Raw genomic sequence first — 133,707 nt, 5'->3', positions numbered from 1 at the left:
TGTGTATTCCAACACTTGGATCATAAAAGTCTTGCCATACCAATACCCTGAAGTCTGCATAGCTGAGAGCCTCTTTCTCTTCTTGAAAATAATGGTCACAGGAGAGTGAGGTCGAGTTCATACTTATTAATTTTTTCATAGTTTGTAAATTGTGTATTATTTTGAAGTAATTTAGAAAACCTGAAAAGGGGTATTATATTTAAAAGTAGTAACCATCCAAACATGAACATTAACAGCTTACTGTCTCCTCAAAAGAAAATGCTACAAGATGACTTCTGACACTTCAACTAACGTTTATAGAGGTTTCCCTATTCCCCTTTGTAAAACTCTGTCACGTTTAAATATTTGGCCTTTTCACATACCATATATGACATCCAAACTCTTTCACGTTCACACAAAATTCAAGATAATCACATTGAATTAATATTTTACTTTTCTAGTCTTAACTAGTCTTATCCAATAAAAGATGAAGTAATGTCTTATCTCATTTGTTCAAGAACCATGAACCATACAATGGTTCTCCACAAGCATAGCTTATCTTCAGAACTCTTCTTGCTCTTTCTTTCTTTTTTTTGAGAACTTCCCTATGACAAAATATGCTGACTTTTGGAAATATACATTTATGGAGATCAACAATGTTTGCTGTCATCAAAATGTCCAAAAATTTGTTAGTAGTTTAGCTTTAGTAGTTTAGAGTAACCTTAACCTTTATAGATCATAACCATACCTGATTTAGCTACTTCTGCCACTGGCACTCCCTGTTTCTGTGCCATAAATCCCAGAATTGAAAAAATGACAAATCCTCCATACAAACTAGTCCCACTATTAACACAAGCAAATATGATACAATCCCTATGAAAGGAAACAAGAATAGCAAGTCAGAAACTTTTCTCACAATGCCATTAGGTGAACTAAAACTACAGCATGGCCGCCAAACTCTTGCGATTGACTTTGGTGGGATAAATGGCCAGCTTCTCAATTAAGGCTTACAACAGTACTGTACTTACTGTTTTAAGTAGTAAAGGAAAGGGTCTACTTTGTGAAAGAACACAGATTATAAACAATATTTTAATAGAAATGTTAAATTACCTCAATGTAAATTAATTTACACCAGAAATAATACTTTGACTCAAAACTTTACAACTTGATCCTTTAAAAAATAAATTGATAACTGACATGTTCCAAATTTAGTTTATATACATTCATCATTAGATACCTGTAGCAATTTGTTCTAAACTTGTTGTAGCTTCCTAGTGCTATAAGTGTTCCAAGACCAATAGAGTATGAAAAGAAAACCTGGGTTCCAGCATCTAGCCATACCTACATGCACATTAGAGACAAGATCACATATATACCTTGATCAAATACCTTTTAACTCACGCACAGTTAAAGTGTGGGGAGTGAATGCATCTTATCAGTGATGGCTGACTGATTATTAAGTTTGGCAGATCAATTGGGGAGGACTTTTGTGGGGATGATGGCATAAGCCCCCTAATCAGTGTTCAGTGTGGCTGCAGCCAGTTACAGGATAAATTACCTGACCATCAGCTAGCCGAGTGAAATTTGGATTGAGATAAAACTTGATTCCTTCTCCTGCTCCAGGAAGTGTTACCGCACGAAACATTATTATGGTCAGCAACACATAAGGAAAAGTTGCAGTAAAATACACAACCTGGGAATGAAATGAGATATTGCAGTTAGTTGTATATTCAACATCAACCTAAAGTAAGAAAATTGCATACTCCTTTCAACCATGTATTGATTTTGTTACTCAATGACGAGTTGCTCCTTGTGCTGCCACACTTTTTGTCATGTGAAACTGGTATCAAACATGTGCCCAGTAATTTCTCAGTCAACATGTTGAGATTATTTTGATAATGACCACTAATGGTATGTGGTTCCACCTGGCACTATCCTGTTGAAACATAATTTTTAAAATTTTTTTTTAAGTTTGTTTTTCTTTTTTTTTTTTACAATGCAGCATGTTATTCTTCACTTTATTGGCAAAGAGGACAAAATTTAGCTAATATTAAATTAAATGATTAAGACTGTTTGAATTGACTTTTACCTGAAGGGGTTTAATTTACTTTTAATAGACTGTATTACTCTCTAACTTTTTGACTCCAGACAAATGATCGACTCCTTTTGGTAAATATATCATTCAAATCTGCATAAGGCAGTCAGCATAAAAAGTGAACAAGATCTACCTAAAAGGTTATAGAGCAATAAAACCACAAGGCAGGTATAAAGTACAATGAGTAAGACTTACTCTGCCAGTAGACTTAACACCCTTCCATACACAAAGGTAACAGATAATCCAACCAAGAAGCAGACACAAAGCAAGATCCCAGTTTATTATTCCTGGTTCATCAAGACCACCACTTATGCGCAGAACTCGATAGCTAAAACAAATTATTACAAAAAGAAAGGTAATTGAATAAGTGAGATAATAAGTTTTGAGCTTGATAAAGAAATAGAGAAAGATGTTTTTCATCTTTTCATGAGCATGGGACAAAGAAAAAATTCTGAATTCCCATGAGGAATTGAACCTCAGACTTTCTGGAATCTGCACTCTTATGAGGTTCACCCTGCATACTTCTAGGATTCGCAATGTCAATAGTGTCGTGTTTGTAAGTAGAATAAGAGAGGTGGTCAGTTTTGAGCTTGGTGAAGAAATAAAGAAAGATGTTTTTTGCCTTATCATGAGCATAGGTTAGAGAAAAAAATTCTGAGTCCCCAAGAAAGTTAATTGTTACTAAAACATCCTGAAAGGTATGCACAATAGCCACTATATATAAATGACACTTAAGACAGCTGGATTTCAGAGAGTGATAATTTATGAAATACTTTATGGATGTCATTACATATGATGCTCATTAAAAGTTAAAACAATACTAGTAATACTACTGGTTATTGAAATACACTTTTAAAAGGCATAGAATGCTTATCCTGACGTACTCCAAATATTCTTGGCTGGAAGAAACTTTTTGAAGAGTGGCATTGGATGTAACATTTAAAGTTGCATTCAGCATTCCCACTGTAGAAACATTCTGTCCATTACTGTCTGAAGAACTTGGGCCAGCACCACTTAAATCTACACACTGCGGTGTATTCCATGGATTATCACAGTGAGACCATGGTAGTTTGGAAGTAAATGATGCAAACAAATAAAACAAAGCCCAGCCAAGGATAACTATGTAGTAAATGTTGAGAAACTGGACTATGACAACACTGGCATATCCAATACCTGCACCAAAAACAGTTATATTTCTGTTTAATATTGGGCTCATGCAGAAATCACACATTTTTACTCCCTGGGTAGCTCTCTGTCCACTGTTTTCTATGGTAAATGGTGATGATTTTAAATTAATCATTTTAAGTCATGAAAGTGAAACCAGATTAAGAGGAGAATATAAAACCTTTGTACACTTGCCAGACCATGTAGAGGAGTAATCAATGGCAAATATCTGAATAAAAATCCCAAGATGGTTACACACCTAGCATCATAGAGATCTGGAACCCCAAAGTTATGTTTCTATGGTAACAAAATTATAAGGTCTTCATACTGCCGACAAATCATTGAGATATCCTTGTTGGGTTCTGTTTATGGTATCACAATTCCAAATTACTGATATGAATAAAAACAAGAGTAGTAAACAATATTCTTCTGTTACAGATTCCTTGTTATTTTTTTCCAAAACAGATAACATTGGACAGATGCAAATCTAACCATAGTAGCACTTTGAAAGTACTAACATTCAGCAAACCAAGAAATGAGCTATTAGAACATAAGGCAACACCTGCAACTGCCCACCTTAATAACTGACAAGCCTTCTTTTTCATGTTTTATACACAAATATTGATAAGCCTTTTTTTGCCTCATTAACATGTGCAACACTTTCACTCAAAGAATGTCAAGTTCAATACCTTGAAACAAAGGGCAAATCTTCCATGCTGTGATACCTCCCTGACTGGTAAACTGTCCCAGAGAAACCTCCAGGATAAGGATGGGAACTCCCGCAAGCACCAAGCAGATCAGGTATGGGATAAGGAAACATCCTACATGGTACATTAACATTACCAACAGCTTTAAAATTTACTAATAAATAGCAACACATAATAATTTTCAGCTAACCACACCCTTCCAAACAGTCATATATTTATTTTTTTAGAAAAAATTTATGTCACTTTTGGTCATTCCTTGTTTTAGTAACCTACTGCCTATAGTGTCAGTGTTGGCATTTATGATGAGCTGTTAACTGTGAAGTTCTTCTGTTGTTACAGAATTGAAGGATGTTGATTATTGTTGGTCTGTTTCACATCTGTCATTTGTCAGATGTTGACATTTGTTCAGTATTGTTTTAATTTCACCTAAAATCGAAAATGTAGGACAACGTGTGTCACCGTTGGTTTGCATATATAGCTGTTTAGAGCTTGGAGTCTCACGGGGTAATTTGGTACGGTTGAAAGGTCGACGTCACCTACGATAAATTCCCGTCAGATGGAAAAAAAAATTTAACTGCACTCCTCTTTACTTTCTCTTTAGTTCGTAACCGTAACATTTAATCAAGAAACAAGGCAAAAAGCTATTCCTAGATTAAGGTTGTCCACAGTATTTGAAGTTTGCATTTGACAAACATCAGTGACTCTCTCACACTTGCAAAATGTTTCGCCGGAATGTGATCGAAGGTTTTTTATGTTATTTCGAGCCGCAATGGAAGCGTTTAGTTTTTTTTTTATATTGTGGAAGCGAAAAGAAGTGCTTTAATCTAGCTCAGACTTGAGTTGTACTAGTTTTTTCTCAGGCCGAAAAAAACCCGCACAATATTGATGAAACTGGACTCCTATCGACGTCGATTGCGTGATAGGTTATGAATGAATTTGTCAGTGTCTCGCGACCTGAAACTGACAAAATTCTCCAACAAGCAAAGCGCGGTCTGCACGGTCCGCAGTCGGCGTTTTATCAGGACCGCATCTTGCGCGTGATTACTGCGAACGAGTTTAAAGACAGTGCCTTTTTCTTCAAGGTAATTTTAAAGAGCTTGCAATATAGAGACTAAAAACTATTACTCTCTAATGTTTATACATGTTCAATAGTCCTGCCGTAAATGTGGTTCTAAATCTCTCTATTACTATGTATCTCCAGGGTGCAGTCAGTGTAACACGCTGACTAGGGGTAAAATGGAGACTGAGAGTGAAATGCAGACTGATCATGAATCAACTAATGACTTTGGGGTCACGTGGGGTCACATAGGGTCACGTAAGGTCACGTGGCATTTATAGTCAGTCACGGCCCGCCATTGCGACCGATACTGTTGCATTTGCGATTAAAGATTTCCTTTTTGCAACTTAAATTTGTCTATCAGTCCCGATTTTACGAAAGAGAGAAATTCCCAAGCCAGCTCGGTTGCAGCTCCTTTTTCTTTTTTTGTGAGCTACGTTAAAGCTTATTCGCTATGTGATCGTCTTGACGACTTACCTCCACCATTCTTGAAGCACAGGTAAGGGAAGCGCCAAATGTTACCTAGACCAACAGAAAACCCGATCAATGCAAGAATAAAATCGAGTTTTCCAACCCAAGTCTCACGTTCATTTTCGTTTGAGGCCATTAGGCTTAACTACAGCGAATACCAAACTAAGGAAGGCGGGAAATAACTTTCAGGGCATTCTACGCGTAACCTGTTGTTTCTGCTCCCTGCATGAAACAGGACCCAGTGGATAAACTTTCACTACATGATAAACACATGCACTACAGGAACTGGACACGTGTTCGCTGAGATGTCTCATCTCTATCATCGATGACAGGAAAATAAGTTTTAACCTTGATGCGATAAATTTCAGGCCTAATACCTGACCACGGTGATCATCACTTTTCAACAGCAACCAATCAGAAGAAAGGAAAAGTACAAAGCAAGGTGTCACTGAGCGTTACAGAGAGAGGGAAAATCCACTGAAATAATGAGAAATACAGCCAATAAGTCGACTAGTGCTCAAGATCCGAAAATAATAATGAACACTTTCTCGTACAGCCTTTGTGGTGATTTGCAACAAAAGGAATAGAAGCCACTGTGACACTACGACTCACGGATTTGCGAAATTCACGTCCTTTATAAGGACGAAAATGTTACTGATGAGTAGTTGAATGGGTCGTTTATGATACAGGATTTAGTTTTTTAATTTTTATTTCGATCGTCTTAACACGTAAGAATACCATTGAGTGACCTGTAAGCACTTTCGTCACGAGAATTTCAAAGTCGTTTTGCCAATATTCGTGATTTCTTTGTCATTTGAAAATTACGTAACAGGTGGCCCCCTGATGTTGGATTGATTTGAATCAAGTCAACTCCCCGCTATCGGCCGCTCTCGTAAGCGAAAAGTTCTACTTATGGACATTTTTTCAATTCCCATTTTTACTTCCCTGTTAAACTCTGTATTTACAGATTCCTTGTATTCCTCTGTATTTACAGATTCCCGTGCCGACAGTCTCGTAGGCGGTCGCGAAAACTTTTCAAACTGAAAATTTGTTTGTTTACGCTCTCTCGTAAGCGGACACCTCATGGACTCTTGGCCAAAAAAAAATTGTCCTGAATTTGCAAATCAACGAAAATATGACCTTTGACAGAGCAACAGAATACTGGGGCTCGGTTTTGTCAAATCTTCATTAGTCCGTGGGACAATTCCACTGACGGGCACTTCTTCCAATTCCCTTGGATGTCTGCATACGAAAGAGTTGACTGTGCATTTTTAAAGTGGTAGCATCCACAGTCTTCCCTGATGAAACAAAGAAACCGTTGGGGGAAATTTGAGAATCTTATCACGTCTTCAATTAAAGTTGTTTGGTTATTGGACATGAATCTTAAATCTAAATTCTTCTTTGGTGCTTTTGCATTCCTAACAAGGTTTATCGAGCTGCAAGCAATTGTTTCTTTTTTTTGGTCGAGTAACAGATAAAGAGCGATCATCAATTCAGAGTTCATGAGCTCAAAGAAAGACCAAGGAAGGGACAAGGAACTGCCATTGTTAATAGTGATGTAAAACCCAATATATATAACTCAAAATCGTTCGGTAGGGATAAAACAGTTCGTCAATCACCAACCACAAGATAGACCAACGTAGCCAGGTTCATTTTACTGATGATCAAGGAAATAAACGGAGCAAGACAGCCGATTCTGACGTAAACTTTCCGCGTACACGATACGACAGAGAATCATTGATTGAATCGTATGGAGCTTGAAAGCTTGAATCAATGATTTAGTAACACCAGTTATGAAAGAGATTCTTATTCTGTTTTGGCCCGTTTTGACTGGCAATCTCGGGCAGTGCGGTAAAATGAATATGTTTATGTATGGAGGAGAGTGTCACTGATTAATTCAAGACTAATGGTTGTCTCATCTGACTGGCTTCAACAAACTATGAACAATGTGATTAATAAAGTTGTGATTCAGTTCATGCTGATCTGTAAGAAACCTTTAAAGAGGGTTTCAAATAGGATACCTTCGATGGTTGTCGGGCTTATTTTGTACTATTTTGACAGTTGATGACGGGTCAAATTTTAGAGCCTTTGACTGTTGACAGTTTATAAGAATATATTTCTTCCTTGAGTTAGAATTGATACTTACTCATTCATTTTTCAAATTGAATGATAAGTTGTATTTAGACCTATTCAATCTTTTTCTGAAAAAGTGTTGTGAAGCGTAATTATAAGACCTACAGCAATAACTAATTTTTGTTTGAAACAAGACCTACAACATGAGCAGAACCTTGCAGTCCTTATTCTTCTCGCCTTGAATATACCATAGCATGGGAAAATTCATTTTCTAAGTATAAAAGAACCCAATCCTAACGCGGGCAGAGCAAAGCCTGTGCGAAACATAGTCTATTTTCCACTCTTTCCTCCCTCTTTTTCTCCCTTTATCCCCTTTTTGGTTTTCGCTCGTTATTCGTTCATGTTCAAATATTGGCATGTGCTGTGAACAATAATGGTTGTCTGCACCTGCACTATATGGTGATCTAAAACACCACCACATTTGAGATCATTTTTGCTATCGCGTAAGTTCTCTACCAGTTCACTCAACAGTAATGCCTTCCTTGGGTTTTCGTCGCCCGTACTGATGACATCGCTAAAAATGCAAAGGCGACCGGCTTCAGACAACTTCCCTTTCTTGGGAAATTGTAGCTGATAGTGAAGTTCCATAGAATCAAATTGCTGGAAAGGCCAGCATACTTAGCTGGGATACTGGGTAATAAGAGGCAGGGTGAGAGTGGTGCTTCGTTTCCCACTTTGCGACTCGCTTTATGAAACTCCGAGAGATGCTCTAAAAGTACATAGCATGCTGCAAAACACTCAAGGAGAGCCCAGTTACTAGTTCAACACAACCCGTTGTGGTATCTGTCATAAAAAGTGCTCCCAATCTTTAAAGCGTTTGTCAATCAATATTGAGCTGCGTTTTTCACGGTTAACGGTGAAATCTCTCCTTTTTGACGACTAACGGTTACATTTAAGGCAATTCTGAGAATTGACGGTTTAACTCCACTGAGAGCCTCTTTCGTTGACGAGCCGCAGATCCACACGTTGAACCAAGTCAACCAAAGGATACCCACCGGACTGTACTTTGAAAGAGCCAAGCCGCTCTCAAATAGAATTTACGTGACAGTGTCTTAGCATGTGGGCCTACGGCTGATTCTCGGTTTTGAGCCCGCTAGGACATTGATCAGAAAGTTAGAACCGAGAATATTAACTCTTACTAACAGAACGCAAGGGTCGCACTGAAGTCGTGGCAGTGCGGATCGAACGTAGTAAAGCCCGTAGAAAAGCGACCGAAGACCAATATTCCCTGCTACGGCTCGAGCAAGTAAGGTTGGTAAGCAACTAGTTTATTATGTGGCACTCGGACTCAATATTTGCCAGCTTTCGAGAACAAAAATACACAGCCTATGACCGTTTCCGCTGCATCTCTTATTCTCTTTTCGACCTTATTTTGCAACTTAGATTAATTGCTAACTTTTCTCGTATCGAGAAAATACTTGATCAAGACTAACATTCTCCTATTGTGAATTTGGCGTGAAAACTGGTGATCACTTTCCATGGTAACAAGTTCTATCGGTAAGTTCAAGAATATTCTCTTGGTAACTTATATTCCAGTTGGACTTACTAAAATTATATCAATCCGCTTAATGGTGGAGAAGGTTAAGGTCAAATTTGATTTCAATGCAGGAATTCCCTGAAAATTACCCTTATTATACTTTGATCCCTACTGGTCTCCTTTAGGGTTAACCTAATGTCGAATTCATGATCAGGAAAGGAATCCCTATATCTTTTTAATTCTAGCATCGTTATCACCTTTTCTTTTGACAACTTTTACTTCCCACTCTCCGTACTGATTTATAATTAGAGAATGTTTTTGGACACCACACAGCTCGTAATTTATGGAAACGGGCGGTACCTTGGGTACGCCCTTTTTTCTCCAACTTTTCTGTTTGTTTCATTGTTATGCAACAGTCTTTAAACGCTATTTTCTCTTTAAATCTCCAACTAAGTGTAACTAATTTGGTCAGCAAGATCCTCACAATGTTAATATTGTCAATCTTGGTTTTTTGTTTTTCGGGTTCTTAGCGAGAAATAGAAATTTAGAGATAGAATCATCATCTCGAAGGAAAATACTTAATATGCAAGATTTACTTTATGTAATTCAATGTGATTGGCTAGTTAACTGTCACACGATGGACAATGGTCAAGGATAGACAGCCTCTATAAACTGATAAACAACATTTCCAACTTTTTCTGAACCCAGTATTCTTCGTTGTTTAAAAAGCTATTCAATTTTTAAAACAACCATTTAGTTACAACATTGTTGTTTAGTTACGTGAACCGATATGTTTTAAGTGTACGTTGATGCCAAAATCGTTCAGTCACAGAACTAGTGAACCGCGTGACACGCAGAAATCTTGTGAGACGGCAAAACACCAGGATTTGAAACCGCTGAGGATTGAATTTTCCTAATTCGTGTCGCAAAAATTACTGCAGGCCATGTCCGTCAGTTGTCTTTATTCTCATGTTCTCATGCCAGCAGACACTGATAATAAAATATATGCATAACATTAAGTCAAGCATTTGTCCGTGCTCAAAACCATTTTCAACTCAGCCGAACTTTTTATCTGAACGTTGATTTTATCAGTAGACAACGTCAAGAAAGCTTATTGCGAACACTTGATTAAAAAAATTTCTTCAAACAACTCACTGCGTATAAAGAAACCTCGATGTCTACAAGGAGTCTGAAATAGGCAGCTTGATTAGACGAAATAACTGGCCAAAAGTTTCTTTCGAATTGTGTCTTAGTTCTGTTTACCTATTGACTCCTAATGGGCGTGTTCCGTCGATGTCGTCAACTGCCTTTGGCTTTAGGCATACCACTAATAAATTATTTCCAAATTTGTTAAAAAAAAAGCAAACTTATCTTGATACATAACTTCATTTTTCCTGAAAACATCTGGCCTGGGAAGAGCCCTTTTAGTTGATGAATTTAGTAGGCGTAAAAAAATTAGTTACTTTCCAGAAAGATCTTTGCTTATTAAAGTTTATTGCTAAATATAAAGGAAATCGCTAAGATGTGCTAAATTTAGTGGCGAACAAAAATAGAAACCTTTGTCGGCCGTTAAGTTTGGAACGTCTACAGCATTTCGGTTTAGGATAAATTGACACAAACATGATCCTTGTTTTACTAACAAGAGACACCAGTTTTCAACAGCATAAAAAGTAGGAAAATGATTTAGTGGAGAGACTGATCAGTTGTTGGCATGACAGCTGGTTTATAACCTGGAGGCATCAAGGAGAAATGAAAAAATTCAGCGTTTATTAATTCAGGCAATTCTTAATGATAAAAGTTGACTGTTGTAAACAGAATAAAAGCTTTTCACGATCCAAGCTGGTTATGGACACTTTGAATTCTTAGTCACTAGGACTCCATCCCTTTGAATATCTAACAGACATCAACGCTTGAAAATGATAAAATTTTGAGTTTAAAAATGTCGAAAATTTAGTTTGATATTAGCTTCTTCTTATTTTTTTCCATATACTAGAAACGTCCGTTTGACTCGGTGAGGCGCGGTGTCTGCTACAAATCTCTATAAGATTCATTGACTTAGTTACGACAACACTCGCCAAAACAAACCAACGACGATATTCACCAAACTCAGTGCTCTGCACAAAAATTTGAAATATTGCACCATGGTGTTGGATTTTGTTTTCTTCGAAAAACAAAGACTGCACTAGTATCTGGTTATCAGTACTCCAAAAATAATATCCACACCTTGTGACTTTAGTCATGAAAAAATGTCAAACCCACTCACGTAGTGTGGTCTTATTGAATAACAATAGCTTTCCTCGAACACCTCCAGTGAAGGGAAATGTTATTACGTTGAAATGGCTCACTCCCCATCCTAACGGAAGGAAAAACGTAAAACAACCTATAAACAAATAAAATTACAAAACACTGCCTACTATGGTAGAGACATAACAGAATCTTTTCTTTTGAAACTTTCTCACCCGTGCCACAAGATAGACAACTGTTTTGGTTTTTTTTCTTTGGACACTTTAGACAAGAGTTACAAAGAAGAAATTATGATTTCTCGGAAGAACTGTGGGTGTCGATATGTAACAAAATTCATCTAAAATAAACGGCAGCGATCATACAAAGTTTAATCTTGTAGATTGGATGTAACAACAAGGATCACTTACATAACTGAGTAAAATATATCTGATCTGACATCACTAAAGTATTGGCCACGCTCGGATAAATTTGTTCAATACTCCTTTTGTTGTTTTCTGCTTCCATATATGAGAAAGCAAACGATGAAGTGTGGAATGACTGGTACTCCAAGAGAATTCATTTGTGTCTGACTGCAGTTTCATATCGTTCTGGGCTATTTGGCTGTCTGCAGGACTGATATGAAGTTACCGCCACACCGCGCCAAGGGGTTGCTGTTATGAAACTAGCATAAATAATTAAACTACACAATCACAATACGAAATCACTGCTTCATGTCGCCTGCCATATGGTAATTTGTGCTCCAGTTCGGTGGAGGCTTTTCAGTAATTTCTCGTTAAACTAAAAAAAACCAAGTGAAGCACACATCCAGCCAACGTTATCCTTTGATCACGCCTTCCTATTTTGTTTGAGAACCCTATCACAATAATGTCACCCCAGACATTCGATGTGTTAACAAAAGAGGCTTTAACCAACAACTTGGTTGCGCTTTTGAACTAAATGTAGATTTATTCTACACTTTTAGGTTTAGCGAATCTGTGATTTATTCAGTTAAGTTTGTAAGTTGTTACCGTTTAATTAAGAGAACTTCTAAACGAATGTCATCATTGTGAAGTGGCTTCTGTTCAACTACTCTCCAATCAGCCGCAAAATGACCGCAATGTCACAAGTCAGCATGCACAATTTTTTTAACAACTCTCAACGATGTGTGACCACAATTTCATCGGTTTATTGCACACAGTAATCGATACGAATTTAGCAAACACCATAATCGGAAAAAACCCTTTTATGTATGGTTTTTCGGTTTTTGGAAACTCACCAAATATTAGTTTGTTTCCTGGGCACTACTGAATATTTTTAGAGTGTTATTTTGAAGTCGGTTGTTAACGATAATTCCGGCGTGGCTGGTTGCACTGTTGGCTAATGTCGGGCGTGCACGTGAACAATATAGTGGGCGGCTATATAGTCACAAATGAACCACTTGGATACTTCAGTAATCAGTGCAACATTCATTCTAGCCACACCGGACTGATGATTAGCCCATGACTGCAACAGCCAGCTAGGACCACGGATATCCCGCAGAGTACTCAAATGAATTCGCTCAACTTTATTTTACTTTTGGTGTGCTTCACGCCAGTATCACTACAGAACGGAGCAGAGATTACAAACCTCCAAGGTGATTTACTAAACTTGTTAGAGATAAAGGAAAAGCCGAGCGTGGCAAGAAGTAGGTCTCAAGTACCGAAATATGTGATGGACTTGTACAAGGAACAAGCTCATACAACGGGCTTCACCAAGTTTGGCAAATCTGCTCCTGGGAAAACCATACGAACTTTCTTCAGAGGTACGTAATTATCCTCGGTAATACAAGCAGTTTGCACTGAAGAAACCTACATGAGTAGATTATCGAGCTACATGAATATAATATGGTAATTTGTAACGTTGTTAACCTCGTTATTTATCACTGCAGACACGAGCGTCAGCGAGGACAAGAGTCGCTTGTACTTCAACTTATCGTCGCTTAAACCCAATGAACAAATAGAGAAAGCAGAGCTGAGATTATTTAAGAGACGTTCTAAGCTGGAGAACACTCATGGTCATTTTAAGGTGACAGTGTATCGTTTGAATCGCCGACCTGTAGAGGGTAACACAAGCTGGAAGAAAAAGTTGACTACAGTGGCTACCAAACATGTTAAATGTCGTCGAGTTGGCGGCTGGGTCGTGTTAAATGTTACCTCAGCTGTGTCGTTTTGGAGTTCTTGGCCATCACGAAATTTCGGTTTGTGGATCTCAGTCAAAGGAATTGGAATTCCAACTTCGGATTTCTTCATAGCAACTGGTGGTAGGAAAGAGCCGATCTTGGTCATTTACGGAGATGATAAGGACAAAAAGCAAGACAAATCGTTGGGACCTTTTAGTGAGATTCCGAACGAAACAAGGCATAACGGCGAAGATAAACACAACAAAGGTAAAGGCAAAAACAAGCAAGACACTTCTGGCATAATGAACAGAAGACGCAGATCTGTGGGAGACGTTAGCTGTGCGAGACACAAACTGTTTGTGAAATTTCGTGACTTAAACTGGGACAAATGGATTATAGCACCTCGAGGATTCAGCGCTTATTACTGCATGGGTACATGTCCAGAAGTCATCGATAAATATTACGATCCATCAAACCACGCCATAATACAAAACCTCCTTCACCATCGATTAAATAAGAACATTCCTGCAGCATGCTGTGTACCCACAAGTTTAAACTCTATGAGTTTGATGTATTTTGAGCTGGATGGAAGCATTGTGCTAAAGGAATACCCTGGTATGGTTGCATCGACGTGTGGCTGTCGCTAACAGAGTTATAGTTTACCAATAAACCTCGTCTGTAAATGTCAGTCGATTTAAAGTGAAAGCACAGAGAACAAATTAAGTGTCAAAGAACATATTTATATTGATAAAAGGTGTTTCGCACCCTAACACGATATCGGAATATAGTGAATAAATTGAAGTAGAGTATTATTGTGACCCGAGGCAGATTCGCAGCGGTTAATCAAAAGATTGACAAAGTCAGACATTTTTTCAGAATAGTCAGTCTTGCTCGGGTGGTGTAACACGCTAGTTAAAGATCGATTGTACCACACAAATCTCCAGTCAGTGTACGAAAATTATCTGTAGACGAAGAGTAAAGAGGAGCTATAAATGGAACAGTGTAACCTATAAAAAGTATGACCGATAACTAGCCTGGAGCGGCTGCTACTGTTCAAAGACAATTTTATTTATTTCCGGTCAGGCAGTGAGCCGACGTCTATTTCTCCAGAAATTTGCATTAATTTCAGACTTATTATATCACGCTTCTGTAAGCATGAATTCAATAAATTTAAACCCTGCAAAAAAGAGTGTTCCGCCATCACGTACTACGACTAACAGCTCATATTCCTTCTGGTATTGTCCAATAATTCCACTAAGCACTTCACTATGTTGTCCAAGTCAGTTTGCCAAAAAAAAATTTAAGTTCCCACATTGTTAAAAATATTTGTACTTGAGAATGAAGAGTAAATTGTTGACTTAGGAGGCTTAACGTTTGACGTCTTATTGGTGACTAAACTAATATTGAAACATGAAAAAAAAGTTAAACGGTTACAACAATTGCGTGGGAAGTGGTATAAAAATAGAGCCTTCCTTTCCTTGCGGAACGGAATAAAAGGTTTTCATTCTCTAACAAAAACGTACAAGTTACCTTCATTACAGCTGAGAAAAATCGCAACAAGTCAACGAGGGTTGCTTTGAGAATTCAGCTCAACAGAAAAACTAGTCGGCAGTTGTTCATGGAATGACTTACGGTTCAAACGTCAAAACAATACTTCAGAACTGCATAAACATACTTGTCTGTGTTTATTGAACTTTCACTCTCGAAATAATTCCAGTATATCGTATTTTCTCTTCAATTTACTATAGAAATCATTAAACAAATAGTAGCTGTTGTGTGTTAGTAAAAATAGATGGCCTTGCCTTCAGCATTGTCTACCGACCACACAATAGCCTTTTCTTCTTGAACTGACTATGCATCGCCGCTTGCATAACCCGGCTGAATCAATTGTTTCCAAAGAAAAGAAAGCTGTGTTCTCCTCATTAGTTCTGATTTTATATCCTACAACTTCTGGCCAAATGTAGACTAAGGGCACTTGGTATAAAGCTGGCATATATAATATCTTTCACTCAAGAAGAAACTTTGAATCAAAAGAAGAAGGGACTCTAGCCATTGCAGTCGCTAAACAGCGACTATTTGAGTTGTAATTTATCCAATCTGTAGTGAATATACAAACTACAGATTAGAGGAATTTGAAACTTTCAACTATTGATGAAAGAACTAAAGCAGTTTGGAAATTTACGTGAGAATAACTATGTTCAATTGGCCAATGTTCCTTGGGCTGACAGAGAAATGAGTATTTATCAACAAGATATGCGCTGTATTAGCTCAAAAGCACTAATGAAAATAAAAGCCAGCACTTTAGATTAGTGCCTTGTGGTGCCAGTAGACCTTGAAGTTACTCTTGGTCATAAACATATTCACGCAGTTGATCGCTTTATTTGTACGATGTCAAAAGGGTCAAGAACAGACTAGACGACAGGCGCCTGCAGCAACAACTTTACGCTGCTGCTGTCACAAGAAAATTGAAGAAACTAAGAGAGTGATTGTGAGAGAAGCACTTTCCTAAACACTCTACTGTATGATACGGCAGCGTTTTGAAGGATATGAGTACAAATCTTAAAGTTTAAGCAGCAAGGTTTTTGTTCTACAAAAGATGGCACAATACGAGTATAAACTCACAGACAATTAGTAAAGCCTAAGGAATTAGAGATATTGGCAGCTTAATACAATATACCTACTAATTGCCTTTGCCCAAACTATTGACCTAACGACGCTGTATAGCCTAAGGAGCACATATAGTTTACGTCAAAGAGGACAAAACATGTATAGGAATGTGAAATTCTCTGTGATAACGTACTCTTATCACAAGAGCAGTCAACACTGTCTATTATGTGCTTGTTGAAGGAAGGTCGTCAGCGAGTCCCGAAGGTCACTAAGTGAACAGTGTTGATCATGTCCTTGTTGAAGGAAGCTCACTGAGTCCTCGTTCTATGGTGGCCAACTCCTGAAGATCATCTTTTATGATGGTTATAAGGTGCATCAGGCCTAACTGTTGACGCTCAAGATGCTGCAATAAACGACACGAGTTCACAAACACTTTTTAACAGAATTACTACAACACCAGCACATCTAGCCCAGAACTTTGACTTTTAAAATGTGAAGTTTAAGTTAATTCAAACACGACATTACCTTCTGCTGTACTAAGGAATAAGCAGCAACTTTAGTCAGATGGTAACAAAACAAAGCTCTTAAATAGAACTCCAGCTTAGTGATATCAATGACACAACAGTTGCAATCATCTTGTTAAATAACAATTAAAACTGAAATTATTGCTAGCAATCTCATGACCTCTTTATAATTGTTTTCCTACTCACATTTGAAATCCCGCAAGGCACAATTATCACCTTGAGAGTTTTATCCATTCTTTAGGTTTTTTTTAGCATTACGAAATCAAACTTAATGTAGCGGGGTGGGTATTGAGCAACACTTACCCAGTAAGTGCCTTTGGTAAGGAGATTGGTTAAGTCACTATTTCGCGTTCAACCTAACAGCATCATTAACCGCAGCGACCTACGCTTCACACGAAATGTTTTCTTACTCTAATAGTTTTGAGAGCAAGACTCAGGATTGATATTGTGTGCAAATGGGATTGCCAACTGGACAATCCCTGAAATATGCAGTATATTTTATTATTAGAGAGCAATAAAACAGAATACAGTAAAGCATATACAATGACTGAGCAGAGTAGAAAGGGGAGCATCAAAAGGGGAGAGTAAAGCAGAATATGGTAGAAAAAGTACAGTTTAGGGTTGAGTGAAAAGGCAACGTACAGCGAAGTAGAGAGTAGAAAGAGAAAAAATATAGACATCGTCAAGTCGAGTGGAGTAAAATGATTTTCCATAATGACCATTCTCCCTTCTACCCCTCTCTGGTGTAATATAGGATGACGCAGAGAGAGCTATATGGATTACCAACCGTACGCCTGGAACAGGCTGGTGAAAGCGTGCAGCGCAGTATTTTTTTTCCTCTTGGGGTCCTTACTTTATCATGCACTCAGAGACAATCATTCGCCTTATTTGAGTTTGTTTATGTTTGAAGTCCTACATAAATATATGTTATTTGACGGGTTCGCGATTTTGATTATTTCAACATTAAGGAAATATTGGTGTTGATCTCTCTCACTTGTTTAAGTTGGTCCTGAATAGCGCCTTCCACTACATATCTGCCGTCCGCTCGCGCCAGTCTCTCTCCAACTTGACTCTGCCGTAAGCGGATCTGTGACATCATCTCATTTAAACGAGCCTGTGATAGCAAGGCCATGTTGAAAAAAGGGGTAAGTTTCTAAAGAAACTGTGGTGCTGCGTCGGTGGGAGAGTATAGCAGGTAATTTAGTGTTAACAACTGGGTTGAAAACGTAAATTAGCCACCGTAAAGGGTAAAAAAGCTGACGTTTCGAGCGTTAGCCCTTCGTCAGAGCGATTAGAGCTAATCGCTCTGACGAAGGGCTAACGCTCGAAACGTCAGCTTTTTTACCCTTTACGGTGGCTAATTTACGTTTTCAACCCAGTTGTTAACACTAAATTACCTGCATGTTGAAAAAAGGTTAGAATTACCTCTAATTGTCAAAATCAAAACTTTATCAGGCATTTAAGACAGAACTGCCAACGCACTGCTGGAATTCAAATTGCAGCCGGCTCAATACATCAAGATGTGATTTTTCAGACTCAGGGAATTATTGATGAAAAGAGAAAAAAACTGCAGCAAAGAAGCTAATTTAACCCAATCAACCCATTTATGACAGTCCAACAACACCTGACAGGCACAAAATTACCAACTATTTATAATAAGTCATCGTTCCCTTTACAGAACCTTTCAACCTAGCCGATTTATGCTCGCTTTGTGTTCCCTAACTCCACCTAAAGCTCTTCACGAAGGAACCTGAACGCGAGGGACCATGGGTAGAACCCCGACCTATATTTTATACCCTGTTCATAAGATGCAGTCCGTGTGTTGTGCTCCTTCCATGATCCTCAATTCATAGCTTAAAAACATTTATCGGATTCACCATTCATGATCCTTCCACTAAGCACTGAAGTTTGCGATGCTGATTTGTCGTCAGCGCTAACGACTGAGTTTCAACACAAACCATGGGAATTTTCGGCGCAAATGATCTCACACCGCATATACACCTGTAGGAATTTGATGCTTTTTTTCTGGACTAATTTATTGAGGACTTGCCTTGAATTGGGAGGGTGCATTCAACTCCGCATGCAGATATTCAAGTTGTACTCTACCATGAAGAAATAAAGAAAAAAAGTTGAAGGGAATGAAAGTGAAACACAAAGTAATTAAGACGTTTCCCTTGAAATAATTTGCCATTCAGAATGTTTTAATACTTGACATAATACATATCCACGCACAAGAAATTGGAAAAATACAGGAAAAAAGAAGGAGTCACCGCATGCGCCAAAATGTACAAACCTGTAGCCGCAAAAATTATCTTATGTGATGAAAATATGCTTGATAGTACTAATATCCAGAGCCTCTATACTTTTCCGGGCAGTAGTCTTCCACTCAGGTGACGCCCAATTGCCAACTTTGTCCGAATAAGGTAAGATTGGACTCGTACGTCATCATCTCATACTCCTTCCTGACTCACAATGTACCACAATAGTCAGGGGAGGCGAGGGGGGGGGGGGGGTGTGTGTGTGTCAACGTACTAGTTTAAGAGAAATTAAAGATGTTTCCCACGGGCGATTCTTAAATAAAAGGTGCCATTTTTTAATGTGCCTGTGTAACTTACTCATTAAAAAACCATAGACTCCCTACCCTCAAAATGCTCTATGCACCAAAACTGACCTGAGCTGTTCTTCGTCAGCCTGTACTGAGTAACCACTCTTCCGGAGACATTCCTGTTTTATCATAACCTAATAAAGTAACAAAGAAAATGTTCAGTTTTCAACTCCAAGGTCAAGTTATGCACAAATAAGTAAATATAAATTTTCGTGAGCAAAAAGATGACTAGGCAAGCTGGGTGGAACAAGTCGTTGTACGTGATACCCTTTCCTCTATATTTAGCTTTTGCCCCACCCTTTGACGTTTTGACAAAATAGAATGTATTTCCGGAAACATTTTCCGCGTTCAACTTCATTTTCAAGCACAAAACTACGTCATAACAAAGAGCAGTGTCAGCGATTTTATCCTCTTAGCCTCATCTGAAAAAATATCTCTCAGTTTTGTAAAGATTAACCACTTTTCTTATCGCGACAATAGACGCAGACAGTAATAATTTATATAACAAGCTGAATCTCCCTTACATTTTGATTGGTTGTAACTTATGATATTTTTTATCATGTAAAAATTGACATATTCCATGTTACCGCGGGTCTCTGTACAGGGAAAGATCACAGACGTCAAAATATGGTAAGAACACCCGTGCTACAGTCGGACAGCAATGCCTTGTGTGACACTCTTTGTTCTCACCACATTTTGACGTCATCTGTGATCTATTACTGTAAAGAGACCCATTGCAACATTCAATCTATTTGTCAAGTGGGCACTTCTTATATAACTCAGTTTACAGCAAAGTATTCGACCATTCTTCTGTTTTCATTAGTTAACGTTTTTCACGAATAATTGGATTTTCTTCACGAATTTTCCGTAAAATGAAGAGTTTTTTAAAAAAAACCCACTTCGCCGACGTGGTTTTTCTTTCTTTCTATGAAAAGAACTGTAGGACTTACATAATTGGTAATAAACTGGTGCAATTTTCATTTCTCACTTTTTCTTATTTTGGGAAAAAAACTTCCCTACAATGATAGATTTACGTCACATTTTCTCCGGAAGTTCAATATCTGTTTCTCTTTTTGGAGTCCACTTAAAATCTTGTTATCACCTTAATAACAACCGTCAAGTTCAAGGTACTTTTGGTGCACGATCATTATCGTCCTTTTCAATTCTGCCATCTTTAGCAATCCTTGTTCTATCTTGATTTATTTATAGTGTGTTTTTTCCCTTATCTTTTCTTTCTACTGCCTTAACATTTTATAACTTACTTAAGTCAAAATTACTACTACGTGACGTAGATCGCTACACATCAACAATCAGTACTTTACAACAAAAAAAGTAGGCACTTCGTGTCTTTGTTTAATGTGACGGAAATATTTCTAGAAGAGTATTTCTTTCCTGTCCTTCAAAAAAGGATTTTTAACGAAACTTAGAGATCACCAAATACCACAAATCACTCGAAAGCAGAAAACCTGTGAATGACCAGTGTTTTAAAGTAATCTTTTCTTTAAACCCGAGTTGTGAAACTCAAATTAAATGTGACTTGTATGAAAAGCCTGGTAAGAACAAATAGTTTATTACCTCCAGTATGCGATGACTTAACTCTAAGTGTTTTCGTTTAAATTGTGCCAGTTTAGCCATTGTTGTGCCGTGATTATGTTGTAACTCTGCAATCTCTTCACGTATAAGCTGATTGAAAAAAGAGAAAAACGTCCACATGGTCAAAAAGAATCAAAGCTAGCCTGCTTCACTCGCCGACCAAGTGATAAAGCATCTAACCAGAAACAAACAATTGAAACTTTTTCTGTTTTGGTGAGTCTTCCTTTAGGGAAAAGTTTATTAGTTGAGAATAAAACAGAACCCAATCAAATGAAAACAAATAGATGCTATAAATAGTGCAAGAACTGGTTACAAGACATTGATGAGGCAGGTAACTTATCAAAACAGTATGACATACAAGGCTGCTTCATCTGTAGCTATGCCAAGTCTTTTCCAACAGTTATCTTTAGGGAGAAAACTTGCCAGCACATCATGTATTTTGACGATTATTGTGGAAATATATGCAGACACATACTAATTACTTATCAAATACACAAGGCATCTAAAGGAAGCTTTTCTTCTAAGAAAGGCTCAAAACTTACCCACGTTCACAATTATGATCGAAAATGGTAATAAAAAAAAATAATAATACTAATGCGAAGACTGCGTCATCTCAAAATGTTCCAAACATGCATGGCATGAACCATCCATTCTCCTACTGGAAATTGTAGTTTTTAGATGGAAATGCAGAAGCAAAACTCACTGTTTAACTTATTTAGTAAAGAATGCAAACTCTTCCCCTTTGTTATACTCTAAATATACTTAGAAAGTTTATTAACTCACAGAGAGCCGCTTTTGATGCTGCAAAGTTTCCTGTTCTTGAAGCTTTTCACGTTTTTTTAGTTCACTAAATCCTGTGATTGCCACCGGAATCAACCTTTCAAGCAATTGACAATATTCAATTATGACATCTCAAAGGAGTTGAAAAGGGAGCATTCCATTAGGTAACACATATGATTTGAAATAAATAAATCAATTTGTTCCCTTTATATGTGGATGACTGATTTTGATTGGCATTGTCCAATAACAAATACAATAATCATACGGAACAGAAAATATTTCCTTAATTACAGTGTGAAGCAATTGATGATTATATATTAACACCCACATTTTCTGTTCAATCAATAGCCAGAACTAAGGAGTTTCTGATTAAAATCAATTGTGCCAAAGTTAAATAATTTCTTCTCTGCAAATGATCATTCATTAATCTACTACCATCAATCACTTGGTGCCTTCTAAACAGACTTGGAGTATTATGGATAACTTCCATAACTTTGTAAGTGTGTGTACATATTCCACAGACATTAGCTTTGCCTAGCTAGATATGTAATAGGTACCTCTCAGTATCTGGATTGTCCTTTTTTGCTTGCTCCCACAGCAAGGAATCTATTCCTATGGGAAAATAAAAGAGCAAGGGAATAAAAAAAAGTGCAGTTCTTTTTCATTGTTGACTTACGACAAAAAACATAATCATGACTAGTATTATAACTATTGTGTCATCATCATCACCATCATCATCATCACACTCCAGCCAATAGGTGCACAAGACCTTGACATCCAGTCTTGTCTTGTACATTTTGAGTAATTTACAGTAGTTTGTATGAATGAATTATTGCAGTAGCATCCATCTCAACAACATTTTGGCTAATGAAAAATATATCATTCAAAATTACAACAAAATAAACTGTAATCGTAGTTCACTCAATTTCTGTTGTCACCTTTCAAGTAAGTCCATACATGTATGTTAGCACTTCAAATTTTATGCAGATTCATGTTAATTGTTAAATTTGTCACTTTCATTCTTTTTCTTTTGAGCACAATATGATAACCGTAAAACTCACACTGTCTGAGTAAGTTACAGAAATGCTAACAGTTAGGAATAGTATTTACAGAAACATAAAAAATAATAATTGGTTACATACCAACAGGAGGGTTGTCCAGATATTGTTGCAGTTGAGATGGGGACAGGCTTGTTTTCAGTAAAACATTTAAAATTCCAAGGCTATTGAGCTGAGGCTGAGAATGTGTTTAAGGTTTAAGGGATCGATCATTCATTTCAGATCATACAAAGTATAATATATTCAAAGGCTCGAAACAATATGAGACAAACCAGCTCCTCCGCACTACTTCAACACAATCACTGTTAAGGTTATAATTGAAAGTAGGCACTGCCAGTTTTAGATGATAAAATGGTTAAGGAATGACTGTTGTTTTGGTTTAGGTATAGTTGGTAGTTTTTGGAACCTTAGTACTCAATATGCCGTGTTTATTCGCCTATAAGCCAAGCGATTTTTCCAACAAATTAAACTGAGAACAGGTAAATTCTCGCCAAGGTAGGGGGTTTGGCTTATAGCCGAGTATTTTCGCCAAAAAAATTTACAGGTGCTTAACAAGATTCGAAATTCAATGTTTATTCGACTATAAGCCGAGCGATTATTAACAAACACAAATTTCCGAGATCATGAAAGGTAGGTACATGTAAATCATTGTTGGTCATTGACTTTAATCTTTGATCTTTTCGCCAGCGACGCACCATCGATTCACTGATTCCGTAATCTCTAGCGATGGCCTCTGCTTCAGCAACGACTTTTAGTTTGAACGCTAAGTTGTATGAAGAACGACGAACTTTCAGCATGATGATCGATTACGATAACTTTGAAAGAGAGCGATTGTTTGAGACAGGATTCTGAACTCAGGTGAATGTTTTGTTTTGTCATGCATGGTTCTATTTATTTACATTAAATTCAACTTATCTGTGATTTGTTGTTACTTTCAATTAAACGACCAATAACAACTGAGTAAATTAGACTTAATGAATATGTTTATTCATAACCTACTTTTTGGGTGCATGTTTCCCGAGAGGGAAGCTCCTTTTGTTTTCGGTTTATGTTAATTCATCTCAGTTAACAACACGCATGGAGTACTTTGCAATTATTAGGTCTCGGCTTATAGCCGAATGTTTTGTGTTTATTTTTTATTTCAATGCAACAGCTGCTGACATGAAAAAGTTTAGGGTCTCGGCTTATAGCCGAGATCGGCTTATAGGCGAATAAATACGGTAGAGACAACCCAAAAAGGTAAGCAGGTAGCCTTGTTACATTACTGACAACTACTCTTTATGCAGGCTTTATTGTTTTGCCAAAGACTTGCCCTGTGTAATTTTAACAACACACATACTCATAACACTATGGCTTTCATTGGTCCAGAAAGGAGGAAAACATTATGTTTATTACCTTGATGTTGGCTTGATTAAGATGTGAAAAGACATCTGTGGCTGGTATAGTTCTTGAGGAACCATTTGGATGTCTCTCAACAACATACATTACCACTTCTGACCTGATGAAAAATGCAGCACACAACAAATATGTACTTATAACAATCAGTGCACTGGTTAAGAACTCCTAACTAAAATATTACTTCAGGTCTTTAAAAGGCATATCAGTTGAACCAACATGAAGCATATGACCATATAAATAACAATGTATGTCACTTGATAATGCAGTATGTCCTTGTATCAGAAAACAACTGAAATCATTTTAATAACCAAGGTTAGCATTCTTTTTTGTTCTGTGCAGCGAATACTTTTCATGTTGATTGCTACTCTAAGCAGTATCACAGACCTGCATCTGAAGCCATAGAAGGCATCTATCTCAGTTCAGCTGTCCTGAACTTGCCAATAGTTGAATATTAGGCTTCCAATTTACTCCCTTCTTTGACCAAGATTTGTCTGTACATCACAACCCAACATAGAGGAACTGAACATCTTCTTTTATTCACAAGTTGAGTCTGTAGGAACAGTATGCAAGGTAAAACCAAAAAAATTATGTAGATTACCTGTCATCTGGCAGAGGTTTTATTCCATCGATACAGACCATAATGGTAGGTTTGCTTCCTAGACACTTATGAAGTCCATCTACAATCCCTTGTTGTAAAGCACGAACATCACTTTCTTTCTTCTTTATTTCAAGAGATAAATGACCATCCTCATTACAGGCCATAGGAAGGCGACTGTAGCTTACAACCTATTAAATCAATGCATAAAAAAAGGTTCATAATATGTATGCATTTGGTAGTTGTTACTACAGCTTGTAGTAAGTCAGTCTGTTGTGTTTTCATTCACATTTGCCATCGTCTATCCAGATCAACCTTGATAAGTAAATACTTATCACCAGTCAGGACTTACCAGTAACTGGTTCATGTTTTGGGTTGGAACATAAAACTTGGCAAACACAATTAGCCACTAATCACTGTCCTTTTTTTCAACAGGGAAGAGTTCTTTTTAGTGACCTTGAAGAGTTATGACTTCCAACAAATGCCTTAACTGCCTTTCTTCAGGTAGCCAGCAAGAATTTGAGCCATCTTTGATGACAAAGAGGTAAAGCTAGAGAACCACCTTAACACCTCTTATTGTATCACAACATCTTGAAAAGAAACTCTGAAGTTTAACCGACCAGCAGCCTTTGTTTCTAGCCCTGATTAAAGTGGACTTGTCTAGTTCAGTTTACATATAAAATTCATACTAGTAATAGGACTGAGTGGAGTCTGTACATTGGTTACACATTTTCATAAAAAAAACAACAACAGATAACAAAATGCATAACAAGAATGGATGCACCTGATGTGTACTGTTCTCATACACAGGCATGACATGTCAACTGTCAAATTACAAACATGATGCATTCACTGTCCTATAAGTGCTCAATTCACATTGATAATAATCAATCACATTTGAAAATTTTGCTACAGTTTTGATTAAACTGGCTCTCTGTAGATCAGCTTTTATTTTTCAGAGCCACTGTCATGACTTATAAATGCATGAACCATCTTGCCCCCAGTTACTTGAGTAGTAAGTTTGTTAAGAGATCAGACATTCATAACCATAGGACATGAAATCGTGAAGCTCTACAGATTCCATTCTTTAGGTCAGCATCTGGTCAGCGGTCCTTTGCCTTTAGAGGGGCGAGGCTCTGGAACAATATATCTCCTGAATTAAGACAGTGTGCCTCCCTAAAGGCATTTAAGGAGAAACTTAAGAGTCACATTCTTGCAAACAGTTGTTAGTTTTGATATAATTAGTGATATTAATGTGAATAGTCATTAGTTTTTGATGTTATTGATCTGATGAAGTTATGTAAATAGATGCTGAAAAGCCCCTTGGGGAGTACCTATTAAATTTTTCTTCTTCTATTAATTAAAAAATGTATTGACTGATAAGCAGACCCAAACTGCTCCCAGCAGTTGGGATCTGTGATATAAACACCTTACCTTAAAGCGACAAAATGGATTTTGTGGTGTGAAGTCAACTGCACTTTGTTGGTTATAAAACCCTTTTCCAGTTCCCCAATAAGCTTGCACCTGGTTCAACTTGGCAATAATTCCATCTCTTTCATCACCATATATCTGAGGCTGAGATAAAGCAACAGCCAGCTGGGCTAAGGGTGCAACTTGTTGGTTGGGTACAGACTGGTTACTCTGCTGTGAAAATAACCCTGAGAGGAAAAGAAAAAAAATTACCTTTACTCAGCTGAAAGCAACGTAAGAACACAAGAAGATGAGTACCAGATATCTAGTTTATGTTTGTTATTCTTAAAAAGTTGCAACTGTTACATTATACTTGCACCTATAACAGTTGCTACAGCCCATAGATCGAGGTTGTAAAATGCAAAAAGAATCATACATAAGTTACAGTATCAGTGTTCCATAGTTTTGAAAACTTCTAAAACAGCACCTGCTACAGGCTGACCAAAAGCTGTAGAACCAAGTCCTTGAGTTGTTCCAAAACCAGTGAGATTCGCTCCTAGAGAAGGAGCAGATGAAGTGACTGTTGATCCAAAACCTGATGGCAAATATAGTTTAATCAACTGAACAGTTTCATATCACTGTAACTGATACTATATGGCATCAACGAACAAAATTGTTTTTTTAACGATTTATTGGAACACTATAGCTGTTTGCCTAGCAAAGAATGAAATATAATTCTCATCGATCCTTGAACTGTTTCAGCTTGGGACTTAACCCAAACTGTAACTGGACAGCACAGACAAAGATTTAATGCCACTGAAAATCTTAAAATGCTTTCACAATCTCCGTCATCTTGTTTGGTTTGAATGCTGTTTCTCACTATGATAGGTTTCACAACAAGTCAACTTAAAACATTACTTATGTGCAATGCATTGTGCGCTGGGTGAGTCACAGGCCACTGGATTTTTAAAATTGATCATTTGCACAAAGGAAAATTTTTTATGTCTCTCAGAAGAAGTTGATGATTGTCTCTTGATTTCACTTAAAACATATAGTAATTCTCTTATTCAATTTGTATAGGTAATCACATGATTTCGAGTGCAATTTGGAATAAATAAGCACAAGAAAATTTTTTATAAGACTAACAAAATTGCATGAGCACATAGGGCGAGTGCAATTTGTGGTCTTTGAAAAAATTAACAAGTGCTTGTTTATTCCAAATTGTACAAGAAAAATCATGTGATTACATGTTAATAATATACATGGAAAAATATGAGATGCTTATCATAATTAAGTATAAGCAAAGTGTGCGCATCAAGTGCAAAAATAATTTATTCAAACCATGCATTCAGTCAAACCAACCACATACAATTAAAACAACAATATGCAATGATATCTTAACATCTTTAAGGTGCAAAAAAGTTCAAAGTCCAGCTAAACAGTTCAAGGAATTGTTCAGTCTGTGTCTGAATCACTTACGATGAAATGGAATTGTTGTTTCCAAGGTTTAACCATGTTTGTTTTTAATTTCCATGTTGGATCTCTTGAGCAAAGTGTTAAGCTGGGTCAGCTCATAATTTTCGATTTCCTTGGCAATTCCCCTCTCTAAACACCACTTTTTCCAAACCGACAACCAAAAAGCAGTGCTTTTTACAGTGTTTTCATTGTTTGAGCTGTTTTTCAGCTGCAGTGGCGAAAAAAAACCTACTTAAAACACCGGCCATTGTTTCACTTGCAAATTTTCAAATTTTGTTGCAACATCCAAGGCTCACATTTGATTGGCTATCTGTGAGTTTCTTTGATTATTGACCAATCAGAATTTCTGATTTGTTACTTTCTTTGTGCTGAATTAACCCTCTTCTGCACTGAATTAACTCTCTTCTGCACTGAATTACCTGAAAACTGCATTTATCATAGCCAATCAGAACTGAGTAATTTTTCCATGTAAATTATTATTATGAAAACAAGGCAAAAATGTGAGAACAGTTCAAAGTGACATTTGTACTTGCTCTCTTTCCAGCATAATAATGGGAGAAATAATAATGGGAGAAGAAATAATCTTCAAATATACCTAAAGAAGAAGAGGCAGTAGTCTTTGCGCCAAAGCTAAACACTGAACCAGTCGTTGTAGTTGCTGCACCAAAGCTGGCAGCAGTATTGGTACCAAAGCTCGTTGTGCCAAATAATGGCTTATTAGCTGTATTTCCCTGTTGACTTACTCCAAAGGCACCAAAACCCGTAGTTGTGCTAGAAGGAGTTCCAAAAGAAAACCCCACACCTGTGGAAGGTTGACTAACAGCACCGAACAACGACATTTCTCTTTCAAACGACTAACACGAATAGCAATAAATGACAGGCGTTCTTAGTGACTAGATTCCGATGGCAGGAGCCTGGAGCCCACCAGCAAAGATGATATTGTATGTCTGGAGCATGTAGTGTACTCCTTATGCACATTGACTTATAAATAACCGTGATGATACAGTGTAGCTATATGGATAACGAGGAGTTAGAAAGGTAAGGTTAACACTTATGTAGCTAGTTTCGTTTACCTCTGTGAATCACATTTTATCGAATTTTAACATTAGCTTGTTCTCACTCTGTAGTGAAAGGAAAAAGATATAGGTTTTATCACATAAAAAGAACCACTTCATTGATTGGCAGATCACAACAGAAAACTAGCTTTACAATGTCAACAGGAGATCCGACTACGACAACAAATACCCACCATGCGTTTAAATTCTGGCATTTTTCAAGAGAAAATTGAACATGTCACTTGCTTGATAAGCAAACACGTCAGTTTATCAGCATAAGAGGAAGTACATCTTTGCATTAAAGATTAGTCCATGTTGATTATACCACATTACTAGCGTGGCTTGCACCAAGATTCCTCAAGAACTGGGAAGGTTTTTTTTTTAGCACAGCATACCTGCATTACTGTGAGTGCGTGAGCACTGGGGTTCCTTCTGGGTGTGCAGGTGTTCATGAGATGTAAGACAATAAGTGGGTTCAGCAGGGGGTGGGGGGAGGGAGCTAGAGGACTGTTGTCATGTCTTGATGGGGAATTCAATCCTAATCAATGCATGGATGTGTTTATAAATCCAAAAAAAATATGTGTAAGAGGTGGCATGAAAAACCAAAAACCACTCATGGAGACAAAACTGTTCTATATCCCTGTTTTCACTTCACACTGGTCATATCAAAACATCTGAAAGCTGGCAAGATGATAAATGGGTTAATTAATTTTTATAACCTAAGTTGATCAAATAATTTTTTGTACATAGGCTTGCCCAACAAGAACTTTTGCTGGAAGCAAAAAGAGCCAAATCAAGAGCAGAAGAAGTAGGACCTGTGGGATGGTAAGTTGTCTAGTCATCAAACACTTTTTTATCTCAAGTTATCTTATCATAGCCTTGCAGATCAATTATTTGCAGAATCCAAAGATTGAGTGAATCAGTGATCTTCAGGCCAGCAGCAAATCGGAACATTTGGATCAACTTCATCTCAGTAATGTGTATGAAAAGAACACAGATTGAACAAATGCTCTTGATTAAAAGTCATTTAAGTCTGTTCAGACACTGTTAAAAGCTGAATGACAAATATTTACCTGGGTGATCAAAGAAATACAAATTCTTAGATCTATTGAGAATTATAAACTCTTTGATTGTTTGAAAGGAAAAAAAATTAATAAAAGAGGTTAGGGGTGGTAGGTAATAAAAAACTGTTTAATCATTTATCTCACAATGTAGTCACCTGGGATATAGATTGTGACACTTCAACTGTTTACCACTAGTCTTCATCATGCAATGGGGTCAAGGGTGTTGTAGTCAAGTGTGCCATAGAAGCCGCACGACAAAAGTGAGAGAGTGATCCAAACCTCACAGACCACACAACACCTGCTCAGATTGCGGACCTCTTAGACTTCGCAATGAGATCGACATACTTCCAGTTTAACAGTTCTAACTAACACCAGCTACAGGGTGCAGGCATGGGGAGCCCAGTTTCTGCAGCTATTACAAACCTCTGCATGGAGGTATTTGAAGAACAAGTGGTAGAATCCACAACACAGAAACCCAAGATCTGGAAGCACTACGTTGATGACACCTTCACCATCCTGGATCACAGTTATGTTGACTGTTTCTTACAGCATCTCAGAAGTCAGTAACCTACCATTCAATTCACCATGGAAACTGAGAAAGACAACAAGATCACCTTTCTCGACATGTCAGTTATGAGGGAACCAGACAGATGCCTGACCACTCGTGTCTACTGAAAACCAACTCACACTGATCAGTACCCTCAATCAGTAAAGCACAGTATTATTAAGTGTTTGTATGACTGGGTGAAATGTCTTGTGACAAAACCATCAGTCAACTTTGAGGAAAAGAAACATTTGTCATCAGTACTTGTTTCAAACAGTTATCCCTCCTCCTTTGTACAGAAGGTTACAAAAACAAGAAACTCCTCCCCAAGTAGAGAGTCTATGAGGCAGTCCAAGTCCACAGCAGTTTTGCCCTATGTAAAAGGTAAATCAGAGCCTCTTCGCTGTTACCTACAACAATTACAAATCCACACTGTCTTCGAGTTCAACACAACACTTAAAAGGCATCTAGTATGACCAAAGGACACTGTCAATCCAGCTAGACAGGACAGCATGGTTTACAGGATTCCCTGTGAATGCGGCAAATCTACATTGGTGAAACAGGAAGACCTATGCAAGAGAGGACAAGAGGGATATACATTTAGCCCATGCCCAGACCTCTGCTGTTTCTAAGCATGCCAACAAGACCAGCCACCACCCACTTTATTGATTAGGACTCACACTGGTACACCAGAAGAGTCAAGGAAGCTAAGACTTCACATAAGAATTCACCCTGATAACATCAACAGGGATAACAGAATTGAAATCCCTGAAGTGTGGATACCAACTATCAAGAAACACAATGAGACACCAGTACAACAGCAAACCACCAAGGAAACAACTTGGAGTCAGACCTCTTGGAAAACCAGAACTAACCATAACAATGGGGATCAAAATCCACCAATGGCATTAGATCACCATGATACAAATGATGAAGACTAGCAGTAAGCAGTCAAAACATCCAAGTGACTACACTGTGAGACGAACCAAAAAAAAAGATTGATTTTAAGTTAATTCAATACTTCTACAGAGATACTAGGTGAATTTTGTTAAAATATTGTTCCCGGTACCCCATTCTTGACTTCATTTTCAATGAGTGATCATGCTTTAATAAATCAAGTTTACTTTTTTCATGTGTCTGTAAGGCAGAGATGCCCTCTTCCAGTAACCAACAAGAGGTTTCTACACAATGTATTAGCAAGTACACTGGAACCAAAGAAAAAGAAATCCAGAAAAACAGGTATAGATTTGTAATACCTAAGTGTGGTACAACATACATCACTAGAAAGTTAGCTTGTCAAAAATGTGCCACAAATTTTCAACTTTGCAACACCTTAATGAGAACAGTTCATTCCTCAAAACTGTTGGCACCAAGTCTGTGCACTTGTTTAAAGTTGCAGTAGATGCTAAATGCTATTCTTAGTGTAGTTTCTGTTTTAATAATATACATCTCTATTTTCTTTTTATGAATAGAAACCTATAAAACCAAAAAAAAGGAAAAAAGTCTGAAGCTAGTACAGAAGGAAAGATACAAAAAAAGGCCAAGCAAGGATGAGAAAAAATCCAGTAAAGATGGACATAAACCCCACAAGGACAAATTAAAGCAAAAACGTCCCAACTTGTGAGAAAATGAAAATGTGCATGCCTTGGTGTTGTGTCACAAATGAGTGCATCCATCTTTCATGCTTAGCTTTTCACTCTGTGATCATTTGTTAGGTTGCAAGGAAGAATAAATGCTCTATGTAAAATAAAGCATCCACCTTCAAGCCCGCCAACTGCTTCAAATTGGTACCAAAAAGCTACTGTTTTTTATAAGTGCCATGCTCAAGGAAGAACAGATCACTTAATTTGATTATTTTACGTTACCACTATAGAAGTACAGAAAAAGTGAACTATTTTTCTACACAGAGAAATTTTGGCTCTTTGTATACAGTTATTTCATTGAATTTGTGTTACCTGGTTATTGTCTTGAAGTAGAGACAAATTAGTACATTTATTGTTACTCAAATATTTTTTTTTACCTTCTTGGAAGGTTGAGCCTTACAGAAAATTAAAATTACTCTCAAGTATTATAACTAATGGTTATTCTGAGTTACTATTATCATTAAATTAAACCATTAAATAAAATATCTCAAGTAAACCCCAGTTACATTCAAAAGAGTCATTGTTAAGGGTAATAGTAACTGGCTTTTGAGTATAGCACTGACCAAGACATTCTAGGTGCCTTATGGGCTGGGAAGGATTGAGGACCTCATGGTCCTGTACAAGAAGTGGCTACTTCTTGTACTTATATTTAATATATACTTATATTTAATAACTTTGTTATGAGACAAAAGCAACTATGGAAATTTGTTCTTAGAGTTACAATTCCTTTATTGAACACCAAAACATGATCACCTCTGGCTAAACTGATTGCTTGTTGCAAACTCAGTACAAAAGAGCTCTTGTGGCACACTTTTGAAATCACTGTACTGAAGAGTGAGGACTGAAGTCAACTTTCTTTCATAAAATACAGTCAAGTATACACTGAGATTGTCAATGGATTGTTATTATTAGGAAAAAGACTCCAGTGTTACTTTCCCTGCCATTTCTCCTATTTTCCTTGTGTATGTACACTTGGGGGTGCCTTCATTACAAATATGGTTCCCTTTTACATGTTCCTTCATTTTTTGCCTGTTAGAGAAGACTGCTGTGAGATCCAACAACAAAGTCAACAAAATGAGGTTCTGCAATAATAAAACAAGATAATAATGACTTGGTGCATTATTTACCATGATATAACATTTTAAAACTTATTTAAACCAAACAAAATTCACTTCAAATAATTTTAAACATACTGCTTGTCTGAGATTATGCCAAAAAAAGAGCAACAGTGCATGGAATCACGTAAGAAACCAAGCAAAGTATTGACAGGAGGAGATAAAAGAGCCACTCTCAAATGATCAGGTGTTGTGATACAGAAAATGGGTCATTTTTTGTCTGGAAGCTGAAAACAAAGTCTGGATACAGAGGACAAAGAAATGAGGATGGGTGAAAAAGGAATGAGAGAGTTAAAGAAGAGAAACGAAATTCAAATAGATGATGAAAGACTTGCAAACTTTCCTCTTTTTTTTGTTTTTCTTTTTGAGATATTCAAACTGAAACTCAATAACCCTTTTAACCCTTAGACATCTGTTTATTGTAAACTTTGTAGACATTTCATGAATTCAAATGACCTGTTTATTGAGGTTAGCCTCAATCTTTCACTTGAAAATCAAATAACTAAGAAACACAAACTGACAATTTATTCAATAATCATTGTGAATATAAGCTGACCACAGTCTGGTGTAACAAAGCCATGACGGACCATAAAGTCAAGAACTACAAGAGCGCAGTTAGGCTTAAATTCATCTGTTGCTATTTTTTCCTTCACCTGTAAAAGAAAAATCAAACTTTTTACTCAAAAGGACAAAACAATGTAAACTTGAGGAATATTCTGTTCAAAATTCTCTTCACACTTCTATGACTATTTAAACATTCCAGGGAAAACATACCATTGAAGCCTCTAGTTCTTTTTATTTATTCACAAAATTCCCTAGCAGTTTAACAAAGAACTTTGTAATTGAATGCAAGAAATAAAATTGGTCAGAATATACCTAAAACTAACACTTGTTGACTTAACTTCCTTTATGACACATTAAGAGTAACTTCCCTGATGCAATACCCACCACGTTAAGGAAGAAGTAAACTAAACTAATAAATACAGGCTGCAGGTACCTTTTCCATAGGCCAGCAATAAAATTCACTAACTTCCCCATCACTGTTGATTGGTTGAAAGTCACGAGGGAGTTTCAAATCACAAACAAACTGGACTTCAGGAAACAATCCTCTCTCATCTTCAAAGAAGTAGCTGGTAAAAAAAAATTAAATTAAACTATCACAACCTACTGACAATATCTTTCAGTTACTCAGTAAATATCTTTTCTCCTTTGTCTAAATGATCAACAAAGACAAAATAAAGAAATGTTAAGAAAGAACATTTAAGTAAAAAAGACTGATTCAGAAGTGTTTTGATGGTGTGACATCATGATTGTTGACATTCACTCAAATTATGGAAAGTTTTCATTCCCTACTCATTCTACTGGAAATTACACTCAACACATGATGGTATACATCACTAAAAAGGGAATTTTAAAACAACTTTATTTACCTGACACAACCAGCTGAGGAAGCTGCTTTTGAAAGTTCTTCTGGTATCGATGCTTCCTCAGCACATTCCCTTATCAGTGTCTCCTGAATTCCTTCACCACAGGTTATACCTCCTGCCACCTAACCATACACAGAAAGACCAGGTAAGCTTACAAATATTAATTAAAAGGTAAAGGAACATTTCAAAATCTAGTTGATAAACTAAACAATTGAACAAATTCTGAAATGAGAATAAAGATTTGCTTATTACACTGAGATTTCCCAGTGTGAATTTTGCAACTTGGTATCTTAGCACAGAGGTGATGACTACAAAAAAATATCAAAATGGCATCAACATTATTACCTGGCTGAGAAAACAATAAAAGTTTGTTGTAAAAACTCTCACAGGAGAAAGTAACCGTAATACAGAACAAAATCAATGTTTTGTCATACAGTTAAGAGAAAACTTTGACTATTAATCAGCAATCAAGCAACATCTTTCAGAGTGATAAGAAAACAGAGAAGAAATATCAGTGAGAGAGCTTACCAGAAGCTTGCCACTAAACCTCTTTGGTCCTGTCAGCATGCCCTTGTATGCTTTATTTCAAAAACAAACCAGATTGTGGATTGCATTATGAATGATCAATGATTATTTGTCAATTAATTGTCTTTTAAGACAAGAATGTGACAAGACCAAACAAGTACAGTGAGACAAGGCCATTACATAATGGTGAGAAGATATTACTAAAATGCTGATTTATATAAATTATACTTTCAGTGATTAACACTCTTATAACAAACATTTTTCAGTGCAAGACCTGATTAAATCTTAGATAAAAATTCAGTGCTAGTTACAATAACTCTGCTGACAAAAAAGGCAATACTCATGATCACTAGAAAATAATAAGCTACAGCGTACTGCTGGTTTATTATGAGTTATTTGCTGAAAGAGCAAACAGCTTTATCACACCTCACATGTCTCCATTGATTCACTTAAAAAAAAAGAAAACCATTAGATGTCATAAATCTAGAATGTAATAATGAGTAAGCCAGCATGTTAAGTCAACTGCTGATGGTCTGTCATTATTAAGCTGACTTGGCTTGAACTACTTCAACTTATCCTAATAGGAAATAGCTCAGAACTAAATATCCTGTGAGTAGTACTTTTTTCCCTGGTTAGAGACACTTACAATCTGATCAAGTTTGCTAGGCCAGGTTTGTTTTGTAGAACTTCTTCTTGCTATCCACATTAACATTTTCCCATTTTCATCAACGAAATATCCATTTACATGAACACCATACTGCACAGTTCCAAGCAAACCTGAAATACAATACCACAAAAGATACCAAAATAACAAGATGCAATGACGCTTGTATTAGGAAGAGACTTGTGGGACTCTTTCCAGTCAGTAGTGAATTGGATAAAATGTTTCTACAGACAATAATATAGAAAGATGTATCATGAACAACAGTTGGGCAAGCAACTTATACAGAATCAAAAGAGGGGTAAAACAAGGCTGCCACTATCTCCTAATCTTTTCTTTATGGTGATCAAAGTTCTTGCAAAAAATAAGAGAAAAAATAGAGACAATGAGAATATTAAAGGCATCTTTGTCATAGGATATGACTTTAATATCAGACTGATCAGAGAATTCCCTAACAGCTGCTCTCAATTTAATTGACAACTTTGGCAAAGCTTCTGAACTCAAATGGCAAGAAAACAGAAACTCTTTGGAAAGGTATCAACAGTGGGAAGGACAGAAATATCCTTCCAGAAAGAGATGGAGACGGCAAAAAAATGCAACATTGGAACCTTAGGCATTAGGCTATCAACAGATCTCATAGCTAATTGGTAACCATTCTGTTAATCTACACTAAAGAAAAATAGAAAAAGGTGCAAAATTTCCAAAACAACAGGAAATGTTGCAGAATAATTCTCTTGGGTAAAAAATGCCTTTCGCTTCCCAACCTGCTTACATTTTAACCCCCTACAATCAAATAAGGAAATAATTCATGAAGGAACCACTGACGCTATTCTATAATTTTTGAATGGAATAGAAAAGACAACAACACTGAACAAAGTGCAATGATGAATGACTATGCAGAAGGTGGTTTAAAAATTATATACATTTAATCTTTTATCAAAGCCTTAAAAGCCAAGATCTGATGTAATCTTTACATCAAAAACAGTGAAAAAATCTTTGGCAACCCTGAAAATTTTAATAAAGAAATTCTCCTTTTAGGTCAGAAACTAATTTTATGGACACATAACCTCCAAAAGCCAATTTCTGGAGCAAAGCATTCAGCACAACTCACTTGGAAAAATTGACAATCAACTATTTTATTCAAAATACAATACAACTATAGTATTAGTAAAGTACAACACCTCAATGATGGTGATAAAAACTTTCTTGCTCTACAAGTCATTATGCCTTTCACACAAAATTTATGGAATTCATGTGGCAGAAATTTTAACACAAACATCAACAACAATTATGTAAGCAACAATATTAATGAAGTCTGAAAAGGATAGATATGCAATGACTGTAGAATCAAACACCATCAAATTGTACCTCATAATACTGTTTTAAAATAGACTGTGGCAGAAGGACTAAGATCAAATCCATCCAAATGTACATGTCAACTTGCCTTTTGTTTTCTCATAGCTAGATATTACATCCAGCACTACAAAACAAAATTTGTTACTAACTTAAAGTAAATGGTTTTCTTCTTAGGAAACTTGTTTTAACTCTTAGTCTCACAAGCAATAAACAACTCAATTGCACACTTTTTGTGAAAGATAAACTTAAGTACGGTAGATTAAAAGTAGGTTTTGTATGGTTTCTCCAGCTCTGATAAATTACAGATTTTCCTGCCAAAGTACAATAACTTTGAAAAAAAAAATGGATGATGACCCTGTGGTTGATACCATGGCATCAAAGTGTATATGAAGTAGTCCTATTATTCTGCCAGTTGCCATTCACATCTCAAAAACACCTCTGTTTAAGTTTGCTATTATCTAACAAGAAAGGTAATTTGAAATCAGTGGTTAGCTTTTTGGTTTCTGCAGTTTGATTTCATGGATCAAATGGTTTACTTGGCTTAATGCCAAAGAAAGTTCCCGGTGGCCATTAAAATAGGCAAAGTCTGTCAGTTGCTCTGCCACTTTCTCTGCCTCTGATATTGTCCTAATAGCTGGTTGTTTCAACTCAGGGTCACATTCTTTGTTCCCCCCAGAAGACCTTTCATCAATTTTAGGGGCTTTCTCATCTGCTAAGCTATTTGCAACCTCCCTACTTTCTTCCTTCTTCTCATTAAGCAGCTGATCACGTAATGACTTCCTCCAGTTTGGATCAGAGCTTTCAATGATACCAAGGCATACTTCGAGTTGATCCTCTGCAGAGATAAATGCTCCAGCATCACAAGAGCTGATCCTGTTGATTAGTTCTTGAAGCTGCTGCAGCTCATCTTCTCCTTCAAAAGGATCATCTTCCTCCACGAGTCCTTCTGGGTAGAGCCTTGTCTTCTTGAAACATCTTTGGATTGTTTCAGGAGACACCTCATCCCAAGCTTGTCGTCCCCACTGGATGGCCATAGAGATATCTATGGACTTGACGATCTCGCCGGTGCTTTCGCCTTGACTCACTTTGGAGCACACATAGCGAAGCAACCGCTTTTTGTACTTCACTTTCCAGTTTGCAATTATACCCGCCTCAAGGGGCTGAGTCTTTGATGTTGTGTTACTAGGCAGGAAATTAATGCCAATGTTCGAAAACTTCTCAGCCAAGGTAGGGGAGTGGCATGGAGCACTGTCCAAGAACAGTAAGATAGTTCTCTTCTTTCGAATCAAGGTTTCATTAAGTTGGGACAAGACATCAGCCATTATTTCTTTTGTCATCCATGCTTTTGAGTTTGCAAAATAGCAGCATTGATAAGGTCTTTTAGAATCATTTACATTCTTAAAACAATGTGGCTTCAAATATCTACCAATCACAATTGGGTCTTCCTTTCCTCCAGCAGCATTAACAAAAAATGCCCATGTAGTTCTCTCATTGGCTTGCTTTCCACCACTACATCGTTTCCCCCTTTCAGTTAGGCTGGGTTCAGGTAATCCTCTCCAAAAGCTCCCTGTCTCATCCATATTCCACACATCCTCTGGCTTCCATCCTCTGATGAACTGTCTGACCTGTTCATTCCAGCTTTCAATAGTCGCCTCACAAAGGTCTCCATTCTCGCCTGCTTTGATCATATTGTGAATATTGTGCTGTTTCTTGAATGACTCTAGCCACCCATTAGATGCAGCAAAGCCACTAATGCCCAATTTTTCTGCAATCAACAAAGCTTCCTCTTGAAGCATTGTTCCTGAAACAGCAATATTTAAGTTTCTGCAGATGACATACCATTGCAGTAGTACTTCATTGACTTTTGAGTACCTCGCAGAACGGACCCTCTTTTGCTGATTTGGCCGAGAATTTCTTTCATATAATGCTAGTATTTCATTTCTTTGTTTTAAGATTTTATGTGCTTGTGTTCTCCCAATGCCAAATTTTTCAGCAATTTTACGGTATCCCTCTTTTGGATGATCTTTCGCATACACTATCATCTCAACTCTCTGCTGTAAGTTCAAGCATTTACGCTTCTCCTGGACTTTTTCTTTGGTGCCACCTTGACTTTTCATTTGAGATGTACTTGACTTAGCGTCTACTTCTTCTTCTTTTCTTGTGAGTGAGACTTCTGTTTGGTTGATTTCTTCCTCAACACTTTCGTCGGCGGTGTTATGTGAACATGTCAAACAAAAGGCTACACTAAAGCCAGCCTTCCAGTACAGCGTTTCTTCAGGCGCCAAAACAGAGCATTCTGCCCTGTTACAGACATACGCTTGGCAGCTTAAACAGTGATAATTTGTCTCTGCTTTACAAATCCAGCAAAGCGGCATGACCGTATTGATGTGCAAAGAAAAAAAAACTGAATTAGACTTTCCTTATGATCGATCGCGATTTTAATTTCTAACTGAGAGACGCTAAAACGTCGGCTAAATTAGGTCAACCATAAACTTCATTGTTTAATTTAATTGGTGCAGTATGAAGTTAACGCTTCCGTTTCCCTTGTGTAGCTGTCTTGTACGAAAACCAGGAACGAGTAAGATAGAGCAGCTGAGGTCAAAATGTTGGTTACAGTGAATTCTTTCATCAGAGGATATCAATGGGAGTCACGGAAGATGACTTTTCGCTCAAGCGAGAAACAGACAATGTAAAGGATTCAATTGATGTAGTAGTTCAAGCGGCAAAAGACAAGGTCGACAAGGCGAGCACATCAGCGACCTTCATCAAAGGACAAAAGCATTCCTCGACGGACGATCCGATGTACGAACACACAGGGTTACAAAACAGCGGTCAAATCATAATATATGTCGTGTAAGCTGCATGACTTGTCTCACATCATGATATACTGACTCTAGGACCGCAATGATCAAATGATGAAAATTGTAGGAGCCTTGATGTACTACGGTAGTTTCCAAATTTTATTTACGTATTTGGAGGGTGCCATCAAAAAGCACTTGAACGTTTTTTCTTTAAAATGTTTGGCATAATGGCAAAAAATGAAAATTAAGGATAAATACTGGCCTTTTTTAAAAGTAGGCTGTCCTTTTTACTTTTTTTTTTAAGTATTAGATATCAGGAAAAGAAGTAATCTTCCCAAACGCTTACTATCCTCATAGAAACACAGCTATCAATCAACACATTTCAGTTCAATGCACTGCTCTCAAGCTTTGTCAAAATGTTAAAGGGTTGAGGCCTAATAAGGTCCATTCCCAAGATAAAGGCAAAACATCAATCAAAAATTAAGATTACTGACCACTGAAAATTTCAAGTGAGGTAACTCCTTAAACATGTGGAAGTTGTGAGAGGAAATCTTTCAAGCATACCTTTGAACTTGTTAAAATACCCTAAGTAGTACTGGTTTTACTGAGTATAGTCATCAAGGTTTTTTCCCCAGGGAAATCAATGTCAGATTTGTTCAAAGAGTATAACAAAAATTCAACATTTGCTGCCACCATCACCCATTCTAATTGTCTAGAAAGTAGCCTCGAGTCCTCTCAAGTTTATTTGACATAATATATCCAGGCTTTTGTGAGATTCAAAATTTCACATGTAAACAAAATTATTTGTACTCTTATCTAATGATGAATGGTAACAACAGTTGCAAGATTAACATCTCACCTGAACAACTTGAGTGACAAATTTTATGTAATTGGGCATGTTCCTAAGCTAATGGAAATGTAGTTGAGTAAGTTTTTTAAAGCAACCACTGAATTCATGAAAGGGAAGCATGTAAACTGAGGCAGTATTTATGTCCTTGAAGTGTCATGACCACAACCTCTCAATAAAAGCAAATCTCACCACAATTCATTAAAGGGAAAAAATTTCAGGACTTGAACAACTAACCGCTTAATACTGGTCTGCTTAATACTGGTCTTATTGATAGAAGTGTCTTCCGATTACTGATTAATTTAAGGTGGATGAAAACTCTCATTGGAACTTGGGCAACTGTCTCTCTTATACAGGGTGTCTGCTATGATATAGGGTTTGTTCCATACAGGTTTCACTGCACTGGAAACACCCATACCAATAAACACGGACTCCACTCCCTATGACATTCCTGCCTAGGAAATTTCCAAAGAACCAAAGAATATTTCTAAACAATGCACATCCAACCACAAAAATATTAACAGTAATTACAGTTCATAAAAAAATTACAACAAATACACGTTATAGAATTATCAACAGTCAACTTGTATGTGAGACAGGACTCAATACTTACAAGTTGCTGACCTCTCCATCATAAAGCTTGGTTTGGTATCAAAGGAAGCCATTACAGGGTACATCTTTATATCAAATAATATTAATAATAATATTTACTGTATGTAATTTTGATTTACTAAGAGACAAACACCTACAAACATAGTTTTCAAGCACACATAATTTACAAAAAAGGAACTTTAATTTGTTTTTTCTAAATATTAAACCTCATCCATACACAAGGTGATTACAAGAATGTAAAACAGTTATGCAAACCTGAGATGCTGTTGAAGATTTGCATAGCTGTCAATACTTTGCCTAGCCCCTGAAGTGTTTAGATGGTTGTTGCTTTTGTCAAATATTTCCACGAAACATACCTAAATCTAAAATATGGCTTTGTTCATATACTCTCATCTCAACACACCAACAATATAAGAGTATGTGTAGTGTCTCAGTTATTCTTAAAAAAAAAAAACCTATCAGAATCAATGACCACATGATGGTAATAACTATCTGGTTTGTGACTCTTTCTCAGTCCTTGGCTTCAACTGACAGGAAAAAAAAAACCTTAACCTTGATGGTACTCACTATCAAGCTCCATTGTGTTCTTAAATTAACTATCTATGAATCTAAAATAAAGCTTAAAACAAATTGCACTTGCCTCATTTCTCCACCCTCTTAAAGTGCTGAACACATCTTTTAATCTCAGACTGTTCATAACCTCAGCAACCTTTTGACTTCGTTCTGTAAAAGTCTTAAGTTCTGGAGCCAAAGTAACATGACTAATTTCACCACTAGTTCCTGGAACCATCACAAATATGTCACCATAAGACTTTAAATAACTGGCAACTTTTGGTGAAATATAACCCACTTGGACATTGTCAACAAGGAATGGTTTGCAAAGTGACTTACAGGAACCTATGAAAAACATACAAGTGAGATATCAATGATGAATATTCAGGACATTTTTGTGTTAAAATATATCAAAATGTATCGTACCTAAAATTGTGGTTTAAAGTAATGTTAAGGACCAAATGGTGCCTGAAGTTACTCTTAACCCTTCAAACCCTAGCAGCAACAATATGCATATTCTCCATATTGTTCTTGATACAGTTCCTAGGGTGCTGACAGAAGAATTTACTGAACAATCAAAAGCTTTCCTTAGTTGGTAATCACTTCCTTTATTTGCATGACCTTACTGTTTGATGTAGGGATGATATTGTGTGGAGAAACAGGATGCTGGTCACTCTTGGGGGTTAAAGGGTTAAAAGACACCTGGCTTTCACAGGATTTGAGCCTATGCCTTGCAGCAGTAGGGTGCTACTACTACAACTGAGCTACCTACAACGGAGCCATGATGCCATATTTGAGCCTGTGTCTCTCAGACAATACATGGGTGCTACTACCAACTGAGCCATGAAGCCACATGTGAGCAGCAGGGAAAACTTTCATGCCGAGAGACGCATGGAGTCAGTAGTTAAAAACATGCTCAGATGCATGTTGCAAACAATAAATTAACTAATGCAGCAGGAAAAACAGCAACCACAATTAAAAAATATTGTTGTCACTTTTCTTCTAGTGCATGAAACTGAATTTCAAGTTTTCAACCCTTTCCTGAAAAATTGTCCTATCCCATTCTAGAGATCTAATTCATCTCTGGACTTGTGAGTAAAGTAATGAAAGAACAATTTTTTACCACACAGTTTTCTAACACTTTTGTTGCACCACAGAAAGTGACATATCTTCATGTTATTTTTGATTTGCCCTCTGATGGGAAACAGAGAAGGTTGACGCAAGTGGTCCAAATTAATTGCATTTGCTGTTTAGTTCAAACCTAATTAAATTTATTCATAATTGATTTTCACAGATTAATCTCAAAAAGAAAGGCACGAATAAATTCGCTCCCGTGTAGCACTATAAATATGGAACTTGCGGTTGTATAACGACCTACCTGGGCGAGAGAAGTTATTCAGTTTATGAACAAGGCTTAGAATAGCTTCAGACCAAAAGGCCATTTTGCAATTGTTTGCGAAGGATTGGTAACCACAGTATTCTAAGTGGTCAGTCAACCGCATCCCACGTGTCAGAATGGAAGTAAACAGACTTAAATGGTCTTTCCATTAACACACACACAAGAATCAGGTGCTGAACGATTGTTAATGACAAACTAGTAGGGGGATTTAAGAGGCATGTCAGAAAACGGTCAAGATTCCTCAAACACCCATCAGGACTCCATACTGTTGTCTTTGCTACAACGTAGCATAAAAGCAAAGGAATATTCTCATTCGCCGTATAGTAAGTTTCGTGTTGGTGCAGCCTTGTTGACCGACACAGGAGAAATCATAGATGGCTGTAATGTGGAAAATGCAAGTTATGGTTTGTCGATCTGTGCAGAGAGAACTGCTCTGGTCAAAGCTGTTAGTATGGGGTTTAAAAAATTCCCAGCGGTTGCCGTAAGTACTGATATGGAAGAGTTTATCGCTCCTTGTGGAGCGTGCAGACAGTTTATTTCTGAGTTCGGATCAAGTTGTGACGTGTATCTTGTGAAGTCGGATTTATCTTACAAGAAAATCAATATTTCAGAGCTGTTACCATTAGCATTCACATCTGCAGAGTTAGAGAGGGCAAGCATAACAAAATAACATTGATTTACCACAATTTCTTGGACAAAGACAGCGGGAACGGACAATTGCGCAACATGATCCCCGGCGTGCAAGAGTTTGGTCTACCTGGATATTCTCACGTGGGTTTCACTAAGTATTGTTTCCAAAGAGAAGCGGGTTTATGAGGCAGATTAAAACAAATTACAGCAGTATTGCTTTCATTTATATTACACTAAGTACTTCTTCAACAAAGCGAAGGGCTTGTCTTTTAAACGAATGCTAACTTTTCACGCTGTTTTGGGAAATCAATGTACAGGATCGATATAATTACACGAGCCCTTACTCTTGTTATCCAATTGAATTGAGTACAGTACGAATAACACGCCAATGGATATTGTTCGGTTATTTTTGCATTTGGTTATTAAGCACTGCAAAAAGACTTGTTTGATAAGAAATCCATAAAAATAATATAAAGAAGTTAATAAACAACTTATTAGACGTTTTGGTGTGTTGTATCGCTGAGTATTTCTACTCGTTGTTGCGAGTCAAAATACAAACAAATGTGTTACACCAAAACAACTAATAAGATATATATATATATATGTATGTATGTATGTATGTATGTATGTATGTATATACTCAATATTGATTAGTTTCCAGTTATTATAGTAATGGTTTATACCTTATCTATGACTGAATTGAAAGGAATAACTAAGTAACCAACCAGTGGTTACAAAACAACCACTGGGTGGTTGAGAGTAATCTTGACTTTGCTAAGATAAAATCACTGAACCTAATCTGTTGCCAGAGATCCAGAATTGCATTTCTTTGCTTTACTATGCCCTGTGAATGGTTTAAGGACTTGCATCACTTTCTAAGCTATCCAGACTTACAACTAAGACTAATAACAACTTGGTTACTCTCTTCTTAGAGCCATCATTTACTTTAAGTTCTCACAGGCCTTTCTGTTGGTGTTTCCTTTCATTTTGATGGGCCAGTGTGAATTCTTGGGTTCTATTTTTGTAACAGTTACCCTTAAAAAGTATTTTTACCTTGTATTTAATTTTTATAAGAGTGTTAGAATTTATGTTTACAAAAGAGGGTCTACTATTAAAATGATTGGCACAATATATATTTAAGGGTATTTCAGAAGAAATGTGTATTTTAGCCCAATTTGGAAGAGCAACTTCCATAGATGAAGCTTTTAACATAGTCATCTTTTTGTTATTCTTATTAAAACCACAATTAATGAGTGTGTTAAAAAAAAGTGTCATTCTTAGCAGGGTTTGAGCTAGTATTTGATCACTGGGGGACAATTTGTCCCCTTAGTAAAAATTTTGGAGGACATTTTCATTTTTAGGGGGACAGACAAATTAATTTTTATTCGACATTTTCTTTTTTTACATTCATACAGGCAAGCCGACAAAAACATTTTTTTTACCTGATCCTTGTAAGACTTGTAATACAAGAAAAGTGATACAAAAAAGAAAAGTTATGTTATTGATGTCAAATTTCTTTTTCTCGTCATATTTAAACAGAGGATCAATGACTATGCTTTATACTTCAAAACATTACACAGCAGAATTTCGTCCCGGCATCGCCTTGTAAATTTCAATTCCTTTCTTAATCACTGGTAAACGTAAATGTACTAATTCTTCAGTTGGTTCTAGCCCAAACATCAAGGGCTGTAGAAAAGAGTTGCTGCAGAGTTGAGGTTCTAAAATTTGTACACCCTTCTACCGTTGCAAAGGGGTTTGTCTTCTTAGATTTCCGACAAAAATAGCAGAACATCGCCTCTTTTTCATAGCGCAACCATGTGTGATCTCGCAACCAAGTTTTCAGGAAAGTTCGTGATTTTTTCGGTTTCCTTCGATCCTCATTCGTTTCTTCCTGATTAATACACTGTTCTTCTTCTGTATCATTTTTCTCTGATTCACTCTGGCTTCGATTCCGAGCGAAAAAGCTTTCTCATGTTCGAACACGTTTTTGATGTGACATGTTACTGCGCTTTTCACAAACATGCGAATTTTGAAGTTCAAAAGCCAACTGACGATTGGGTTTTGTCGCTGCCGTCAATCATCTTAACGGAACTCTTAGGAAACAAAATTTTACTTTCACGGGTTCAAAAGGTCATGGTTTGCGATTTGTCATTGGTGGATTTCAATCCGTTTCGTGTGTTTCTGTGTTTCAAGGTTCGTTGCTTGTGATCGTAATTATGATTGAGGGCAGCGAAAAACGTAATTGTGAAGGCGGCTTTTGAACTTTTGAGTTCGCATGTTTGTGAAAAGCGTAGTAAAGATTGCCACGTGCGTTCACCACGCTTGGTTGAGCATGAGACGTACGTGTTCAGTAAAGTGTGACTGAAACGTGACTTTAGAATGAAGTTTAAACGTGCAAGAAAATATACTTTCCACGTTCTGTTTTAGCTTGCAATTTCTGTACCGAGATAAAACTCTTCGTGTGTGCTTCCTTTCGAGTTTTTTCCCTAAATTTTGAAGGGGACAAATTGTCCCCTTGACCGTTTTTTTAAGGGACAATTTCAATTGCAGTGCGGGATTGGCGCAATGGCGCGGCCTGGCTCAAACCCAGTTCCTAGTAATTAAATTCGTAAGCTCTTGTGAAACAGTAAATGGATTAATTGGAATAGTGACAAGTTAGTTGAAAAAGAAGGAAAAGAGAAATACTAGTTGTAGATGAGTGGTGGATACCAGTATATGTGAAAGTTCATTTAAAAAAATAAACTAGATTGGACCAGTTGGCAATGTAGTGGACAAAACAGGTCAAGATGTATTTCACATCCTTAAAAAACTTTAGTGTGAATAAACATGAAATCTTTGGAAAACAACACGTATTGGCATTAACCCTTTAACTCCCAGGATCTGATTGTCAATTCTCACCTCTAGCTGCTACATATTTCCTTGTAAATTGGTTGCAAGAATTTTGTGTTAGATCAAGATAACTTTTACCTGATATATGTGAGAACTCTCATGACCTGTTTGCTTGATAGTGGGGGGATATTGTCAGGAGAAGTTACATGTGAATCACTTCTGGGAGTTAAAGGGTTAACACAATATTCAACAAGCAACTCCTAAAATGCAAGAACCTTTCTGAAGTCACGTAATTCAGTTTTTAATTCTAAGTATAAAGTTTTTGTCTAAGGAACACAGAGATACTCTTTAAAGGATGTATCGTTGCTTTTATTGATTTGATAGCCTTTAATTTAGAGCCTGGTATTCATTAGCATATTCCCTTTTCAGTTTGAGCTCAAACAAGATAATTTTTGATAAAGAAGGAAAAGAGTCTCTGAAAGCAGGCAACACATCCATCTATTCTATTAATCACACCTGATGGTAATGGAAATGCTGTTTTTCTGGACAGTACATCTCGCAGAAAACCTACCAAACAGTCACCGAAGACTTTCAGGACAAAACCATTGCTTACTTGGGGAGCTGGGAACTGAAAGGCTTAATCCACATTGAATAAATAGTAAGAAATCTAATGATAAGTGAGTGTCATGCAAATGAAGCTGATGGGCCACCATTATCAGAGAGGATGTTTTGGCTTAGATTGTCTACTTGAACTGCTCCTGTATCCTTTTCCAAGTTACTATACATCATTCAGTCATTTTCCATAATAAATCCCCACCAGTGAGGGGTCCTTTGGATTCATAAAGTCTAGTTGACAAGGTTGTTATGGACTGTATACTGTAGACTTCACAAAGATGACATGAAAATCTAACTCCTTTACAGCCTGACATTCACCAAAATCCTAAACTTGGCTCTCCAATCTAAGAAGCTGCCCAGGAAGAAACAATAAAGAAAAATCAAAATATATTGGCAAAAAAAGTTCAAATAGCTAACAACAATGAAAAAAGAGAGTAGTCATTACCTCCTGCTCTTGATCCTTTTCCTTTGACTTAAGTTCTTCAAGAACTTTCTCAAATCGTAGCTATACAAAGAAAAAATTAAGATCATATGAACCTTCATGGAATGAACAAACTAATTCGATCCATTTACTACACCCATCCCCTCTTTGATGTTTTTCTCATCCCTCTTTTGACTTCTCTGTGTTTTTAACCTTTATTCCTCTTTCTACATCTTTTTGTGGCTGTGATTATCCATCCAATTGGCCAGTTACTGTTGCAAAAGTTCACAAGCAAATATAAATGAGAATGGAAAATCCACACAACGAAGTGGAAGGATCTACCCATTTTACAATTACATTTCTTTGCATTCTTCATTCTGGTTCATTCCATCTCAACCCTAGTTAGCTGGGCCAGCCAAATTAAGCCTATTTGAGCTCATCAAGATACTAGTCAGTGAGTTTCAGGTCTGAAAAAAAGCCTTTTTTTCATAAATGAAGGGTTTACCCATTACACTGAGATACAGGAAACTAAATGAAAAATTAAATCTTCACTACAAGGTTCCTAATTATACGACATTATATGACAAAGACTGCCAAGAACAGAGTCCTGACATGGTACCTTGAGAAATAAGTTAGAGGCTTCTTTCACCCTGGTTTCCTGCTCTGTTATAGTTGCCCTGATCTCATTAAGCTTCTCTCTTGCAGAATGTATCTCAGACTTAGAATTGTCTTTACCTACTGCAAATTAGATAAAAAGAAAAAACAAGCTTCAAAATGGTTCAAGGGCAACTTTCAAACCACCTTCCTGCTTTATTAACAAGTTTTTAACAGTTATCACTGGGATTTACCATCTGAACAACAGTGATGTCTAATGTTGCAACCAAAGATTAAAAACAAGGAAGTGGGCCAAGTATGACATTAAAACTGGGAATACTGGTATATCAGAGAGACAAATATAACCAGGAAGTTACAAATTAAAGATCCTTCCACAAAGTGGCCATAGAAATCCACTTAAAATTAACTATAGATATATAGTTAATATGTAAATTAACTACTTGTTTCTCAAATGAACAGCTTCACAAGGAAACCACGACATAGTTTCCATTTTGTTGATTGATTTGATTTTGCTGTTTGGCAAAAGTAGACTTACCATTTAATTCATTTGTATCATCTTCAATGTCTACATTAACATTTAAATCATCTGCATCATCTTCCTGTGTATCAGCAGCATCCTCATCACCTTCTGGCTCTTCATCACTACTTGCTTCTTGGAGAATGGCAAACAGTTCATTCCTATCCTCGTCTTCACTACCTCCATCTTGCTCCTCAGTTTGTGTTAAAGATAGAGGTGAAGGCATTGAGGTGTTCAGTAATTCAGCATCTGATACAAGACTACACCAATACAATTCAATCAACATTAAACTTTAGTACCAGCAAGAAAAATACCTCCCTGAAAAAGATATGGTACTTACAGCATACTAAACTAACAAATTTGATTATGGCTAAATTGCTCTGTTATATCACACACTTAAGAAAGCAGTTTCCTTCTGCTCACTCCATGGAGTGGAGGGGTTACAACATCTGAAATATTTCATAATTTAACAATTATATCTATGCAAAACATGTGTTCATGCATGTGATAATGTAGCACTTACCTTTCATCTTGTTTCTCTTCATCTTGTAAGACCTCAAAACATACAGAAAGTCAAGAAACAATATTCTACAAGTGTAAAGAAAATATAGAAAAGCCTTCTTTGTTACCATACCACCAGTAACTGTTGTATTTATAGATGACCGCATTAGATAACCTTGAATACTGGTGAGAAACTTTTCCAAGCCCCCCACAAAAATCATAAGGCACAAGACATGGGGAACTGTGTTGGCTAACAAAGTAGCTACAGAGTCTTTGAAACACCCATGCCTAGGGATTCACATATTGGGAAACTACTGGGTGGATAAATCTCTGGCAGACATAAAATTTGATCTTCTTTTCCTCTTGGAGACTGTTCATGAATATCATAGTCTTAAATCTGCTTGGTAATTTAAAGTAAATCCACAGGATAAGTTAATTTGATGGAAAGGATATTCACATGAGAGGCACTCAAATCAGTCCTCAACAAACGCTTGACCTCCTTTTCAACTTCTGGTGACTCCACAATCTATTGAAAACAAAATTCATTGGTTTAAAGCTTAATGTATAACCCCTACATGTTACAAAAAAATAATTAATTTAACATTGCAGGGAAAGAGTCACAAATTTAAAGTGCTAGGCAGTTTTCAAAATAATTATTTTATAGAGGCCTTAAGCTCATATGTTGTACACAGAATCTAGTATTACTGAGTATCACATATCATCATACACTGATATTTTCTGTGAAACCAAGCAGTAGGAAACACAGCAATGACCATGCTAAAAACTGTTAAAAAACTATTCCATACCTTTTACCTCTCATCAGCCTCCCATCAGCCCCTTCATACCCATGTTTGCATGATATGGTGATGCATGCTTTATTGCACTCAACAAAACAATAAGCTGAGATTATTGAAATGGGTAGCTCATACTATATTAATTATTTACTAGTCCATTATCAATTTTAATGTGTCTTACTACCACAAGGACAGACCTTTTTCTTAGCAGTTTTTCGAAATCGTCGTTTGCGTACATTCTTCAGTGGACCAGTAACTTGAAGGATTAAAAGATTCACCAAAGTTAGTGCGTTTATAAATTTCAGCAAAGCATCAGAGATATTACTGAAGTTGCTCAAGTTATTCAAACATCAGTCATTCAATCTACCACAACAGTTCTTTTATGAGTCCTTCCACATGAAAGTTCAGGCAACTCACTCATCAATAAATAATCATAAATGAACATACTTCCATGATTCCAAATAAATCTCTTGGACTCCTTCTTAGGAGAAATATCTTCATCATCTGTTTGGTTATCATCCTCACAGCAAACTAACATCTAAAAAGCAAATAACAAGAAATGTGCCTTATATATGGACGTATGTTAGTGCATATGCATTATTACAGGTATCTAGAGAACTTATGTACTCTGTAACACTCAAAAAGTATTCAGAGATTAGAATTCATATAACCAAAAGTTACCACTTACAGTTCTACACACAAATGAAATATAACTTGGCTGATCAGTTATCAACTGGGAAGTGATAATTCTGAATGGCAGATGGCCCTATTTTGAGACATCAGCATTTTAAAATTCATCTCACAATCATTTTAAAAAAGGGTAGCACGTATGTAAAAGCATCAGGTTTCCACACATCTGACACAAGATCTTAACAGGAGGTGGTCAGAGCTTACAAACTCCAGGTTGGTGAAATTCAGAGTAGTTGAAACCTGACTATATCCAGACATACCCACACAGTTTAGGTCAAGTGACCATCTTTTCTTTTTTACTATCTTGATGAACAACAGAGATTTTTATAAATTGCAACCTTAGTACCTGACAGATATCTGCTGTCTTGTAAAAGCTCCTATTGTCCACTGTCTTGTGGGATTCTATCACACATGGCAGATCTACTAACTATCAAACAAAAGAGGCATGTGAGAACATTAACAATTTTCAGATGCAGTAAAAGGCTACTACTATCAGGGCAATACAAAGTTATTCTCCAAGTTTTGATCATACACAAAGTCAAAGTCATGTTTTTTTTTATAAAACACTCTTCCAGAGACTAATCAGACCCCAACTTATTGCCATATCATTACCAGTAAAATGAAATTTTTGTCCCAAAACATATCAGATTTGGAAAGTTTGGGGATTTCTGAAAGCTTTGGCATATACATCTGGACGTTTACTCATTTTTGCAGCATCTTCAACAAACAAAACAAAAATAGATAAAAACTTAAGCAATAATCAGATAAAATTAGAAGGTATAATCTTACTTTAGCTGATAGGGCTGCCCCATCAAATCTCACTGTTGCATGCCTGAAGTCAGCTGTAGAAATATCAAAAATAAGCAATGCCTCATTAGACTGAACTTATGACATTCACTGACTTGAAACATAACAAACATGGCTCTCTCAAATATAGTTAGTTATTAAAAACACTGGACACAGAGCCGTCTCTATCCATATAATTCATCTAGGAAATCATAAATGCTTTGAGTATATTTAAATGAAAACAAACTGTATATTACATTGATTTCTATTGATATTCCAGCACTAGTTTAGGACAGTGAATTGATAAATAACAAGAATAAATAGAACATAAATTGATAAAATTTCAACTTGTCAATCAAAATCAAGGAGTATCATTTTTGTGTTTTCAATTCATCAATCAATAAATCATCACAACCCTTCAACTCCAAGAAGTGATTGATGTGTAACTTCTCCCTACTATATCCATACATCATTCAGCAAACAGGTAATGAGAATAATCAAACCTATCAGGTGGAAGTTGTTATTTTGATCTGACACCAAATTTTTGTCACTTATTTACAAGGAAATATGTAGCGACTAAAGGAGAGGATTAACAAATCAGATCTTAGGAGCTAAAGGGTTAAAAAAAGATCAATTTTCAAATATGTAAAAGAAGTCTTAATACTGTGATTTACTGAGTATCAGTAAATTGTGTTAATTGCTTTAATTTTATTAAGTAATATCCTAAGCAACTAACAGTCACTTGTAAATACAACTTACAACAACGGTCACATAATTTACTGTAAACTGACCTTGAAGTTCAATTGAAAGTCTATCCTTCAGTGTACCGTTTTGGATTGCAAGACGCAGAGGAGAGGCATATGCCTAGTGATTAAACAAAAAATGTTTGGCCTATCTCATTACATGGTTAAAGTTTCTAATTAGAGAGAGGAGCTGGAAAGATTTTTGTATAATCCCAAACCCTTTAAAAACAAAGCCTTGGTCCCAAGATGAGTCGTTCTTTTCTCTAGCAAAGAACTGCATGCATAGTGAAGTCTAGGGTTCAACCTAAGTCTAATCAAGGAGTCCATTAAAATTTGACAAAAGATAGGCAAACTCCACAAATAATTCAATAACTACAAATTCTGGTTACTTATTCGTTAGGATTAATGGTAAATACGAGTAATAAAGATGCTTTTTCCCTGTGCAAACACCTTTCTGGAGGACCCTCCCTATACATCTAGTTGACCCCACTTAGGTCCATATTGGAAGCTCAGTAAAATAATTTCGTGGTGGCCTGCCCAATTTTTGATAAGGTAAGATTTAACCTGTCTTTATCATGGCTATGAGGTTAAACTATATTCACCGACTAATTTTACCTGAGGAACACGTAAAATAACCTGGTTTTCTAATTCGCTTCCGTCACTCCGTGACTTCGAGGGCACCTGAGACATGGTGGTCAGTCCGCCATTACTCAGGTTTGGGAAGTATGCTTTCCAGTGCCCCAGCCGAGTATGTGTCACGCAAAGGCTTACTGTAAGAACTGAGATCTGACTACGGGGATCAGGGAACATTTGATGCGTAATAAGGTTGTCATGAGCAATTTCCTCCTCATTATTTCAAGGCTGAAGTAAACGAGAAGAAGAAAAAAATATAACATGAGTGGAACATTTGCTCAGGGTTTTAAACTAGTGTTCGATTTTTCGTTAAAAGGCCTCCACTCCTTCTGTCAATAATGATTAACTCAGTTGTGAATAATTTGCCTCTAACTCCATTGAAAAGTCCCTTCAAAGCGACCTTTACTCTCATTTTTTCAAATTTTCTGTAGTGACTGCGACCATTTTCACAAATCATCGCCGAGAATTTGACAATTTGGTTTGTTCCATGTTTCCCCACCACGTCTTACTTACCGCCAGTATTCTAACGATGAGTTTAAGAACAAACAAACAAATAGTAGACCACAAATCTATTCTCCGGACGGGGACCAAAAGCCGTAAGTAACTTCATACAATATCAAAGACTGATTTTGGAAATTACTTTGAATCACCTTGCAGTAAGAAAATTTTGATATAATTTTATTTTGTGGGCTTTAAAGTTTGAGGATACAGATTATCAAATATGCAGTAACAAATGAATTGCTGAAGAACAACCTGAAGAAATCGGTCATTTTCAAGATGACATGAAAACGACTTTTTTTTCTATCTTTCTGTGTCATTTAATTACATGGCATCGATTTCCATCGATAGTTTTGCCCAGGTTGTTTCGTCTCATGAATGATTCCATCTCTGGCACTGACACAAAAACCCGGAAACCGAGATATAGGTATCTGCAGTCTCCCTAAACCATACCATCATTTGTTTTGGAGCTAGACCAATCATTTTTTCTCTTGTTGTCCTATGCTCACGAAAATGAATTCAATTATCATATTGTATTTTTTTGTTTCGAATCTATAAATACAACAATGACTCCCTCGTTTTACTTTCACCCATTTATTTTTCCATTGCTTTTTGATAGTTTAGGTTACACGCAAACTGTCGCAGAACTGGAACGAATGGGGGTCGGTTGGTTCAATGTTGTCCAGATTTCGGTAAGTAGCGAAGTTAGTCAGATTATCATTTGCTACAGGCTCTCACCATGCGACACTTCGGTGCCAAGAGTTTGCTCTATTTGAAGTCGATCTTTTTCTTTTAGTTTTTCAATGCAATGGGGAGACAAATTTTGATAGATTAACTTCGGAAAAAATTTGACTTTAGACGTTCACAGCCAGCTATCTTGGTTTGACATTGATTTTCTTCTGGCAGTGTTTAGAGATAACTTGTAACAGAAGAACTAAGGCGAATTATGAAGGAAGCACATGTCTTCTAATCGATTTAACTTACACTCGATGTAGTACAACCGACAAAATTTCGTTATTCCTCTTTGCTCTCGGGTTCCTGATAGGTCATAAGTTATGTTTCCAGGGCCCAGGGACTCCTGATGTTTCACATTCTCAATGACATCACTCACATTGTTGAAAATACGCATCAAAAGGTAAAAGATTGTCTCTCTCTTTTTTTTGCTTCTTTGTATCGGAATTTAAAATGCAACGTCAGAGTCAGAAGTACTGAGCTTATATTTTAGACTGCTCTGATTCTGTGGATGCAGACGACCTTACATTGAAAAAAGCTACAGGGGAACTTCACCAGGTTTTAGTGTAAACGAAATTTTCTTTTCATTGTACATAGAGAAATTCATGCTTACTTGCCAGATAAACAGACAGCTGTGTTTATTGAAAAAAAAAGCTGAGATAATACGAGCACCCTGGTAGATCAAAAACCTATCGTTTATTGCACCTATAGAAAATATAAACATTTAAGTTTATTTTGTAAAAGCAGTAAACCGCAGTTTCTATCAGTTTACCAGAGTGATAACACACAAAGTCGAGAGAACACGAGCCAAGTTTATAAACCACTCGTCGCTGGTTCATGATTTACCAATTTTTTTCGTGTTCTGCCAACATCCTGTGTTGGTCATTACGCCAGTAAATTGGTAGAGAGTACCGTCCATTACTTGACTAACAGATGAGTTTCCCACCAGTGAAAGTGAAATACAGTAACATTGAATAACACAAGGACAGACAAATAAAATCACAGCAACAAACTTTTTCATCGGGCGACTGAAAAGACTTAACAAAGATGAGTTTCCATAGCTGCATTCGCAGCCTTCCTACATAATTAATTGCAAACGTTTAATCATTATTACAAGAGATATTATATCAATATAAGTCAAAACTTAAGGGGAAATAACCAAGAGATGTCCAACATTATTTTCCTCTTACAGTCGACGAATTGTTTAAGTTTAGGCATGAAAATTAACTATCGGTTTGTAAATATCATTTTCTCAGACGAAGGGTTTACGGTGGAAACGTCAACTAACATTATCAACTTAGTTGATAAAACCAAATTATCTTGATATACCGCAACTGACACAGCACTGTAGTTTCTTTAGAAACTTACCCCTTTATTCATCTCTCGATTTTTAGATTTACTATGACCAACTGCAGAGTACCTCGCAACTAAGCAACCTCCTTCTCCTACGCTAATAAGGAAGTCGATCCTCGAAAGTTATTGCCCAGGTCACTCTGCAGTTATCCCGACGATTCCGTCTTCAAACGATTTCAGAGAATTTCTTGATTTTCTCTCAGCGCGCTATATGGAGCTCTGTTTTGATTGGTCTGTTGATAGTTAGTTCCCAGGCCTTCAGTATAAGGAATAGAGGCGTTTTCAACATGGCTGCTCCACTTTGGTTCTTCAATCGCCTTGTATATGTAGTTTGAAGTATTGGTTCATAGGTTTTGGTGCCGGTATGCAGAAGCAGCCCATACCACCCGCTAGAGGTCATAAGCAAAGGATAGTAAGTTCTACCAACGTACTGTTTTAAACTTTTAAAATGAAATTGATCGTGGAAAGATCTAGACAGAAATTGAGAAGTCCTAGCCGATGTAAGGATATCATACATTCCTCATAGCTCTTGTGTCTATTCATTTATTCGTTTATATCATTCTGTACAATGTTTTCTTCGATTCGTGCTTTGGTTCTGTAGAAGTCGTCGCTTGACCCTTGAAGGGGACGTTTGTCGAGCATCAAACCGAGGACGTTGTTCGAGAAATGTGTCGAATACTCAGTTGCATTTGAAGCCTAAGCTTTAATTTATTAATGTCAGAAAACATTTGGAGTAATCTATATGAAATATGTGTGCTCCTGGAAAACAGTGTAGGCGCATTCAGAAAAGTGAACCAACTCCAAAGTTAACTTCATTTCATCGTGTTATTATCAAAACAGAATAACTTTCAGCTGCAGGGTCAACTGTTCACATCCCTTACTCACTGTTTTGAACGAAAGATTGATGAAATGCGCATTAACTCTTAATCAGGGGTTTCAATAACTTTTTCTATGTGGCTTTTGATGGTGTGTTAGGTGTCTTTGCCTGGTACATTGGCTTTAAGGCCTCTTTTCCCTGGGGAGGTTTTAGAGGCATGCTAAACAGACAGTGGTTAGAAGTCTTACAGGCAGGGGCAGACTGCCAGTAACCAGCTTTCATTAAAACCCCTGCTCTTAATGGTTGTACTTTGTCCATTAGTGTTGTGATGATCAATTGGTAGTTGATAAATGGACTGAAATTTGAATCGTTGCAAGCTACTTCCTCCTGATACTCTTTAGTGAAAAAAATTTATGCAGCAACTCCTCTCCATCTCAAAGAGGAGACAATAGTACTGAACAGATAGAAGTTTTGTCTTGGTGTGATAAACAAAGTAAGGTGAATTGTTCTTAATGTATGAGCCTGTGGCCAGCAATCAGTCAGTAGAGAAGGTCAAAGAAAGATCAGAATGGCAAAACTGTTGGGGGTCTGGAAAAGGAAAATTGGAAGGGAGGCATGTAGGCATTATCTGCATTTTCAAAACCATGCGCAATGTTTGTTAAAACAAAGGAAACAACTGGTCTATAAGATGAACTGTGTGTCTGTTTTCTGATTGATCATTTAAGGTAACAACTCATCACAGGGCTTATATTATGCAGTTCTTGGAGGAATTGCTGAAAATTTTTGATATGTTGTTGGTAGGAACACTGTGGCTGGCTGCGTAAGCAAGGTGGCAGATACAGAAACTTGAGATCAAGATGGTTTGAACTGAAAGGAGATCAGCTGTATTATTTCAGAGACAATAATGTGAGTATATGGTGAACCATGTAATTTTCCCAAAGCTATCCTTTTAAACTTGGTTATCTTTGTACAGTCATACATATAGCACACAATGATTAAAGGAAGAAAGGCTTGACCCTTTACACTGTAATATCAACATGCAAGTTCTTTACACTTTTCTCTGTGCATTTCTCATGGAGAATTTGTTTAGCAATCAAGAGCTTCTTGAAGTTGGAGTCATTTCCTTTATTCTCTTGACCCAAATGTTTGATTCAGGTGTAATACCTCTGGGATAAATTAGATGCTTATCATTCTAAGGAGTTAAAGGGTTTGTTGATTACAAATGCTTATCAAGGAAAATTTTTCCTAACTGACTACTATAAATTTCATTGTACATTAGACAGGAATATTCTTTGTTTAAAGCTGATGGTGTTGTGTGTTCTCATAACCTGATGGAAAAATAGCATATTGGAATTGTAAGGAGAGGCTGCATGGTAATGACTTGTGGAAGTTAAGGGGTTACATGTGTGAAATAGTACCTATTTAGAGAGAGTCATCCAGACTTGGTGATAAAGCATGTGTCTTTTGATCAATCAAGTGCTTACTGTTAATTTATAGTTTGATATAAAAATGTGATGCTTGCTCCACCAGGATTGGACAATTTACAATCATGCGAGTACTCAGAAATATTATGATTGCTTTGTCAAACTTTTTTTGTCAGTGTTAAGATATCTGTATAACTTAGGTGTATGTTTCTTTTTCACTCTTAGGAACCAAAGACACCCATTGCTTCCATCCCTTTACCAGGAAATGAGGTTGTTAGACACCCACCTGATTCTGGAGAGCCTGGAAAATTCAAATTTGAAATTGTTTGTAAGTTTATTAGTTCTTTTCAATGGTAGTGAAAAAATGACTTCCTACATGTATTGGAGAAGTAGACAAGTTAAAAATCAGTCCATTCCTTTCTTCCCTTGTCATCTCCTTGCTTTCCTTCTTCATTCACTTCCTTCTTCCTTTTAATTTATGATCTGGTATTTTGGTCACTCTTCTTTGACTAGAATATTGTTTCCAGTTCACATAATCCAAAAGCAAAGATAAAAATATCTCTGTGAACCAGTAATCATTTTCTTGGAAATTCACTGTGTCATTGCTGTGCATGTATGCTTTCTATTGTGATTATTTATATTTCAGCTGGGAAGAACAGAGAAGGGCGACCAGTGTCAAGTAACCATGATACGTTTCTCTTGATTGCATCTTCACAACAGGAAATGGATGAATGGATTCAAGCCATAAATAGAATAATTTATGCTGTAAGTTGTGTAAAATTACTTTAAGTTAATGACAGTAATTCAGCATCAATAGTTATCTTATGATCAGGTTATTTAATCTGATTGTCAAGTCCCCTTTTCACTTCATTCCATTGCTTCAAAGAGTAACTTATCTCCTATTACATTTGCCAAAGTATTTTTGTATCATTTGGATGTTTTTGCTGCCTGTCATTTCTGTTTTTAATGCTAGTGCATTAGTGTCATGTAAGAATTTTGTTGCTTGATTACTTCCTATTTTGTTTACTTTGCTTTGTTTTTTAAAGCTTAAAATGAAACACTGAGTGACTTTTGATGAAAGAAATACTGTTTCATCTAAGATGAAAATTTTAATAAATTTCACCTTGGAAATGTTGCTCACAGAGAGAGTATCCTTGGAGTTTAGCCCCAAAATCTCACAAATGTTAAAACAATTTTGTAAAACTCTGGTATTACTTAGCGTTACATTTGAATCCAAAACTCTTAAATTGTCTTGAAAATATTACACTTCACTGACAAATGTGTTGAATTAGTTATCTATGTCAGTGTTAATAGTTGGGTGGTGTCCAATTTTCACAACTTTTTACCCCTTCACTCTCCTCACTGCAGCATTTTTTGTGCTTGTTTGGCTGATATTATGTCACATGAGATAATAGTTAGATTAATTCTTATGATTCCAAAGTTACTGTCTGTTGTTAATTTATATGTTCAACCATTTTGAGGTTTAAAGGTTTAAAACAGATAGTATGAACTAGTAGAACTCAGTTACTGTGCTACAAACAACTTTACACTTGGTCTTAATGACATATATGCTCCCCTTCAGCCTGTAGGAGGTGGAATGTTTGGTCGTAGTTTGGCTGAAACTGTCAAGTTTGAAGCCAGGCGTGGAGGAGGATATGTCCCTCTCATAGTTTCCAAATGTGTAAACTTTATCAAGACAAATGGTAAGAAAAAAGCAGGCAGTAGAGTTGAAAAGTTGAAGCTTCAAAAGGTGTTGATGTCTTTTGTTGACAGAAGAAGAGGAAATACAGGTCTAGTTCTGGTTTGGAAAGAATAAAATAACTTTATCAGACATAGTGTTGGCGAGTCGCATCATGTTTAAATGGAAGTTTTCAAAGGCGAGTGTTTGTAAAGGTTGTTATAATCAGAGGGATTTACTATCAAAATTGACCTTTTTGAATGCTTCAGCCTTTCTCCTTCAAAATATTAAAGTTCCTTATCAAAAGAGAAGTACAATTGTTTGTCTTAAGATATGGCTACATTGGATGTGGACCATAATTTTTCAACTGCATACTGCTAGTCGTCTTCAGGTGATGAGGTTGACTGAGTTAAACTTCATATGCACAAAGTGTTTCGCAAAATAGTGACCATGTTATTTGAGGCTCTTGGTCTCTAATCATCAGTATGTTTGTTTTGTCTATCACTCATTTATGATGGAAAATTTCATTGCCATTATCATTTGTTTAAAGCTTCAGAAGCTGAATGCCCTGGGATAATTTCTAGTGACATGATATATAACAAAATTGAAATTTTGAAAGAAAAGAGTGATAAAATCTGACAGAAATGGAGGGGAGGTAATTAAAAGTAGAGAATAGAAAAAAATGTTTCTTTGAAGTTGCCCCAGCCCCTAGTTACTTGAAATTTATTGTTTGTGTTCACCATTGACAATTGGTTACATGAACTTGTAAATATAAAATATTATGGGAAATGTAACATACCACATTTTTCTTTTGATTTTCAAAGGTTTGTTTGAGGAGGGTTTATTTAGATTGCCAGGCCAGGCAAAAAATGTAGCAGAACTGAAGGATGCCTTTAATAGAGGTACATGATATGATGGAAACCTGTGTATAGACCATATAATATAAATTTAATGTAAATTTTCAAAATTTACACCAAAAATAAAAATCTGCATCTACATTTTAAATATGCAGGTTAAGTTCCCTCATTAGTAAATGTATATTGACCCTTAATTGTGTGTGTGTGTGTATGTGTGTATGTGTGTGTACACACATATCCTTGGGTACAATTATTTTTCATTGTTTGAAAGCACAATTGTCCTGTGAACAGGAGAGATTCCAGAGCTGATGAGCAACAAAGCTGAAGTTCATTCTGTGGCATCAGTGCTCAAGTCATACTTCAGAGAACTCCCTGAACCACTCATACCTTATGATTACTTTGAGGTGTTTTTAACTGCTGCAAGATGTGAGTTAAGCAATTATTACATACAAGTTTGTTTATGACATATAATGTGTTTGGTGCTCAGCCTTGTCTCAAGCAAGGTTCTTCCCATTGTCCCATAACAATATTTGTCTCTATTAAAATTCATCACTTCAAATTTTTAATTTCATTTATTTTGGTTCATTACTTCAATAATTTGAAACTTATTTCTAGGTTATCAGTGCTCCCTATGGCCTGCATTAGATTTAGATTGTGAGAAAACAAATTTAACAGAAACATCACAGTAAAACAATTATTGCTATAAGCATCAATTGCAGTATGAAGAGAATTCCAATATTAACTTCTGAACACTATATTGTAGACTGAGTCAATGTTAATTGTGATCATTAAAAGCTAACTTTGCTGGCATTTTGTTTACTAGACAGGTTCAATAGAATTTGATTAATCAAAAGCTACATGCAAAGGATCCACTAAGAAACAATTAAAATATCTTACATTGGGTAATGCTGTATTTGATTTTTCTCATGCTCTGAATTGTTGTTTCAACCAGGCCACGAAATGTACGTTGATGATGGGATCACTGCAATAAAGAAACAACTACAAACTCTTCCACTTCCAAACTATCATCTTTTAGCCTATTTGTGGTAGGTTTGGTGGAGTTGTGTTGGTGGAGCATTTTTCCACTCAAGCTTTTGTCAAGTAGCAAGTCCAACAATCTTTTGCCCAGCCTAATGTACAGGCTGTAAGGATTGGGTGCATAGTGGGTATCTTGTTTCATGTGGAAGGAGTCCTTTTGAACTATTTTTTTAAAAATTCAACATTTTCTCACCCAAATAGATTAATTGAACTTAAAAATATTCCAAACCTCCCCACCAAGATTTTACAAGTGTAATCAAATTGAAACAAAACAGAGGAAATTTCTTTATAGCAGGGCTGACCTGCTTCCTGAAAACATTCTTGGAAGAAGAGTCCTTTCATAGACCAAGGAGTTATAAATCTTGGATTAAAAAAGATCATGTATATTTATGACTTTTTTTCATGATTTTAGAATAACAAACAAGCAATGCATTACATCGGAGAGGATTGCATACTATGATCATAAATATAAGTTTAGGCAGATGATGAAATTGGGATGGTAATGTTTTCTTCAAATATCATATTTCTACACTTTCAGTGAGCAGGTCCATGTTGTAATTAAATGTTTTGTATTTGTTGGAAACAACAACACATTTTTTGCCTTTTTTAGGCTGTGACAGCAATCTTAAACAATGATCTATATATACCATAGCTTTTTATGCTGCTTTATGCTTGATTCTCTGTCAGCTAGCAAGTCAGATGAGTATTCATTGAGTCATTACTTTTCTATTTTTTCAGTCGCTTTTTATTTGAAGTTCAAGAACACTCTGAACAAAACAAAATGGGTCCAAGGAACCTTGCAATGGTTTTTGGACCAAATATTCTGCGGTCAGGGGTAGGTTACATAATCTTCCAGAAGATTCAAAGAAGCACTCACTTTATAGTCTGAATGTATACCATGTTGGAAAGCAAAAAATCTATATAAATTATGCATGTAAGCTTTTTAAAACTTGACTAAAATGGCATGAAAAAATTTCCAGTTCATGCACCAGTCCAAGATAGCTCAAGTACCACTCATTATTAACAACCAGACCCTTGAGGTAACTTTAGCAAAATGATTGAATGGCTTAGACTTACAGTGCTCACCATCCACTGTGTGAAGACAGTTCTCAGGTAGACATCTAGACTAGTCTCTCATGACATTTAAATCCAGCCAACTATGTCATGCATTCCCTGTCCTCAGCAGTTGAGGTAACCCTTGAATCAAATGTAAAAGTTATTAGGGAAAATTAAATAATCACCAATTTAAGAAGCTCCTGATTGTCAAACAAATTCTCTCTATCAGTACCATGGGAAATGAAGAGAATGTGAATTCTGTGGTTGGTTCAAAAATTAAACGTTATTTTTGTGAAAATAGGCATTTGAGGTGTGAACTATTTGATCGCAAGTCTTGTTTTTCTATCAGTCAGAGGATCCTCGGGTTATGATGGAGAGTACAAACTTAGTAACAGATCTGATCAGTATCTTGATCAGAAAACATCAGTTGTTTTTCCCCGAAACTGAAGATGTACAACCCCCTGGACAGCCTACCACAAGGTAACGTAAACTTCCTTATCATTGGGCATTACTACATTATAAATGAGAAGCGATTTTGGAAGTCAGAGGAAAAGCATCGATTTAGAAGGGCGGAGATCCACCGGTATCACCCACACTGTGTGGAACTTTCGAAAAGCCAGCAGTCCTTTCCGTAAACTTAACGTTAGTGGACGTTTATGCGGCTGACTCCAGGTGGCTAGAAACAGTTTTATAAGACTCTGATCAGCTGTATTCAGGGAGCCTAAAAACCAGCTTGGCCTCTTTGTAGTCGAACATTTCTCACAGTTGTTGACCAGAGTATTCAAGTTTGAATTAGTGGGCGTGATATGACAATCGCTGTTCTTATGCTCATGTTATGGGGAAATTCCATTAAATAGTTTTTGAGGAAGGTCTCAAAGCTCCTAAGTGGTGCAGAATGATGATAATGCAAAGTTTATCGTTGATCTATCAGCTATGCCATGACACTGTTCATGACAAGAACCCTAACAGCCAATAGCCGATAATCAGAATGCAAAATGTAAATAAAAGTTATGTTTACTCGCAATTTACAAGCTACGTGGAAAATCACAAGAATCAACACCAGCTGTAAAATAGTGAAATGGTTTGTTTTCATTTGCAGCGGCGATTTGATTGATTTTAATCCTGACTCCCTCCGGACTCAGAAAAGCGTAGACATCAGCTATCCTGATAATGAAGACGATATACGTATGTACCTAGTAAGGAGGGGAGGGGTAAGGGAGGAGTAATGAAGGAGTAGGGAAAGGGAGGACAGGGGTGGGACATGGAGGGATGTTAAGTCAGTGATTCTAAACTTATTTACCGCCAGACACCGTAGTCGTTTTGTGTGGAGGTTGTTAAGATACCAGGTTCGCACAGGTTCGTAATGTGTAGCATCGATGATATTGAAGTTCTTCGCATTCTTCGAGCTCTTACCAGTTTTAAGCTATTCTCAGCTGTTGATTAGAATGAAAACCTCAGTGTAAGATAAAAACAATTATTAACTAAGGTGTATTCTTAACAGCGGAAATGATACCTCTAAAAAGACTAATAGAGCATTGAATCTGTTTTAGCTGAAGATCCTCGAAGCCAGGTGCTTGAATTGGAAAATGAACTAGAACTTCAGCAGCAGCAGATTAAGGATCTTCAATCAAAACTTGAACAAGAAAGGAAAGTTCGCGAAATGCTGGTGTTGCGGTTAGCAGACGAACAAAGAGCGCGGTAAGTTGTTGGCTTGGTACTTTGTACTGCTGAAGATCTTCCATCATTAGTAGAGGAATCGTGAACGCGATAACCCCTCCTCCCCCCCCCCTCCTCCCTGAATAAGTTCGTGTCCTTTCTTTAATCTTCTAACAAATGTTACCCTTTTAGACAAAGCAGTTGATTACCAAGTTTAAGCTGACTTTCTTAAGGGGGGAGGACAGGGAAAACAGACATGGTAAACCAGATAGTCATTGTACTTTTTAGGGCTATAAAGAAAGAAATTTCCAAAATTAGTGACTTTTAAGCTCTCCTGCTAGTTCCTTCAGCCAGAAAAAATGTACCATTGAAATTGCTCGTTGTTTAGGGACATACATATACGTCTATAGAAACCGAAACTAAATCTGATACACGTCCACGGGACGACATACTGTTACTTTAAGGGTTTCTCGAAATTTAATCATGTTTTGAAGGTGCTTGTGTTTTGCAGCATCAAATCCATGTTCAATTTTCATGGTGGATTTTAATTGCTCCCGAAAATCTTAATGATTTGTTTCCCTTGTTCAACAGAGAGTCTGCTGAGGACCGTCTGGAAAAACTGCAAGCCGCTATGGAGGAATTTTGTGCCAAATATGGCAGTTGGGAGCCAACTAATAGTTAGACTTCATTGTGTTGACATTAGTCAATGTATGTCTCTGAAATATCTGTTGTTTCAAAAAGTTTTATCACTCAGGCCATGGCTTGCCGTACGCAATGGACGGTGTAGCAAACGGGAAAGCCACATACAAAACCCAAGATGAAGTCGCGTGAAGTTTAGATGGTTGTCTCCTTCGCAGTCGTAGTGTACTCTCACTCAGCACTCTCTGTGCCCCCCCCCCCCCGAGGGTGTTGCGCGATTAAGGAACTGCATTGATGTTTAGCGTCAATGCTTCGTAGAACTTAATTTAAGTCCTGAGTGAAGTTAGATTAGTTAGAAATATTTCATTTTAATGACAAAGAGATATTGATCTGAAAATCATCATATTGCCTGATTTAATTCAGCTGATCAATCCTGAAAATTTCGAGAAACTAGACCGAATTCGATAAATGCATCGATAATCAAAATCGCTCAGAATCTCATTGTGCTAGCTAAAAAGAAAGATAGAAAGATATCTTTTGGGGGAAGAAACTCCTATTGATCGCCGTGGTTTAAAAATGTGATGGGGCAAATGAAATAAGGAAAGGATACGCGGGAAAAATGTATTTTGAGACGGTTTTAAATTTACTTTTCCTCTGCCTTTTCGTTTTTGAAAAAGAAATGCAGCCTTTAATCACTGTGTATATCTATTTTTGTACAAAAATTCTCAAGCTTATTTTATACGAAAGGTTAACCATCGATAGGGTTAATTCCTAAATGGGGTCATATAGAAATGGTTAAGACTTGTAGGGAAGTTTATTCGCAATCTTCAGCATACTCCGGAATTCTGAATTTGTAATTGCTCCTATGAACGAACACTTGTTCGTTACACGCGCCTCAATCTTACACAGTTAAACCTCCACAGGTAATCATAGCAATATTAGTTCGACTTACATGATGATTATGGCCCTAAACCCTTGCTGGAAATTTAGTCGTTCGTAACCCTTGGAATTAAAAGAGCGTCTATGTACTGGAAAGTGTGGAAGTCTTGATTTATAATGGTAATTGCACTGAATGGAGTGCAATTTAGGCTGAAATCATACGCGTGATTTCAGACCAAAATTGCACGACACTAGGTTCAATCACCACTTTATTACATCCATTTTGAAATCGCCCAAATGTAGGACTTGGTCAGTTCAAATATTTTATTGATGCAGTACTGAGCCGGTCTGAAATTAAATTCATGTCCATTTTGGGGGGGGGGGGAATAAGAGTTAAGAAACAAAAGTGGCCAAATCTGTCACATGATACTCCTTGTCTTTCATTTTCATGCAATTTGATCGGTTACTTTAAATAAGCCTTGAAATCTGATTGGTTGTTTTGTTTTTAGTGTAGCCTCGTTGGCTGGGAAAAAGATACGATTTAAAGCAAAAAATGGCGCGATTCGTGAATAAATCGCATCAATTAGAGCCAATCAGATTACAGGAACCACCAGTGATTTCAAAATAAGTGTAATAAAGGTTTTAACTTGTGTGCCCAAATTAAATTAGGGCCCTGAAAAGCGCACTAAATCGCTCAGATAGGCACGAGCAAATGTTTAAAACAAGTGATGACGGTGATGGAATTTCGGAGTTTTTGACCTAGTTCTTACTGAGGGAAGGTTTTTTTTTCTCTCTTACCCTCTGGTGTACAGCCATTTATCCAGTCAAGAACTTGGGCACGCGTAGCATGCAAGAGTTATTTTTTGGCAGGGGTTGAGATGGGACACTGTGTACCTAATGTTTTCATTTTTGTAACAGAAAAAGAGCATAACTTTTAAAAAAACAAAAATATCGCATCATTTCAACTTAAGAGAAAGGGGAAAAAAACCTAATTTATCTGAACTCACACAGGTATTTTGTGGTCTATTGTCTCTATTGTCTGAAGACTTCTAAGTAAAAATAAAATGCATCGGTGCTACGCTCATTCTCCTTTGCAGCAGTTGTTTGGTCTCGTCACACAACGCCGTCTCCTCCCCATTGGAGAGAGAGCGCGATGGGTGACGAGACCAAATAACGGTTGCAAAAGGAACTACGCTTGCTGCCGTTCCTCTAACAGAGAGAAAATCAAAATTATTCGTCATCAGTAAGTTGCCTCGAAAATGTAACTCCACGTAATTTTACTCAGAAAAGCAAACTGAAACTCTGCTCTATCTTTGATAGACCCTAACTTAAGATATACGGTAATCTCGAATAGGTGAAGGTATATTGAACAAGAAAAAAGGATATTATTTCAAAGAGGGCTCCTTAATTGGTTGTTGCCTATCTGGACTTTGCTCTGTGTGTGAAATACGTGATAAAATTTAGGCTGTTCAAAAGGAATTAACACGTGATTGGGTCTAGCCCAAGGTAGCTAAAAGCGAATTCATCCGTTGAAAAAGTCAAATCGAGGGAGAATTGCGTGGAAAATTCACCATCAGTGACATTTAGTTCCAAGTGAATTTTTTGCGGTGGGGTTGAACAATGCGGTTAGAATACGTGGTAATGGAAGTTGATTGGTGAAATACAATTCAAGCACGTGAAAAATTACCTAGTGTTCATGCAGTGCAATGATTGGGTACGTTCTAATTGGACTTTGGACGTAGTTTTCACGGTACGTGATAAAATTTAAGTTATTTGGCGTGTGCGTTTCGAGTAAAGGTGCTGAAAAAACACGGTTTTACTTAAAAAGTATACAAAAAGTTGCGAACCTTTAATATCCCGATAAATCTTGACCTTAATCGACGTGGCTCTCACGAAGGCCACAAACCATTACACTTAACAAATGAGCCCAAAATTTCTGGTTTATGTCATTCTTTGTGCACAGCCCCTGATTCCATGATATCATTTACAAGAAATACCCACTCACTGAGAATGGTCCAAGATATCCAAATTCTGTGATATGATTGCTATGAGATGGATACCCTAATGCGGCGATCTGATTAGTGCGAGCAACATCCCACTCTATAGTCTAACATAGAGTTTTTTCTTTTTTTTTTAACAGAACAAAAATAATTCAAAAACGTATTCGTAAATTGTGGTCTTACCCTTGAATGAGCAAGTTTCCTTTAGTATAAATGTATTGATCGCTCACAAGAAGACGACCTTTGTTGTTCATGTCGTAAGCTTAGAGGATTCAAGAAGGAGCAGAGACCTTTGCACAATGTTTTTCGATATTTTATTTCATTGTTGGTTTGTAACCGTTTCTTGTACATGCGAGACGGTACAAGCGCGTACTATTCCTCTGAATAAGTTACGTATGGCGAGTACTGTGTGGAAATGATACACTAACAATGAACGTTGTTCAATTAATTTATAGTTATTTAAGTTCTTTTCCGTGTATGAATAAAAATATGCGTTGATAGATGTCGGACGAATACTTTGAACGATATATAAAACATGCTTGGTTTTCCTTACAAGTTTCCTAACAATCTAACTCGACTTTCATTACTTGAAAGACGCTATTATTTTCTAACAATAAAACTATAATAACGATTAAATAAAACTTAACTTACATTTAAACTAACGCGGCATAACATCGCCTACATAACAATTCGTATGAGAACACCAAAGGGGGTATTCCCGTGTATCATACGGACGGAAGATTGGAGTCATGACTGTTCCCCTGGTGATATCCGGGTGGTGTACCCTGCCGAAATGAATACAAAATAGGTACAAAATGAGTCGGTGTGTCCACTGTTGTTGTTTAGATACGAGTGATGAAGATTTTGAATGTAGCAGATGTAGCATAGCTTACTCGGCGGGCCATGAATAAATCCCACCGAATGAATTATATCACTGTTCGTATGGTCCACAGCAAACAACAGTTTATTGGGATACGGTATTAGTCATTGAGAGTCATCTGATTAGCTGAGACAGAGAATGTATTCTGAAAAGAGTATGATCACTTGATCTTGGTTGTCTAGGAGCGCGTAGTCAGCAGTAAGATGGTATGCCGCCTAACACGAGTTTTGCAAATAAGACGGTCAGAAAACACAACGCATCCGAGTTTTCCTGAGCACGGTTATTACATCAAAACATGAAAAGAAAAAACATCAACAACAAAAAACAAACAAAAAGACAAGTGTTTCGCTAATAAACATTTTTTGATGCCCACGTCCTAAGCCTATATTTGGTAATGTGATTAAATCTTACCTGTCTTTGTGATGTGCCGTTTTGGAATGGAGTCAGGTTTGTAATGTGTGGCATCATCGATATTGAAGTTTTCGCATTCTTCGAGCTCTTCCCAGTCTTATAGCTGTTCTTAGCTAATTGATTGGAATGAAAACCTCCGTGTAAGAGAAAAATAAACCTTCAACAGGCAACTCTTAATAAATACTAAAGAACATAAAACAGCAGCTAGAAAAAGAAAACCGACAAAGCAGTAAAAAAATGTTTCACTACCTCTTAAAGTAGCGCGCTGTTATTTGCATTCATCCATGAAATGTAAAGTTAAATTTAAGTTTTTTTTCGTGTGATATTTCAGTTCAATCGAGGTTTTGTTATGTGAGCATCGGAAAACACTATGCTACCAGAAGAGGAATCGAAGTTAAGAAACAAGAATGCAGTCAATATCTGCTTAAAGAACACCATTTGCGATCAAGTTGTCGCATAAGTTCCAACATCGAGAAACTAAACCCCACTGACAGCACATCACTAAGCCCTGAGAAACGAATGCATCATCTGTAGGATCTTGAGGTCGACTAGACTATTTACGGATACTTCTTAGTTCTTATGCTCCATACCTTCTGCTCCTGGCACATCAGGTAGATGTGGAAATTCATTCTCTCCTCTTGGCCGCTCCCTTTCTTTTTCCTTGTCTTTATCACGTTTCTTTTTATAGTTCGACTCTATTGATGACCTCTCACCATGTCGGCTGCCGAGATCGAAGTTACTTGAAGTTTTTTGCTCATAATAAGAGTCAGGTGAGGGATATAACGTGGTGCTGTGGTGGTTTGGAGGGGGACCTGTGCTCTTTTTGGAGTATGACGGGGGAGTCTTCTTCACTTTGCTGTCGTTAGCAACCCTGAAAAAATAAACAGTAGATGACTCAAACCATGATAATGATGCAAGTTACAGCTACCGGTAAGTCCGTTATTACTCTTCTGTTTGCGCAGAAGAAAATCGTATAAATGATCTGGATAATTTGGTTGAGCGGTTCATTTGCTGAATCTTTTCGTTGCGACCAGATGCAGGAATTTACATAGGTTTGAATTTGTGCGACTTATTGACTTGTTGAAGAGAGTTGTTACTGCGACTTATTTGGAAGCAGTTCACACTAAGCGGCTTATCGCAGAGACCAGTCGCTGCAACTTGTCACCTGGTGAGTAACGACTAAAACAATTTTTGCAAACATGAGATCAAATAAGAAATGATGAGCAAAAACAGAAAAATAATTTACCTGAAGGGAGGCGGCCCAGGTGGGGACTCATGCCGAGGTCCAACCACACCCAATCCAATATTTGTCTTCGATAAACTTATTGTATGTGAACTTCCACCTTTCGTCGATGTTCCCTGCGAAGACGTGACGGATCCAATCGAGCCTTTTAACAATGTTGTCACGGGCGATTCCTGTTGAGTGGGCGGTGAATTTCTAAGTGTACTAGCACTTTGTATAGGAGACAATTGTTTACCGTGAGGAAGGCCGGTAACAAAAGTGTCGAGTGGTGTAGGTGGAGCCGCAACTCCTGCTGTCCCACTATAAGATGTCGGTACATTTGATGTGGAGGCTCCCGTGGTAACATGCAGAGTGTGCGGCGGTGAATTTACCTGATGGTTTGTCACCGGTAATGCTGCTGCCTCTTGCTGTAACACAGAAGAACTTTGTGATGTCGATGGAAGTAATAAAGTCTTCTTGCTCTGTTTCTCCAGGCCTGTTGTTTCCTTGTGATCCTTAGACTCCTTATGTTTCTTAGGTTCTTTAAGAGCTTCTCTCGTTTCTAATCTCTTTGCCTCCCTGGATTCTCTCGCATCTTTGTCCCGTTGATCTTTCGCTTCACGTTCCTGGGCAGTAAAAGCAAAGTTAGGCTCCCTTAGTTTATATGAACCTTAAATTTACCATTCGAACTCAATTTTCGATGCTTAATTTTTCTACTTGCCACAAAGATTGGGAAAATAACATTGCATTATTGATTCAAAAGTCACTAGCATATAAACTTGAGTCAGTATTATGAGATCCATTCACGTTACACACTTATGATATTATATTGAAAAGGTCATAAATCTACCTTTGACTTTAATTGTTCATAAGCGAATCCCAATAACTCGAACTGATTTTTTTTACCTACGGCTAACCTCCGTATTTCAAGTAATATTACCGATGTCGATAACCAAGCCTTACCCTTTGTGGAATACTCGACTAACAACGCGCCACCATAACTCGAAACATAGTCGCTACAGTAAATGGCTTGAAAAAACTACTCAAGACCTGACTAACAACTAAAACACGGAAGGTTAATGACGGTCGTTTCAACTAAAAATCAATTTAATGAGAATGATATACAATCACCTTCTCCTTTCTCCTTTTCCTCTTTGCTTTTTCCTCCGCAGATTCATCTCTAGAATCATGCCTTCCATTCAGCGATCTCAGTAGGGGATTTTCTGCAGTTTCTTTAGTTATTTTTACTTTAAGTTCCTGAGCAAACTTCTCGCCAAAATTATCTTTCTTGAAAAGATCATGTTTTAGAAGCTTTGAACAGTCTGGTCTATCTGCTGGGTCCATTTTGAGACACAGCTGGAACAAAAACGAAATTAGCATTCGTCAGTAACAGCCAGAGTTTCCATTATATTTCCAGTAATTAAAAGGCCCTTTAAACATTAGGGAATACGGGACAACTACTCTGCAGTGGCCACATAAGGGGAAGGAGGAAGGGGGGAGGGAAAAGAGGAAGACCATGAAAATGCTTAGTGAACAGTAAGTAAACCAATCAATACACGTCAATAGGAAACCAAAAAAACTTAACGAAACAAAACAAGTAAGGTACATTGAGTCTATCAGTTCAGATTACATTCCTACCAATTTCAATTCTACTGCTAGGGCTAACACGTCAAGGCTCTCAGTCGGAGAAACCAAGCAAAAGAGCAGGTGAGTGACAATCGGTGGTTATGGTAACAAGGGAAACGGTTTTACTTTCCCTGACCCCATCTTCTTTCACGTGCCTGCTCTTTTGCTTGTTGTTTGCCGTTGTATGTATTGTATGCAGAGAGGTACCCTTCGATAGAGGTACGACTGTACGTTAGCAAATATTGAAGTACAAGGGAATTTCAGCGAAAAAGTTTTTTCACACCCGCCCGGCGCGCTTTGAGATAAACCTTCAATTTAAAAGCCCTGGTTTTTACTTCTTACTCTTAATGTAACAGACACAAGATACGTAGTAAGTGCCAAGGTAAAGAACTTTCAACTTCTGGCCGCCGTCAACATCACAAAAATATATCTGCTTAAGCTACCCCAGTGTTCATACATTGACAAGTTCAACGGAACACGATTTTCACGATCATGATGACCTGAAGTGTTTAAAACTTTATGCCAACGTAACTCACCTTAAGAATGTCCATTGCAGCAGATGACACTCGATGAAATCGTTTCTCGATTGGCTCCACCTCCTTTACTTCTGGCAACTTCATACCAACAAATAAGGGATTTCTGTGGAAAATTTCTCGATGTCTGTTTGTCAGATTACCTGTAAAAATACATTTGACCTTGCTTAACAAAATTCTAACTTTTATCTGGGACACTTCAAATGAAGAAGGTAAACGGGCTTGCCTCATGCATTATTAGCAAACCTGGCTTGAACAATACATTACTTTACCTTCTGATACACTGTAGAAATACATGAATGCATTATATAAATGGTTAGTAATTTAAAATAACCACCAAGGTTTCAACAAACTCTCAAGGTTCATATTGGCTATAGTGTATTTTTATGAAATTAACATAGCGGTACTTATTTGACCAGTGTCCTCAAAAGAAATGTACATTAGGGAGCTCTACATGGTGAAGTGTCAGCGTATGATACATGACATACAATGACATGCAGCTCCTTTCTCTCTCCATACGGGAGCATAAAGAAAGCTGTAATTGCTGGATTGGCAGAGGGGCACCAAAAAGGATTTCAGGAAATCACAGTGGCAGATCCAGCAAAGTGCCTCCTTTATTTGTTGACCAAAAGTGAGGCCAACAGTAGCGTGCTGTCAAGCTAATTTGTTTCATACAAGAAATCTTACGTTTTTAAGAGTAACCCACCCCTGAAGGTCTACACTGCCAGTTGCATCCAATTTTGCATGTATTTAAATGTGGAAATACACATTGATTACTTCAAACTAATTGTTATCAGACCCAACATGAGTAAGCATGTGTTTAGTGACAAACTCAACTCACCAATCTTTGTAATGATAAGATATAGTTGGTCAATATCTGAGTCCCCAGGAAACAGAGGTTCTCCTGTTAACATCTCTGCCAATAGGCATCCCACTGCCCACACATCTACAGCTCTGTATAAGAAAACATATTTATTAGAGTCCTATGAAGAAACAGATTTATTCAATTTTTTTTTTTTCAAGGGGGATGGGTTTGGTTCACATTGGTATTAAAGAAAAAACAAACAAAACAAAGTTTAAGCACATTTAGTGCAAAAATGACAGGTCACTATTTCTAGCAAACTAAGTTTTAACAAGAGTGTTGAGACCTCAGATTGTTGGGTGGAGAAAATGCTCTTGGTAAATAGATTTGTTTACCCACTTAGTGGCCCTGATAATGATTATCAAGTTGTAAATTGTATTGATTAAAACTAAGAACATTAAAGGAGCTGTAATGACACAAATGGATCACTTCTTGGGCACCAAATACATTGCAGACTCTCCAAAACGCCACTCATATTCAGTATGGGTTTATTTTGTTGGGTTCATATATAAAACTGAAAAAACCATTTTGTTCTCAAACCTACCAAAACTTCTTATAACAACCTAAATCCCACATGAATAGCAACATTATGGCATTCAACCATTTGTAATGTTATTTTTCTGCAGTATGTTTTTGAATTATTTTTTTTTTTTTTTGGGGGGGGGGGGGGGGTGCAGGAAGAAGTGGAGCTTACTGAAGCATAAATTTCTACTTGTTACCTGCCGTATTTTGTATCTCCAACAAGTAACTCTGGAGCTCTGTACCATCTGGTGGCAACATAATCTGTATAAGCTTCACCAGGACCAGTAGCTGTAACAAACAACATACAGATGTTTTATGCACATCATGACACTTATTTTCTATATTTCTTGTGGTCTGATCATCTTAGATACTAGTGTCTAGTTTGCCAGAGATTGTCGTTATGAAAGCCCCCTTTTAACTGGAAAACAGTTTTCTACCTCCATTTATGGTAAAGCAATGTACATACACATATGACATTTATCCTACACAATGCATTTGATTTTCGATAGATTGAAAATATTTTAAAGGAAAAATAAAAAATATTTCTAATCAGTTGAGATATATTAATAACATTAGCTATACAAACCTAAAGTTCTAGCAAACCCAAAATCACACAGCTTCACAACACCAGACTTGGACACCAAAATATTCTCTGGTTTTACATCCCTATGGATGATCTAAAAAAAGAAACCACAAATTTCCTCTTAACAAAATGACATTATGCAATATGGCCACTAAGTTATGGGCAGAAAGTAGCAAATATACCACCATTGTAAGTAAATGTGCATACCAAAGATGCCATTACAATGTACTTATTTATAACCATGGTAAATGACAAGACAGGTGACCTATGAAAATTGTGATGGGATTATTAACATTAATCAAGTTAAGGGTGATTACAGAAGTGAACTACAAATATAGCAAATCATAATCATATTCAACTTAGTAATTAGTTTATTTAGAATTAGTTATATGAGTTTCACTATTGGGCAACAATCTAGGCCAAAATTGCACCTGGTTCCAAAGCCTAACTTCAGTTTATTTGATAAAAAGATTGGCAAGCTTATTCTTGCCAATTTTAAATCTGGCATCATTTAACAAGAAACACTTTGTCTCATTGTTATATCCTGATACATAATATCTAAATCCCAGATTATCCTGTCTCTGTCATCATTTTTGGAGTCAAAGTGTGAAAAGGGGACATAATTAGTGATCAGTGGGCCCCTACTGACATTTGAGGAGCATGTACCATGGAAAATTCAATCGGTATAAAACATGTAGGTCATGATGCTGTAATGAAAATATGAAGTTTGATTACAAGGTGTGATATATACTCATTATCTTTAATGTATTTTTGTTCTACTATGCCAACTTACATTATGAAGGTGGCAGAACTCAATGGCCCTCAAAACTTGCCATAACACTTTCCTCACATTATTCTCTTCTAAGCCATTAGGATATCTTTCTAGTTCATCAAGAACTGTATGATCCACAAACTCAAACACAAGGAAGAGTCGCTTCTTGCGACGAAAAACTTCAAGCAAATTAACAAGGTTGTCATGTCGTAATTGCTGAAAAGGAAAAACAAGAAATTTCAACATTTAAAAAGTACATAACTTTGACAGAAATTCTTCAACATCCCTAACAAGCTCAATTTACAATTGAAACACATAATGCATGCTTTAAAGGTGCATAAGGGGGAAGGAGGATCCTTATTTCAAGGCTAAAAATAGGAAAATATAACTATGGTAAATATACATGTACTTAAACCTTAAAAATTTTCTTTTGAGTTTGAAAACTGGCATATAAAGGGTTAGACTTGGCAAGAATGATATCAAACAGTTCATGGCACTACAGCAGTACATAAATTGTTCAGCTGTTTTGTTCACCTGATGATTCTGTTCAATAAAAATTGTTTAATAAAATGGCTCTAAAAGTTCTATTTACAATTAGTGACAACAAACACCTAATAAAATCACATTTTGAGGGGAAAAGATGGATTATCAACAATTGTAGATTGGTAGATATAGGCACTTGTTATGTGCCTGCTGTACCTTCTTTCTAGAAAGGCCATAAGCACTACGTTATAGTGTTGTGTAGGTCCTTAAACCTTCCACCAAAACCCTCACGGTTTTCAAACTGATGGACAAGTGTGAGACACTCGTAAAAGTAACATCTCTTGTGACTTGTCCTGGTTCAGTTACAACACTAGCCATCTTGAGAATGTTATCATATTACTATCCCCCTTAATAGTGCAATTTGGAAATTTTTCAAAACAGCAAGACAAACCACAAAAAGCAAAATGCACAAGGATTATTCAAGTAATTTTTAGTTCATTAGACTTATTTTCAAAAACCACTTTCTGCAGCTACCTTGAATGTTCAATGCCTACATTTCTCAATAACCTTTTTAAGATTCAAGAAATATGTGCATGTTCCTTTGAATAAATTATTTACCACTAACCATTATTTACCAGCAGGTAAACCAAGCAGAGACAATTGTCACTGACCAACAGGAATGAGATAATTTATTGAGTACATTATATAATATATAATATTTAATAAGATAAGATATTTCACATGTTATTGCAAATACTGAAGAAAAAGGGAAAATTAAATCAACTGACAAATTACAGAGTGCACATTGATTACCTGATATAGCCAGTAGATAAAATTACCACCTTCTTCTCTTACAACTTGCCATTAATATATTTTAAGGTGTTTATAATGCACAACAAATTAAACTGTCCCAACACAGATCAAGTACTGTGTATTAAGTTTATAAGAACAGCAAACTAAGCAAGGATTTACAAGTATAAAGATTGAAGAGAGCGATATCTCATATCTTAAATTGGCCACATTCTCAATAAGAAGAGAGGAAACGGAAATTCATCGGAAGTTTTTTAGTTGAGATGTTGCACTATTTATTATTCCACTTTAACAGCCACAGAAGAAATGTGATCATTTACAAATTTACAAAATTAGTTGAAGACGCCAAGAACCTATTAAATGGATCACGATAGCGACAACACCACTATTTTTCCAACATTATCCCCGGAATTTTGGCTTGAAGTTTATTTACAAATATTCAAGTTAGGTAAAAACTAAACAATTGGGTAAAATTTCCGCACAGACCCAGACAACACTATGCATTCAGTTCTTGGATAGAGAAAACAATGACAAAAATAATACATTGCTATTGGGAAAATAGATTTGTTTTACAACGGTATGGGGCTGTGAGGAAATTTTACCAACAGTTGTCTTGCATCATAATTGAATTTCCGAAATTTGCAACCAAATTTAATCGTTAGTTAGCGAAAATAAAGACGGCCTTTTTCACAAAGTTTCAGCCGCATCACAGTTTGAAATAAAAGAGATTAAAAAAACTTTTGGCGCTGAATACAGCGAACAGTTGACAGTAGGAATCGTTGCATCTTACCGTAAATTATAACCCTAAATATACATGTACACGTTCTATTCAAACAGATGTCACACAGTGTGTCAATATACTGTAAACATGCAAACAGATAAAGCACCTCAAACAAATGGCCACAACTTACCTTCAGCATTCTAACTTCTCTCAATGCTATTTTCTTTACCATTTTATCATCTTCAGACTCGATAAATTTCTTGATAGCCACAAGTTGGTTGGATTCTTTGTGTTTGCATTTCATCACCATGCCGTACGATCCTTCCCCAACCAAGCCAAGATTCTCGTACTTTTCCATCGAGTAAAATCAAGTTATTGCCATGCACGATCGACTGGATGTTCAGTTATATATCTTAGCAAAATTTGGCGAAGGTAGAGAAGAAAATGAGCATTCTAAACCTGTCTTAGGAGGACAATGCGAATAAAATTGAAACAAGCTTACTACCGCTGGGCGCCCAGAGTTCGATAAATTAAACAAAATCGAAAGAAGCCTTTTCTGGTCAACTTGTCTATATCACGCTCTTACAGGCCGACATTTAATCCTTGATACTTTAAGCGCTTAGTGTTCCTCTCTCAAACTGATCCATGTTCCACTTGAAAGTTAAAACTATAACGTAGCCTTACAGCTGCAGTGAAGCATCAAACAATGCAAAACAATGCGAGGGATGTGCAATCGATTTCTCCTACTAAGACCTCCTTTGGCAGTATCACTTCAACGCTAGCTCAGTAATATTCTCTTTCTAAGACAATCCACATCCAACTGGCAATACCGAAGTTTTCTTTCCACAGAAGCTACTTTCTTTGGAACTTATTACACTCCAAATCAAAGCGAAGGTTTACACATGTACCAAAAAAATACTTAATCGAAGTAGTTCTGGGCTGATCCACTCTCTGAACAACCTTTCTGGTGATCACTTATTAGTAAATTCCTTATCCACTCTGAGGCACTACCAAGCTTGAACAAAAGTTATGAGCAATATCAAAACAGTGAAGAATATGAGCAGTGTTCTATACAGATCAGAACCTTTCCGCCATTACGAAGTGTAACAAGTTTTCTCGACATGACCCTATAAAATGGCTCTTTTTACAGTGTAGCCATAGTAACAACATTGTTTATCACCTACTCGTTGCCAGACTCCTTTCTTTAGGTTCCGGCGAAAATGAAATAATTATGTAAGAGTTTTTACGGATGGTTCCCAATGCTCGAAGTTAATTCTATTGAATAACGATTCATAATATTTGATGTCCCTTCCCAAGAACACTGTTTTATTCAACTTTCCTGGGATAATCCGTCGCACGAGTAACTAGAAACCGGCGGAAAAGTATTTGGTTTCCCGGCGAACATTTTATTCAAAAGTTAATCGCTAAACTCTCTCATTTTAGCAGTTCAATTACAAAAAGGAAGATAACGGTTAAGATCTTCGCAAGAATCGCCATCTATCGATTTATGCTGAAAAAGAAAGGAATATAATAGAAGAAAAAAAAGCCTTCGATCCTCCGTGATCTCAGATGAAATTTTAAGGCTCCAACTTTTCATTCGCTGATGAAAGGATGAATCATTTTCCATCTCACGCTATAAAGGAGGCTCACGAAGGTTTAGTTTTTTTTAACATGTTAATCGTTTGCAGAGAAAAAAAGGTTTCAAGTTTTAAAGTAGTGTTTCAGCCACAGAATGTGCATGCGTAACAAGGCAATAATTATAGCAACATTGGGTCCTTGATAACAAAAAATACATAGTCAATTTAATTCATAAATAAAATGAGAAAAAAGATGTACTACATCAAAAGGCAGTTTCCATATCCTTCATATGTATCTACATGTTATCATTAGAGAACCCAAAGCCATCATGTTCGATGCATACAAGGTCAAGATAGGATGAAGCCCAAATAGGTCTTAAAAGTTGCGTTCATGTTGTCTTGATGTTAGTCAGTTTAATTTTTCCTTCTACAAGGTTTTTTTATCGGTAGAAACCTATGTCCGTTGCTGTGTGTCTGCAGCATGCCACTTTCATGTTTCAACCCATTACGTGTGCCCCTGCTTCATGCTTTCAACCTATTTCATATTTATATATAGTCATTTGATTGCTATACGGAGTACTCACTATGGAGAGCAGAAGTAAATATCTTTTTTTTTTCTGCCTCTTAATGAGTCTTCAGACGAGAATATCATCTTTTAGGGGTTTGAAACTTATGATGCACATTTCTTCCCAGATTTCTCTTATTTTGCTTCCTTTCGCAAATGAGAAAAGCCGAGTTATGATTGGTAGAGAACACAATTAGTAAGGTATTGTTGTGAGATCTGATTATTGGAGTGCCCCGGGGGATGGTGGCCGATTCTTGTCCAAGGAAGTTAAATTTAAAGGTCTGTGAGCTAAGATCGTAGACGTAAAGGGAAATTAGCCGTATTAATTCCATGTTATTTTATCTGGCTGGGTTTCCAAACTTCACAGGTAGGAGTTTTGATCATGTGCATGCCTTTACAAGTAGAAAATGCCGTTAACTTCGAAAGGAAATGGCTGCTTTCGAGCATTTTAGTTCGCCTTCGTGCTCCTATTACGATATATGCTCCAATTACGACGAGCGATTGATCGTTTTTGGAGATAATTATAGTAACATATGTTCGCACTTACTCTTCTTCTTTGACTTCTTCAGTATGTTATTGTACCGCTGGTAATTCTTTTGTATTCCACTAGCGGTCAATTCCAGCTCGGTTACGTTTCAGTTTCTTCAAAATTCCTTACCTGGCTGAGTATATAGCTTTGTTGAAATCTTGCTAATTTTGGCTCATGTTTCCAAATCAATCTAGTGCTTCTGATAGTATAAGAAGCTTTGCTGCGTTCATTTCTTTTCTATCAAGTAAATTGTTGGTTATGACAAATGACTTTTGTGCCACCTTCTGTAGGGATGTGATATGATCGTTATGATCTTACGGCGTTCGGCTTGTTTAGATTTGATACACCTCACGAGTTCAACTTCGAATCGTTAGCAAGGGTTTTACTGTAGCTTTAATACCAATAAAAGTTTCTTTTAGTGTAAGAATGTGCGAACAGCTTCTTTTTATCAAGTCACGCCTGTGTCAGCTATTATTCAAAGTGAATTACTACAAGGTACAAATAAGCAAATATGTTGACCTATCATCAATGTATTTTGTCGTTGTGGAATATGTACTGTATCTAGCTAGTACACTCTTCAGCTTAATCATTAGAAAACTTTCGAAATATACTACAAAATTGAAAATCATGTTTGATTATTCTGCCCGATAGGGTTTGGTAAAGTTGAATTGACATCACGAAATTTGATTATTAGCGGTTTTGCATTGAACCAGTCTCTACAACCTGTAAATAATTTATAGACATTTAAAGCTTCAAAATTGAGTTATAGCTTTATTGGGTTTTAAATATTCTCAACATGGGTTTTCTGATTGGGTGCACTTTGGAGTAAACAAATTAATTTCATGACATTTTAGCCTACACATTGGATAAATGAAGGAAAAAAATATTCTTGTTTAGGGAAGTTGCAAATGTTTATTTCAGTCTATGCGGTAGATGGCTTTTTAAATTATTTTGTTCAACCCAAGATAAAAAAAAATGAATGTCCCAGATCAATGTTCATTAAATTGTCTGATCAACAATATCTCTTGTTGCAATGGATCAGTTTGATGTTTTGTTGTTGCTCTGGTGGTAAGAGGGAGGGATAGTAGTTTGATTTGTTTGTTTTTACATTATGATAAATCACCAGTTACTTATTTTTAGAGACCAAACCAAATGTACATCTTCATGAAATCTACAAGATAAGCTTAGAAATAATATCCAGCCTATAAACCAGTGATTATGATTTGCAATTTCCACTAGAATTAATGAGTGCCAAAGAGGGCCTGTGTTAAATGATAATGTGAAAAATTAAAAGAAAGTACCACAGAGAAAAAGTTAATAGAAAATGAAACTTGAAAAATTACAAAATCTTGTATCTGGAAAACCTTAAAGAGGGGTTTCAAAATGTTTTGAAATAGGAGTCAGACTCTGCAACAGTAGGAAACGGTGAAAAATTCATTAAGGACCAGAAGGTAATTATTTTGTCTAAAGTAACCAGCAACTTGTTATCAAGAAGCCAGCAGAACTCCAGCAGTCACCAGTTTGTTTTGAAATCCCTGGGTGTCCTCTTCCAGTGTTGTGTACTAGCAGAGAATTGACTGTATTTCAGCCTTGAATTGGACAGTTAGAGTTTTAACTCCAATCATGAAAAGTGAAACAAGTGTTTTCAGTTGATACATTTCAGGTTTCCACAGAGTCAAGTTACACTGTTCCTTTAACCAATCAAAACCTTGTGGAGATTGACAGATTATATCTTTGGACTTTAGGATGTTTTGTGAATGGCATGCAGACTAATGTGTTGGCTAATAGTGTTCATGGTGTTTTTCAATATCAAAGAAACCTAGAGGTAGACAAGTCTTCCCAAAAAGGTTTACAGAAAACTGGAAGAAGCTATATTACAAGTATCAAAAACAAATTCCCTAACTGAATAAACAGAAACTTGGTTGTAGGAAAAACATTTGTGAAAAGAGCATTAGATAATGAAGAGTGTGCTGCGAAATCTTTTGAGTTAACTTCAATTGTTTTTTACTTTCATGTAACAGTTTTTCCAGCATGCAATTCAAATGCAAATGAATATTGTGAAAGCATAATCATGTTGTGAGAATCAATTGCATCCCAATTCACCCAAAGGAGGGTTATATTTATAATTACAGTGCAACCCTCCCTTATAGCCACCTTGATAAAATGGTCACCTTCGTTATTACGAAGGTTGTCATTGTCACAGGAACACCAAGATTCTGTCATGTTAGACCATTGCTTTTTCAACTTCATTGGTTCCCAATTAGTTACTGTATAAAGTTTAAGATTCTACTTTTGACATTTAAGTGTTTATGTGGTCTAGCTCCTAATTATTTAATTGTTTTGCAAGTTACCTAGTACTAAGACCCATCCAACCCTTGACGATCATGCATTCCAGTCAGTGCACTATATCTTTGGAATGCGTTACCTTTGACAATTTGCAACATAAAGACATTGGACACTTTCAAGACTGCTGTTAAAACTCATTTTTTTAATTTAGCCTTCAAATGGTTTGTTTTTTGTTGCTTTTAACATAATTTTACTTCAACAATATTGCAAAGTACAACTGAATATATCCATAAAGAGGTCTACATTATAGAACTGTAATTATTATTATTATGGCCACCTTTTTATGGTCTGGAAAAATTTCCATACATTTTCTTCTAAAAATCCCCTGTTGATATGGTCACATGTTAATACAGCCAACAGCCACATTTTAAAATCCCAAACAGGAGAATCCTTTTTAATTTCACCCCATTAATGCAGCCACTAGCACTTAATCTAGAAAACCAAAATGCCTGTTACATGTTGATGTGATTGATCTCTGCCCTGTACTAACCAAAGAGCTGATTTGTTTACAAATAAGCTACACCCCTCCCTGTTTTTATTGCAAACATAATAAAGGAAATAAATATTGACACATCTGCCTAGGCAACTTGCAAGGTGATCAAGAAATTTGATCCTGCCCTTGTAATATGGCCACCCCGTTAAAACGGCCAATTTGTTTTGGCTCATTGGTGACCGTGTTAATGGTTACTAATGGGCTCAAGTCAAAACCAAAATCAGCGGGTTACAAGTCAAAACCAGAATTTCCCTAAGGGTAGGGTTTAACACACTGAAACCCGTCATGGGAAGGAGTCTGGGGAACACCTTTAGGACTGCCATTTGGCGTCCTTAGTTGGTATAGCCCTAATTAGTACAAGTCAGTTAAAATGATGTTGTTTTTGGTTTAAAAGTGCAGTTCACGATTTTTTCTGCTATAAAATGTATTTTAAGATAACCTCTTTCCTTTAATCATTGGTTAACATTTACTGTGATAGTTGGGCATGTAATGACAACATAAAGGTAAAAATACTGTCCAGTACAAATTTTAAACTTCTTGAATGTCCTAATTACATTTTTCTTTGAGTATGTCCAAATGACCCAAATAATGAGAGGAAAACTATTTTAAAAAAATTTTGGGACTGCATGAAGTGTCTACAATTCTGTAACAGGGGAAAGTCACTGGGAGCAGGACTTGTTTTGTCTATAGATACATTTAACTGTAGTTTTAGGAGGGAATCTGCTTCATATCATTTATGTTCATAATAATGGGTAAGACCCTTTTTTAATTTTTGGGAGAGAAAACAATTTTAGTGAAAACAAAATGTCCCACAAGGAACTAATCACATAATGATAATTATAGAAGTTCATTTTAAATATGTGAGGCTTAATTGCTCATTAACATAACAGTCACTCAAATCTTCTGTCTCCATAATCTGCAGATGTGCTCTGTGTAATTTGAAGCTGAAAGTGACATATTTTGCTGACTTTTTCTGTTATCTATTCTTGTGAGAAATAACTGGATTGATAGTTCCTTTTGTTATGTTTTAATTAATTCAATCAGTAATGTACATTTGTCATTAAAATTTTTTATGTTGAGTGAATTTGCATCTATGTTGGCCAGGAAAGTTTCTCATATTGTCAAGATTTTCCTTCTTTTGCTTCATGGCAACTACCGTTTGGTTAAATTTGTATTTCCGGTATTTCATTGATACATCATCACATAAAGAAAGAAAAGGAGAAGAATGTTAAACCAGTGTTGAAATTGAACTGCAGCATGCACAAGTATAAACTGAATAACAAAAGCTATTTCACCTGCCTTGAGCACAGTAATTCTTTAAAGCTGATGGCATAATTTATTTTCAAAATTTAAATTGATTTAGTTAGAAGGTCACAGAACTCTTGGCATCAATTTAAATAAATATGAAATGTATTGATGGAAATGATTGAATGTTTAACCCTTTTTTTTGTTGTTTTCTTCCAGAAATCAGGATATAGTCAAGTTGTAATGGACACCAGGAATGCATAATAATGTGATCTGTTGCATCATTGTCTTCGCTGTTCTTTCCTTTGTGCTGAGTTTTATCTCGATCATCTTCCTGTATATTGGAATGCTCCTTAAAGAACAAACGATTGATTGAATTGTGAGTAATGTCTATGCTCTTACTTTTTATTCAATTTTAGTTATCTCACAATAGTTATAATTTTGGGAAATGGATGTAGCAGCAAACATCTTTTCTTCCCTCTTTTGTCTCATTTACTCTCAAGTTGGTAAAACAACTGATGGTGTGACTGCAATTTTTATCTTTTATTTTTATGATTTATTTAAGAAGTGAGAAGTTACATAAATAAATGTATTTAAAAAAGTAAGGGTTTACATGTGACTTCATAACTGTCTCATGCTAAAAAAGGTGTATATGTAAGTACAACTTGAGCAACTGCAGTCGGGAGAAAAAACCAAAAAACAAAATCATATACATGTACTTATTATCAGTTTTCCAAAGTGCAAGGAATTGAAATGAACCATCTGGCATAATTTTAGGATGGGCACTAATTAAAATCAAGGAATTATACAAGAAAACTTTTGAGACTTTAAACTCATCTGTAATCTGTGTGAGCCTTAATCCACATTGCGTAATTGCATATAGAAAAGCTGAACTTGTTAAAAGAAAAACATTCCAATTAATCCAGAGAAAAATGTTTTGGAGCTTAGTCAAGGCTTCCTATCAATGAATTTGGTTTGCGGGTGTTTAAGAGTTTAACATTGCCAGACAAAGTGTGACAATCACATGGCGATTTTAACCACTTTAACACATGGTGAGTTCCAATGATGGGCTGTTAATTGGCATGGCAACAATATTTTATTTGATTCTTATCTAATAGCAAGTTGTAGCTTTGTGAGAAACAAAGAATAAATTTTCTTCAAAGAGCTCCAAAGATGGTTGATTAATTATTTCTTTGATCCTGGGGGATTAGATGGAGGGTTTGTAAACAGACTGCTACATCTGTTGCTTTGATTGGATAATTAATGAAAAAATACTTGAGGGACTGTCAGATGACTGATGGAAAGCTATATTTATCATCAGGTGATATGAAGAATTTTTTCTTGAAGTTCCATTTTACATCATTTGACAGCATTGCATGGCTTTTGTTTTCCTTCAGAGATCTTATTTATAGGAAGAAATTTGAGCATAATTTTTGGAATAATTGTTCTTTGAGCATTAGTACAATAACTATGTAAAGTCATTTGTCTTTTCAAATCCTTTTATGCTCATTTACTGGTGGTTGATTTTTATAGCTGGAATTTTTGCAAATGCATATCTATTTATAACTTCAATTGCAGTTCATTCAGATAACCAAGCAGAGTCATAAGGCTTACATGCCTTGCTTTTTTTTTTAATGAATCCTTCCCTTTTCCTTCTTTACCCCCTTAAGACTCCCAGAACTACACTTGCTTAAACCTTTTTTTCTTTTTTTCTTTTTTCACTGTTTAAGTTTTAAAAGTTACAAGTTGAAGGGAACTAAGTTTTATATGCTAGGATGTGCTATTATTGTTGGAATATTTTCCTTTAGTTAATGCCTCTTTTAAAATTTCAATCTCTTCTTTCATCAGTGACACTATTGATCACCATGTTGGCCCAAATTCTGCGCGATATGTACGTAGATCCTGAGCTGCTGGCTGAGCTTCCAGAAGAACAGAAGCAAATTCTTTTTGTAAAAATGCGAGAGGAGCAAGTGCGACGATGGCGTTTACGAGAAGATGAACTGGAAAAGAAAGAAGCAATGAATCCACCAAAACCACGTCCACAGAAAGGTAAGTTTCTACTTGGACTTGCAGTGGTTTTTCCTGAGAAGGGTGGGGGGGGGGGTGAGAGGAGATATGGGTGTCCTTATGTGTGTATTTGTACATTGCGGTCAAATGAGTGCAGTGGAAGTATGGCAGGGTTATGTTGTGCTTGACTTGAACATGAAGTTCACTCATCCTGTCAAACAAACTAAACACACCATTGTTACAATGCATAAAAAAGTCATAGCAAATGCCACAGAGAATTTTTATAAGAAGTGTCTTTTCTCAGGAGACAGAGTAAAGCTTTAAAGCAAGCATTTTGATGTGCAGCTTTAGGGAAAAGTAATAAAATAACATAATCTCAATACTGCTTCCTACAAGTCACTATAAAGTAATAATTTGTTATCATAATTGATTAATTTGATTTCCCTCCCCCAGCAAATGCAAAATGTGTAGAATTTTTGATTGCTGTTGATGGAAATCCATGGGTTTGGGTACTAGGAGAAGATGATGATGACAAACAAGATTTTGAGGCAGTTTTGAAGAGTAAGTGAATTAATATGCTTCCCTGCTTAATATATACAAAACTTGGCTTGTTTGGAACAACAGCTTGTTTTTAAAAGAAATAGAAGCATTGCTGACTGTAGAGGTTGCTTTGAGGAGTAGAGTTTTTACTATTTGTGTAAACTGAAATTTTTGAACCTGAAGAAGTTGTGAACAGGTAAGAGAGTCAGCTACTTCATCAGGTTTGCATTTTTACTGACCATTTTTTTGTGAAGGGCTGGTTACCTAAAAGGGACAATACAGTTGTACCTGTCTTGTAACTGTTCTTTCTTATAGCTGGCTACGATATATTTTCTAACACAGTTCAATACTTTCAATTTACCTAGTTCCCAAAATTGGGATGGCTTCCTTAGCTCAAGAATTGGAAGAGAAACAAAGAGGTTTACACTGAGATGTTCAGAATTTTAGTTAAGAATACTTTTACAAACAAAAAGTGAAAGCTTGGAAGGTTTATACATTGTTGGCTGGAATGCTTAGCCTAAAAATGGTTCACGGTCGTTTCGATACAAAGTCGTTTCAATTCAAGTCGTTTCGATACAAGTCAAAGTCTATTCGTTACACATGTAAAGTTGATTTGATACAAACTGAAGTTGTTTCGATACAGAAGTAAGCTCGAGAAAAGTTCAGTATAAATGTTAGTTTTTGTCTTTGATCTGTGTGGTAATTTGTTATTTTCTATTCAACAAATTAGCTCAAATTCGACCCAATTCGATCGATCGACGTTGTTGTAATTTCCAGTTTCCCCACGACTCAATCGACCGAGTTGTACAACTCGGTTTCCCCTCGCCCAAAAAGAAAAGCTTTATGTCCGATGGGCGGTGAGGAAGGCAGATTAGGAGGAACCTGGGACTTTCCAGAGGTATGGAGGTGAAGGTTTGTTTTATTTACAACGGAGGTTTGTATTTGCTCTAGTGAGTATGTCTTTAAAGGTTCGTTTGGTTCGTTTGGTCATTTATGTATAGTGTAGTATTCTGTACCGAAATGACTTGAAGTAACGTGAGTTTGTATCGAATCGACTTTACATGAGTAACGAATCGACTTTGATTTATATCGAAACGACTTTGTATCGAAATGACCGGATTCCCTGAAAATTGTCTTTGGTGACAATTAGCAGATTTCTCATGAGTAATAAAAACTTCTTAATTCATTCTCATCTCCTTCAGTGAAACGCACTCTTAACTCATGCTACTTGCGCAGGCTATTGGGAAGTGATAAAAAGCAAGGATTATTTTATTTCAAACTGCTCTGTACTTTCAGCTCAAATAATGTCACTATCAATAATTTTTTAGAGAAGGAATTAGAAGCTCTGGCTGAAGATGAAAAGAAGGCAAAAGAACTTGCACATAAAGAAATGGAAGAAATAAAAAGAAAGGAACTTGAGAGGCAGGAGGAAGAAAGGAAACTGAAGGAAGAAGAGGCGAGGTTGGCCAGGGAAGCGGCTGCAAGAGAAGCTGAAAAGAAAAGACTTGAAGAGGTCAGGAAAGATGCAAACTCAGGGTTTAATAACTTTGCGAAGTCTACTTATAGTATGTTTTCATAGCATGTAGTTATGTTTCGTCAGCTCACTTGTTCTTGGCTTTCATCTTTTTTTTCGTACTTTGCAGTCCTTTTTTATCAAATGAGTTGCAGGATCTTTTTGGTAATTCGTAATCTTGGGTTGGCTTTGGGAGAATATTAAGGCTGATGCTTATTTATATGCACAATTGGTTACTGTATAAATGACTGTACATACATGAAAATCATGTATGTGAACTGCGGTTGAAGAAACGAATATGGAAGTGATCCTCGCACTTCTGAACACTACTGAAGTAGAAGTGAAAACAGGGCCTAAAAAAAATTTAAGGCCCGTGCGGGATTTGAACCCATGACCTCTGCCCATGACCCATGACCTCTGCAAAACCGGTTTCACCGAGGTCAAAGGTTCAAATCCCGTACGGGCCTGAATTTTTTCAGGCCGTATTTTCTCTACCACTTCAGTATGTTCATAACTGCGTGGATCGCTTCCATATTCGTTGATTACTGTATGTTTAAGCTTCTTTAAGAACTCTTTTCCTTGAAGAACCACCACTTTTAAATTACAGTCGCATTTTATGGACACGTTGTTTAGGAAAGGGGGTTTTTTTGGATGCAATTTTATTTGTCGTCAATAAGTACCCTGTTTTTTTTTTGTTTTTTTTTTGAGGGAAATAAGAAGCATCGCTCGGGAAACATTTGCCTGTTTTAGACCAAACGAAGTGATTTATTTCATGTTGATGCAACAGGAAGCAAGACTAGCTGCTAAAAAAGCGGAAGAACTGAGGAAGGAGGAGGAAAGGAAACGTCAAGAAGAGGAGAGAAAGAAAAGAGAAGAGGAAGAACGCAGGAGAGCAGAGGAAAGAAGGAAAAAGGAGGAGGAGGAAAAGAGACAAGCTGAGGCAAGAGAGAAATGGAAGGCAGTTGAAGAAAAACGAAAAGCCGAAGAAGAGAAGAGAAGAATTGAATTGGAGAAAAGAAAGCAAGAGGAAGAACTCGCTCGAAAGAAAGCAGAAGAGGCTGAAAGAAGAGCTGAAGAAGAGAGAAAAGCAAGGGAAAGAGCTTTGGAGGAGGCAAGAAGAAAGAAGCAAGAGCAGGTGACAAGATTTCTTTTGGTTTTAAATTGTTACTATGTTTGATATTTGAATTCACAGTCAAATACCTTTCCCTAGGGAAGAAACGTACAGTATTACTTTTTGGAACTCCTTCCATTCATTTCCCATTTTTTTTTAATGAAAGTCGTTACGCATTTTCAAGCCACAAGTGATTACCTACGCATCAACTTCACCAGACAATCCGACTCAAAAGCCCTTCGTCTTGAAACGACAAGGTCAAATTCTCTCCAACCCCCCAAAGGTGCGATTTGATGAGCGCACCGAGCATTTTTGAGTTGTGTATTTAACGTGCCTTAAAGAAAACCAAAACCCTTATTATGTAGCAACACAGTTTTGCGTGACAATCGTTTCAGCTTTGATTCTTTGACGCAAGCTGTTTACTTTGATCTTGAGTTATGGGGGAATCTGTGTAGTCTTTGCTGAATCAAAGCTAAGTGCTCGATGGAATTTGAACTTTTGTTTTATCGTGTTGTAGGAAGCGCTTGAAAAAGCTCGAAAACTGGAAGAAGAGAAACGAAGGGTAGAAGAACAACAAAAGGAAGCAGAGAAAAAACAAAGAGAGGTGATAGAGCGCTTACAACAAAGAAAGGCAGAGAAAGAACGCCGAGATAAGGAACTGTTGGAAAATGAATCTAAACGAGCACAAGAGATATATGCGAGCTTGAGAAAGGCACGAGAGGCGCTAAAAAAGAAAGAGGACGATCAAATGCAAAAAGAGGAGGCAGCATGGAAGGAACAACAAAAGAAAGCTGACGATGAAGAAAACCGAAGGAGAAGCTCTGTTAGTGTAGCGCGGAGGGAAGTCTTAAGAGAGCGAGAGGAGGCAAAGAGGAGAAGCATGATTGAGCCGACACGAAGGAAATCAGTTAGTGCAAAACCACAGAGACCACCGCCACCCGTACCCTCAAGGTATGCGTATGGTGTCTCCAGGTTGTAAGTGTCCTTCAGTATATACTGTGGCTGTGTTAGTCAGATCTCCGTACATATCATTATGGGAGACTGTTCCTCTATTTAACGCGCCTCTTACACATTAGATTTCCTTGGATTTAGAAGTAGCCTAAGTGCTCATTTCCGGATAATTACAAAGCGAAGAGAATTCTTAAGTGAATACCTTGTGTAAAGGATGACCAAAGCCAAAAATGTTGAAAGAAATGACTCGTTATGACTGAATTGCTGTTGTTGTTATGTGTTAAATATTGTTGTTTAAATCCACAGACCCAGTGATGTCAAACCTGCGGCTCCCCCCAGACCTCCTCCGCCAAGCAATACTACTCCTCTCAGGCCAAGAAGGAGCGTCAAACCAAAAAGTAAAAAGAACGTTATCGAGTGGTTTCGGCAAGAAGAGCTAGCTAAGAGAATTTGTTACGACGGCGATCAGATACTACCTTATTTTCACGGTGAGAATCGGAGCTTTGGGATGTGTAAATACTTAAAGCAGGTGACCATAGACTGTGTGGGAGTCTGTAACTATTATCGCTGGGCAGAACAATTACAACTACTTTATACTTTACTTTTTTTCAATATTTTGTTTGTGTGACTTCAGTTACTGTCTGCACATAGACTGTGTGGGAGTCTAACTATTCTCGCTGGGCAGAACACTTTAGAACTACTTCATATTTTACTTTTTTCACTATTTGTTTGTGGGATTTCAGTTACTATCTTCGGGAATAATAATAAGACATCAAACAGTCAGTTTACATAAGCTGAGATGTTGTCGACTACTAGTGTGTGAAGGAAAAGTTATTTGCCAGTCGCAAAGTAGACCAACCTGTGATGTATCTTCTTTTTTTTTTTTTCTTTTTCAGGAATAATCTCCCGACAGGATGCTGAAAATTTGCTCGTCAATAAACCACCGGGGTCGTTTTTGGTTCGCGTGAGCGAGAGAGTTTGGGGTTATACTATAACTTACCGTGCACCGGAGCGCTGCAAGCATTATCTGGTCGACACCAGTGAAAACACTTACCAGTTTTTTGGCCACAATCAGATCGCTCATGAAACTCTCAAAGATTTAGTGGAATTTCATAAACAGAGACCAATCACTGGAGTGGGACAAGAACTTTTGAAAATCCCTTGTGGTCAGGACTGCAATCCCCCGGATTATCAAGAGCTTCTTCCTCCTACACAGAAGTCTGATTCTTTCTCCACAAAATTTTAATTGTCAACCAATCAAGAGATGTATGGGGAGAGCATCCATGGTGCATGTAGAAGGGACAACAGGTTGTTTAAAAGCCAACCAAACATGGTTATGTTGCCGACAGTGTGTCAGCGGTGAACACCTTACACTTCTCCCTACATTTAGCTATTGTTAGTTATTTGCATTAAATCACAATAACTTTTCACGGGGTGGTTCAAAATTTATTTTCCTTGCTTAGCTTACCTTCTTTAGCCATGCACTAATTGTGTTTCAGTGGTCACTATGAAATTTAAATTCCCCTGAGCTTTTTTCCACTCAGAAAGAGGTATGGAAATTGGGGCCTCCTTCCTTGAAAATTTTTGAAACGGATGGGTGTTTGCGTTCAGTGGTTTGTTGTATCCTTAATTTCTTCATTAGCAGAAAGACAATAGTTGTAAGTGATTATTGTTTAGTTGAGAGTCATTTTATGATTCCTCTCTTTTGCTTTCTATTTAATATCAACCGAAGTAAATTGTAAAAAAAAACAAGCAAACAATATCATTAAGCCCCATTTGCATCTAAATGGAGCGGTGAGAACTTTTGAAAATGAAGCAAATATGCCAAATTATAACCTTTATAGCTAAAAAATTTATTAGGAAATTAACGAAAAATCCCTGAAATTATGCTCAATTGAAAGAGCACAATAGATCTTTGAAAATTCGTTTTATAATGATTCCAGTTGAGCTGAACTGTAACATTAATCAGACCTGCGGCGTGAATATTGTTGCAATTGCAAGGGAACCGAAACTATTTTGATGTGCACGCAAAAGTCAAATACATAGCTTTAAAAGAAATAAACTTAAACATGTGAAACTCACCGATTTTCGTTAAGAAAAAGAGATGATGTGATATTGCGATATTCAATTGGATTGGAAAAAAATCTTAATTTTATAATCAGATTTGATTTTACAACGCCCATGTTTGAAATACGTAGTGACCTCGTATTGCAATTAGTTCTCACTGACAAGGTCAACTTACTCTGTATTTTCAGATTATTTTATTTTTCTTTGTTGAAACTTTTTTACAGCAGAGAAACTGATTTGATAAGCCTGTGGTTTAAAGGTCAAGGTACTTTTTAGTTAGAGGATAATCTTTCCTTCACCCTCTTTATTGGGGTAACAACTTTGCGCCAATAATTACGGATTTAAACTGAAATCTTTCCTGATGATTTCTCAACGAAATCGCTGTTATCCAACCGGGAACGAAGTATTTCATAGCCCTGAATAATAAATAAAGAGAATCTGTAAAAAATGAATAGTGTACTCCTTCGTTGTTATCATGTGGACCCAGGTATCATGACGCGCAAATGTTTGTTGACTTCCGCTTTTGTGCCGCTTGTAAAGGGGCACTGTTCGTACTAAATTGTCTTGAACTTGACAAATTATTCGTTCGAGAGGCCAAAGAAGCCTCGAGCGCAAGAGCGAATTTTCGGTTTAAACTTAAATGTTTTCTTCGTCGTTTGACAGAACAACACTTATCACAGGCTATTTGAGCGACTCTTATCTACCGCTTGTTAAACAAAACTTTGTCTCTTAAATAATATGCAATTAGGCTCTCAATGGGGTGCCGCACTGCAAACAGCCAAGCAGTGATAAATAAGCTGCTGAGGGGCCCAACAGAAAAATATTTTCGGCTTCGTAACCTGCCGATACCTAAGCATTAAACAGAGCCAGCTAGCTCCAAGCGTACTCCTATTCCAAGACAGTAACAAAACATGCTTATTTTTAAGTTTCAGTTCCAGGACCATTTGCCGTTCTCTAAGAGGTCCACACATAAAATCACATTTGATTCTCGTTTCACTCAATCAACTGGACTTGACAGAGTTCGCATTAATTAAGCTTTAGAAATCCACCTCTTTTGTGGAGAAGGTTAGGTACAGCTGTTGTCCTGTAGAAACCATTCCACAAGCTGCCATGAGCAGCCCAAAACAGACGATGAAAACGTTCAGAACAATCTCGTACCACCTTAACTCCCAGTAAAAAATTTTTACGTAGAAAACGGAAGGAAAAACCAGCGCTATCGCAGTACCTGTACCACTTCCAATAAATGCAGCGAAAAGAGTGAAGTGCGGAATAATAACTGCCATCAGGATGGTGATTGATGTCAGCACGAAACGCAACAACACCACACACGGACGATTAGGTCGGTGTCCATCCTGGTTTAGAAATCTGGCGGTCAAATACCGGGGGGCCGGCTTCTCCACCATGTCGAACACCGCAAACATAGGGAGGGAATAACCTGAAAAGGACAGAACGGTTATCACAATGTTCACAGTGATGCGATAGAGTCCAAGTGGAAGGTTGTTGGACACCATGTCACTGACACTGCCTGAGAAGGTCAAATAACCAAATGCTCCAACGCCGATCTTTAGCGCAGTCATAGCGATATAAGCGTAGTTGATGACGGCGTTGAACTTTTCAGGACATCGCATGTTTCCCTCCAGCACGGTCAGGTAAATTTGAGACGAGAAGCTGGCCAAAACTACTCCGAGTGCCAGGGGAAACCGGACAGGGTCGAAAACTTGCAAATCCTCCGCTTTCCAGGAAGCGCTATGACCCAAGCAATAAGCAACTATGATGGAGAAGTTTGTCAGGGCAAAAAATATGGTAAGCATGCTGATCTTGGAAAGTAATTTCACAGAGCTCAGGAAAACGTTGGGAATCATAGCCAGGCCGAAAATGAGGATCCAAAGCTGCTTTCCAACGGGAAGGTAAGGAACAGTGTAATAAATGGCCTCCCCACAAGCTATTGGATTCACAGTTGCAACAAAAATTAATTCCAGAAACTTTGTCGCATCGACCATGAGTCTTCCGTACTTTGGCCAGAAAGCATCTCCGATGTCAGCGAATGTATTACGTACACGTGTTCGACCTTTACCAGGAAATTGCTCATAGAGGCACTGAATGAGGATTTTTGAGGTATAGTTAGAGAGCACTGCAATGGCTGTAATGCCAAAAAGAAACCAGTACCCACCAAACGACGTCACAAGAGGCATCGCCAAGATGGTAAGCCCTTGAACGGAGTTACACGCGTTCCAAAATGTATCCATGGTTGATATTTTCTTCATCTCCTCAAACGTCTCGTCCAGGGTTTTTTCGTGGGGGTAGCTTTCCTCATCTAGACTCTCTTCAAGGATGTGGTATCCTTCTTTTAACGGCATTTTTCACAACTGAATTTAACGAATGTTTAAATTTGGCGTGAAAAACGTGCTGTTCTGTGAACGATCAGCAAAAAATGAAGCGAATATTTGCGCAGTGCAAACGTTAATATATGCCAGAAAATTTCGGCAGATGCACGCGAGAATGCGCTTGGCTTCATTACTGACTATTGTGTATTTCGTGCAAGAGTTCATGACTTAATTATTAGCTGACGACTGCTGGACTGGCCGACTGGATTCTACTTCAGTTAGAAAAATTGACTTATGTTTTAGTGTCTGTCATTCAAACACAACACTTTGTCGTGATCAGTGGGCTTCAAAATGTGTCCTTTGGCCCATCTCTCGAAATTCTCGGGGGCTTTATGGGCGCGAAGCCATATTTTAAGATCTACATCTAAGGAACAGTTTCCAATTTTTTTTAATTTTAATTTCAAAACTTTTGATACCTCGCTCTTAAATGTAAACATGGACAACGAAAAGACGGCTATTGGTATCGCTAACTAGCTAGACGAAGAAAACGGGCCTTAGCAGGGACCTTGAATGTCTCCGCTCAAAACCATTAATTTCTTGAAACAGAAATCTGTAATGAGCTCGGACATCCATCTCACGCTTTGCTTAGCGCCAAATCGAATTTACTGGTTGTATATGCTCTGGCGGAATCATTGTAACGAAGAATGAGGTGGTTTTCACTTCACCGGAAAGTACAGCTAGATGCCAAAATCAAATTGCCTAAAACAGTTTTGTTAGGTTCAGAATTTTAAAAAACAATATCAACACTCAGCTGATCTGCTAATATACGTTCATTACTTCCGATGCCAAGCTGGTTCAGAAGCTTTTTATAATACAGCTTCACTGTAGAAAAGAAGTCGTGGTGATCTTTTGATGAATAGTTGATTGAGTATGCAAAGTTTGAATGAAAAGACGTTTATTGTTAAACTTCTTTATGGGTGGGATTATTCAGACTAAAAGTTATCTGTGGTCTCCTTCCGTGATCATTTAATGAGTAACATGCAGTTGATTTTGGTACAAAGTTTTAACTGATTTTCTGAGAGGCGCCGGCCGGACCGGCCTCTTTTGGAGAAATTCATTCTTGAGAGAGCGAACAGTTTCTACAGTAACACGCAAAAGGACAATAAGATGAAATAAAGATGATAATGTCAATTGTGATTATGAAAACCATGAATATGGTCAACAACAAAATGTACCAAACTTTTTTACCGTTACAAGGTATTTCATTTTTGTGTCAGGAAAGAATAAAGCCGTCCATCCTAAAGGCTATGTTTAGCTTGCAGGGTGAGACAAAATCATGTTAAATTTGAAACAATTAGCACAGCATCATATGATACTAGCCGGTGCCAAGAATACCTAGCTCAATGTTTTTTTTAAAACAGATCACTATGGTTCCCTTAAAAGTTAGCCAGAGAAATTTAAACTCATCACAAAACCTCGAAAAAGTCCCCATTTTAACAGCTTATTGCGGCTTATGAGCAAGACACAGGTGTCTATCGACGTACAATCAGCCTTACGACTACTCCCAGGACATTGAAAACTCCAAATGAAATAAGTCCTTGTCCACTGTAGTAAAAAGGTTCTGAGATTGTCCTTCGATGAACATAAATCTTCACATGTGGCACTCGGTGGACTTCAGACCCCGCTATACAGTCGACAGATCATGGTGGAAATATTAATCAGAACTCGTTATTTACCCCTTGAGCCTCAGGGACATAAATAAGGAAGGCATTCTAGTAAACCAGAGCTTGTTGAGAAGGAGTATGCAGTCTATGTTTAGAATTATTATAAAAGGTACGGGTGTAATGAACAGAGAAGGTTATCAAGAGAAGGAAGAAGATAAAGTAAATCTTTTGGACGAATGTGAACAGTATGATATCAGAGATCAACAGGAGGAGAACACTTCATGTGATGAAGGTACTTTTGCCTCGACATTTGAGACATTTTGGAACATCTGCAACACAATTCAAGGTTTACCAATCTTGGTCATACCTTACGCCGTGAAAAATGGTGGCTACTTAGCCATACTTACTCTTTTGCTAGTCGCTGCTGCCTCTAATTATACTGGGAAAATCATTGTTCGGTGCCTCTATGAAACCGATCCAAAGAGCGGTAAACGAAAAAGGGTCCGCAGTTCCTATGCAGATGTCGGCAATGCTTTCCTGCCAAACATAGGAGGTCATCTTGTCCTTGCTACTCAGTTTATAGAGTTGCTTTTTGTTACAGCAGTTTATCCTCTTTTGGTCGGTAAATTAATTGCAAGATCGTTTCCCCATGTTGCTTTTCCTTGCTGGCTCTGCACACTCATTGGCGGTATACTTTTTGTTCCAAATGTTTTTCTTAAAAACCTTTCTCAGGTGGCATGGACAAGCATCTTAACGGTACTTTCCGCTAAAGTTATTTTTGTCACCGTTGTTACGTACAGCTTATTGCATGTACAAAAATGGGAAATAAGCTCCTTGGAAAATTTCGACGCCAGTACATATCCATCAGCTTTAGGAGTCCTTGTAGCAAGTTATCTGTCGCAGCCATTTGTATCACTAATCGAAGGTAGCATGCGCCACAAGGAAAAGTTCAACTCAGTGATTAATTTGTCTTATGTAGCGATGACATTACTTAATGTCACCATTGGAGTAGTCGCTTACATTTCATTTGAAGTCGATACGGCTGAAGTTATAACAAATAGCTTGCCAGAGGGTTCATTCCGAGCAGCAGTGAATGTGATGGCAGCAGTACTGTCCTTCACGTCTTACACACTGCCAATGTTCACCATATTTGAGATCATTGAGAACTCCTCTCTGTTTTTCTTTCCAGGAAGCTATGGTAAATCAATCTTCACTCCGTCTGTAATTACATTTCGTTTGTTAATGGTATCTATCAGTGTAATTTTTGCTGCTGCTTTCCCTTCCTACACTTATATATTGGCCCTTGTGGGAAGTATCGCTGGTATTAGCTTGGAGTTCATATTTCCTCCCTTGTTTCATATGAAGATGTACTTCCAGGACATGACATGGTGTAACATTGTGGTTGATAGTGTTGTGGTAGTGGTTGGTGTTATTGTGATGGTCACGGGAACTATATCCTCTCTTCTCTCCTTGATTGAAGTTTACAGTCGACCAGGTAATGGTGTATGTGCTTGAAGAGGCAGCTGACAGATTGTAAAAGTTGTCACGGTGTTGTTATTGTTGGCTTTAAGTCAAGAAAAAATGGCACAGAGAGACAAAAGGGCATAGCAAGGTTGCGTCCTTTGATAACTTTCCAGCTGTTTTTCAGATATTCGTTCCTTAGTGTATTCATTAGGGGCAAAAATAAATGGAATTCTCGGTGAAACATAGCTTACAACAATAAATGTAGGTTTGTTCAATTTTTTTCCCCTCTTCAAGTTTAAAATCTTCTCTGTTCCTCGCCAATTCTGCGTTAACCAAGCCAGTCAAATCAGTCCTTTTCGGTTTCTTAGTTTTAAAAACTTTTATTGACATATTTTGGAATAAATTTCCCTGTGCAACGGGCCTAAACGAACCTAAATTAAGGTATAAAATTTAGAGGGCTGCTTTCACTGCAAATGCTTTGTTCGACTTTGTAGCTATTGGTGGCAATTTATAGGCGTAACCATTTATTTTCAAATTAGCATTTATTCATGTAAGATGTTATTCCAGATACCATTGCATAATTCAGCTTAAATAAAGTAATAGTGCATTGGTGCATGTGTCCATCACTGCTGCTATGGTCGTTTCTGTGAACACAAACTAAACATCGAAAACGTCAAGAAGTTGTGACTCTAATATGCTGATTCAAATTGTCAATAAGTCAATAACCTAGTCAGTAAGTTCGCGAATCAGTCGGTCAGTCGGTTAGCCAGTCGGTTTATCAGTCAATGAGTCAGCGAGTTAACCAGCTAATAAATAAGTCACTCTGTCACCGACCACGTCAGTTATAAGATCTTTGAGCGAAAATAATTTGAAAGTCAATTGCGTTCATAAACGAGAGGCTGAAATTTGTCTAACCTGACTTCCGAGTCCGATTGCGAAGAGCATAAGGAACAACATCATAGCCCAAACGGGTGCAGCCGGCATCTGAGCAATCCCCTCGGGATAAGCCACAAAACCCAGACCAGGTCCTACAATTTAATTAAAACAAATTTCTTTCATTTTTCAATCCTAGAGTAAATATAAAAAATTGATCTACTAAAAAGAGGCTAGAGTCCAAATTCCGCAGAAAATATGTATTCAATTTGTTGAATGAACCACACCATTTGGCTAAAATAAAACTCCGAAAATTCTTAATTTACCAAAAAAGGGGTAACAAATTGGCGCGAACGAAAGCTCAAAAACAAATAACTATAGCTTCGCGAAAACAGACAAAAGTATGAGAAAAATGTCTACGTCAGTTTTCCAATGTCAAGGTCAGAGTTCTTTAACGTGATTGGTTAACTTGTGAAAACACGCGCGCCGCGCGTGAATACAAAAAGAGTACAAAGCGGGGGGAGAGGAAGATAAAAATAGTAAAAACGAAAGAGATTTCCACAATAGAGGCTGGCAAAAAAAAATTCCGAGACCCAACCACGCCCTAATTTGTTATCTTACTAGAAGAAACAACCCGTTGTGCCACTTCCCTACCAAGGGTGTGGGCCATTAGGCCAACTACACTAAAGATGGAAAACCTTCCGCCCATACTGGTTGCACAATTGACATACGATACCACAACTGCGTCCGTGGAAACAAACAAGCACAAGTCAGGTTTATATATGTAATGAAATGTCATTCAAGTCGCCGAGACACTTTTGTTATTCAGAGTCTTTCGTATTATGTGAAACAATAGAACCTCTTGTTAGTATACGGAGGTCAACTTTCTTACTATTTCCTAAAGGTGAATGTACTAGAAGTACTAACTCATTTATCTGACCATTTTAAGCAACATGTGATGAGCGAAAGAGAAAGCGCTGTGTATAGAGTTTACTGCTACTACTACTAATAAATGTCTTTATTGTTCATTGGACAAAAATACATATCTAATGTTGCTGGATAAAAAGATTCAAGGTTCAGCCAAAAATTACAATAGAATAAAAAGAATAAAAAGATCAAACTAGATCAATATATCTGGCATAAAATACTATAAAAGGTTGTATTTAAAAATTAATCTTTTTACAAATGTGTTCTTATAAAGTTCAGTGTTTATCTTAGGCCACTGGCAGCTTTTACGTCTAAGGTTGTAGGTTAAATTGTTCTTTTCTTGCGGTAAGCAAACCTTCAGAGGGTGGTTATCACGCTGTTGAACTATTTTAAGAATCGCTTTATCTTTTTTTTGTAGTAATGATCTAATATTTAACTGCGTACATATAAAGTGCAACTTATAGCATCTGTCTGAAAATTGCTGAAGGGCATTAATTTCAGCATCGGAACTGTACAATACCGTTCACAGTCGTTATTGCATTCATTAGAGCTGGCATAGGTGACCAGGCCTCCAAAACCAACATTGAGGGAGAAAAATATTTGAGTAGCAGCATCGATCCAGACCTAAGAACAAAAACGACAGAAAAAAAAATGGAAATTTAGCCAGGGTTATGGTCAAAAGCTTCTTAGTAGACTAAACAAATCCTGCTGTGTGCATCATCTTTTTGTCGGAGAGAATTAAATCCATTCCCACCTGTGGTTCTAAGAGCTTGTAAAAGTCTGTCTTTAAGTAGAAGAGAATTCCATGCAGAGCACCAGGCAAATTGACGCCACGGATAAGAAGTATACAAAGAAAGAGATAATGGAAGATAGCCGCGAAGTAGGCCATCTGTGATCAGGGAAGAACGCGACATTGACCTAAAAAACATAATCAACCTATGGATCGTCTTGATCTAGGATTCCATCGATTGCTTCCGGTAGAATGATTCCCTGGATAAACAAGACGTGTAGGACAAGGTAAAGTAATATGGTTATGAAACAGGCCACCTTGAACGGATGGCGTACTTTATCCCCATATTCCCTTTCATGTGATCGAGGTTCTCTTTTACCCAAGTATTGTCTAGTGGCGATACAACCATTCAGACTCAAGAAGTTATATTCACCACGTTTCTCTTCGGTTGAAACTTCATTAGTCCTACTAAGTTAATGATTTTTATAACAGCACAACGAGAAAAAAATCTTTAATCCTCGCGAGTGAATCTGAAATGAATTTTGTTAGACTGTGCATTTTTGTTTACCTTTCCAGAGCTCTTGATGCATTTATGGATGCAAAAGAAAACAGCGACCCATGCGATAAACAAAGTGGTGGCCAGCGGTACACGAATCTCACCCGCTTCACAACATATCATGAAATGAAAAAAATTTGTTTGCATAATGGCTATTCATGCAAACAAACAAAATTACCTCTCAGGCCATGACAAAAAAATATCCCTATTATTCGATAAATCTTTTCCTTCTTTTCCATTAGCCAAGAGCTAACCACGTAAACTGAAAATATCTGACTTTACGTAGAAGAGAATTCCATCCAGGGCACCAGGCAAAAGTGGTTTGCCTGACTAATTTTTGTCGTTAATATTATTCTGCTCATGTGTAATTGTGTACATGCTACTGTGTGTAGAATGATTAACCCAGCCGTAAATTTTGACTAGTCATTAGTTTGATTGCTTGGGAAAATCAGGCAGTTGTAATTTCTTGAAGGCAAATTAATTCAGGGTTAATCCAAGACTGCTAAGGTGCCCTTACAAGTATTGCAGTGCGCGACATTGAGAACTGCAATACCTCACAAACATAACCAGGAAATTTGGACTTAAGATAAGCGAATCGCTAAAAAGTAACACTTACTCCCAGAATTTCTGGCTAGGAGAGATTGCAGTCATTGAGCAACTGACAGCCGTGCAGTTAGCAGTGGAATTTCTAAAGCCCTCACCAGCGAAAAAATATTAAGTTGTCACAACTGAGGTCATTGCTAACAGCAATGTTATGTTTTAAAGGGTCGAGGTCTTAATTAGGGTAGATAAGTGTCATTTCCTTTACAAAATAAGAGAAAATAGGAACATGAAGATTACTTGCTGAGTTAACGTAAGCATTGGTCCTTAATTAGTTATTTATTCTGCACAAAGTTCGCACAACTTTCTTTTTGAATTACCCGTAAATAAAATACTTTTACAAGTTGTTATTTACCTACGAAACGGAGTGTTCCACGAGTTGCTGCAAGACTTCCACGGGTCAACAGCAGCAAATGAATGGTACAGATATAAAAGACTCCAAGAAAAACAACATTGTAGTAAACAGAGATCGGGAAGGAAATAATCACCATGGCAACTCCAATACATGCAATTAAAAGATGACGTCTATTTGGGCCGCCGCGAGGTGTCAACGGTGTAAGGCGTACTTTGCCTCATAACAATTGAAGCAACATGTTACTTTATCGAATGTGGAAAGTCCTTATACAATATTGGGCACCTAAGAACTTTTGGGAGTCTATCTGAATTTCTGCCCATGACAATCATCAGAGGTTCAGTTTTTGAAAGTTTCTTAACGGGTGCGACGACTTCTGCAGCTTGTTAAAATCAGATTTTCTATAAAGCCTGACGCCACAAGGCTGTGGAAGTTTTAAAACATTCTCAGAGATTCTCAGAAGCAAGTTGAGACATTTTCGGAAAGCTGAAAGGTATAGTATTATGGGTAAAGTCCGGCTCAAATCATAGCGTGACTAAAACAATGTTTTATCTGACAAGTTGAAAGTTGCAAAGTTGTCTACTGGAGGGTGATGTATAATTATGTTTTTCTCCAGTTTTGTGTTTGCTTGTTTTTCCACATCTAATTGTGATATCTCCAGCTAATCTGAGAGCCTGAACACTATTAAGGATATCGTATACAGCACAAACCTTTAAGCGCAGGGAAAATAATAAGATTTGAAGTCTGTTTTAATATTCTCTATTCTTTCCATGTCTTAAGTATTTTGTTTATCTTCGCAAAGTATAAGTTCAGTCTCGATGAAAAAATCTTTTCAAGACTCTATACAGCCTATACAAATCGCTGGAACTCTTAAACCCGTTACTAGGGGTTTGCGTAAGGGCGACAGCTTCGTTGAGAAGAGCATCAATCAAAAATTGAATTTCCGCTTTTCTATAAAGTTTAAGATATATTTATATTAAATCATTCTTTCGAAGTTACTTCGGAAAGACTTATATCTTACTCTCCATGTAACCCTGAATTTTAATTTTAAAGAGCAAAGTCACTGTTTGTGCATCTAAAACAAATTTACCGCGATTTAGCATAGACATTTCTAGTTGTTTATTCGCAATTCGTTTCTATATCTCCTCTATTCTTGTTCCATCTTGATTTACGCATTGGTTCCTGGGAGTTTTTTACTCATTTGCAATTCGTATCAATCTTCTCCATCTTTACTCATCCTTTTCCGCTCTGGTTACTTCTCACCTCTTTTTGTGTTTTCTATCTTACTGAACTTATATTTTGTAGTCATTTGTAGTCTTCTCCAGTCTTAGTCATCCATCTTCCTTCTTTGATCATCGTTACTTTTTGTGTTTGCAGTTTTATCAAATTATTACTCTGAAGTCATTTACAATCCTTGTCAATCTTCTTCATCCGTAGTCATCCTCGTTGCTTTTGAATTTCATTGTCGCCTAGCTCTTCTGTGTTTGCGTGTCTTACTAAACTGACATTTGGTAGATTCCCTCGAACTGAAGACAGTTTTTCGAGGCACAAAATCTGACACTGCATGTCACGATTGAACTTCTTTGAGTTGCAAAATTTTTGCAACTCTAAAAGTGAGCTCTTATAAACCTAACCTAAACTCCTAAAAAAAAAGTTGTGGTAGATATCTACACTTAAAGAAGTTACCTCCGCCGTTCTTGTGACAAAGATACGGAAAACGCCAAATATCCCTCAGGCCGACAGCATAACCGATACATGACGCGCTCTTCATCATGGCTCGCATCGGAGCTTTCGCCCACCATTATAACAACAGGTTTGGACCTTATTCGTCATTTGTTCAGCTTATAACATTAATTTTTTAACATGATTTTCCAAATTCAAGCTCACATTTTCGAATGAATCTGCTTCCTTGTTGACGGAAACCAAAGCTAGTAGTGATTATGATGTCATAGAAGGTAATGAAGCAATCATTTGCTGACGTCATCGATCAGCTGATTGTTATGGCTGGAAATTGGGTATAACTGACAAATATCCCGAACTTTCTCTTGATTGAGCAGCTCTGTGATGAATCTACTTCTTTATTTCATTAACGAGCTCAAAATGACTAACCTTAATATCTTATTCTGTTCCTCACATGACACTTTCGACATGGATATCGTAGCAATTCACAGGACACGTCATAAATGAACCTCGTAATGGCCTGTTTCTGTGGCTGACTGGTAGATTGCGAAAACCACCATTAAAATGGCATCGCAGACACAAAAATTCACATAACACGACGATTCAACTACAAACTTTAATTGGCTCACGTGATAATCGAATTCGCTGCTTGGTAAAGTTTAACAATTTAAAACAGTGTATGTGCGCGCGCTTTGCCACAGCGTTTAACTGCGCCTGTCACACCATTTCAGTCGCCTTCTTTACAATCCCTGTCAGCATATCACTGCTACGCTCAAAGCGTCTTAAATAGCACGGAGCCACAAACAGAAAGAAATCCAAAATCCGAATAAACTAAGCCAGTTAAATAATCCATTCATCTTTAATAATTTGAAAGTTAGCTGCTAAGCACAACCTAATGACTTATCAAGTGTGGGAGCTTTTACAGTTTGGTTACAGTTTGGTGCAATTTGGGTTGAAATCATATGTTCGATTTCAAAATGGAAATGGAAATCGATTTGAAATCACAAGTATGATATCAGACCAAAATTGTACGACACGAGGTTCAATTACCACTTTATTACATCCATTTTGATATCGCTCAAATACAGGACTTGCTCAGTTAAAATATTTTATTGATGCAGTACTGAGCTGGTTTAAAATTAAATTCATCAATTTTTTTGGGAGAAAAAATAACAGTTTTGGAAGCAAAGAAGCAAATTTTGCTACATGATATTCTTTGTCTCACATTTTACTGCAATTTGATTGGTTACTTTAAACAAGCCTTGAAATCTTATTGGTTGTTTTGTTTTTAGTGTAGCCTCCTCATTGGTTGGGAAAAAGATGCGATTTAAAGCAAAAAATGGTGCTATTCGTGAATAAATCGCACCAATTAGAGCCAATCAGATTACAGGGAGCACCAGTGATTTCAAAATGGGTGTAATAAAGAGTGTAATCCTTCAAAATCTATAGGCGATTGTTGATATGCACGTGTCGGTGATTGAACTTTTGTTCCATTTGCGCGATGTTACTTAAAATGATGATATTAAAAACTAGATCCAAAGTAGTCCCATCTCGTCCATTTACAGCAGTTAAATATAACAACTGAGAACAAGATCAAGTCTAAATGGCTTCTTTAATTTTGATTTGACTAAAAATATCTCTAAACAGTGGTATGCTTCGTGCAGGATGCCTGTGCAGGAATTGCACGCACATTTCCTGGCCTCAATTTGAATAACAACAGTTTGAGCTAAATGGTCGATCCATCCTATCTTATCTTAGCGTGGTTGTTACTACGGTATGTGGATTAGCATCTTTTTAATTAGTAGTTCTTTTCTATTCTTTGTCTTCGTTTTATGCACGAACTACCATGCGTTAGGTCACAAGGGACTCTTATGCACTAAAACATCCTTCGTTAGGAATATTTTGTACCTTGCACGTTTAGTTTTAATTCAGTTTGCGTCCAAGTTCAAGTTTTGCCGTTTCTTATATATGAAAAACGTCGATAAGGTTTGTATGTCTTGCTTATAGGTTTTGTACCTTCGGCTTTTGTTTTCTATAGCATCTGCAACATTTGTTCCTTTTTCTTTGCCCCAGAATCTACTCTCGAGGAGACGAAATTTTCTTTTTAAACCTGACCAAACTTAAGTGTATCGTGAAATTCGTGTGCGCGAGTTCGTTTGTGTGCGGATCTTATCTCAGCTTGGGAATTTTTCTTAACAGGTTCCTATTGCACTTAATAAGGAAAGAGAACAGTTTGTTTCCTTATTTCATATCGTTTCCCGAGAATGTCTTAGTGGAAGGCCAGAGAGCAAAGGAAGGAAAAGTACTTAGTTGTACACACACACTACCGCTGAGGAAAACTTCCGAGAAAGGAACAGAAAAATGAAACTTATCTACAGTTTCTGCAAATTCTAGCCAGATGAGTTTACCATGGTGTGATAATTTCCACAAAGAACGATCGACTATAACGGCTTTGGAATAACTCACAAGATCTCGGAATCACACCCCCACAAGGTAAGACAAAAAGTAACTATCTCCGATTTTTTGGCATTTAGCATTTCAAAATTCAGTCACCGCACGAACGCTACGTAATATTTTTTCAATCATAGCTCACGGAAAGGTCTGTTTTCGTAGATGAATAGGAGTAATCGTCAATCTTTTGACTGTCACACACTTTAATTAATAATCTACGCAGGTTTCTTTTCTCTGTTCACTTTTAAAGGACAAGGAAATTCACTGTAACTAAATTAAAATTAGTGTTAAAAATTTGAAAAGTTGTTATAATTAAAATGTTTATTCCCTTTGATTGTGCCTGAGAATATTTTCTTTCTTCCGCCGTAAAACTGACGTCGAATGAGGCAATTTCTCTGAACCCGAGGGAACTGTTGCAGATTCCATGCACTGAATATCTTTACATTAGACAACGCAATTTATGGACTGAGATCAACAGTATGACCTGAAGTAAAGAGCGAACTAGAGAGAAAGTTAAGAGAAGGACAGAGTAAAACTGGTTAAAAATAAACTCAAAATGACATGACCTTTTAAATGTGTTTTTTTTTTTTTTTTTTAAGGATTACAATGAATAAGGCATTCTTCGCTTGGAAGCCATTATGTTTGCGTGCTGTCAAGGAAAAAAACCCTAACCCTAACCTTCAGGAAATTGTCTTCGACAAGAGGTAAGGCCCTTCGATTTATCAAAACTCGCAGGAAACAGGCCAAAACAACTTGTGACTGTCGGTTATTACAACAAAACGCTATACTTCTTGTGGATTAAGTAACGGTATCAGTAATTCATGTCGTCCAATGCGGTCTGTAATCATACGAGTAATTGCGAAATCGGACTCTAGATGTACTGGGAACGTTACCGATTTGACGCTCAAACGAACACCCAGTGCGCAAGTTCTTAACGTGACTGACCGACTCGTTCCAAGATGGCGGAATGTTTGAACCGACCAGGATTCCACGGTATTCAGCTTTCCTTTCGCTTCCTTCCAACTCTGAATGTGTTTGGAATTCAACACCATAGGTTCATTTAGTATATAACAAGTCTATTGGATCTTTTGAAGTTCTTTTACCGAGCAATTCAACGATCGAAAGGAAATGGCTGACAGACCTGCAGATCGTTTACGTGGTAGGAAAGACAGTGTTATATACAACCGGGCCGAAGGTTGTTACAGAGCCACCTTGTAACAAATGCATGCTTGTAGCATGCATTTAAATTTGGGATAACGGCAATTTAAAAGATATATTTTAATTTAATATTTTAACTTGCTATTTTTACACGGTTGTTAACTCATCATAACTGGAATTTTTTCTGGGTTTGGAGCATTACACCCTGTAGGGCTGTCATGAAGTGGGAGGGGTAGGAATGGAGATTTAGGGAATAAAAAACCTTGTTGTAGATATGCAAGACAAAACTTTTAAAAGGTTTGGACAATCAATCATAATTTTAATCTGACAGAACAGTTTAGGCTGACTTTGACAACACCCTCATGCTGTTCATTATGGGATTCAGAACAATTACATCCACTCACACAAAAAGATTTTGGGTCACTTGTGACTGACTTTTAATGGCATGGTTAGTAACAGTATGACAAATAAGAGAAAACTGGAAATGAATCAAAGGAGCCAAAAATATGGTGTTGCAAACATTTTGGGACCATTTACTGGTTTGCTTTTCCTTTCTTCATTAATTTCTCAAAGAAAGGCTTATTGCCTTGCAATAATTAATTTCAATTAATGAAAAAAAACTGTCTGCACTGATGTGCATTGGGTAGTCTGGCAGGATTTTTGTAAGACAAAGCCTTGCATGAACTGGAACCAAATGCGTACAAGCCATGCTAGCCAAGAAATTTTTGTTGACATATGATTTATCCGAGAGAAAGACCAGTGGTTATCACTCAGTGTCATCTGGAAAAGTGATGGATGTCACCAATCTCTGGCAAAAGTTCTCAGCTCACTTATTGATACCTTTTGAAAAAAAAAATGGCAGAATTTGTTTTCGATTTTGGTTTTATTTAAGAGACAGTGCAGTGTCTTGAAGTATTTAATGGAATTGTGTTATTTTTTAAACTAGTTTGAATAAAGAATTGATTGATTGCATCGCGATAAAAGTTGTTTTATGGGTTGGACCAGAGTATTGTGAGCTGATGTCAGTTTGAGGGATGATTTGTGTGTACTTATCTTTCCATCTGTGAAACTGACCTGTCAATAACACACTGAAGCACTAATTTCCAAAATTGGCCAGTTTTTTTAAAGTTGTGAAGTGGAAAATGTAACAAAATGCAGAAAGTCTGATAATCAGCTGAACAATAACAGTATAATTAAAGAATAATCATCCTCAGGCTCATTGAGAATGATTTCAAATAATGCCCATGATAAAGCAGAGGGGATTATTTAAGAATAATCCCTTCACTTTTTGCCAGTAATTGCTAAATATTTGGTTTGTTGCATTACGATTAACAAACACCTCTATTGTAAATACATATAGGACAATGAAGATTTAAGTCCTAGTTTGGCTTTAAAACTGTAAATCCAAATTTGAAATTTGGCAATTGTGATTATGCCATTTTATTACCATCTTTACCCTTAGACTGGCAGCAGTTTTTTATCGTGTAAAATAGGATAAACATTAGGGGTACAGCTTAAAGGCAGCTACAAACATTTTGGCACCAAGTCTCCTTTGTCCAAATGATATACCTTGGAATACATATTCATTGTGACTGCAAGTTTCCTTTTTTAACTGAGTGAAATTAAAGATATGCAGCAGTCAATTCCATTAATTTTGAAAAGGGAATAATTATTTTGGTCCTTTAAAGTGTTTAACAAAGCCGATATCCATCAATCCAGGCACTAATGTGGACATAAGATTATTGAATTAAATTAATCAGCCAACAATCTTTAACTGTTCCCACAACTCGTTTTTCACATCAGATTGCAAACAATTAAAATTCAAATTAGTGATGAATTTGTATTTTTAAAGTCCTAGTATTTTTTGTTCAATGATACTGAGAATAAACCCTAAAAAGAAGTTTAAGGTGAAAATTTGCATGTTAAAGGTCAGAAGCAATCAGTGATTTGTAAGGTGATTTGTGTCCCTCTTAGTGAGATTGCTCCAAAAGCTTCCAAACAGTCATGGAATCTCAGTGTGGTTACCCATTTCTTGTTACTCTGTTTCTCATTTCTCTGTATGGCAAACTGTAGCATCTTCGTCATTTTATTCTAATCTAGCTTAATAAAAATTTTACAACTTTTTTTTGTTGATGGATTTCATTACGAGATTTCATCATGACAGCTACACCATTTCTGATCACAATTAGCTAATTATTATTTCCACCAAAATTATTCAAAAGTTTGGGGTGCAACCTATACACCGGTGTGGCTTAATGGCAGGTAAATACAGTACCCTTTGCCCTTTCCACATAACACATGAAGGATGATTTATGGACGTATTTTATGAATGTGTCGATGGGATTTTCCCAAAATCAGATTTGGTACATTCATCTAAGTGTAGGGATGTGAAGAGGGTAAATGTTTCCTCAGCAGAACACTTTTTAACCTGTCGATGTTTTTTTATGATGTGAATGGACTTTACCATATGCAGGTAGACCTTTATAGTCAATGTGACAACAATATCCCAGCATGTTTTGTGTTTCCCTTGCAGAAAATCTGGATTATGTTGAAAGAGCTCTTTTCTCTATGGGTAAACCAACTGATTCTATGGTATTAAATCAAAAGGATTGCTGCTAAGTTGTGGTTGTGGTTGGTTGTGTCAATTCTGCAAAGTGAACCTTCACCATCATTTCTTCACCTGCTGTTCAATATTTGAGTCATGGAAAGCTATCATCAGTTAATCATGAAAGCACTTGAAAAGAAACAGCATTGAAGGTAAGTAAATAAACAAGTGATTTGCTATTGCTCTTAGATAGGTACCAAATATTTATCAGCCATGATTCATTTCATAAATTCTTTGGATACTTTACAAAATGAAATGCATTAAAACATCATTATTAATTGCCAATTGTTAAAGAGTAGGGTTATTCAAGTAAAAGGACAAATTTTGTTTCTGGCTAGTTATCACTTTTGAAGAAGGTTACTGATACAGAGTTTCTGATATTTTGTGCAGTCATACAGTCATGAATTTCATGTAAATCCTGTGAAATTCAATAAAACCTGCAAAATTCCAGAAAATACACCATAAGTCTTGCCAAATACATGTCACCACAACATATTTGAAGCTTGTAATATAATTGAACTTACCTTGGCTGTTGGGGCTGTGTACTTCCCAAATAGAAATCATATTAAGGTTCTTGATAGGAATCTTAATAGGATCTTAGCAAGATTCTTGTAAGATTCTCATAAGAATCTTATAAGAATCTTAAAATATTCTTACAAGATTCTTACAGGATTCTTAGAAGGATTTTATTAAGGTTCTTACCAAATCTTATAAGATTCCTAGCAAGATCTTAGAATCTTAACAGGATCTTACCCACACTCCTACAAAATTCATAACAAGATTCTTGTGAGATCTCTGTAAGATTCTTACAAGATTCACTCAGGTATCCTATAAGATTCTTATGGGATTCTTATAGGTTTTGTACAAGAAATTTCTTTAGAATCTTAACACTGATTCTTGTTTGAATCTTATTAAGATTCCTTCTAAGATCTTATAAGTAACTCAAACAGAATAACCTCCTCTTCACATCTTTTTTACAGCATCATCACATTATCACATTTCCAACGCAAACTCAAAACAGGGCATTCCATTTATGAGACATGCAAAATCACAGTTGCCTTTGTTGCTAGAAAAAAAGTAAGAAATTGAATTCATAGAAGTTTCCATAATACATTTGTTGGTTTTTCTGCCAATCAAGCAATTACCCATGATACATTCACCTGATACATTCATAAGAAAGCAGGATCAGAATGTTCCCAAACATGACTAAAATAATCTTGAAACCTTACTGATAGATTTATTTCATTGTAAAGTATATGCTTAAGAAACTGCAGAATGCATGTGACCAACTTGATTCTCAGAATTATTTGAGTTTGAGTTGCACAGAGCTTTAAGTGTTATGTAAGCTTAACTAAACCACAAGGCAGACACAAGGTTGGGGTTCTGGCATTCTTTTTTACAAAGTGTTACTGATAAACATATAACCTTTATTGACATATACAATTAAAACCCTGTAAAATACAATAGCCCAAACCTAATTAGAATGGGACAATGTGATCAGGCTAAAAATGCAGCTTACTGAAGAAGATGGGCAGATTGCACTGGAAGTGGGGGGGTAGCCCATATAGAAGCAGAAGCAGAGATAGGTATTGCGATGGGTTTTATAGGTTGCCTTAGTAGACTTGGCGAAGAGCTGTGATCAGAATTTCTGGACCTCGTGGTTGAGTTGTACTGCCAATTTAGGGTCTTGCTGACCTGCAAGAGATGAATAGTTGTGCATGAAGACATGTGATGCAAGCAGAATAGCATTTGCGACCACAGGGGAAGAAGCATCACAGAGAAATGAGTAGAAAGTGAATTGTTCCTCACACTCGTGCAGTCATGAAATAGCATCGGCAATAGTATTATGGATGCCCTCTACATAAACAGCGGTGATGTGGAAATTGTAAATTGCCAAAAGCCAAGTCTTGCATGATTAGGGTGTAAGCAGTCATGCCCTTGTTGATCATCTGTACAGCGGCTTGGTTATCACTGTAAATGATAATGTGTGGGTCAGACCAGAGCCTATTTCATCATTTAGCTGCAAGACCTATTGCCAGGGCTTCCTTGTTATTGATGTGAAGTGAGTCCCACACTGGGCTATCTGAAACAAAGTGATAGTAGTACCAGTCTACACAGAAATACCCTCCAGCTGCTATTGGGGACATGTCAGTTGCTACGTGGATTTTGGATATCAGATTGTAGAAAATGTCTTTCATTTTTTTAAATTTCAAGTTACAATTTTTCTCTTCCTCTCCCCCCTTCATTTTCTTTTTGTATTCGTGTGCAGTGTGTGTGATTTCACAAATTAGCCAATCACGTTAAAGAACTTCAACCTTGACATTAGGAAACTGACATGGACATTTTTCGTGTACTTTTAGTTTGTTTTCACAGAGTTTAAGTTGTTTAGAGCTTTCATTTGTGTAAATTTGTTCTCCTTTGTTTGAAATTCAAAGAAGTTTCAGAGTTTTTATTTTAGCCAAATGTTATGGTTCATTTAACAAGTTTAATACATATTTTCTATGGAGTTTGGATTCTAGTCTCTTTTTCTTTAAATTGATTGGTTACATGGTGCTGAGACCTGGGAATATTAACTCACTGAAGAATTCACTCTCTCTGGAAAAATGGGCGATGAAGAACTGAAAAAGAAGAGAAAGATCAGAGGAGGACATAAAGGATAGGTTATGATGACTCTGGAAAAGGTAAAAGCCTTACTCCATGAATTTGGACCTCCTCTGGTGAATCAATTGAATACTTATCAGATTGCTCTTACAGAAAAACTCAATGTCCTTGGAGTCCAGGATGACAAAATTGTGGCTTTAATGACAGAAGAGCACATCAAAGATGAAATCAAGGAAACTGGAAACTTCAGAGAATCTATTCATCAGATGATAGTGGAAATTGACAAAACTCTCAATGCAGTTGAACTTGAAAAGGCCAGAAATATAGATAAGCCAATTCCTCTCTCTAATTCTAATTTGTTTACCAAAAGTCTTGAAATTGGGAAGGCAAAACTGCCAAAGATTAATCTCAAGAAATTCTATGATAATCCCATTTCCTTCAATCCATTCTGGGACTCATTTGTAAGAGCAGTCGATGACAACCCTGGTTTATCAGATGTTGACAAATTTAATTATTTGGGAAATTCATTAGAAGGGCCAGCTGCAGAAGCCATTCAAGGGCTACTGCTTACACCGAAAAATTACAAGTCAGTTAAAGCCCTTCTAAAGAAATGATTTGGCAACCCCAAGTGATCATTAATGCTCACATGGAGGGATTAGTCAAAATATCAGCTGTAAGCATTGACAATGATTTGAGATGTCTAGGCCTTCTTTGCGATCAAGTTGAGGCACATGTTCAAGCTTTACAAGCCTTGGAAATAAACTCTGAATCATATGGGAAACTTTTGATTCCCTCCCTCGTGGAAAAATTACCTCCAAATATGCCGTTGATAATTTCAAGGGCCATGGATCAACCATAATGGGACTTAGATGTTTTACTTAATACCTTCGACCATGAAATTGAAGTGAGAGGGCGACTGATCCTGACTGATCCTTCTACCTCTAAGAAGCCTTTCTCAGGCCATCAAGAAAAGTAAAGAGTTTTCATCAGCTTTAGCTCTTGTTGATCAGTCTGAGGGATCTGTAACCTGTACCTTCTGTAAGCAAGGGCACCCCAGCGTGAGTTGTGGTGTAGTCACTGACATCAAAGCCAGAAGAAATCTGTTGAAACGAGAGGGTCGCTGCTTTATTTGGCAAGGGATTGCTCTCAGGGCAAGGAATGCCACATTTGCTCAGGAAGACATCACATGTCAATTTGCGAGAAAGCCAACAGCAGTTGTGTCATCTTGGAAAGTGCTGCTCAAGGAAGGAACGTAACAACGTGGACTCAAACATGTCAATATGCTGCAAACGGCCAACGCCTCTGTGTCATGGATCCATCAACCTCATTAATAATAATAATAATTTATTATTTGTATAGCCCTATTTACATGTACAGATCAATAGTGCTTTACACTGAATAAAAATTAAAAACCTTATATATCTAAATAAAATTTACAATAGTAATGGTAGCTAAAAATATATAAGAATAAATTATTTTAATGTAATATATCTGAGTTAATGATTACAAAAAGCTTCATTAAACAGAAACGTTTTAATAGCTTTTTTAAATTTATCCAAACACTTAATCATTCTAATTTCATGAGGAAGTCTGTTCCATAAGTATGGTGCTGCTGCCTGAAAAGACCGATCTCCAAATGTCTTCAGCATCTTACCCTTAGGGGGCTCTAAGTAAAGACCGTCATTAGATCGAAGACAATAAGAAGATTTTGATTTAATAGATATAAGGCTGTTAATATATGACGGAGTTAAATTATGAACCGCTTTAAAAGTAAGTAGAAGAATTTTAAATTTAATGCGAGCCTGGATTGGAAGCCAGTGTAACTCATATAGAATAGGAGTAATATGTGAGTACCTTCCAACGTTCAATAGCAGTCTTGCGGCTGCATTCTGTACACGTTGTACTTTAGCTATCAGTTCCTTTGAGGCACCATACAAAAGACTGTTACAATAATCTAATCTATTCGTTATAAACGCATGAACTAAAGTATGGAAACTGTCTTCGTGTGAATATTTCTAAGCTCGTGTTCAATGATCTTAAAGAGCTTAGATGCATATATAATAAATAGAATCGGTCCAAGACACGACCCTTGAGAAACTCCGCAGCCTAAATCGAATGGGTTAGATATCGATCCCTCGATGTCGACTTTTTGCATCCTGTTATGGAGATATGACTCAAACCAGCTCAGGGCAGAATCAGCAATACCTAATTCTTCGTGTAGACGTTTGATCAGTATATCATGATTAACAGTGTCGAAGGCGGCACTAAGATCCAACATGACAAGAAGAGTGACCTCTTGTGAATTCATCTTCATTAAGATATCGTTAACAACTCGAAGAAGCGCTGTTTCGGTACTATGTCCTTTTCTGTAAGATGATTGCATTTCTGGATAAACAGAGTTGTCTATCATGTGTAAATGAAGTTGATTATACACCGCCTTTTCGGTGAGCTTCGATATGCATGGCAAATTACTAACAGGTCTGTAGTTACTAAGAAGTGGATCAAGACCAGCTTTTTTGAGCAACGGCTTAACAAGTGCACATTTCCAGACATCAGCAAACACCATCCACGAGGGATAGATTTATCATTTTTGTGATCACGGGAAGCAGTTAGTGGATGTCAAGCTTTTTTTGGTTTGAACTGTTATCATTAATGAAGTCATGATAGTATTGGCTTCGAGCTTCGTTCATTAATCGATTTGTCGTATTCTTGATCTTTTTGTATGACAACATATCGTCGTGTTTGCCAGAGCGTCGCCATTTCTTTCTGCTTTCCGTTTTTCACGGCGAGCATTTTTTATATCTTCATTGAACCAAGGAACCAGAGGTCGAGATCGTATAACTTTGGATCGAAGTGGAGCATGTCGCTCGAGCACTTGGGACAAGGTATCGTTATAGCATTTAACGAGATCGTTAAGCGAATCTGGACTGTAATTACAAAGCTCAGAGGTAGACAGATCTTGTTTGAAATCCTCAATCTTGATTGCCTTCAGTTTTCTATATGATATTTGCTCAGTTTTGGGAGATGGTTTACTTAAGGCAAGATCGCAAAGAACAGTAAAATGGTCTGAAAACAAGTAGTCAGTCATAGGTTTGGCTGTAAGAAATGAATCCGAGCAACGAGTAATCATTAAGTCTAAGGTGTGCCCAGATATATGTGTAGATTTATCCACGTGCTGTTGAAGGCCCATAGACGATAGTAAATCTTGAAAACGAGAAGCATCAGAGTCAGTATGTACGTCAACATGAATATTGAAGTCACCCGTTATCAGCAACGGCTCAGGAGACATGATGATCGACTCGAGGTAAGTTATGAATTCATCAAAGAAAACACTAGTGGTGACTGGATGGGCTTGAGAATATGGTATACGATAGATGACAGCAATTCTCAAGCTATTTGAACCATAACGCAGAGTCCATTCAAAAAATTCGAAAGATCTACGCTCACCACCGTCCATTTTCTTGGCATCTATGCCGCTCTTTATTAAGAGTGCAAGTCCACCACCAGTCCTTCCAAGACGCGGTTGATCGAGCAGCTTGAAACCAGGCAGAGTAAGTTCAGCTCTATGTGCAGTGTCACGTTCCGTCAACCATGTTTCTGTAAATATGTAAATGTCCGCACCGGTGGATGCTGCATAACAAACAAAATCCGCTGATTTGTTTTTAATTGATCTAGCATTCAAGCAGCAGAGCCTAAGATGATTTTTGACGTTAGGAGATTGTTCTGAGATAGTTGGAATATTAATGATGGTACGGACTTCAGGTCTTTTGTGATTATTTTTCACCGTGTGATGGTTACCATGGCGACGTCGCGTACGTTGAGAGATACGAACTGAAATAGATTTCCTATTCTCCGGGCCAGGCAATGGATGAACATCACCGCTAAGCAAGACTGATAATTCCAAAAAATTAAAAGTTGACGAACTATTGGAATAATAAGAGATTTTACTCTTGAACCATTTTTTTCTTGATTTTATATAATGGTACAGAGCAGCGATTGTCTGAGACAAATGAAGCACAAGTAGTAGGAGGTTGAATTGAATTGCTTCGCACTTCACTAGGCACGGTGTCACAAAGAAGTGTTGATGAATGCAGAATTCGACCAGAATTCCGTCATTCTGCTGTAACTATGTGCATTCTATTTGACAGTGGCAGCCAGCTGAGCTACATTTCTGATTGAGCAAAAGAAAAAATTAGGGTCTGTCCCTGAAGAGAGAAGAGAAGCTACTCATCAAAATGTTTGGACAAGAAAACGAAGACTTAAGAGAGTGTGGCATTGTCAAATTCTGTGACAGAGGATTGAGTCAAAGTTCAGGCGTTCAGATGACTGTTCATAGAATCCCTCTTATCTCTTATCTTTTTGGTGAATCAAGCCGCACAGTTTGCTCAATAATCATACAGTCATCTGACAGACTTGAAACTTGCAGATCAACCATCTGAAGACTGTGATTCAGAAGTAGATGTCTTAATTGGCAAGGATTTCTATTGGTCTTTCTTCACTGGAGACGTGAAATGGGAGGAATCAGGACCTGTAGCGAGGAAGTCTTACATGGGTGTTATCGTGCCTTTGGCCCAAACACTAGGTTCAGATACTGATGTTCATTTAGTCAGAAGCCATGCCTTGTGGCTAGACACCTCCTCATGTGACGACAGGGTTACTGATAAGAGAATTTACGACCCACCGCTGGAACAAGTGAAAAAATTCTGGGAGTTAGAAGCTATTGGCGTGTCAACACAAGAAAAGACAATGCATGAGAAGTTCTTGGATACTATTTATCCTTACAACAGCTGCTATGAAGTCTCTCTTCCTTGGAAAGAACAGCACGTATTACTACTTGATAACTATGCCCAAGCTGTTTCTCACCTGGCTTCTGTTCTAAAACATCTAAGAAAGAATCCTGGATTGTTTGAAGAGTACAACCACATCACTGAAGAGCAATCTTCATGAGGAATACTTGCTGATGTTAATCCCAACATACCAGTCGAAGTTGGTCATGTTCATTATTTACCGCATCATCCAGTTGTATGTGAAGATAAACAGATGACTAATATGAGGATAGTCTATGATGCATCCACCAAGTTTACTGGTCCAGTATTGAACAACTGCCTTCATGCAGGTCTATTTTTGCTTTCTGAAGTGCCCAATGTTCTCGCGCGTTTCAGGTACCACCTAGTTGTTTTGGTGGCAGGCATTGAAAAAGCCCTCCTAATGGTCCAGATCAAAGAAGCTGACCAAAATGTTTTCCACTTTGTTCGGGTAGATGATACTGATAGTGAAAATCCAAACATTGTTGTGAAATGTTTCAATGGAGTTGTATTTGGTGTTGCAAGTTCTCCCTTTCTGCTGAATGCAACTATCAGACATCACATGACCAAGTATAAAGCTAATGATCCCCAGTTCATGAGCAATTTTCTGACCTCTCTCTATGTGGATGACTTAAATGGGGGCAAAGACAGCGCCTCTGAAGCATTTGGGCTCTACAAAAAAAGAAAGATCAAGAATCACAGAAGCTGGATTCAATTTAAGTTAGTGGATGTCAAGTTCCTAGAGGCTCATGGAATGGATTGACAAAGAAGGAGTACCCATCAAAGAAGTGGTTAAGCTCTCTGAAGAAGACAGTATGTATGCACAGACCTAGTGTGGAGTCCAAGGTTGTTCCCAATCCGTTTCAACCGCAAAGAAAATTCTTGGATTAAATTGGAACATTGACATAGACACCTTCTTTTTCGATTTGACTGGCTGGTGGAATTCACTAAAGAACTTTCCATAAACGAGTGCACTGTACTTAAGGTTGTGACTAAGTTGTATGATCCTCTTGGTTTTATTTCACCTCTCTTCATCCCAATCAAGACACTCTTTTAGGATTTATGCAAAGCAAAAATTGGCTGGGACGACCCTCTCAATGAGGAATTTTCTTTGAATTACTTGCAGTGGTAATCTGATTTGTCAAAAATGAATGTATCCCAATCCAATGATGTTTTTTTCTAGACAAGAGCGTAATTTCGCTTTAACTACATGGCTTCGGAGACAGCAGAAGTAGCATATGTGGCAGCTGGATATCTCAGAGTGGAAATGAGTCAAGGAGTCTATGTTTATTTGTTGATGAGTAAGTCACAGGTCATACTGCTTCCCAAGCAAACCATTCCCAGGATTGAGCTCTTAGTGTCACTCATACTATCCAAGTTGATTACCCGAGTCCATTCAGCCCTACTTCCATTGGTCAAGATTAATGAAATATTTTGCTGGACAGATTTCACTGACTCTTCACTGGATAAAGGGGGTGGACAAAGAATACAAGCAATTTGTTGAGAACAGAGTCAAGGAAATCCGTCAGAATGTGCCGCCTGAAGTGTGGAACCATTGTTCCGGAAGTTAGAATCCCACAGACCTGCCCTCCTGTGGTATGGGATCAGATGCGTTTAAACAGTCACAAATATGGTGGCACAGTCCATTTTGGCCAGTGAAATAAAACAAGATTTGGCACTACTTTGGAAACTCCCATGAGCCTTCAAGTGCTTATTTTGAAGAAATGCATTCGAAGGACAATGGAAAGCCTACCTCTGGGGTTCTTATAGACTCTTCGATGATATCATATAGAGACTTTAAGGAGCTGATGTGATTAACAGCACTTGTGCTCAGAGCCATGAAGAATTTCAAAACTAGAATGCATGGTGAAGAACCGAGTAGCTCTTTGAGTACTGTGGAGTATGCTTACACAGAAATTCTATGGATCTGCAAAATGCAACAGTCCATAATCAAGTCACAGATTAAAAGAATTGAAACAACAGCTAGGATTGTACACAGATGAAAGTGAGTTGCTCTGATGTAATGAAAGACTACATCAGCAACATTGGAATTGGTTTTACCTGACCATTGTTTTTTTTTAAGAGTGGCTATAATGAGAAGGGTGGTATGGAGAAAGTATACATCGTATTGTACACTTTTGGAAGTAGTAGAGCTGTTCATCTTGATGTTGTGCCGGACCTGAGCACTGAAACATTCATCAAAAGCTTTAAATGATTCATCTGCAGACGAAATATACCAAAGCTAGTTGTATCAGATAATGTCCCAACCTTCAAGACAGCTGCTAAGTTCTTATCATCCCTCTTTGAGTTACCAGAAGTTCAGAGTTCCTCTTGAATCACAAGATGGAGCTAGTTTTTAGTGCTGTGGTGGAGCAGTTTCTTCAAAACACATGATTTGTTGTGTTAAACATTGTCTCAAGAAAATTTTGAAGAACACAAAGTTGGGTAATTGTGAAGAAGAGCTCCCAAAAAACCTGTCGGCCGACTGTTGGTCAACTGTCGGCCGACAGTCGGCTGACAGTTGGTCGTCTGTTGGCCGACAGTCGGCCGACAGGTTTTGCCCGAAATATAGGCTACCTGTCGGCCGACAGTGGACCAACAGTCGGCCGACAGTCGGCCGACTGTTGGTAATGTGTCGGTAACCTGTCGGTAGCTTGTCCGTGAAACGTTAACACAAACCTTAATGTTTTCTATCGGTTTTCGCTTGATACAACATCCAACATGTGTAATACGTTGACAATTGACTTTCAAGATTTGTTGGCTCCTAAAGGAGCCGTTTTGTGAGTGGTGAAATATACAAGATACTTCACTCGTAGAATCGTGATTTTAGCGGCGCGCGCCTAAATCAATTATCGCATCACGCATCCAAGTCTAATTATCGAATTGTTGCGTATAGTAATTTATTACTTAACATAACGAGTAAAAAGATTCACAGTTGTATCATTTATTAAACTTGAAATTGGAAATAGCAATTCATCCCAAACCTGCAAGATAGAGGACGATGTTAGCAACACAAATGCACAAGGTAAACATTATTGATACATACATAACATACCATAAGAGGCAGCGTTGCATTGTTGGGCGATTTGAACGAAAGTGTTTGTATTGATACGTAGCTTATGGTTATCAGAGTTTTTGGCCGAGTTTTCGATTAAATTATCTTCCAATGCGATCCTTAGATTGTCTGGTGTGTTGTAAATTACGCAAGTGATATATCCTATACACATCTGATAACAACATTTTGGAAGAAACGTTTCTTTACATACTTTCAACTTAGCCGTCGATCGGTAAGTAGGTGAAGTCTGTCGAGTCATACATCACCATTACGGATTGTTATGTCACGTTAACTGTTCGTTTTTAACACAATTTTTCTTTTTTCTTAACCTGTCGGTAACCTGTTGGTTAGCTGTCGGTAGACTGTCGGTAACCTGTCGGCCGACAGTTGACCGACAGTCGGCCGACAGTTGACCGACAGTCGGCCGACAGGTTTTTTGGGGAGCTCTTCTTCACAATTACTCAAAGTTGATGTATGATGAGCTCTTAACTGCTAAAGTAGAAGTGGAATGTGTAAAGAACTCGAAACCACTCACCTATGTATCCTCAGATGATACAGAGGAACCCCTTATGCCTTCTCATCTGTTGATAGGGAGGAGAACTTTGTCCATCCCTAACAAATGTGGAACCACTGAAGAAGATGAAACTGATGTCCAACTCCTCACCATAAGGCAACATTATTTGTCTGAATTGCTCGGTCAATTTTGGAATGTTGGAAACATGAGTACATAGTGGATCAAAGGGAGCACTACAGGCATGCTAATGAAGTTGCCAGGGTTGCACAATCAGATTTTTACACAGATCTAGAAACAGCCAAGTACCCTTGAAGACCTTGAGAAAGTGAACCCCCCACATAATATCACTGCAAAACTTACCATCAAGCTTGAACTTCCTTAAGAGGGAAAGTGAATTAACTGTGTTGAGAATTTGCTGTCCACTATATACAACTTGACAAGCCTTACTTAATTTGCTAGCTAGATGCTGTAACTGGTTTTGCTTGCGTGCTGTTTGTTTTGAAATTCAAGAACTATGTCCTACAGTTTGGCTAGTTTTGTGGCAGGCAATGTCATTATGCAAGCAGTAGTGTCCAATTGCACTCCCAAGAAGGGTACATGCTGAGTTGGGGGGAACAAGTTTGTGTCGGCTGATGGTAAATCCCAGGTCCACCAGGAGGTGTAGAGGCGTATCATAGGCCAGTTTGCACCACTCAAGTGGATCCCCAATGATCAGAAAATCATCAAAGTAAACTATGACTTCAGTGAACCCTCTCCTTGGCCATCATACAGCGCACAGACTGCATAAAATGGTGGAATATTTCTGGAGAGCTCTTGGCACTGTATGGAAGCCTAGTATCGTACAAGTAAGTAATGTGCGCATCACCTGAAAATTTCCATTTTAAGCTGGTAAAGTGATAGTTCATCAGATGAATAGGGAAGGAACAGTATGCATGTTGCAGATTGACTTTTGCCGTGTAAAAATTGGGCTGAAGCAATTTGTCAAGAGTTAGGATTTTAAATAATTTAGTTTCAATGTAGTCATTCACAGCCTACCCATGTGGCCTAGAGTAGTGTTGACTAAGCCAAATTGTGAATGATTCAGGTTCAGGAATGGCTTCTAAAGCACAAAAAGATTTTTACTAAGATCATCCTATAAGATCAAATATTGTACAAGTTCTTTACAAGATCACCTGATTATATCTTCTAAAAGAATCTTACCAAGAATGTTATAAGATCTTGCTGAGATGAAACAAGATTCTTTCTAATATCACCTTTTAAGATCTTATTGAGTATATGACGAAATCTTAAGAGATTACTACTAACCATATCTTGTTAAGAATCTTAAGAGAAATCCTACAAGATCTCACCAAGATACAACAAGATTGAGTTTGACACAGCAAGATTGAGTTGACTAATGGTTGTGGGTTGTGGGTTGTGGGTTGTGGGTACAAGTCATGGGTGTGGGTGTGGGTGCAAGTCATGTCGGCAATAGTTAACAATTAATGGTTAATAGTTCATATTTGATAATAATGATAATATTAATAGTGCTTTTACTAGCAATTAGTTGTTATTATTGCAGAGGGAAATGGCGGGTCTGTGTTAGATTGTTGGTGTCTCTCTACTAATTACTTACTGTGGCTTGCAAACTGCAAATTATGGAAAGGTTTTAATGGTGCATAAATGTTGAATGACAGTGATTCTATGGTGCAGTAAAAATGACTTTGTTGGGCACATGTCAGGGCTTTTCTACAATTTAGGCCTTCTAACAAGGTGCAGAGTGTAATATTATGCAAAGGAGAAAGACTCAACAACCTTTTTTTCTGTGGTGTATGCTCAAATCTACAGGACTTGTACTTAAACTTCTTTGAATGCATGTTTCCCTTGCAGAGGAATTCCTCATGCTTCTTCTCTTTTGACTTAACTTGATGAACACCTTAAACTGGGTCACTGACTGACTTCATTCGTACCTCGGTAATTGTGAAGAAGAGCTCCCCAAAAAACCTGTCGGCCGACTGTCGGTCAACTGTCGGCCGACAGGTTACCGACAGTCTACCGACAGCTAACCAACAGGTTACCGACAGGTTAAGAAAAAAGAAAAATTGTGTTAAAAACGAACAGTTAACGTGACATAACAATCCGTAATGGTGATGTATGACTCGACAGACTTCACCTACTTACCGATCGACGGCTAAGTTGAAAGTATGTAAAGAAACGTTTCTTCCAAAATGTTGTTATCAGATGCGTATAGGATATATCACTTGCGTAATTTACAACACATCAGACAATCTAAGAATCGCATTGGAAGATAATTTAATCGAAAACTCGGCCAAAAACTCTGATAACCATAAGCTACGTATCAATACAAACGCTTTCGTTCAAATCGCCCAACAATGCAACGCTGCCTCTTATGGTATGTTATGTATGTAACAATGATGTTTACCTTGTGCATTTGTGTTGCTAACATCGTCCTCTATCTTGCAGGTTTGGGATGAATTGCTATTTCCAATTTCAAGTTTAATAAATGATACAACTGTGAATCTTTTTACTCGTTATGTTAAGTAATAAATTACTATACGCAACAATTCGATAATTAGACTTGGATGCGTGATGCGATGATTGATGTAGGCGCGCGCCGCTAAAATCACGATTCTACGAGTGAAGTATCTTGTAAATTTCACCACTCACAAAACGGCTCCTTTAGGAGCCACCAAATTTTGAAAGTCAATTGTCAACGTATTACACATGTTGGATGTTGTATCAAGCGAAAACCGAGAGAAAACATTAAGGTTTGTGTTAACATTTCACGGACAAGCTACCGACAAGCTACCGACAGGTTACTGACACATTACCAACAGTCGGCCGACTGTCGGTCCACTGTCGGCCGACAGGTAGCCTATATTTCGGGTAAAACCTGTCGGTCGTCTGTTGAGACCACACTACCATCACACCTAGTATGCCAAGGATACCATTGACCCAACTAAACAGGATAGCATGGTCTACAGGATTCCTTGTGAGTCTACATTGGTGGGACCTATTCAGGAGAGAATCATAGAGCATGACAATATATCCTACTCACACTCAGGACTCTCGAATAAAGTTAATTTTGTGAATATGAAAGTAATCTAAGAAAAAAATTCAGGCCATACACATTCCTGTACAGGCCTGAATTTTTTTCAGGCCTTCTTTTCACTACTGCTTAAGTAGTGTTCATTACTGCGAAGATTGCTTTTATATTCACGTCTTTATCCGCAGTTCAAATATGCACCTGCAGGGTGAAAGAGGCAATCCACATAAAACTTTACCTTAAAAAAATCAACTGGGGCAATTGAATCAAAATCCCAGAGGTCTGGATGCCAACAAAGGTCTGGATGCCAACAATCAAGAAACAAAGTGGCAGGACAGCTGTGTAGCAACGGACCGCTGAGGGAATCTGTTCTAAAGATGCACCAATCATAGCTGTGGAATTCCATTCAGTCACAGCTGAGCAGAAAAGTTTTCTGGTGACATGTACTCAATCAAAATCATTACCTGTGAAAGAGTAACAATATGCAGTCAAACATTGCAATCCACATCTGCTGTTCTAGCAAGCAATTACACTTCTCTTTTGACAAATGCAATAACTGGAAGGAAGAATGTTCAGTCACAGGACTTGTACTTAAACTTCTTCCTTCTTTTTATGACTTGGCTCCCTTCTGTCATTAATTTTTAGGATTTTGATTCAAAGAGATTCAGAAACATTGATATGGACCTCACATTCCTTCTTCCAAGAACAGCATACCAATTGCTTTTATCAAACATGTGACTGTGATATGATTGGTTGCTTGTAACACACTGTATCACTAAGGGAGATTGACCTGCAGTCTCCTCCACAGAGAAATATTGTGTAGAATATGTTCACCAGAGTCTCCATACCTAGTTGTGGGGAGGTCCAAGGTTTTGAAGACCTTATGTCGCTCTTACTGCTGTCATAAAAGCGTGTAATACTCAGGCTGTGGGCTGAGGCTTGGCCATCGTAACATGGGCAACACAATGGGCATTCCTGATCAGGGCTTTGTCGTCATAATTGTCCTGTAGTGTTTCAATAAGTAAATCAAATGCTACTTGTCTTTGCTTGCCATTGTTCTTTCTACTCTTTTTTTGACATGTTATGGCAACTTCCCTTGAGAAAGTTGAACTTCCTATGGTGGGAATAGCTGGATGCATCTCTACTGTATCTTCTTTTCCCTTCACCTTTCCCTTAATGAGTCAGGCACTTTCTGTAACACAGTACAAGAGTTAGTCGACAAAGCCAGGTCACATGAGTATCCTAAACTCTTCATTGTGGCAATCGCTTTGTGTACAAACAATTTCTCTGCATATCCCTCAACAACAATTGTGTGATCAAGCACAGTCTCCACGAGAGCTCCAGCAACAAACACCTCATTTCTGAATTGTTCCTCAAGTTCTGCTAAGGCTGCCTTAAAGAGGTGGTCATGATTGAGCATCCCTCCAATAGTTTTCTTTGCACCTCCTGCCAAGGCTCTCTGAAGATTAGTCCTTGTTTGCATATTGATTAGAGGTTGGTCATGTACCAAACATTTAAACAGTAGTATAAACTGGGGCCACTCAGGTGGATTTCCCGAAAACCAGGGTAATTCCAAACATGACATTAATTTTTGAAGTGTTATTATTGACTCTTCATTTTCTTCTACCTTTGTTTTACCCTGCCTGGCTGAGAGTTTGCTATCCATGAGGTATTGAAGTGTTCCTCTGCTTCACAATGAGCTTAATTGTTCAGAGAAGTGTTGGTGTACAATGTGGACAATTTAATTGGGAAGGCAACTTGAGAATTTTTACTGAAAAAATAATGACCTATCTTTTAGCAAATTACAACTAAAACTAGAGTTTTGAAACTGTTTTTGTCATAAGAAGTGTCTTTTGCTGCAGATAGCCAGAATCAAAATGACTTAACATTTCAAAAATTGAAGTTGTACTAATCTTGAATATTTAGTAATTGTAAAAATTAATAGTAGTTTACATAGTGCTTAAAACTGTGCACATATTCAAAAGTGCTTTAAATTACATCAATTATTATAAACTAGTGCTGAGCATGATCCAAAAAGAAATTTTTAAAATAACTAGGCTGCTACAGGATCTGATTGGTGATGGCATTTACCCCCCCCAAAAAATACATGCATAGAGAAAATTGAAATAATGTAAAAACATATAGTTTTTAATGTTTTGAAATATTTCAGGTTACTTTATTATGTTACTTTTGTTAGAAACAACTATGTCTCTGGTAATTGACCTTTAGGAAGTTTGATAAAATTTCTGCAGTATGTAGACAGCAGTTTTTTACATAGACATGAATATTTATACTTGACATGAACATTGGGGCTACTCATCCCAGAATATTCTTAGCCAACTCTTGCTACTGAAAATGGAGTCAAACACTAGCCTGTTCAGCCATATTTTTGGTGAACAGACTTACTTTTACCTGTACCACTGTAATGCTCATGTGTTAGGAACTACATGTCATAGTCCTCAGTTGCAACTACTAAAGGTGGTGAGACACCAAAAAGAAGCACGACAGTTCGATTTTCTATGAAATTCTCTGCACACCTCTGACCAAACTTGAAGTCAAATTGTTCTTCTTTAAATACATCTAGAACCATCCATTGGAATTCCTTTGAGGCAAAGAGTTTTATAAAAAGTTGCCTAATTACTCCTAACTTCTCTTCTGATTCACAGCCTTCAAATAAACAATACTTGCCCTTCTTTTTTTGTGTTGGCTGAAAACATGTACAGGCATCCACTGGGGTGCTGCTCTGCTTCAGTGTTGTGTTGTGTTGCAGGCATGCATAGCAGGCAGTTAATCCTCTATATAGTGTGGTTCCAACTGACCTCCTTGAGGTCTCCATAGATTTATATCAGTTAAGTATAATGTTAATAATAATAATTTGAATCAACAAATTTTAGAAATGGATTTTACATTAAAAATTAACATTAACAAAAAAATAACAACGTTTTGACCATTCAATAGTCATTTTCAAGTTGAAGGATAAAATTTTGTCATCATGTGCTTGTATAATCGACTGTATAAATGCTAATGTGATACTGACTAAAACTCTGAAATATTTGCATAGAATGAATACAGGAAAATTGCAGCAAGAACGATGAAAAAAGCTAAGAGAAAAGCAACAATATTAAAAGTGAATCAATCAGATAAATACTCTTACACAGATCAAATCACTCTGCTTGTTCAGTTTTGGTTTAAGTTTGCAAATAGAAAGCATTTCAAAGCCCAAACAGTACTATTTACTTTGACATTTCTTCATAGTCTTGAAATTTCTTTTGATAGTCTTAGGATCCTTTAATTTCCATGCTCATCCTTCAGGTGATTGGTAATTGTTGATCACTTGTGTTCCTCCACACGTTGAAGTAAGTGTCGGCTTGTAGAGCTGACATAGTCTGCATCATGCAGACCACACTTATAATATTAAACTACATTTACAGTTGGAGGTTTGAGTTCTTTCGGCTTGAGTTGTCCTTTGATCTTCTGACTTGTGAAAATGGGTTGGGCAATGGGCATCAATCTTTTGGCTGAGATCACCGAGTTGGTGTCTTACCGCATGTGCTGATTTCTGGTCTTAAAATGGTAAGACAAAATTGAGCATCATGTTCATTGGATACTTGTTGTTTAGTGCATCCATCCTCTGTGACTTTCATTTAAATAAAACTTCTGATGGTATTCTCTACAAGAGTTTCAGGATAATGCAGGCAAGCAAAAACTGTTTTTAGATGTTTACTTTCTCGATGGAAAAACATCCAGTTTGCAGAGAGTTTAAACACATGGTTTAACATTGTCTGCAGCAGAGAATGTCTGTACTTTTTGTCAACAAGGCTTTGGTAAGGTAGTAAAGGTCCGGTATCAGTTGGTCAGAGACCAAGGGAAGTTTGCTGTTTTTGAGTTCCATTGTAGAACTGAGTGAAGGGTGTATTTCATTCAGTGTTGACTAGAAAACAGAGGCAGTTGAAACATCTGTCATTTTGCAGGGGGTGTCATCAGCATAGCACCCATAGAAAGCACACATCTTCTTTTGATTTTCCAATTTTTCTTTAATATGGCACATAAACACATTTGCTATTAGTGGTCCTTTGTTTTTTTGTAGCAACTTCTAACAGGTCATTGAGGTCAGTTTTTGTGATGTTAAGGACATATTTCCTATAGATTTTGATTGTTTCATCTACTGGTATTTTTGTGAAGAAGGATGAAATATTGTATGACATTAAAATGTCCTGATCAGCGATCTTCATCTCATGGAGATCATCAGCAAACAAGATGTCACTGATGGTTTGGCCAATGGTGGAAAAAGGTTTTAACTTATCATTGAGCCACTTGGCAAGCTTGTATGGAATGCTCGTTTCTTCTTGTGGGTCTTTGATAAACCATAAATGTGTTTGAGCCTAGAACCTTTTTGGATCAGTGAGTCGGCAATGGGTTTCAGAAGAGTTTTTTGTATGATGGAGAAAAGTTCCTTCTCCCTTTTAAGCAGTGGCTGGTGGTGCTTTGGAGGCCTACCTTTTTAATAATAATGATAATAATAATAATAATAATAATAATAAAATGAATAGACAAATCCATCAAAAGTTAAACATTTTAAGAAATCTGATTCTATGAATGCAATTTTAGGTTGATAACGTTTCAGGTTGAAAGTGAAAGTTTATTGTATAATTATATTAATTTATTAGCAGCATTTATCCAGGCTGGCAAGCTGGATTGACTTGGAGGCTGCATAGAATAAGATAAATATGCAAAATATGCACAGCAATGTAAAGTGCTAAAAGGTTTAGCAGAAAGCTTGAATTGAATAGAAGTCTGTTAAAATAGTTTGAGTATAACAAAATATGAAAAGAAGTATGAAATGCAAAATTAGCCCTCAAAAAAATTACAAGATGTACATACATTGTATATTACATTACATTGCATATTATGTTAATTACAAATTAAAAAGAACAAGAATGAAAACATTGAAACAAAACAAACTGTATTATTATCTGCAAAAGCTGGAATTCACTAAACAGCAATACCCATGGAAACTGTACAATGCTGGAAAAGGCTCTTACTTTGTTCTCACATACAGCCTTGGGTGAAAAGGAAAATTTACTTTGGTCAGGGATGGACCTTCGTAATGTTATACAAATGAACTTGCAGAAGAGAAGTATAGGTTTTTTATTGTTAGACTTAATCTTGGTGACACCAAGCCAAAACTGGGGTACACGTGTTAAACCACAGCGGCAAAGATAAGGGAGGACTCCAACTCATTGTTAATTAGTTTGGGAATGTAGTTTCTTGATTTGTTCATTAATCTTTTGTGAAAAGAAAATAGAATTGAGGAAACTATTCTCACAACCCTTGCTGTCAATTTCATGGGAAGCCGAAAAACTCGAAGGACACCTGCTACTTCTTAATTGAAGTTCTAATTAAGATTAGTGACATCTTCAGAAACCTGATGAATGAATGAGCAATGAAATCATTAGAAGTTATTTGAAACCCTAAAAAGCAATATCAGGAAAATGACTAGTTGTAGTTACAGGTTTACAACGAAATACCCAGTATGTTAAGAAAAATTGAAGTTCTAATCAAAATTGGTGACATCTTTCCCAAGCAATAGCCTTTACTTATGCTATTATTACTACTATTATATATGTTGCCTGGCAATACAAAAGTTTTTTCATTGTTATAATTTGCTAAAAGGTTGGCTAAACCAAGTTGACAAGCTACTGGAGTAAAAGTAATATTGCCCAGAAGATGGCAAGGTTTGGCAACACAAATAGGGCAACACTCAGGGAAATAGTGCCTGTACAGATTTGTCAGTAATAACAAAAACTTACCAAACCATTATAGTATAGTTGCTTGTTTGTATAGTATTTAATGTGAGGTTGGAACTGATGATTAATCACTGTTCTGTAATCCATCTGATCCTCTCCAAATTTTTCCCAAAATGAAGTAGTTAACCATGCTGACAACTCTGTCAAAAAAGTCTAGCATGGGTGACGGATGATGTATTTCTTTTCACAGGCTGAGCTTGTGGTGGTGGTTCATATGGCCTTCCTTATTCTAAGAAAGCTGGTGTTTGTAAGCTTTCTTTTCTGCTTTCTCTTTCTATTATGAAAATATTTTGAATGATCAAAACTTACTCTAGACCTAATGAATAAATACAATTTGACCATCTCGATCAGGCAGCCTACTAAAGTGACTGCAACATGTAGTACCCTTATTGAAGTGATCCTGACATAGAAGCAGCTACAGCTGTGAGGCAGTACCTCTATGTTTGATTGAGGACTGGAGGAATGCTACTGACAACAAATGTTTTGTTGGCGCGGTTTCTATGGATCTGAGTAAAGCTTCTGATATGATATGGCATGACCTCCTCCTTGCCAAGCTGGTTGCCTATTGTGTTGCTCCACCTAGCCTGGCCCTCTTACACAGTTACCTTAGAGTCGGGTCCCAACATGTGAGGATAGAAGATGTTGCTTTGGATGTTGTTGTTTTCTTTAAGGGTGTACCCTAGAGATTGGTTTTAGGGCCCCTTCTTTTCAATATTTTTCTCAAGGATGTGATCTATTTTATTAATCATGCTAATTTGTCAAACTATGCCAATGATAATCAATTTTTTTTAGTGATCAAAATCCTGAGGTGGTAAAGTCCATTATCAATGGCAATCTTGCTGTTGCGAGTTGTTGGTTTGATGATGATAAGCTAGTGCTCAATCCCGAGATTGAGCTCATAGCCAAGATTAATGTAAGAGCTCTAAGGTGTGTCTACATCAAACAGGTGCCCCTTGATGGTAATGATGCTTATGGTTTAACTTTGTCCAATTGTCGACTACAGAACATTGCCATATTGATTTTTAAAGCTGCAAATGGCATGTTACTGGAATATATAAGTGAATTGTTTGTCCTACAAGGTAATGTGAAAAACTTAAGAGGCACCAACAAGCTCATTGTCCTAGGTAAGAATACCACAGACTTTGACTTAAAATTCACATCTTTTATTGGTGCCAAAGTTTAGAATTTCTTACTAGATGAACTATGCTCACAACAATTCTTAAGGAATTTAGGAATGCTGTAAGAGAACTACATTTGCAATGTACAATCTAATAAGATCTTCTGACCATTATAAGTTTTAAGACTTAAAATTTTTTACTCTCTTAAAGTAGTTAGAAAGTTAATCATTAGTCATTGTTCAATTTTTTGTTAGTTTATTTTACTTTTCTTGGCATTTTAGCATGTACTGCTAGGGGCATAATTAGCCTCATTGACCTGAGTTGAAATAAAGTTACTTAGTTACTTTACTTACCCTGTGTTTACACTCAAGCATTTACTAAGGTGAGCATTAACTGACTAAACCTCGGTACATTTGTACAGTGTTTATACTGGCTCAAATAACTTAGGTAAATCTGTCATCAATCAAGATGAAAACGAATTGGCGGCAATTTCTAAACTCACGCATAAAATGCCCATGTTTAAAAGAGAAGCTGTGGCTCTTGTAGCCCTTGTGTTTCATTTTCTTGTCCTTGACTTTTATTTTTGCAGCACCTGAAGAGGTTAAGGCGAAAGCGATTGGTTTTGCTTCAGATTGCCCTTCACAAGACAAGGAGCACTAGATGTGCTTGGTTGTGGCCAAGAAACCAGTTCTGGTTTGAAATTCTATTTAACGGACAATTCGTGGAAGAATGGTGGAAAGAGAACTTAATAATATCAAGACATATGTTTGAGCACATTGTCGGATTGGTTGGTCTGGATTTGGCAAAGAAGGACACTACATTGCGCAAATGCATACCGGTTAATAAGCAAGTGGCTGTGGCATTTGGCAACTGGAGACGCGTACAGATCTACGGGCCTGCAATTTGGCATTGGAAGATGTGCAACAATGCTCTTAAAAGCTGATTTTTGTAAGGCTATTGCCAAAAGAGCCCTCGTTGTATAAAATTTCCAGAAACTGAAGAGGAACTTACCTGAAACATTTGCTTATTAACCCAGAAGTCTCCATTTCCACAAGTGGTAGGCACAATTGAGGGAAGCCATATCCCATTAAAAACAGTACCCGTGAACGAACAAATAGAATACTTCAATTGCAAGCAGGATTATTCTATTGTGGTCCAAGCTGTTGCCAATGCGTCCTTTAAATTTCTTGATGTAAGTACAGGCTTTCCTGGCAGCATACATTATACCCACATTCTCCAATCGAGCAAACTGCATAGAGAGGTCAGTCGAGGTAACTGGCTAAATGGGCCAAACAAATTGGGGCCTGTGAAGTGGGACCTTTGCTTGTTGGGGACTCAGCTTATCCCTTATCGAAGTGGTTAATGAACCCTTTCAAGCAAACTCATACATTAACTGATGTCTCTACAAAGCAATGGAGAAAAAGACAAGTAGCCTCCCCCTTACAATCTTGGCTTGTTGTGTCCTTCACAACATCTGTATTATTGTTGGAGACCCAAGGACTATAGACCCAGTTGAGGACGACCATGAGGATGAAGATTCTTTTAATGGGGATATGCAGCTTGGTGCTTCAGACATTAGAGATAATATAATACAATATCTATCATTGCCCAAAACAAAAATGGAAGTACTTTTTTATTGTCACTTTCAAAAGTACACCTTCTTGCTAGGAATCTCTAGGGCTAAAAATTTGTTGTGTTTTTCCACTTCTTTGTAAATATGTATTTGTTAAGAACGGTTACTGTTACCTTTCCAATGTAAAAATAGACTATATTTTTGCTGGTACATTTACCCAATTAATTGTTTTCTCTTTCGTTTCAATCTCTTGTATTGCAAAAGAAACTGTTTTGCCCTAAAATTAATTAACAAATTTATTTGCTTTGCTATTATTCAATTATTTGAAATTCGTGCTTATAAATTGGGGCTACTCTTCCCATCATTTTCTGAAGAATCAAAGGAGACTCTGCTTGCTGGGAAATAAACTCATTTAATTTAAAATATAATTCCTTTCATGAAAGTATCCTTATATAAAGCAACGTCCAGATTGTCACTTCCTTTTAGTGATGTTTAGAATAATCACAGTCATTGAACAGAAACGAATGAAATGCAGGAGGAAAATGAATAAAAGACTATAACTATTTATTCTTTGCCTTTGATGACATCCTTTGGAATATTTCCTAACATCGCCAATGTCTGCTTTCTCTCTCTGCCTTGGCCATCCTCTCCATAAAAGCCTCATCCTTTTCTTGTGCCCTCTCAAGGAATGAAAGAACTGTGCCTTGTTCCTTTGCACCTACTCCTCCTTTGGCCTTCTTTCTGGAATTCTTTTTCACCAGTTTTTTTCCTGCGCGACTCTTTGGATTGGGCATTATTGTGCTTGTGCCCTTCCTTTTTCTGCTTTTGTTCTTGAAGAATAGTGATTTTGCAAATGCCACTACTTTGTCGTCTTCTTCAAAGCCATCAGCACTATATGTGCTTTTGCCAGACGTGCGAGGCGTATCCCTTTCCTTTTGGGCACCAGCAGCCACCAAAATCTCCTCATCCAAGGCTTCCTTGTCCAGCAAATCTTTATCAATGTCTGGGGAACTGGTGATGTACAAGCTGCTTTCTAGCACATGTTTAGGATTTACCACTTCTCATTTGCCTAAAATGTTATCTATATCATTAAAATTCTTTGGTATCAGCTCAGTTTCACTCTCGGTTTCCTTGTCTTCATCGTCTCCCCCTTTTCCATACCCAGTTGTTCTAAGCTTGTCTTTGACAGTCTTGTATTTCTTGGTCAGGTTTGCCATTTTATTTTTGCACTGCTGGGCAGATTTCTCGCTCTTGATGTTCTCTTGTCTGCACCTTTCTTGTAGTTGCCTGGCAATAGACTGCCATTCCAGGGAATTGAATGACCAGTAGCGAAGTTTCTCTTCGTTCTCGCCGAACAGTTCAATTAGAATCTTTTCTTCAGCGTCAGTCCATCGATTATTTTTCCTTTGCGCTCCGTTTTCTTGACTTGATGTAGGCAGATGCGAAGACTGTGAAGCCTGAACTGACTGAACCACATGGGCAGGCAAATGAGTGAATGGTGCCATCATCTGCATTGGGGACATCATTGGTGGGACATAGTATTGCCGTGGCATACTCATGAACTGTTGATTGTACAGGGAGGGTCATAGCCTTGGTTGTCTTTCATAGGCAAATGGTGACAACGTGGAATATGCATCTTCCCTGGTGAAACAATTGACAGAAAATAAATAGACACAAGGATCAACAATTTCCACAAGAAAGAAATATTTAAATGCACAAATTAGCTGTACAATGTTGTTAACTTTACCTTTCAGGTTGTTCAGATTCATAAGGTTTAATGTCTTTGTTTTTTGCCATAACTTCTTTGAAGACGGAAATTAAATGTTGAAATATGGTTGAAAACGTGATCAGATGAGACTGACGCAATTCTGACACTACGGGATGTGAAATTCTATTCGACTGCAAGTGGATATATCTGTCACC

At 37.2% G+C, this 133,707-nt stretch overlaps 13 protein-coding genes across 17 annotated transcripts in view; 6 read left to right on the top strand and 7 right to left on the bottom strand.

Moving 5' to 3' along the window:
• LOC131787702 (sodium- and chloride-dependent taurine transporter) overlaps positions 1-5,609 on the bottom strand; it is a 12,633-nt gene extending 7,024 nt beyond the window's left edge. Inside the window, exons 1-7 of the mRNA XM_059104787.2 lie at positions 5,480-5,609; positions 3,928-4,059; positions 2,959-3,247; positions 2,270-2,402; positions 1,538-1,672; positions 1,217-1,320; positions 728-852 (exon numbers count right to left, since the gene is read on the bottom strand). Of these exons, the coding sequence (XP_058960770.1) occupies positions 728-852; positions 1,217-1,320; positions 1,538-1,672; positions 2,270-2,402; positions 2,959-3,247; positions 3,928-4,059; positions 5,480-5,609 (1,048 nt within the window). The remainder of the gene's footprint in view (positions 1-727; positions 853-1,216; positions 1,321-1,537; positions 1,673-2,269; positions 2,403-2,958; positions 3,248-3,927; positions 4,060-5,479) is intronic.
• Positions 5,610-12,815: 7,206 nt separating this feature from the next.
• Positions 12,816-14,796, top strand: LOC131787692 (protein decapentaplegic-like). Its single transcript, XM_059104778.2, has 2 exons — positions 12,816-13,107; positions 13,234-14,796. The coding sequence occupies exons 1-2, from the start codon at positions 12,855-12,857 to the stop codon at positions 14,109-14,111; spliced, it is 1,131 nt and encodes a 376-aa protein (XP_058960761.1). The 5' UTR covers positions 12,816-12,854; the 3' UTR covers positions 14,112-14,796.
• A 348-nt stretch (positions 14,797-15,144) lies between these two features.
• LOC131787699 (nucleoporin p54) lies at positions 15,145-28,384 on the bottom strand. Its single transcript, XM_059104785.2, has 13 exons — positions 28,106-28,384; positions 26,522-26,629; positions 26,059-26,282; positions 24,628-24,815; positions 24,027-24,129; positions 22,716-22,809; positions 22,131-22,185; positions 21,577-21,670; positions 20,776-20,883; positions 19,267-19,334; positions 18,646-18,697; positions 17,590-17,709; positions 15,145-16,474 (listed from the first exon to the last, which is right to left on the bottom strand). The coding sequence occupies exons 1-13, from the start codon at positions 28,347-28,349 to the stop codon at positions 16,358-16,360; spliced, it is 1,575 nt and encodes a 524-aa protein (XP_058960768.1). The 5' UTR covers positions 28,350-28,384; the 3' UTR covers positions 15,145-16,357.
• Positions 28,385-28,449: 65 nt separating this feature from the next.
• Positions 28,450-32,926, top strand: LOC131787630 (protein POLR1D). The gene is made up of 4 exons (XM_066161562.1): positions 28,450-28,548; positions 29,316-29,390; positions 31,318-31,412; positions 31,646-32,926. The coding sequence occupies exons 1-4, from the start codon at positions 28,508-28,510 to the stop codon at positions 31,795-31,797; spliced, it is 363 nt and encodes a 120-aa protein (XP_066017659.1). The 5' UTR covers positions 28,450-28,507; the 3' UTR covers positions 31,798-32,926.
• LOC131787681 (uncharacterized) lies at positions 32,725-43,161 on the bottom strand. Of its 2 annotated transcripts, XM_066161561.1 has the most exons (8): positions 43,091-43,161; positions 41,801-42,057; positions 41,162-41,225; positions 35,530-35,660; positions 34,362-34,480; positions 33,929-34,061; positions 33,488-33,584; positions 32,727-32,898 (listed from the first exon to the last, which is right to left on the bottom strand). In XM_066161561.1, exons 1-8 carry the CDS (start codon positions 43,152-43,154, stop codon positions 32,849-32,851), a joined length of 915 nt encoding a protein of 304 aa, XP_066017658.1. In that variant the 5' UTR covers positions 43,155-43,161; the 3' UTR covers positions 32,727-32,848. The 2 variants fall into 2 exon arrangements, with proteins under 2 accessions (XP_066017657.1, XP_066017658.1); XM_066161560.1 differs by lacking the exon at positions 33,488-33,584 and having other exon boundaries at positions 32,725-32,898.
• On the bottom strand, positions 36,661-41,145 carry LOC131787629 (tigger transposable element-derived protein 6-like). Its single transcript, XM_059104714.2, has one exon. It carries the CDS (start codon positions 39,273-39,275, stop codon positions 37,389-37,391), a length of 1,887 nt encoding a protein of 628 aa, XP_058960697.2. The 5' UTR covers positions 39,276-41,145; the 3' UTR covers positions 36,661-37,388.
• Positions 43,162-46,468: 3,307 nt separating the features above from the next.
• On the bottom strand, positions 46,469-52,999 carry LOC131787713 (transcription initiation factor TFIID subunit 7-like). Of its 2 annotated transcripts, none has more exons than XM_066161559.1 (12): positions 52,868-52,999; positions 52,301-52,373; positions 51,513-51,565; positions 51,070-51,150; positions 50,481-50,571; positions 50,231-50,289; positions 49,693-49,765; positions 49,262-49,286; positions 48,757-48,998; positions 48,226-48,344; positions 47,631-47,690; positions 46,469-47,537 (listed from the first exon to the last, which is right to left on the bottom strand). In XM_066161559.1, exons 1-12 carry the CDS (start codon positions 52,940-52,942, stop codon positions 47,511-47,513), a joined length of 978 nt encoding a protein of 325 aa, XP_066017656.1. In that variant the 5' UTR covers positions 52,943-52,999; the 3' UTR covers positions 46,469-47,510. The 2 variants fall into 2 exon arrangements, with proteins under 2 accessions (XP_066017656.1, XP_058960781.1); XM_059104798.2 differs by having other exon boundaries at positions 46,500-47,537; positions 49,262-49,301.
• A 2,723-nt stretch (positions 53,000-55,722) lies between these two features.
• Positions 55,723-65,668, top strand: LOC131787711 (rho GTPase-activating protein 24). Its single transcript, XM_059104797.2, has 13 exons — positions 55,723-55,880; positions 57,087-57,191; positions 57,935-58,037; positions 58,356-58,474; positions 59,292-59,412; positions 60,212-60,289; positions 60,536-60,670; positions 61,197-61,290; positions 62,021-62,117; positions 62,688-62,818; positions 63,438-63,523; positions 63,889-64,036; positions 64,586-65,668. The coding sequence occupies exons 1-13, from the start codon at positions 55,833-55,835 to the stop codon at positions 64,674-64,676; spliced, it is 1,356 nt and encodes a 451-aa protein (XP_058960780.2). The 5' UTR covers positions 55,723-55,832; the 3' UTR covers positions 64,677-65,668.
• Positions 65,669-67,809: 2,141 nt separating this feature from the next.
• Positions 67,810-78,070, bottom strand: LOC131787633 (cyclin-dependent kinase-like 2). 2 transcript variants are annotated; one of them, XM_059104717.2, is made up of 11 exons: positions 77,128-78,070; positions 74,945-75,139; positions 74,155-74,245; positions 73,766-73,856; positions 73,026-73,138; positions 72,188-72,327; positions 71,157-71,381; positions 70,050-70,651; positions 69,394-69,674; positions 68,804-68,937; positions 67,810-68,297 (listed from the first exon to the last, which is right to left on the bottom strand). In XM_059104717.2, exons 1-11 carry the CDS (start codon positions 77,293-77,295, stop codon positions 68,238-68,240), a joined length of 2,100 nt encoding a protein of 699 aa, XP_058960700.2. In that variant the 5' UTR covers positions 77,296-78,070; the 3' UTR covers positions 67,810-68,237. The 2 variants fall into 2 exon arrangements, with proteins under 2 accessions (XP_058960700.2, XP_058960701.2); XM_059104718.2 differs by having other exon boundaries at positions 68,804-68,916.
• Positions 78,071-79,313: 1,243 nt separating this feature from the next.
• Positions 79,314-92,333, top strand: LOC131787634 (SH2 domain-containing protein 4B). Of its 2 annotated transcripts, none has more exons than XM_066161444.1 (9): positions 79,314-79,358; positions 83,912-84,071; positions 85,541-85,741; positions 86,153-86,260; positions 87,568-87,752; positions 88,540-88,887; positions 89,381-89,814; positions 90,121-90,302; positions 90,711-92,333. In XM_066161444.1, the coding sequence occupies exons 3-9, from the start codon at positions 85,558-85,560 to the stop codon at positions 91,058-91,060; spliced, it is 1,791 nt and encodes a 596-aa protein (XP_066017541.1). In that variant the 5' UTR covers positions 79,314-79,358; positions 83,912-84,071; positions 85,541-85,557; the 3' UTR covers positions 91,061-92,333. The 2 variants fall into 2 exon arrangements, with proteins under 2 accessions (XP_066017541.1, XP_058960702.1); XM_059104719.2 differs by having other exon boundaries at positions 79,314-79,446.
• A 585-nt stretch (positions 92,334-92,918) lies between these two features.
• LOC131787678 (vesicular inhibitory amino acid transporter-like) lies at positions 92,919-94,238 on the bottom strand. The gene has a single exon (XM_059104765.2). The coding sequence runs from the start codon at positions 94,236-94,238 to the stop codon at positions 92,919-92,921; it is 1,320 nt and encodes a 439-aa protein (XP_058960748.2).
• Positions 94,239-96,049: 1,811 nt separating this feature from the next.
• Positions 96,050-97,384, top strand: LOC131787724 (vesicular inhibitory amino acid transporter-like). Its single transcript, XM_059104808.1, has one exon. It carries the CDS (start codon positions 96,050-96,052, stop codon positions 97,382-97,384), a length of 1,335 nt encoding a protein of 444 aa, XP_058960791.1.
• A 19,531-nt stretch (positions 97,385-116,915) lies between these two features.
• Positions 116,916-117,434, top strand: LOC131787677 (uncharacterized). Its single transcript, XM_059104764.2, has one exon. It carries the CDS (start codon positions 116,916-116,918, stop codon positions 117,432-117,434), a length of 519 nt encoding a protein of 172 aa, XP_058960747.2.
• Positions 117,435-133,707: the final 16,273 nt, after the last annotated feature.

Source organism: Pocillopora verrucosa, chromosome 14 (assembly GCF_036669915.1).
Source record: "Pocillopora verrucosa isolate sample1 chromosome 14, ASM3666991v2, whole genome shotgun sequence".
Taxonomy (NCBI): domain Eukaryota; kingdom Metazoa; phylum Cnidaria; class Anthozoa; order Scleractinia; family Pocilloporidae; genus Pocillopora; species Pocillopora verrucosa.
Note: the sequence above shows the minus strand (reverse complement) of the source record. Positions and strands in the feature narration are given on the sequence as shown.

Coding starts and splice junctions, on each gene's coding strand:
- LOC131787692 (XM_059104778.2), top strand. CDS start 12,855: ATGAATTCGCTCAACTTTATTTTACTTTTGGTGTGCTTCACGCCAGTA. Junction 13,108..13,233: donor CATACGAACTTTCTTCAGAG/GTACGTAATTAT, acceptor TTATCACTGCAG/ACACGAGCGTCAGCGAGGAC.
- LOC131787699 (XM_059104785.2), bottom strand. CDS start 28,349: ATGTCGTTGTTCGGTGCTGTTAGTCAACCTTCCACAGGTGTGGGGTTT. Junction 24,130..24,627: donor AAACCTCTGCCAGATGACAG/GTAATCTACATA, acceptor ATTTTTCATCAG/GTCAGAAGTGGTAATGTATG. Junction 18,698..19,266: donor GCTGACGAAGAACAGCTCAG/GTCAGTTTTGGT, acceptor TCTTCATGGTAG/AGTACAACTTGAATATCTGC.
- LOC131787630 (XM_066161562.1), top strand. CDS start 28,508: ATGATACAGTGTAGCTATATGGATAACGAGGAGTTAGAAAG. Junction 29,391..31,317: donor GAAGTAGGACCTGTGGGATG/GTAAGTTGTCTA, acceptor TGTGTCTGTAAG/GCAGAGATGCCCTCTTCCAG. Junction 31,413..31,645: donor AAAGAAATCCAGAAAAACAG/GTATAGATTTGT, acceptor TTTTATGAATAG/AAACCTATAAAACCAAAAAA.
- LOC131787629 (XM_059104714.2), bottom strand. CDS start 39,275: ATGCCGCTTTGCTGGATTTGTAAAGCAGAGACAAATTATCACTGTTTA.
- LOC131787681 (XM_066161560.1), bottom strand. CDS start 43,154: ATGGCCTTTTGGTCTGAAGCTATTCTAAGCCTTGTTCATAAACTGAAT. Junction 34,062..34,361: donor TCCTCAGCTGGTTGTGTCAG/GTAAATAAAGTT, acceptor TTTTTTTACCAG/CTACTTCTTTGAAGATGAGA. Junction 32,899..33,928: donor ATTGCTGGCCTATGGAAAAG/GTACCTGCAGCC, acceptor TTATTATTGCAG/AACCTCATTTTGTTGACTTT.
- LOC131787713 (XM_059104798.2), bottom strand. CDS start 52,942: ATGTCTCAGGTGCCCTCGAAGTCACGGAGTGACGGAAGCGAATTAGAA. Junction 52,374..52,867: donor TTATTTTACGTGTTCCTCAG/GTAAAATTAGTC, acceptor TTTAATCACTAG/GCATATGCCTCTCCTCTGCG. Junction 51,566..52,300: donor ACTTTCAATTGAACTTCAAG/GTCAGTTTACAG, acceptor ATATTTCTACAG/CTGACTTCAGGCATGCAACA.
- LOC131787711 (XM_059104797.2), top strand. CDS start 55,833: ATGCAGAAGCAGCCCATACCACCCGCTAGAGGTCATAAGCAAAGGATA. Junction 57,192..57,934: donor ATTATTTCAGAGACAATAAT/GTGAGTATATGG, acceptor TTTCACTCTTAG/GAACCAAAGACACCCATTGC. Junction 59,413..60,211: donor AAACTTTATCAAGACAAATG/GTAAGAAAAAAG, acceptor TGATTTTCAAAG/GTTTGTTTGAGGAGGGTTTA.
- LOC131787633 (XM_059104717.2), bottom strand. CDS start 77,295: ATGGAAAAGTACGAGAATCTTGGCTTGGTTGGGGAAGGATCGTACGGC. Junction 72,328..73,025: donor TCTTATCATTACAAAGATTG/GTGAGTTGAGTT, acceptor GTATTTTTACAG/GTAATCTGACAAACAGACAT. Junction 69,675..70,049: donor CCTGGGCCGCCTCCCTTCAG/GTAAATTATTTT, acceptor TTATTTTTTCAG/GGTTGCTAACGACAGCAAAG.
- LOC131787634 (XM_066161444.1), top strand. CDS start 85,558: ATGTTGGCCCAAATTCTGCGCGATATGTACGTAGATCCTGAGCTGCTG. Junction 88,888..89,380: donor GAAGAAAGAAGCAAGAGCAG/GTGACAAGATTT, acceptor ATCGTGTTGTAG/GAAGCGCTTGAAAAAGCTCG. Junction 89,815..90,120: donor CCGCCACCCGTACCCTCAAG/GTATGCGTATGG, acceptor TTAAATCCACAG/ACCCAGTGATGTCAAACCTG.
- LOC131787678 (XM_059104765.2), bottom strand. CDS start 94,238: ATGCCGTTAAAAGAAGGATACCACATCCTTGAAGAGAGTCTAGATGAG.
- LOC131787724 (XM_059104808.1), top strand. CDS start 96,050: ATGAACAGAGAAGGTTATCAAGAGAAGGAAGAAGATAAAGTAAATCTT.
- LOC131787677 (XM_059104764.2), top strand. CDS start 116,916: ATGAGGATAGTCTATGATGCATCCACCAAGTTTACTGGTCCAGTATTG.